Consider the following 144,179-nt stretch of genomic DNA (forward strand, 5'->3'; position numbering starts at 1 on the left):
CCCTGGGACAGAGTGCCTGGGGGAAGGGGTGGCTGTGGTTGCAGCTTCAGCAGACTTAAACATCCCTGCCTGACAGCTCTGAAGGGAGCAGTAATCTCCCAGCACAGTGTTGGAGCATTAACAAGTGACGGACTGCCTCCTAAAGTGAGTCTCTGACCCCCATGTATTCTGCCTGGGAGACACCTCCCTGTAGGATCTGACAGACACCTCATACAGGAAAGCTCTGGCTGGCATCTGGAAGTGCCCCTCTGGGACAAAGCTTCCAGAGGAAGGAACAGGCAGCAATCTTTGCTGTTCTATAGGTGACACCCAGGCAAACAGAGTCTGGAGTGGACCTCCAGCAAACTCCAGCAGACCTTAGCCTCTGCAGGTGACACCCAGGCAAACAGGGTCTGGAGTGGACCTCCAGCAAACTCCAGCAGACCTTAGCCTCTGCAGGTGACACCCAGGTAAACAGGGTCTGGAGTGGACTTCCAGCAAACTCCAGCAGACCTGCAACAGAAGAGCCTGACTGTTAGAAGGAAAACTAACAAACAGAAAGGAATAATATCAACATCAACAAAAAGGACGCCCACTGAAACCCCACTTGAAGATCACCAATATCAAAGACAAAAGGTAGGTAAATCCACAAAGATGGGGGAAAACAAGTGCAAAAAGGTGGAAAATTCCAAAAACCAGAATGCCTCTTCTCCAAAGGATCAAACTCCTAGCCAGCAAGGAAACAAAATTGGATGGAGAATGAATTTGACAATTTGACAGAAGTAGGCTTTAGAAGGTGGGTAATAACAAACAACTCTGAGCTAATAGAGCATGTTCTAACCCAACGCAAGGAAGCTAAGAATGTTGAAAAAAGGTTAAACAAATTGCTAGCAAGAATAAACAGTATAGAGAAGAACATAAATAATCTGATGGAGCTGAAAAACACAGCACAGAACTTTGTGAAACATGCACAAATATCAATAGCCAAATCAATCAAGGGGAAGAAAGGATATCAAAAATTGATGACCAACTCAATGAAATAAAGTGTAAAGACAAGGTTAGAGAAAAAAGAGTGAAAAGAAATGAACAAAGTCTCCAAAAAATATGGGATTTTGTGAAAAGACCAAATCTGCATTTGAATGGTATACTGAAAGTGACAGGAAGAATGGAACCAAGTTGTAAAACACTCTTCAGATTATCCAGGAGAACTTCCCCAACCGAGCAAGGCAGACCAACATTCAAATTCAGCAAATACGAGAACACAACAGAGATAGTCCTTGAGAATAGCAATCCCAAGACACATAACTTTCAGATTTGCCAAGGTCGAAATGAAGGAAAAAATGTTAAGGGCAGCCAGGGAGAAAAGTTGGGTTACTCACAAAGGATAGCCCATCAGACTAACAGTGGATCTCTCAGCAGAAACCCTATAAGCCAGAAAAGAGTGGGGGCCAATATTCAACTTTCTTAAAGAAAAGAATTTTCAACACAGAATTTCATATACATTCAAACTAAACTTCATAAATGAAGGAGAAAGAAAATCCTTTACAGACAATCAAATACTGAGAGACTTTGTCATTACCAGGCCTGCCTTACCAGAGCTCTTGAAGGAAACACTAAACATGGAAAGGAACAACTGGTACCAACCACTCCAAAAACATACCAAATTGAAAGACCATCGATGCTATGAAGAAACTGCATTAACTAACAGGCAAAATAACCAGCTAGCATCATAAGGACAGGATTAAATTTACACATAACAATATTAACCTTAAATGTAAAGGGTTAAATGACTTTTACAAAAAGACACAGACTGGCAAATTGGATAAAGAATAAAGACCCATCAGTGTGTTGTATTCAGGAGACTCATCTCACATGCAAAGACACACATAGGCTCAAAATAAAGGGATACGGAAATATTTACCAAGCAAATGGAAAGAAAAAAAAGAAGTGGGGGTTGCAATTCCAGTCTCTGATAAAAAAGACTTTAAACCAACAAAGATCAAAAGAGACAAAGAAGAGCATTGCATAGTGGTAAAGAGATCAATGCAACCAGAACAGCTAACTATCCTAAATACATATGCACCCAATACAGGAACAGCCAGATTCATAAAACAAGTTCTTAGAGATCCACAAAGACCTAGACTCCCACCCAATAATAGTGGAAAACTTCAGCACCCCACTATCAGTACTAGATGGATAAATGAGACAGAAAATTAACAAGAATATCCAGGAGGTGAACTCAGCTACAGACCAAGCAGAACTAATACACATCTACAGAACTCTCTACCCCAAATTAACAGAAGATACGGTCTTCTCAGGACCACATTGCACTTATTCTAAAATTGACCATGTAATTGGAAGTAAAACACTCTTCAGCAAATGCAAAAGAATGGAAATCATAACAAATAGTCTCTCAGACCAGAGTGCAATCAAATTAGAATGGAATTCAGGATTAAAGAATTAAGAAATTCACTCAAAACTGCACAACTACATGGAAACTGAACAACCTGCTCCTGAATGACTACTGGGTAAATAATGAAGTTAAGGCAGAAATAAAGAAGTATTTGAAACCAATGAGAACAAAAACACAACATACCAGAATCTCTCGGACACATTTAAAGTGGTGTGTAGAGGGAAATTTATAGCACTGAATGCCCACAAGAGAAAGCAGGAAAGATCTAAAATCAACACCCTAACATCGCCATTAAAAGAACTAGAGAAGCAAGAGCAAACAAATTCAAAAGCTGGCAGAAGACAAGAAATAACTCAGATCAGAGCAGAACCGAAGAATGTAAAGACACACACAAAAAAATCTTCAAAAAAATCAATGAATCCAGGAGCTGCTTTTTGGAAAGATCAACAAAATAGGCCACTAGCCAGACTAATAAAGAAGAAAAGAGAGAAGAATCAAATAGACACAATAAAATATGATTAAGGGGATATCAACACCGATCCCACAGAAATACAAACTACCATCAGAGAATACTATAAACACCTCTACACAAATAAACTAAAAATCTGGAAGAGATGAATATATTCCTGGATGTATACACCCTCCCAAGACTGAACCAGGAAGAAGTTGAATCCTTGAATAGATGAATAACAAGGTCTGAAAATGAGGCAGCAATTAATAGCCTACCAACCAAGAAAAGTCCAGGATCAGATGGATTCACAGCAGAATTCTGCCAGAGGTACAAAGAGGAGCTGGTATCATTTCTCCCAAAACTATTCCAAAAAATAGAAAAAGGGAGAATACTCCCTAATTCATTTTATGAGACCAGCATCATCCTGATATCAAAACCTGGCAGAGACACAACAAAAAAGAAAATTTTGGGCCAATATATGAACATTGATACTGGCAAACCAACTCCAGCAGCACATCAAAAAGCTTGTCTACCATGATCAAGTTGGCTTCATCCCTGTGATGAAAGGTTGGTTCCACATATGCAAATCAATAAATGTAATTCATCACATAAATGTAAATTTATCACATAAACAGAATCAATGACAAAAGACACATGATTATCTCAATAGATGCAGAAAAGGTGTTCAATAAAATTCAACATGACTTCCTGCTAAAAACTCTCAATAAACTAGGAATATCTTAAAATAATAAGACCTGTTTATGGCAAACCCACTGCCATATTGTACTGAATGGGCAAAGCTGCCATATTGTTTCAATGGGCAAAATTCCCTTTGAAAACTGGCACAAGACAAAGATGCCCTCTCTCACCACTTGTATTCAGTATAGCATTGGAAGTTCTGACCAGGGCAATCAGGCAAGAGAAAGAAATAAAGGGTATTCAAATAGGAAAAGAGCAAGTCAGATTGTCCCTTTTTGAAGATGACATGATTGTATATTTAGAAGACCCCATTGTCTCAGCCCAAAATCTCCTTAGGCTGATAAACAACTTCAGCAATGTCTCAGGATACAAAATCAATGTGCAGAAATCAGAAGCATTCCTATACACCAATAATAGACAGAGAACCAAATCATGGGTGAATTCCCATTCACAATGCTACAAAGAGAATAAAATACCTAGGAAAATACCTAGGAATACAACTTACGAGGGATGTGAAGGAGAGAACTACAAGCCACCTGCTCAAGGAAATAAGAGAGGACACAAGCAAGTGGAAAAACATTCCATGCTCTTGGATAGGAAGAATCAATATCATAAAAATGGCCATACTGCCCAAAGTAATATATAGACTCAATGCTATCCCCATCAAGCTACCATTGACTTTCTCTTCACATAATTGGAATTTCATATGGAACCAAAAGAGAGCATGCATAGACAAGACAATCCTAAGGGAAAAAAAAAACAACACAAAGCTGGACCATCATGCTACCTGACTTCACACTATACTACAAGGCTGCAGTAACAAAGACAACATGGTACTGGTACCAACACAGAGATATAGACCAATGGAACAGAACAGAGGCCTCAGAAATAACACCACACATCTACAATCATCTGATCTTTGGCAAACCTGACAAAAGCAAGAAATGGGGAAATGATTCCTTATTTAATAAACGGTGTTGGGAAAACTGGCTAGCCATATGCAGAAAGCTGCAATTGGATCCCTTCCTTACCCTTACCCAAAAATTAATTCAAGGTGGATTAAAGACTTAAACATAAGACCTAAAATCATAACAACCCGAGAAGAAAACCCAGGCAATACCATTCAGAACATAGGCAAGGACAAAGTCTTCATCAGGCAATACCATTCAGAACATAGGCAAGGACAAAGTCTTCATCACTAAAACACCAAAAGCAATGGCAACAAAAGTCAAAATTGACAAATGGGATCTAATTAAATTAAAGAGATTCTGCACAGCAAAAGAAACTATCATCAGATAGTTTCTGAACAGGCCACCTATAGAATGGGAGAAATTTTTTGCAATCTACCCATTTGACAAAGGTCTAGTATCTAGAATCTACAAAGCATCTAAACAAATTTACAAGAAAAAAAACAAACAATCCCATCAAAAAGTGGGCAAAGGATATGAACACACTTCTCAAAGAAGACATTTATGCAGCCAACATATGAAAAACAGCTCATCATCTCTGGTCATTAGAAAAATGCAAATGAAAAACACATTGAGATGCCATCTCACACTAGTTAGAATGGTGATCATTAAAAGTTCTGGAAACCACAGATGTTGGAGAGGATGTGGAGAAATAGGAATGCTTTTACACTGTTGGTGGGAGTGGAAATTAGTCCAACTGTTGTGGAAGACAGTGTGGTAATTCCTCAAGGATCTAGAAATAGAAATGCCACTTGATCCAGCAATCTCATTACTGGGTATATACCCAAGGATTATAAATCATTCTGCTATAAAGACACATGCACAAGTATGTTTATTGTGGCACTGTTCCCAGTAACAAAGTCATGGAGCCAACCCTAATGCCCATCAATGATAGACTGGATAAAGAAAATGTGGCACACATGTGCCATGGAATACTATGCAGCCATACAAAATAATGAGTTTATGTCCTTTGCAGGGACATGGATAAAGCTGGAAACCATCATTCTTAGCAAACCAACACAAAAACAGAAAACCAAACACTCCATGTTCTCACTTATTAGTGGGAATTGAACAATGAGAACACATGTACACAGGGAGGGGAATATCACACACTGGGGCCTGTTGTAGGGTGTGTGGCTAGGGGAGGGACAGCATTAGGAGAAATACCTAATGTAGATGATGGGTTGTTGGGTGCAGCAAACCACCATGGCATGTGTATACCTATGTAACAAACCTGCACGTTCTGCACTTGTACCGCTGAACTTAAAATGTAATGAAAAAAAAAGAAAAAGAAATTTTGACTTTTTTCACTAGGATTCAAACCACATAATCAGGTGTTACAGGCTTGAATAAGGGGACAGCATTTGTCCTCAGGCTCTCACACAATTTCCTTACCTATAGATATTGTTTCTTTCCTGTGGATTCTAGGCAAATAATAATACATGCCTCAGTCACCACAATAACGTTTTGATCCTTGCAAGCTATGATATGTTCTGTGCTGCTACTTCTCATTGTTGCCAATTTTCTGTTCTGATCCACCTGTCTATTCTGCCTCATCAGGGCTAGGTTTCATTCATGCCGATTTCAGATGCTGGCTTTGTCCATATGGGAGATCAATTGTTTAATCTGCTTCTCAAATGACCATAAGTTTTTAAATTTAATTTTTGTTTTCTGTCTGCTAAAAGATTATAGCTCTTGTAGTAGCTATAAAGAAAGGCTCACTCTTTCCATTTTAAGTATCTTTCTAAAAAGGAATTTAGAAGGTCATAGGATATCAAAAGGATTCTATTAACTAAAAATGCTCTTTCCATTCTGAGGCCTAGTTAGGGAATGGATGGATGACAGGTGGAGATAGATAGGTAGGTAGGTGATAGATAGATAGATAGATAGATAGATAGATAGATAGATAGATGATAGGTAGGTAGATGGATGTGTCTCTGTGTGTGTATACACTAATAATGATTCCACAATTTTAATGTTTTTATTTCATTCAAAGTTAACATGAAAAAAAATGGGTCACAGAGGAGTTAAGTAACTCATTGAAACTTACAAAACTAGTGTCTTACAAAGGAGATCCAAACCCATATGCTTTCATCCAAACGCCCGTGCTTTTTCCATGCTGCCATGCTGTGTCTTGAACCAGTTATTTGTATTGACTTGACTGGCCAAGTCAACTTAAACAGTTGAACTTTATATTCCCATTCACATCTTTCCCATTCAGTCCATTGCCATAAATTCTTGTAAGTTTAGTAAATGATTTCTGGTAATTAACATCTATCTTATAGGCAGAATGAATGGTTTATTTGGCCATGTTTCTTAATTGTGTAAAAAGAGGCACTTTTGATATGAAGCCTATAGCCTGATGAGTAATCACAGCACACCTGTCAACATTATGAAAACACTCTTTTTAAAGTTGTGACTTTTTCAAAAGACTGTCATAAAAAGAATCAGTCTTTTTGAACTTCATGTGGTGATGCTTCATTGCCGTGACTCAGCAGGTATTCTTATGATTCCCTGGGCATAAGACAGTTTTGAAAATGATTGCATCAGATCTTCAAATTCAGTATTCTTCTAAAGAAATTATTTTGAAGTGATTTATTTATGTTATTAAATATATTTGAGAGGTCAGGTTTGGCCTGGAATATAATCATAGAGTAGGGGATATTTGTCTTTATTTTTGCCAACTTTATTACATTTTCTCCCTGTCCTCTTCTCCAATGATCCTATGGTTTTATCCGCTCTGATTTCTCCTATAACATGAAAATGAGGGATGGATTAATTCATATTAAGATGTGCATAACTAACAAAATAGCATACTCAAAAACTTCATTTTTTTCAACCCAAATAATGATCTCTGGTTAAAAAAATAAGAGAAGAACTGCAGTACTGGTACAACTGCTGGGATACCAGCATATTGTCCTGACTCCTCTATCCCCACCTTGCCTAAATATTTTTTTCTATCTGCAGAAGTAGAGGTGGTGCAGGAGAAAGCTTTACGTGATGATGCAAAGCCCATTCTTCCTCACTTTAGAATCAATGCTAAAGACCAGAATTCAAAGTGTTAATATTCATCTCGATTTAAATTAAATGTCATTCTTGTCAAAACTGAAATTATGTTTTACTGTAGAATTACTGTTTAGTGGGATTTTATAAAAATGATGACTGATTGTGTTATATCTGTTTGCAATATATGGTTATATAAATTCTTGAAAAAACTAAAAATAGTTTTATTACTATATTCAAAATTTTCCTGCTTTTTATTTTACATTTCTACTTTATGGTTATTTAATTGTATGTGCTCCTGTTGAAAGTCATTGTAACTCTATTGTGAAGTCAGAAGGGACCGTGCCTAATAAAACATTATCTTTCAAGGGTTAGAGTCTGTGCACTGGTAGAAGTAGCACTAAAATCACTAAAATGCACATCTTCTGGCTCAAACACTATTTAAAGAAAAATATTTGATATCCAACTAGGGCACAAACATTTCTGTTCTTACCATACCTGTGCATATCACAGCCTGATAATGAAGGTGGCTTTCTGTAGTTACAAATATTCTTGCTCTGTTTTTCATCATGCAAACTAGCCTTATTCGTTTCTTCTCTCTTCAATCAAACACTTTCATCCTTCACTCTAAGGTCTCCAACACATTAGGCTCACTTCTAGGATTCTTGATTATTTTTCTCTCTCATCTGCTTTCATGGTTTTAAATAATATGGATTGATTCTTACTTATAAATTAATTTGTGCTTATTATAAAATTCATGTTATTTCATTAAAATACTGATTTACTTGGAAGTACCATAATTTATTTAAAATTTTGTCAGGTGTTTAAAATGTTTTTTTCCAAAATTATGAATAACCCAAGAAGAAAATCTTTGTCCATAAATTTTTACCATCATCTTAAAATTATTTAGGTTAATTTATTGTAAGTAGAAATAATGGCTTAAATGATAAGCCTTTCTATTTTTAAAGGCTTTTATGTTACATGTAAATACATGTGCATGTGTGTGGATACATATGCATACACAGACACACACGTACACTGTTTTCTAGAAGAGTTATCACAATTAATGTTCCTCCTATAATGTACTCATTGTCTTTGTCATCGTGTCCTTTATTTTTAAATTTGTGACTGTTTCATAAATAAAATTCTTCTCAATTTGCATTCCTTACAAAAGTTGAATTCTTTTCAAGATTTTTGCTTCTGGTGATTCAATTTGTTTTCTTATTTTTATCTTTTGAATTTGTATTTTTTGTAAACCTGTAAGTTAACTATATATATTAAGGCTATTAACATTTCTTCTATTTGTTGCAAATATTTTCCACTCTGTTTTTCTGTCTTTTAAAGTTTGCTTATCATTTATTTTATGTATGCCTGATTTACAAGGTAAGCATTAATTAGAAAACCAAATCTGTTAGTTTTCCTTTTGTTATTTCTTCATTAACAAAAGCAATTTGAAAGAGATGACTGCTTTATAAAAGAACACTCGCCAAGATTTCATTTATACACATGGGCCATGCTCCAAATTTCTGGCATTAGAAGTGAGTAAAAATAGAACTGAAACAGGAAGATATTCTTTGTAATTTAAAAACAAAAGCAAAAACCAGTACCCATTACACTAGGCTAAAGAGAAGTTCAGTCACACACAAGGGTATTATTTAACTTTCCTGTCTCATAACATTACTTTTCTTAACCAATGTGCAGAGTCTGAATTGTAGTGGAAACGACCACATCTACAAAGGGGAAGATAGTCTTCCTTTCCTTTTTGGCCCCTACTAGATATTTTCCTTTCTGTTCTTAGAATTCTTTTCTATGAACTTACTCACCACTGCTTTAGTTCTAAGAATATCATGTCCTAAAAAGTAGAGGCTTTCTAATTGATGAATTTTACATACCCATGGGTCATTCCTAAAACCCCTCTTGAGCTTATTAATTAGGAAAATGCTTATTCCTGATAAAATTTACACACACACACATAAATAAAATGGAGGTTTTTCAACCTGGTAAAAGGCATCTAAGAAACCCACAGCTAACATCGTAAGTAGTGAAAGACTTAATCTTTTTCCCCTAAGGTTAGGAACAAGGTAATGATGTTCATGTATATTCAGCAGTATATACAAGTTTTTATCCAGAGCAATTAGGCAAGAAAAAAGAAATGTAAAGAATCTAGATTGGAAAGGAAGAAATAAAATTGTCTTATGTGCAGATATAAAATTCAAAATAATTCAAAAGAAAATTATATATACATATATACACACACACACATATATATATAATAAACAATTTCAACAAGGCCACATTATAAAATATCAATATAAAAATGGATTGAAGGCTGGGCACAGTATGGCTCACACATGTAATCCCAGTACTTTGGGAGGCTGAGGCAGTCGGGTCACTAGGTCAGGAGTTCTAGACCAGCCTGGCCAACTTGGTGAAACCCCATCTCTAATAAAAATACAAAAAAAAAATCTAGTTAGGCATAGTGGCAGGCACCTGTAATCCCAGCTACTCAGGAGTCTGAGGCAGGAGAATCACTTTAACCTGGAAGGCAGAGTTTGCAGTGAGCTGAGATAACACCATCACATTCCAGCCTGGGCAATAAGAGTGAAACTCCATGTCATAAAAAGAAGAAGAAAAAAAAAAGGATTGTATCTTTATACAGGCAACCAACAACTCAACTGAAATTAAGGAACAATTTCATTCAAAATAGCACCAAATGAAAAATGGCCACACTGCCCCAAGTAATTTATAGATTCAATGTTACTCCCATTAAATTACCATTGACATTCTTTACAGAATTAGAAAAAACTATTTTAAAATTCATATAGAATCAAAAAAGAGCTCAAATAGCCAAGGCAATCCTAAGCAAAAACAGCAAAGCTGGAGACATCATGCTATCTGACTTCAAATGATACTACACGGCTACAGTAAAAAAATATCATGGTACTGTTACAAAAACAGGCATATAGATCAATGGAACAGAATAAAGAACTCAGAAGTAAGACTGCACATCTAAAACCATCTGATCTTTGACATACCTGACAAAACCAAGAAGTGGAGAAAGATTTCCCTTTTTAATAAATGGTGCTGGGAGAACTGGCTAGCCATACACAGAAAATTGAAACTGGATTCCTTTCTTACACCTTATACAAAAAGTAACTCAAGATTGATTAAAGACTTAAGTTTAAAACCCAAAACAATAAAATCCCTAGAAGAAAATCTAGGCAATACCATTCAGGACATAGGCATAGGCAAAGATTTCATGATGAAAATGCCAAAAGCAATAAAAACAAAAGCAAAAATTGACAAATGGGATCTAATTATACTAAAAAGCTTCTGCACAGCTAAAGCAACTATCATAAGAGTGAACAGACAACCTACAGAATGGGAAAAAATTTTTGTAATCTGTCCATCTGACTAAGGTCTAATATCCAGAGTTTACAAGAAACTTAAACAAATTTACCAAAAAACAAACAAACAAAACCCCACAACCCCATTAAAAAGTGGGGAAAGGCTATGAGCAGACACTTCTGTAAAGAAAACTTTAATGCAGCCAACAAACGTATGAACAAAATCTCATCATTGATTATTAGAGAAATGCAAGTCAAAATCACAATGATGCCATCTCATGCCAGTCAGATGGCGATTATTAAAAAGTCAAGAAACAATGGATGCTCACACAGTTGCAGGGAAAAAGGAATGCTTTGACAGTGTTGGTGGGAGTATAAATTAGTTTAACCATTGTGGAAGGCAGTGTGGTGATTCATCAAAGACTCAAGAGGCAGAAGTACCATTTGACTCAGCAATCCCATTACTGTGTATATACCCAAGGAAAATAAATCATTCTGTTATAAAGATACATGAACATGTATTTTATTGCAGCACTTTTCACAATAACAAAGACATGGAATCAATCCAAAAGCCCATTAATGATAGACTGGATAAAGAAAATGTGGTACATATACACCATGGAATATTATGCAGCCATAAAAAGGAAAAAGATCATGTCTTTTGCAGAAACATGGATGGAGTTGGAAGTCATGATTCTCAGCAAAAGAATGCAGACACAGAAAATCAAACACTGCATGGTCTCACTTATAAGTGGGAGCTGAACGATGAGAACACATGGACACATTGTGAGGAACAACACACAGAGAGAGAGCATCAGGACAAATAGCTGATGGATGTTGGGCTTAATATCTAAGTGATGGGTTGATCTGTGCAGAAAAACAGCATGGCACACATTTACTTATGTAACAAACCTTTACATCCTGCACATGTATCCCCAAAATTAAAATCAAAATTGAAGAAAAGCACCACATTTACAAAATAGGAATAAATTTAACAAATAAAGCACAAAACTTGCATACTGTAAACTATGAAATATGGCTAATAAACTATAAAATAAGATCTAAATAAGTGGAGAGAAATTCCAGACTTATTAATTGTAAGATAATGCTGTTAACATGACAATTCTCCCCTGATTGATTTGTAGATTCAGTGTAACCATAATAAAAATCTCAGCAGGCTGTTTTGTGTATGTTGGAGGAGACATAATTGCCACACTAATCTTAAAATTTATGTGGAAATGCAAAGGACCCAGAATAGCCAAAGTAACTTTGAAAAGAGCAAAGTTTGGAGATCTATACTTTCCCATTTCAAATGTACTTAAAAACTACGGTAATTAAACGTCATGGTACTAGCCTAAGGAGAGATATAGATCAATGGAGCAGAATTGAGAGAGTCAGGAATAAACTCTTAAATTTATAGTCAATTGATTTTCCAAGAAAGAGGCCAAGACCTTTTAAAAGGAGAAAGAATACTTTTTTTAACAAATGGTGCTAGCATAACTGGACACAAGCATGCAAAAAATGACTTTAGATTCTTACTTCACACTAAACACAAAAGTTTAACTCAAAATAACCTGAAGTGCAAGAGCTCAAATAATAAAACTTTCAGAATAAAATATAGGAGAAAATGTTTATTACCTTGAGTTGACAATTAATTCTTAGATATGAAACTAAAAACACAAACCATAAAAAAAAACCTTCATAAATTTGACTTCACAATAATTTTTAAAGTTGCACTTCAAAAGAAACCATTAAAAAAATAAAAAACAAGGATTAGATTGGGAGAGATAATTGTAAAACATGTATTAATATGTTAACATAGTATAATAATGTATTCAAAATATATGAAATATTCCACCACTCAATATTAAGACAAACAAATTAATTAAAAATGAACAAAGAACTTTAATAGTTTTTTTTTTTTTTTTAAGACAGGCTCTTACTCTGTTGCCCAGGCTGGAGTGCCATGGCCTGCTGATGGCTCACTACAGCCTTCACCTCTTGGGTTAAAGAAATCGTCATAGCTCAGTCTCCCTAGTAGCTGGGACAACAGTCATGTGCCCACCACACCCAGCTAATTTTTGTATTTTTTTTTCAAGGCAGGGTATAGATACGTTGCTCAGATTGGTCTCAAACTTCTCAAGCAGTCTGCCTACCGTGGCATCCTAAAGTGCTAGAATTACAGGCATGAGACGACATGTCCAGCCTTTAATAGACTTTTCACCAAGTCATACAAATATCCAGTAAGCACATTAAATAACATTCAACGTCATTAGTCACTAAGAAAATGCAAATTAAATCTACAATTAGAATGGTTATAATAATAAAAAGTCATCTAATAATAGAACAGTACGGAAACAGAAAAACTGGGCTCCTCGTATATACTAGTAGAAATATAAAATGGTAGAGACATTTTGGAAAATATTTAAAAAGGTTATACATAAATGTACCAAACAACATAGCAAGGCCATGACCAGGAATCAACCCAAGAAAATAAAAACATGTTCACAAAAAGACTTGTATATAAATGCTCATAGCAGCCTTATTCATAACAGCCAAAACATGGAAACAATCCAAGTATTTTTCAACTAGTGAATGAACAAAATGTAATATATCCACACATTGATATATTTTTCATTAATATAAAGACATGCTGATACAAGCTATAATGACCCACAAAAATATTATTCTACATAAGACAGATTCCAACAGCTTCATATTATGATTTCTTTCATATGGTGTGTTCAGAAGAGGCAGATCTACAGAGACAGAAACCAAATTGTTAATTGACGAAGATTGGGGTGGGAATGTGGATTAACTGAACTGTTTGGAGTGATGAAAATATACTACAACTGGATTGTAGTGTGACTGTACAACTTTGTAAGTTTTCTAAAAGGCATTACATTTTATACTTAAAAATGTGTAAATTGTATATGTAGGTGATACATCAGTAATGTCTAAAAATATGCCCACTCTATACTTACATTGTTATATCTGTTGTATGTGTAAATACTTCACTGATTCCTTTCTTTTTTCATTAAGATTCTCAGATTCAGAGATCCATCCCTTTTGCTTTGTCTCTAATTTACACATTGTCTAATCACAATAGACACTTAATAAATATCACAAAAATAGTTCACTCACTTCTCCATAAGAATTATGAGGCCTGGTGGGGAGTAGTGCCTCATACCTGTAATCCTAGCACTTTGGGAGCCTGAGGCAAGTGGATCACTTGAGGTCAGAAGTTTGAGACTAGCCTGGCCAACATGGTGAAACCTCATCTCTACTAAAAATACAAAAATTAGCCAGGTGTGGTGGCACTCATCTAGAGTCCCAGCTACTCAGGAGTTTGAGGCAGGGGAACTGCTTGAAACCAGGAGGTGGAGGTTGTAGTGAGTAGAGTTCATGCCACTGCACTTCTGTTTATTGTTTATTCTCTTTTGGTATTTTAAAAATAAATGCTCTTGTGTATAAACATGTTCAATTTTCATGATAATACTGTAAGAGACTATTTCCCTGATTCTAATAATGAAAAAAAATTAGTGATGCACACAGGTTAAGGAACACAGTGTGACCATGCGGTGGTCAAGTTAGGATGTGGATGAGTCCTGCATATTTTCAGTTGACCATTGTTATTATCTTGCTTCTCATCTGAGCACAGTTACTTGTGAAGTATATGTACTTTATAAATTTTTTTTTAGAAGTAAAAAAAAATCACAGGAGAGTGCATTGTTGTGAAAGAACTTTTTTATTTCATGCTACAAGAATTTTAATGATTATCAATGTTTTAGAAAATTATGTATTAGGAAAGAAAAAGAAATTTACAAGTAAAAAGGGAAGAAACATATGATACTATGGATAATAAAAACAAGGCCCTCATTTCTGGAGATAGCCTTAATTGGCAGCTTTTATTAAAATGATGCTTTATTACTTTCTTACAAAATAAAACCAAAATATGAGACCCTATAGTTCTCTAATCCCGAATATTAAATCTTAATTTTTAAACCTGTGATTTAACAAGCTGATACAAGTTCCTTTTGAATAAACCAAAGAGAGTGGGACTAGATTAATATTTGTAGAAAGTATCAGGAATTTTTCATTTCCATAGTTCATTAAAATTTTAGAACCTTTAGAAAGAAGCTTGGTCTACTTAAATTTTCCACTTAAAATAATATTCTTTTATTAAACTGTTTATATGTAACTGAAAGGAAACTATAGAAATATCTTCTGAATCTCTCACATCTATGAGACTGGAATTTCTGTCCATTTTTGTTTGGGTCTCCTCTCATGTCCTAGAACAGCACCTGGAAAAAGGAAAGTATGTATCTGAATGTTTAGTATTGCTGTAACAGAATACCTGAAACTAGGTAATTTTAAAAGAAAAAAGGTTTATTTGATTCTAGTGACTGGAAAGTTCAAGATCGGGCAGCTGCACCTAGTAAAGGTTTTGTGCTGCTTCAACTTAACAGTAGAAAGCAAAAAAGTGAGAACTCACTCCTGTAACATGAAATTAATCTATTTATGAGAGATCCACCCCCGTGATCCAAACACTTCCCATTAGGCCCCATTTCCTAACACTGTCACATTGGAAAACAAATTTTAATGAGTTTTAATGGAGACAAACTACATCTCAACCATAGTGGGACTCAGGAAATAGTAAATGAGTGAATTAATGAATAAAAAATACTTGACAAAAGCTGAACTTTCTATGTTATCACATCTCCATTAATTACTATGCACTATGTGTAAGCGTATACCAAAAAAATGATTACTTCTTTTCTGCAATTATCTTCTACAAACATAATGTTTTAACACCCCCACAGAATGTGTGAAAGCGTTTAAAGCTGGTGGACATTGACAATGTATTGCCCTATTTCATGATGATCTGATTCGATGTGCAAATGATGTGATTAATCATACAAAGTAATTCCTAAAGGCTGCCTTTTCTCTGATTTGCATATTGCCCTTTAAACAAAGACTTGTGAATGCACAATAAAAGGCTAGTTGGTATACTGCTTTATATATTCACATTTTTACTATATGATATACTTGCTGCTACCAGCATTGTTAAATAGAAAATGTGTTCTATTGTAAATCTTTTTGAGTATACTAGAATCTTAACACTTTAATACGCATTATGAAAAATTACATCTGTGGACAACTAAAGCTATAGATTAGATTAGAATTTCTCATAACTCTAAATATTTATTTTGTGTAAATTCATCTTTGAATTCTTAAATAACATCACTTATTCAGTTATATTATTTATCTTCTTAATATGTCTGGGTAGATGATATGCTTTTAAGGTGCAAATAAAAACTTAGTTAAGAATATTTTCAATTCACTTACCCCAGATGAACAAAGTCACTTAGTCATCCATAGTCATAAAAGGAAATGACAATAAAAGAACATAAATAAGATGAATAGAAGAGCAGAAAGTAGCAACTACAAATTTAATTATTTTTAAGACATTTATTTTATTTATTTATGTTTTGTAGAGACAAGGTCTTGCCATTTGGTCCAGGCTGGTCTCAAATTCCTGGCCTCAAGTGATTCTACCACCTCGGCCTCCCAAAGTGCTAAGAGTACAGACATGAGCCATTACACCCAGCCACAGATGTATTTATCTTTGATTTTAAAATAAGCATAAATCATTGCAGTAATGATTCTTTTTCCTGGTTACTAACATTTCCAAAGGAGAAAAGCTTTTGTATGTATTTCTAATAATACATATTTATATGTATGAATATACTATTTATTAATTAGTTAAATTTTTTACATGGATTAGTAAACATACATTGTGGCCATGCATTTCCACAAATTAAATGCAAAGTCATAAAGTTTTGGACATGTAAATACTATTAATGATTATAAAATATTTTAAAGATAAAAATATATCTTTAATATTTTATAATTGTAGTGATGCTGTGTTGAGGTTTCCTGATGTCTCCTTTAGAACATAGGTACTGATTTCCCTGCCTCTGGGAGACATGACTGCTGATGTGTCTGAGCGGAGTCTCCCTGTTTGGAACTGCCTTCAGCCAAAAAGGGTTGTTTTGCCAAAGTAATGTCTTCTCCACAGGGGCCAAAAAAAAAAAAAAAATCCCAATGTCTGGTAGATGTGGAATTGTAGAGGTTCAGGTCCCTTGGCTCAGGTTGGGACAACATGGAACAATGACTCCAATTTCAGTGCTCCCCGTTGGATCAACTGAGGCCTCAGTTGTAGCTGCGCTGAACTTGAGTTTCTTCCCCCTGGTCAGTCTTGTGTTATTTATTCTCTCAGATGTTGATTCCCAAGGGTGCTCCCCAGGTTTCTGTCCTTCATGCACATTTTTGTCTCAAAGTGTATCCTGGGAAATCTGAGCTTAAGCAATTGGTTTCAGGTGTGGTCTAAGAAGTCAGACTTGAAAACGGATTTTGAAGTTGGACTACTGGCCATCCAGCTAACTGCGGGAGACCTGTCATTAATGGTAGGTGGAAAAATGATACCTCTTTTGCAATCAAGGTGCTATGCAATCAAGGTGCAATAGCAACATTAACTGGAATGAAATACTAGAGGACAGAAGTGCAATTCTTGTCACAATCTGTCAGGTTTTTGAGAATTCGGAGTATGCAATAAGTATAAAGACAGTGAAATCTGATGGCACTTGTTGGCTGCCATTGATGCACTGGAGAAAGACGATGAAAATCTGAGGAAGTGGAAGGGCCTCCTCAGCAACACACAAAGCTACTTTGATATGCTGCAACTGAAAGGCAGAAAAGCTGGGAATCATGCCTAGGACTTAATTATAAGAATCACTGACCCAACAGTGAATATTGAAAGTTCAGCCCTGGCAAGTCTACCATACTAAGGTCAGGTTCCAGATAAGTTCAGGTTCCTGATTGGCAGGAGCTCATCCTTGAGAGGTAGTGCTTCCTTAAAATTTGTGTCCTAGGCACCTCCATGGCCTCACCTCAGATTTGGGACTGCCTCTGAGAGGTGAAATGCACCTGTCTAGTGCTGATGCTTCTGAGTGGGGGCACCATGAAGCTGGTTATACAAGTGCCAAAAACATTGCAAACTGGATTCTAAGTGAGAGTCAGCAGGCAAAGCAGAAACATTATTTGCAGAGTCCAGGCACCAACTTACAAAGCTGAATTTACAAAGCTTAATATAAAAGAGTGAAGCTTAGAAGTGATCATTTAGTAACTCTTTGGTAGAGTAACAGGAATTAAAATCTCGTGGTAGTGGGTAGGAAACAGAATTGGAAAAGAGAACTTTGGGACAGTGAATATATGATAATCTTCAAATTTGCCAGAAAATGATGCATAAAAATGAGGGTCAGTAGCTGGAAGGGCATACACACACACACACACACACACACACACACACACACACACACACATATATTTAAGGATAAAAGAAACAATAGCATCTTTGTGTGCCCAGGGGAATGATCCAACAGGAGGGGCAAAAAGGAAATGCTGAAATATAAATTAAGAAACATTGCTAGAATAATGTTCTTGATTTAGTGAGTGGAACAGTGGAGGGTTTGGCCTTAGACAGAGGTACAGAGAGTTTGTGCATATTAACAAGGATGGCAAAGTTCATTAGAACTGATAAAACTGGTTCTGTAGCTGTGGCAGAAGGAACATGTGAATCTTCTCACTACTTGTCCTAATGATGTAGAAGGCAAGGCTACCATCTGAAGGTGAAGAAAAGTTGGGGAGAATATATAAGAATATTTAAAAATATTTGTTCAGAAGAGTGGTAGAAGGAATTGGCAAAAAACAGGCCCTCTTGAATTCAGTGGTCATGTATTTAAAATGTGTCAGCATGGTTGTATATTCTCTTTAATTATGTTTGACTCTGAAAAAAGAGGCATGGAGTAGGCTGGCATTTGGATAATGTTAGTGTCTGAGTTTTGAAAGGATAGTGGGACATGGAATTGATTATAATAATGGATTATTGAACCTAAGAAGATTAAAGTGCAACAATAAGAAATGTGTGACCAACAGTGAAAGATGATAGAGGAAAGGACAGTAAGTTCCATCAGATTAGGCACAGAGAGCAAGTCACAGAGTGTGCTGAAAAGAAAGACTCATTGCTAATTAATTTTGATCTTACTTCCAATCCATTTTGGAAGATACAGATTAACTCACAATCAAGCTAGCATGTATTATATAAATAATTTACTATTTGTTGTTGAAGTGGATTTTAAGATAGAGAGATTTCCTCCCTACCACTTATTTTTTACAATGCTAGGTATTACAGAAAGCAATGTGGTTAGATATATAACAGATTTCTATGGTTCAAAACAACATAGGATGCTAGATATTTGTTACAGGCCTATCATTTTGTCTTTTGAATAATAGGAATTATGTAAAAACTGAGCCACTAATTAGATGCTCTGAGAGAATTTAACTGGAAAATCAGGAAATGCTAAACCTCTGTCCCTTGAGAACAGAAACCAACATACATGTTTGCACCTATGATAACCAATTCTATGATAAAGCATACTTTCCCCTTTTTTTGTGCTAAATAGAATAAGATTAGCCAAAAATAAATTGACCTACTTTCACCCAAAAAATTTGCTTTTGGAAGATCAGAATAACTAACTACCTTTGGCAGAATCCTAAAATGACCTGCAATGTCTTAAGTCCTTGCATAAAGCCCTCTTTTTGAATGTGGGTGGTATCTCTACATTGCTTTGAAACAATACAAAGTGGCCAAGGCATTGGTGTATCGCTCCTGTAATTATGTTACATTATATTATATGGCAGTAAGTTAAGGTATTTTGCAGATGTAATGAAGATTCTGAGTCCACTAATATTGAGAAAATCAAAAAGAACACTATTCTGCGTGGACCCGTCCTAATCAGATGATCCCTAGAGAGACCATCCCCTCTTTCGATTCTCTGTCTTTGAAAATGTAAGGCTGCCAGGTTCAGAGAGAGGCTGTAAGAGGTCCACATGGGAAGGGACTGTGTGGGCTTCTGGGGATAGCAGAGGACTTAGCTTACAATCAGCAAGAAAGTGGGAACTCTGTCCTATAGCCACAAGGAACTGAATTGTGCCAACTATGTGTGCCTAGAAAAGGATGCTGAGATTGAAAAAGAAATGTAGTTTGACATCTAGATTGTGGACTTCTGAGACCCTGAGCAGAGAACTCAGCTAAGCTGTGCCCCTAACCTTCCCAAACTGCAAGATAATGAATGTTCCTTAAAGCTACTAAATTTGTGGTGATTTGCTATGCAGCAATAAAAACTAATACATTAACTATTAGCACATTTAACAAGTCTAACTCTTTTCTCATGAATATTTGCTTTGAGATCCTTGTTTCAGTGTTGCCTGGAAGTTCAAAACTATCGTATCATAAACTCCGCCCAACCCAACCAACCAGTTGCCTGTCTTTCAAGACCTGTCTTCAAAACTCACTTTCTTGATTTCTCCTTTTGAGAAATCAATAAGACTGTCAAGTTGGTGTTCTCCTTTACTACAGTAGGTTTCATAAAGTGAGTTTGGCTTGAGCTTCAGGTTTTCTAGTGGTCTTTTGGAGAATGAACGTAAATTTAGCCTGTAATATTTTAAATAATAGTGATAAAATAATTACATAATCAGATAGAAGCATGAAAAGAAGTTTAAATGTGTAGTAAATTAATAAATGTCTTTATTAAACATAAAGTGAATTAACCATATATTCTGCTGTGTTTTTCTAAATATTATCAGAATGTTTCAAGTTCTGGCTCATTGTAGGTAGATGTAAAAAGTTACAATCTGAAAATATGTTATAAGTAACCCCCCCATGTTCACTTCTGTGGGGCTAATTTATTGAATCAGGATTGATTTTCCACAGACACAAAAATAGAAAATGTTCTAAGCTGCCTATATGTTCCCAACTGGTTTTTAGGGCAGAATGAAACTCCCAGTTGTTACAACAGAACTCAATGTCCCAGTGCACAGAAATAAATTATTTACCTTGCACTGCTTTCCAAGGATGCAAGTCTAAACTAAGAAAAACAGCCAAATAAGTAAAACTTGTCTAAATGTAAATCATTGCAGTCATTATTCCATGAGTGCCTTCAGAGGCAAAAATTTGAAAGTATTATTTTAAAAGTTTAGGAACATGATCAATAAAAGCTTTGAAACTGTAAATTGTTAAATGGCCCAGCACTGACCAGTATAATGCTTTCTTCCCAAATAGGTGGATGTGGATACAGATTAGCTCAAATTACCTTAGTCTTAATTGATTTCATTAGTACACAGTAGGTTATTTGCTTCTTTTTACTAATACACACTTGAGAGCATATATCTGGTTCCTCATGAATAAATAGTAGAGAGTACCTTTCTTCGCCAATGCACAGATTAAAGAGTAGACCTATATTTATAGAAATTTTAGCATGTATTAATTTATTAACATCAATTAAATAAATACATAAGTGTGTCATTTTTAGCCAACTAACATTTCTTGATTGCGTATTCTGCCTTGGTCTGTATTAAGCACAATGGAATAGATCAGGGGTCAATAAACTACAGCCTGTGGGCCAAGTGTAACCTACTTCCTATTTGTCTATACTTCATAAACTAAGAACACTTACATTTTTAAATAGTTGAATAATAACATTTCCTGGCACATGAAAATTAAATGAAATTTAAATTTTAGTGTATGTAAAAGCTTTTATAGGACAATACCAACACTCATTCACTTACATATCGTCTATGGCGGTCTCTGTGCTGCGATGGTGGAATGGAGTAATTGGAACAGATACCATATATGGTGCTCTCAACTCTTTTCATTGTGGATCAACTGTCTACAAAACCACAGTTATAACTCAAAGGTGTTTTGCATGCCATGTGTGTTGCTTAAAATTTTGTTTTATTTATGTATTTAGTTACAGCGCATATCCATTTTATCAAAAAAAAAAAAAGAAAATGTGAACTTTGAGTGTTATTATTTTGAGGCAAAGTGAAGTGTGCATAAGTTTATCCAATCAGACGACAAAGCGTTCTGTTTATTAAGTGATGATACTATAGCTGGTTAAAAGAACCATTACCACACTCTATTAGTTCGTTTTCATGCTACTGATAAAGACATACCCGAAACTGAGAACAATAATAAATAATTGGACTTACAGTTCCACGTGGCTGGCGATGCCTCAGAACCAGGCGAGAGACAAAAGGCACTTCTTACATGGCCAGGGCAAAAGAAAAATGAGAGATGTGAAAGCAGAACCCCCTGATACACCCATCAGAAGTTCTGAGACTTATTCACTATCATGAGAATTGCACAGGAAAGACCAGCCCCCATGATTCAGTTACCTCCCCCTGGGTCCGTCCCACAACATGTGGGAAATCTGGGAGATACAATTCAAGTTGAGATTTCGGTGGATACACAGCCAAACCATATAACAGACTAAGCGACCATCATTGTATTTCCAATTAATAGGAAATCAATGGCCAAAAAAAATGAGGAAATCTAAAATGAGATATCTTATCCATGCAAAGTTTTTTTCCAAAAAAGAAAAAAAGTGAAAACGAGGCTGCAACGTAACTTTTCAAGTACCTCCTTTGTTAGTCAAGGAAAGCCACTCGCCAATGGTGAGTTAGTTACATCATGTTTGATTGCCGGTGCTGAAGACATTTGTCCATAGAAAATAAGCTTATTTAAATTTTTAGCCTTTAGCCAAGAATAGTTGTTTGAATTGTTGAGGACTTTGGGAGGAGAATCAAAAAATAAAACGAATATTTTTTCTTGGCTTTTCTTGGTTCCTGATGAATTGCCTGATGCTACCAATACTGCTTAGTTGTTATTGTGTTGTCAAGAACTCGGTGCTGAGTTTGAAGTGATTGAAGCATTAGCCTCTGTGAATATCTACAAGGATATTTTCAAAGAAGTTTCGAAAACTCAGATTCAATACAAACTGGAATGGAACCTGGTAAGATTTTAAAAGGTTATTCATTGTATTATTCATTATCAACTATTTTATGAAAAATGTTTGACTCTATTATGTGTAATTGAACCAGTAGTGTCAGTGATAAACTTTATTTGCTCTTGTGAACTTAAATACCTTGAGTTGTTCACCAAAGCGTAGTTTGATGACTTGGCAGTGTTTTATTGTGTTTGTTTTTTCTCTTTCTGTGACATTTTGGTTCCAGAATGAGATTTTTTTTTCTAAAGGAGAAGAGGTATCTTCAATTATTGCCAAATACTGAATGGCTCTGGATATTAGTTTTTACTGCCATCTTGATAATGTTTCTTAATGAATTTAACCTAAATTACAAGACAGAACAGTGCTTATATGTGAAAAATCACACTATGGTAAAGTCATTTTGACAAAGAACATTTTTGAATCACAAGTAATGTCACACTGCTTTATACACTTGCTGTGCTGCCAAAAGTTGAAACAAGAAGCAAGATCTCCATTCTCACACATATTACAGTGAATGCATTTGCTCAAACCTCAGTTGCATTAACAGTTTAAAATTTGGTGCAAGCGCAAATAAAATTTATGTTTTCAAAATCTAACTTTGTAATTGAGGAGGTTCAACTTAATTTTTAATTAAAAGGATTAATCTGCAATGTACTGACAGGCTAAAAGGGAAATATCAAAGAAAACCTAATAGAATTCCATTGATATCTTCCAAATGATAAATGTATTCAGTTAAAATCATGCTTGTGGGTTGATATCAATATCATCAGTATTTGACAATACCTGTCTATGTAAAAAGACAGCTTCAAAGATGAAATACAGTCATGCATTACTTAGTGATGGAAATAAAGTTTGAGAAATGTATTCTTAAGCTATATCATCATTGTGCTCATTTTTTAGAGTGTACTTAACACAAATTGAAAGGTGTAACCTAAGCTCTATGCTCCTAGGGTACCAACCTGCAAAGCATGTTACTGTATTGAATACTCTAGGCAACTGTAACACAATGGGAAAAATATGTATATCTAAATATATTTAAACACAGAGAAGATAAAGTAAAGTATGATGTCATAATTTTATGGGAACACAATCATAAATGTGGTTCATTGTTGACCAAAACATTATTCTGTGACACATGACTATACATAAATCTAATTAAAAATGAGCACTGAGATGAATATTTGTAGTTAATTAACTTTGACCTCCAAGTAAACAAAATGCTATCCCTCCAAATATTTCTATTCTTCTCATCAGTAGCCTTAAGAATTTTGTACTCAATTATTATTGTTACTATTTTTAAATTTCATAAAAATTGTAGAATTCCATTGTCTCTCTTGTTTTATGAATACTTATGTAATATCTAAATTTTGACTCTTAGCCTACAAACCTTAAATATTTTCTATCTGGTTCTTTATAGAAAGTTTCCTGATCCCATAGAGTCCGGTTCTCTGAAAGATCACAGAACTTATATATAAAAGGATAAGTAACAATGAAAATTAGGGTTTTTAATATGACTCATGAGAAATATTGATAATAAAGAATGTTGGGGAAAATAAAAAAGACTTCTCAGGAGAATGGGGTTTTTAACTGTGCCTTAAAAGATGCATAGGGTGGAGGCAGAAGAAGAAAGCATGGGGGAAGCTATTTCATGCAGGGGACATGACATGCACAAGAGACAAAATGTCAGAAACACAAAGGGCGGTTCTAAGGAACCATGAGTAGGCCAGGTTGACTAGATAGAAGACTTCATTTATGAGGTAAAGAAGGGAACATGAGTGGGAAAAACAGTCAAACCTCTTGAATGCCAGGTTAAGGTATACAGTTTATTTTGTGGCACTTTGAAGATTTGCAATATTAAATGAACTACTTCTGTATGAAAATTTTTGTTTATCCTTCATAACTTAAAATACATTCTCCTTGATATTTTGTCCACTTACTTCAGATAGAATGGAGATTAGGAAAAAGATTCAAAGATGAAGAAAGACTAGCAAAAAGAACACAGTGGAAGAATATTTGGCACTAGTTCATTCTGATGTTATATATCTCAAAAAAGCTGTAAAATAAAATATCTTACATCGAGAAGTTGAGCTTAAAATTATGTGCTATATTGCTCAAAGAAAGAAGTGAGAAATTCAGTTTTTTAAACTTTCTCACGATTGTTAATATATGCTGAATGTGCCACACCAAGACGTCACTAATCAAAATAACACTACTTATTTTTAACCAGGTCATTTTTATTGACTCATGGTTATAATTAACTCTTAATCCAAATTCAAGTTTTTGTCGTCAGTCTGTGATACAGAAACTTTGGAAAAGAAAGAGGTGGTGGTGGAAGGGGAAGAATTGACGAACTGATAATCTTATTTACCTTCTAATGCTTTGGGCATGATATAATATCAGATGGTTTGGACGTTCATTTTTGAGTAGCTGTCCTGTGAAGGATGAGAAGATGAGTTCAGCTGCTTCCACATCCCCAATTGCCTTTATCTTTGAAAGGTTTATCAAAAGCTGTTTTTAAAACTGCAACAGCTGTGTCCTAATCTGTGCACAAAATGCTTTTCTATTATCCATCCATCTAATAATTAACTGAAAAGACTGAATCTGTATCATTCTAATTTGACCCAATAAAAGGGCATCCAGTTTATGTGAAAATTTACCATAAAACTAAATAAAATCTTAACTTTTGCCTATATTCTTTTGTTTTAAACACAGGCTAAATTTATGTGATGAACATATTTGAATATAGGTCATTATCCTAGCTAAATGAAATACATAAAATGAAGTAAATAGGTTGTCTGGTGAAAAAGTCATAGGAGTAAACTATAATGTATGAGCTAGGCAAGCATATCCCAAAGGTTGTCTCAGAATATTACAGAACCAGAAAATTGGAGACCAGTTAGCTAAGACACTGTAAATAAAAATATTAGTTGTCATTACTGAACACCATATTTACTTTTATTGTATCTTGAATTTGCAATGCAAACGAGTATATAAAAGTAGGACCTGGGGTTAAAACCATTTTGCAACTCCTCTAAAGAAGGAAAACATATTTTTAATAAAGGAGGGTAATAGGAAAATATTAAACCACTGTTTTTAAGTAAGTCTCTACGATACTTGATTACCTGTGGCTCAAAATTCGACCTCCAAAGCTTGTTTATGAAAATTGACAGTTCATTCTTGATTTGGCTCTCTTTAAGTCTGTTATTGGTGTATAGGAATGCTTGTGATTTTTGCACATTGATTTTATATCCTGAGACTTTGCTGAAGTTGCTTATCAGTTTCAGGAGTTTTGGGGCTGAGACGATGGGGTCTTCTAGATATACTATCATGTCGTCTGCAAATAGAGACAATTTGGCTTCCTCCTTTCCTATTTGAATACCATTGATTTCTTTTTCTTGCCTGATTGCTCTGGCTAGAACTTCCAGTACTATATTGAATAGGAGTGGTGAGAGAGGGCATCCTTGTCTAGTGCCAGATTTCAAAGGGAATGCTTCCAGTTTTTGCCCATTCAGTATGATATTGGCTGTTGGTTTGTTGTAAATAGCTTTTATTATTTTGAGATACGTTGCATCAATTCCGAGTTTATTGAGGGTTTTTAGCATAAAGGGCTGTTGAATTTTGTCAAAGGCCTTCTCTGCATCACTTGAGATAATCATGTGGGGTTTGTTTTTGGTTCTGTTTATGTGGTTTATGTTTATAGACTTGTGTATGTTGAATCAGCTGTGCATCCCTGGGAGGAATCCAACTTGATCATGATGGGTAAGCTTTTTGATGTGCTGTTGCAGTCAGCTTGCCAGTATTTTATTGAAGATTTTTGCATCTATGTTCATCATGGATATTGGCCTGAAGTTTTTTTTTCTTGTTGGGTCTCTGCCGGGTTTTGGTATCAGGATTATGTTGGTCTCATAAAATGATTTGGGAAGGATTCCCTCTTTTTGGATTATTTGGAATAGTTTCAGTATAAATGGTACCACCTCCTCTTGGTGTGTCTGGTAGAATTCAGCTGTGAACCCATCTGGACCTGGGCTTTTTTTGTGTGGTAGGCTCTTAATTGCTGCCTCAACTTCAGACTTTGTTATTGGTCTATTCATAGTTTTGGCTTCCTCCTGGTTTAGGCTTTGGAGGACACAAGTGCCCAGGAATTTATCCATTTCGTCCAGGTTTACTAGTTTATGTGCATAGAGTTGTTTGTAATATTCTCTGATGATGGTTTGAATTTCTGTGGAATCTGTGGTGATTTCCCCTTTATTGTTTTTTATTGCATCTATTTGGTTATTCTCTCTTTACTTTTTTGTCAGTCTGGCTAGTGGTCTGTCTATTTTGTTGATCTTTTCAAAAAAACAGCTGTTGGATTTATTGATTTTTTGAAGGGTTTTTCGTGTCTCTATCTCCTTCAGTTCTGCTCTGATCTTAGTTATTTCTTGCCTTCTGCTAGGTTTTGAGTTTTTTTGGTCTTGCTCCTCTAGCTCTTTCAATTTTGACAATAGGGTGTGAGTTTTGGATCTCTCCACTCATCTCATGTGGGCACTTACTGCTATATATTTTCCTCTAGAGACTGCTTTAAATGTGTCCCAGAGATTCTGGTATGTTGCGTCTTCGTTCTCATTGGTTTTGAAGAACTTCTTTATTTCTGCCTTCATTTTGTTGTTTATCCAACCAACATTCAAGAGCCAGTGGTTCAGTTTCCTTGAAGCTATGTGGTTCTGATTTAATTTCTGAATTCTGAGTTCTAACTTGATTGCACTATGGTCTGAGAGACTGTTTGTTATGATTTCAGTTGTTTTGCATTTGCTGAGGAGTGCTTTACTTCCAATTATGTGGTCAATTTTCGAGTAGGTGTGATGTGGTGCTGAGAAGAATGTATATTCTGTGGATTTTGGGTGGAGAGTTCTGTAAATGTCTATCAGGTTTGCTTGTTCCAGATCTGAGTTCAAGCCCTTCACAATTGCTACAAAGAGAATAAAATAACTAGGAATACAACTTACAAGGAATGTAAGGGACCTCTTCAAGGAAAACTACAAACCACTGCTCAACGAAATAAGAGAGGACACAAACAGATGGAGAAACACTCCATGTTCATGGTTAGGAAGAATCAATATTGTGAAAATGGCCATACTGCCCAAAGTAATTTACAGACTCAATGCTATCCCCATCAAGCTACCATTGACTTTCTTCACAGAACTGGAAAAAACCACCTTGAACTTCATATGGAACCAAATGAGAGCCTGCATAGCCAAGTCAATTCTAAGCAAAAAGAACACAGCAGGAGGCATCACACTACTGGACTTCAAACTATACTACAAGGCTACAGTAATCAAAACTGCATGGTACTGGTACCAAAACAGAGATATAGACCAATGGTACAGAACAGAGGCTTCAGAGGCAACACAGCATATCTACAACCATACAATCTTGGATAAACCTGACAAAAACAAGCAATGGGGAAAAGACTCCCTGTTTAATAAATGGTGTTGGGAAAACTGGCTAGCCATGTGCAGAAAGCAGAAACTGGACCCCTTCCTGACACCTTACACTAAAATTAACTCCAGATGGATTAAAGACTTAAATATAAGACCTGGCACCATAAAAACCCTAGAGGAAAATCTAGGTAAAACCATTCAGGACATAGGAGTAGGCAAGGACTTCATGACCAAAACACCAAAAGCGTTGGCAGCAAAAGCCAAAATAGACAAATAGGACCTAATCAAACTTCACAGCTTCTGGATGGCAAAAGAAACAATCACTAGGGTGAATCGGCAACCAACAGAATGGGAAAAAATTTTTGCAGTTTACCCATCTGACAAAGGGCTGATAACCAGAATTTACAAAGAACTCAAAAAGATTTACAGGAAAAAAAAGCAAACAAGCCCATTCAAAAGTGGGCAAAGGATATGAACAGACACTTTACAAAAGAAGACATACATGAGGTCAACAAACATGAAAAAATGCTCATCATCACTGGTCATCAGAGAAATGCAAATCAAAACCACATTAAGATAGCATCTCACACCTGTTAGAATGGCGATCATTAAAAAATCTGGAGACAACAGATGCTGGAAAGGATGTGGAGAAATAGGAACACTTTTACACTGCTGGTGGGAGTGTAAATTAGTTCAACCATTGTGGAAGACAGTGTGGCGATTTCTCAAGGACCTATAAATAGAAATTTCATTTGACCCAGCAATCCCATTACTGGGTATATATCCAAAGGACTATAAATCATTCCACTATAAGGACAGATGCACACGAATGTTCATTGCAGGACTGTTTAAAATAGCAAAGACCTGGAACCAACCCAAAGGCCCATCGATGATAGACTGGACTGGGAAAACGTGGCACATATACACCATGGAATGGTATGCAGCAATCAAAAATGATCAGTTCCTGTCTTTTGTAGGGACATGGACGAATCTGGAGAACATGATTCTCAGCAAACTGACACAAGAACAGAAAATAAAATACTGCATATTCTCACTCATAGGCGGGTGATGAACAATGAGAACACATGGACACAGGGAAGGGAGCACTACACACTGGGGTCTATTGGGGGGAATAGGGGAGGGAGAGCGGCGGGGGGAGCTGGGGAGAGATAGCATGGGGAGAAATGCCAGATGTGGGTAAAGGAGAGGAAGGCAGCAAAACACACTGCTACGTGTGTACCTATGCAACTATCTTGCATGTTCTGCACATGTACCCCAAAAACTAAAATGCAATAAAAATTAAAAAAAAAATTACAAAAATCAGCCGGGCATAGTGGTCCATGCCTGTAATCTTAGCTACTCAGAAAGATGAGGCAGGAGAATCACAAAAAAAAGAAAAGAAAAGAAAAGAAAATTGACACAGTGTAAAATTTAAAATTTTTACATCTTATCTTGCGCAGAGCTATTTATTTAAGTAAAAATATAATGTACATGTTAAATGGAAATTATTTTTAAAATATTGCAATTTCTCTTGTCTTGAGAGAAAGGTGTTGAGTAGGAGACTAAGCTTATCAATGACTTTCTTTGCTAGGACAGAGGAAGGATGGTCTATTTTCTGGAGCCATGGATACTATGCAAAGGAAGAAATCATCCAGATTTGTGAATTGAGAAATTGGTAAGGTAGAATGAACACCAAATGAGAATTTAGACTCACTTTGAAAACCAGACTATGAAGCCCAAAAATTGGAGACCCAATAGCTAAGTTTATAAATACACAGAGCCTTGATGATCTTGGGCAGATAAATGCTTCAAACTTTCCTGAACTATATTTCTCAGTGGTTTCTTACTTGATTCCTAGGCAGGATAAGATAGACATATTGGAACATAGGGCAAATATCAGAGCTGAATGAAATACATAAAATGAAGTAAATAGATTTTCTGTTGAAGAGGAAAAAGGAACAAGACTAACCTATAATGTATGAGTTAGGCAAGCGTATCCCAAAGGGTGTTTCTCAGAATATTACTTTAGGATATTAATAAATGTTTATACATACAAACACACATCCCCCTAAACCCTCTGTGGTCTGGTCAAAATGTGTGTTTCAAATTTATTTGACCATGGAAGCCTTTCTTTTAATGGAACATTTTGTGTATGAATTATAGTTGACAAAACACTCCTTGAAATTTAGACAATTTTGACTTATACTGTAATCCTAACACTTTGAGAGGCTAGGGCAGGAGGATTGCTTGAGGCCAAGAGTTTAAGGCAAGACTTGGAGGCATAGTGAGACCCTGTCTCTATTAAAAAAAGAATAGTTAGGAATAATGTGGCATACCTGTAGTCCTAGCTTCTTTGGAGGCTGAGCAAGGAAGATCACTTGAGCCCAGGAGGCTAAGACTGCAGCTGTGATCACAGCACTACACTGTAGCATGAGTGACAAAAAAAAAAGAAGAAAAGAAAAAAGAAAAATTTGTACACCTGATTTCATTTCATGCTGACAATAAAATTCCTGAGGTGGCAGTTGAGTATTAAGTGTGCCTGTTCCTGGAATATCATGAGTAGTCAATAACATTTGCTGACCCTCAGGGTTTGGCCCAGTACAGTAGCTAAACCTGGATTAATTTATCTTTACAAATAAGAATACTGAAGCAGAAAAAAATTGTAAGCTATGTGCTCAAGCATCTGGGGCATTATATGCAGATCTTTTCGATGCCAACCAGAGATGCCCTTGTGCTGTTCTGGGGCCATCATCAACATAGATTATAATGTGCTTGGCACTTTTGGACACAACTCCAGGGACCATCAAGTGAATTTTAAGTCCCCTGAAGTGGCCTAACACTGTTTTAGCAAAAACTGTGCACTGTCCATTCTCTCGGAGAAGGGTATCCCTGCCTCTCTGGCCTCCAATAATCACATATCTTTAGCAGAGTTAGATCAATCCGAGGGAATCTCTGTGGATATTTATCCCAGTTTGGGCAACCATGAAAGTTTAGTGGTGGGTAATGGGGTCTTAAGGAGAAGTGATTATTTCTGGGACACCCTAGGATCTTTGTTGCTTTGCATTATCTCTAAGGGGCACAGGGATGCAGTGAAGCAGGCACCTTTTGATTTCTCCCACAGCAGCACTTCTCAAGCTTTAATATGCATCTGAATTATCTGGGGAGTAAAACTGTGTATTCTGATGTTGAAAGTCTGTGGTGGGCCCTTTGTGTTTCTAGTAAACTTTGAGATGACACCAGTGATGCTGATCCACATATAAACTTTTGAAAACACACATCCAGAGGCAGGCCCTTCCCTCCACTTGAAATGGAGAATTTTTAAAGTATTTCTTACTATTATTGCTGAGACCAAACTTCCCTTCCTGAGTTGTGGAGCCCATTAATGGTCAAGACCTGCTTTCCTGAGATCATCACAAAACTTTTGTAGCAAAGTTTTGGGGTAACAAAGGTGCTTTAAAAAGTTTCCACTAGATTGTTAATGTGACTTTGGAGGCTGGATATAAAATAATACAGAATTCTTTTGTAAAAAAATTAAGGAAAACTTTTATGTATTTGAGAAATAGAATAGTTATATTTCAAACTAAAAAACAAATTTCGATTCATTGACATTTGATTATTTATTATTTTTGGGAACAAGAACTCAAGGATGACTAAGATAGCTGTGTTAAGAAAACACTATCTAGTAGAGATGAAAGATAAGTAAACAGATAATTGTAAAGCATTTAAATTGCTATAAGCCAATATGGCTATGTACAAAATACTATGGGTACAGAAAAAGAACGTGCAACTAATTCTGTGTGGGGCAGTCATGGAGGGTTTCACAGGGGAAGAATGAGAGGACAAGGTGATGGAAGCAATTCTAGGCAACAATAAAGCCAAAAATACCAGTAAAAAAAAGTGCAAGTGTGTTTGGAGCATCACATATCATAACATGTATATAAAAGTCGAGTTTGGGATTGTGATAGAGGAAATGTGGATAAAGTCTAGGTTGGAGAGGAAATATAGGCTCATATGCAGAAGGGCTTGGCATATTATGCCAAGGAAGATTAAAGTTATCCAATTGGCAAGATAGAGTCCTTAGAAGTCGTTACCTATGGGGAGATACAATTAGATGTGTGTAATAGAAGGTAACCCTGGTGGATGAGATAGGGAAGGAACTGGCAACTTTGGTGCACAGCATGGGGAGAGACAGCAGTAAGAGGAACCATGTTAAAAAAAAATTACAATAAGGATGATGAGGACTAAGGCAATGAACATCCGTAGGATGGAGAGGAAGAAAAACAGATTTCTATTCAACAAAGGAGGAAGAATTCAGAACTGAGGACAGAGTGATAAAATGAAACATTTTAACTACTTGGTGGAAATGGTATTATCCATTAGATCAGGCAGTAACTATTAGGTTGGTGCAAAAGTAATTGTTTTTTTTTTTTTTTTGCCATAAAAGTGTTACAGTGCATTTTAAAAACATGCACTTGTTTTTAAAATTTAGGTTGCATTTTTTGTGTGTGTGACCAAGAGCATATAGATTCACTTGTCCTTTCAGCTCTCTACACGTGGACACTGGCTGTTTCCAGGGAAACTGGTTCAGTCACAGTGACATAAGGATAAGCTGTCCAAGACATAGAGGAAAACAGTTCACTTCATCTCAGGACTCTCTTTAGGTCAGTGTGACCGGCAATCAGCCTACATAAATTTCTGGCTATCATTTTTCTCTGCTTGTGATATTTCTTGACTACTTAAGAGGCAGCCCTCTTCTTAGCACAAGCCCTTCAGCCAAATAAACTTCTGTTTCCCCTGCCCCTTTTCTAACTTGTGAAATTATCCACGGCAGTGAATACCAAGGAATTTATTTGTGAGCTCACTTCTCCGAGAAAGCACACATAAATGGAGTCACAGAATGAAGCTGATGTAAACTCAGTTTATGGTGTCTCATTGGAGTCCTTAAACTAGCAGTGCTGGATGATGTGATATCTATTTGATAGAAAAACTCTTGAAACTTTGTAAGATGTATCATTATTCTATCATTTGTTTTACTTAATACATTCTCCCTGCTCTTTTCTTCACAAAATATTTTTGAAAGCCCCAAAGATGCAAACTTAATGTATGCAATGTGAGAAAGTAGAGTACATTGTGACAAAATCTAGGAGAAATAAAATATTCATTTTGAATATAAATTTATAATCAAATTATTCAATTCAAAATACATACATTGAAATATTTTCATATATACTTCACGGAGACAGGTTCTATGACTTTCCTAAAACAAGGCAGAGATGGGGGTTAAATAAACAAATAAAAAATTATCCAAATATTGACATGGAATGTGAGTGTCATGCACATGGACGCAGATCCAATAGGATCCAATGAATGTCCTCTTGAAGAGAGTCTCAGCAGAGATTGGTAGAAAGGAGCTCTGTGGAGAGTCAGGCTTCTTTGGTCTTATCTTGTTTTTCGATAGTTTTTGAAACATGCTTTATCTATTATGCATTTTCTTTATTACTTTATACTTTATTTCTTATTTTTTAAAAATATATACATTTATAGGGTAAAGGTACAATTCTGTTATATATATGGATCGCATAGTGATCAAGTCAAGTCCTTAGGGTATGTATCACTTGGAGAATGTATAATACATCGTGCCCATTATATAATTTCTCATCATCTACCTCCCCACCTCTGGTTCTTTCTCCCTCTGAGTTTCCATTGCCTATCGTTATACTCTGTATATCTATGTTATACTACATTTTACGTAACTTTTCACAAGCATATATCTTACATACCCTCTTTGTTTGCTCAGTTTCTCTTTCTGTCTCTCGTTTATTAGGTTGCATTTTTGAATTAATCCCTATTAGGTGAAACACCATTTTACCAGGTCCATCTATCAGAAAGTCCACACTTCCCCTGTGTGGCCCTCAGAGCAAGTCTGAGGCGATTCACTTTCACAAACCATTAGAACGCAAGCGCCAGGAGCGTAGGCATTATCTGTGTTCAGCAAGTTCACCACTGACTTGCTGGCTTTCTATTCCAGGCTCTGCTTTGGGTATTCCATTTATGCTCTAAAACACCAAATATATCAATTGCATAACATATAAATATTGGTTTAATTTTTTTCTTAGCTGAGTAGTTTCTTTTTCAAATATCAATCCCTGTCAACATAGCTTTCGCTTGCACTTGTGAGTACCTAGAGGGCATATCTGTTTCAGAACAGGAGTTGTGCAGTGCCTGGCAAAGTGCATCGAGAGAATCATTCATAGATGCTTCACACAAGAATAATGCTGCTGCTGATGAGAGATTTTCCTCAAAAACAAATGTACTGGCATTTTATAAATAAGAAAACTAAATACTTAAAATGATTATCGGGTTTACACAACGAACAGTAGTAAAAGTGATGCACTGCTTGTTCTGTTAAGCAAACCACCAATTCATATCTGTTAGTCAGCTTTTAATTAAACAGCAGCATTTTCAAAGCATTGGCATTTTTGAGCACTTCGCAGCTCAAACATCCTTATTTGACATAAATTTAAAGATTTATATTCTCCTATATAACAACACTTAGCATAATATTTCTTCATTTCTCACTTTCGAAAGCTCAGATTTTCTGCTGCACACTGTTTTCCTTCACAGAAAAACAATACTCAAAGTAAGTTTTTATCAAGTTTCAAAAGGTCTAGAAACTTTGTCTTCCATTTGCCCTGTTAGCTGACACTTAAAAGACCCATGAGTTTCTTGGATTTCTCACTCTTGTGTTTCCAGTGCTAAACTTCTAGAATAACTATCTTTGCATAGACAGAAACATGCCGCACAGTGCTCTGCAGCTGCCATCAAGATGAAGACACCAGTGTTTTCACCTCACTTTGCTTACACCCAGCTAAGAAGCATCGGTACCCTAATCTCATTTGCTTCCAAACAAAGAATTTTAATGACTTGATGTGTCTTCATAAAGAAAGCATTTGTTCAATATTAGTATTTTCTTTTCCAGAGTTTTCTAAAGTTTTGATTAACAGGACCAGATCCTCAGAAATCATTTCATGTAGTCCACAAGGAACTCTTCCAAATTTGAGAATTTTATTATCGTACGACATGGCCACAGTTGGCCAATTATGCTGACTTTGGATTTAAGGCAATAGTGAACACAATCTTACTCCAACTCTAGGGAGGCACCTCGGGATGCCAGTTAGCCAGTGTTGATTCCAGTTTCTTTACTCAGGGAGAGAGAGGTAAAAGTTCCAGCTCATTGCCATGGGAACTAGGAGTCTCCTCCCAGTTGAGAATTGCAGTTCCATTATAGCCTTCAAAAGTATGAATCTCCAGTGTTATTTCAGAGTATAGCTGGCATAAATTTTCAGAACAGAATTATTACAGCTGAGAATACAAATTAAATAAAAATCCAGTGTAGCCAGTTATGTAAAGTTTCAAAGTCTAGAATGAGAGTACTATCTTCGGTGGATTTTCTTTTCTTTAGTTTAAAACTATATACATGCCTCACATAAAGTACCTGAATGTCAACTCAAATAAATTACTTCACAGTTAAAAAGATTAGTATAAAAATGAATATGACTCAGAGTTTGGAGTGGGAAGTGTGAGAGCAATAGTTTGAAGGCAAAAAGCGAGTGTGTTAAAGTGTCTTACATAATGGTCATAAGGAAAAAGACAGGCTGATACAAATATTATCTTTGTAGTTATTAATGGTAATGTATAGGGATGAGCTGGACAATTTGTGTCATTTTAGAATTGATAATTATAAACATTTTCTTGATAGAAATGCTGAACTAGAATGAACTACGCATATTCCAGCAGGAAAATCTGTTTTCTAAAAAAAATTTATGAGTATTTATGTCAATAATATAGAGCTTTGTTTTTGTGGCAGAAAATCTCAAAAGTTGAGCAAGGAAGAAAAGGGTCCAAAATGAAAGAATAAATTTAGGAGTTACAGAGTTGGACCTTACACTTAATCTTAAATTCCTCTCATTTTTTAAATTGTCTATACATACCAGCCTAGGAAGTAAAAACTGATGAAGAATCATGACAAAAATTGACAGACTATTTCTATGCATGCACACACACACAAACTTTTTAAAGCTACTTGTTTTTAAACACATCTGTGAAAAGAAGATAGGGTTTTAGATTTTATTTGTTGGTAATTTTTTTAGCAACTGTCATTTTCCCTCTAACTGACTGTGATAGGCAGAATTCTAAGATGGTCTCTAGGATTCCCCACCTGTAGTGTACACATCTCTGTTCAATCCACAGGGCTGTAAACGTGATGGGTTTTACTCCTGTGATTAGGTTACATTCTATGGTCCAGCTAACCTCAGATATTGAGGTTATTTGAGTATGCTTGACCTAATCATGTGAGCTCTTTACAAGCATACCCTCTCAGTGGTCAGGCAGGAAGGTCAGAGAGATTCTCAGTATAAGATGGATTTGATACAAAGGATGTCCTCTGATGTTGAAGTGGGAGGGGCTTCCTGAAGAGGGCCTGAGAACAATGTCAGTCAACCAAGAGCTCTTCCAGGTGCACAGCTAGAAAAACAGAAAGGGCCTCAGTTCTACAACTGCAATAACAAATTCTTACAAGAATCTGAATGAGCATGAAAGCAGATCCCTTTTAGAACCTCCAGCTAGGACGGCAACCTGGGATGCTGCTTTTAGCTTGTAAGTCCTTGAGCAGAGAACCGTACTATACTGCCTCATCTCCCGACATTCACAAGTTGGAACTAATAAATAGAAGTTGTTTAAGACCATCAAGCTTGCCATAATTTGATAGGGAACAATAGAAAGCAAGTATACTGATCTTTCCCAACATGAAGGTTTTGTGCTTTGATTGTCATAGTCTCAGAAGCCCCAAGCTAGACAAAGCAAAATGGCATGGGGAATGCAGTAATCTCCTACATGAAATTTTATAGGTTTGAAGGGAAAATATGCATTTTTTTGTGTAAAATGCCTTGTTACTCCGTTTCTTTTTTTTTTTTTTAATTTTTTTATTGGATTTTAGGTTTTGGGGTACATGAGCTGAGCATGCAAGACAGTTGCGTAGGTACACACATGGCAGTGTGCTTTGCTTTCCTTCTCCCCTTCACCCACATTTGGCATTTCTCCCAAGGCTATCCCTCCCCACCTCCCCCTCCCACTGGCCCTCCCCTTTTCCCCCCAATAGACCCCAGTGTTTAGTACTCCCCTTTCTGTGTCCATGTGTTCTCATTTTTCATCACCCACCTATGAGTGAGGATATGCGGTGTTTCATTTTCTGTTCTTGTGTTAGTTTGCTGAGGATGATGTTTTCCAGATTCATCCATGTCCCTACAAACGACACAAACTCATCATTTCTGATTGCTGCATAATATTCCATGGTGTATATGTGCCACATTTTTCCAATCCAGTCTATTATCAATGGGCATTTGGGTTGATGGGACCTAATGTTACTCCGTTTCTTTTAATAAACTGGAAACACCATCAAGAATTGTAATTTTATAATTAGTGTTCACATGTCCTTCATTATATAGCTTTCATATGCTGATGTTTGGGAAGAAGGGAAAAAAAAGGCTGAGGGTGGAAAAAGCAGTAGAGTGATGAGAGAGAGGGAGAGAGAAAATATAGAGATATCAAGAATCCAAAAATAGATTATTTGCAAAGGTGGAAAAGATACAGTGTTCCTACACATATTTTCCCACCTCGTTCATGCAGCATTTCTTCCTTTCAAATGCTCACAAAACTATTTATATTTTTCCTCCTTGTCAAACTTAAATAAACACTGTTTCTGTAATCATAGGTGCAAGAAAAATCTAGATTCAACTTTGAGTGTTTATCAGGTGCTACAAACTGAAATGTGTTCCCTCAAAATGTATGTGTTAATGTCCTAACCCTCATTGTGGATATAGTCAATTTAAGGAATTAATTAAAGTTAAATGGGCTTATAAGGATGGAGACCTAATTTGACAGAATCAGTGTCCTTATAAAAGGATATACCAGAGAGCTCCTTACCTCTCTCCACCTTGAGGATGGCCATCTGTAAGCTAGGAAGAGAGCCCTCAACAAGAGCAAATCAACCAGAGCCTTGATCTTGGACTTCCCAGCCTCCAAAACTATGAGAAAATAGTTTTTTATTGTTTAAGTAATCTAGTCTGTGGTATTTTGTTATGGCAGTCCACCCTGACTTATACATTAATAATAATAAATTATTGTCCATTTTATGTGGCTAGTGCCGTATCATTCATTATAGATTGTAATTTATTAATCCCATACATTCATGTCCACTTTAATGATAGTATTTAATGTCTATAGAAATTTTGTGGCCATGATAATTTTAACATTCTAATAACATTAATTTTTATTCAGAAGAATGTGCAAATGTTTGAGGAAATCACAAACTGTCATTTCTAAGGACAAGATACTTGATCATTCTTTGAGAACATTAATAGATAAGGTTATTTGTAACCTGTCTAAAAAATCTGATGCCTTCTTAATCTATATTACCATTAATTTTACCAATTTATTCTCATACACATATTTCCCACATAAAATTTTGAAGGTATTTTCAAAGCATTTAAGATTTATATCCTTTCAGATACACTTGATGTCAATAAATTGCTATAACTGAAATTTGTATTTTATTAGATTATGTAAAGTTATTAGTTTAGATATCAATGTAATTACTTCAACAAACATTTCTTGATTGCATTCATTTATCCAACAAATATGTACTGAATAGCTACTGCATGTCAGAACTTCTTTTGAGTTCTAACTCTAAAATGGGATAGATTTAAGCTCAGAATATACCTGGCACTCTCTAAAGGGCTGAAAGTAAAAGAATGAATAAGACATATCCATTCTGCAATTATTTGGGTCCTCGAGGTGAATTTAGGTACACAAGACCTATAGGTCAGGAAATTCATGTGAAGGACAAAGGAGAGGAAGACAGAGAAAGTAGGGAGAGCCTTGAGACCATGATGTTGGTTTCACTCCTTTGAGTTAGAAGCGGGGGAAAGCAGATTGGAAAGATTCTAGAGTCTGAGGAAGTATTGGCTGGGTTTATGGGGAGTCCTAAAGCCATGGTCACCTGTCAAGGGATTCTAGCCTTATGCAGGAAAAGACTTCCATTAGTGTCCCCATTGTGCTGAGGTGCTGGCTACGAGCAGCCTGAAGTAAGCATCGCCTCTGAATGGTGTGAGGGAGGATCCAGCAGGGCAGAAGTTGGGCTGTTAGTCAATTACGCTTTCTAAAGCCAGAGTGGTGGATTTTTATGACCATCAGACTCTACCCGACAGTGCAGATCTACTTCTTTCTGCATTTAGGGAACAGTTTCTCAGTGATTCCTATGGTCTTTCTTCCTGAGGAGAAATTTGGAAAGAAGTTAGTGAGAGGAGCTATATTCTTTCCTGTTGCAAGTGGTCTTAAGATTACAGCTATTATTCATCATTTCTCTTCTCCATTATTTCATATTTTACTCACCCTTAGTTATCACCTCAGTTAGCTTAGCTGGTGTTACAACCAAAACCTTCTACCTGAGTGAACTGAGACCTTGGTTTGTATCCTTTTCAGATGCAGCTACTGCATGCATTCATTCACAGTTAAGGCAGAGCAAGTTATAATCAGAAGGTACCTACCTAAACAGGTCCCTTTGGTTCTACATGTCTTCATTTACCGCATTGTATAAAAGACGCCCTGTGTCTTTCTTCCAATCAGTGCCACACTGATGATGTCTCTTCTTGGATGATGCTTTCTGTAGATGAGGAGTCCAGAATTCCTTGTGGGGAGCCATATATTATAAATTAATGAAATCCATACTACTTATCCTGGCAAGAATATGCTTCCCTTGGGACCAGCACCTCCAAACCTGCAAAGCCTAGGGTTGCAAGAGCAGAGTTATAAGGTTAGAATCTCAGATCCTTGGCAGATTATTGGGAAATATGTTATGTGGGGCTTCTTCTGCTTTTACCCTTTGTCTGTGGACATATGTATGCTTTCTATTGAGGACAGAGTGCCACAGAAGTCTCTGATTAGATACATATATTATATCCTGAAAGACTGTTACCTGTTCTTTCAAAGTGTTGCCTTCTAGATGTTACTTTATGCATTCAGAAGACTGTTCCCAGTCTTCAATGAGGCCATCTTGCTTCTGGATAATGTGGTATGTAATATGACCAATGGTCAGATGCTATGTTCTGGCAGTTCCCTTAGTGAGATGCTATATTGTGTGAGATCCTGTAATTTGTATCAGGCATTCTGTCAGCTTCTAGATGGTGCTGGCTAAGGCTCTGTTGGCAAGAATACAAACCTATGCCATGAATAGGTATCTATCTCTGTGAGGGAAAACTTCTGATCCTTTCAAGAAAGAGGCCTGATCTGGTTATCTTACCATGTAGTGGCAGATTGGTCTCAGTGAGGAATAATTCTGTATCAGGCTCACTTTGGTCCCTGTTACTGATAGATTTTGCATTCAGAGGCAGAAGTAGCTAGATCTGATTTGGTAAATAGAATTCCATGCTGTTGGGTTTATGGGTAGCTGGTATCTCTGCCACTATCAATGGTCAGTCCACGTACCTGCTGTGCCAGTTTGATAACGGCGAATCCTTAAAGATGGCTAGTATTTACTGGCAGAGCCATTTTATGTACTTTGCAACACTTTATAATATTTTACCCTGCACTACTTTACAGGGGTTTTTACAGGAGTTCTTTCATCATGGATGGTTTCTGGTGGACATTAACGTGCAATATAAAATCTTCACACTTTGCACCTACTTCCCTATGTCTATCTATATAACTCTGTGCCAGACCTCATTTTCTCTGCTCTCCACTTCTTTTCATTCTAAGCTCCTGACAAGACAACTTGGCCATTGACAATAGCCGAGGGATGTATATACTCATCTTAGAGTCTTCTCATTTCACATAGTGAGTGACCAGATGAACTTCTAGAAGCTCCACCTGTTGGGAGATTTTTTTCCCCTCTACACTGACTTTCATGGCTTAACTCTTTTGGCTAAATTGGGGACATCTCTTAAGAGAAAGCTTAACTCCAGATATCCCTATGGAATCACCTGAAACTTTTGTCGAGCCTGCCTGACAGTTTAATGTCTCTCTCCACCCAATCCTCTTCTATTATCTGGGGCTCTTTCTCAAAAGCATTGGTGAATAAACCTTCTGGATGCAAATTTCAGAGTGTCAGTCTGTGTCCTGAATAATTCGATTTATTATATATTATAAAAATTTGTGTGATTGTTCATTTTATTTCTTTTATGCTATGAGCAGGTGTTGAATATGAATAATAGCTTACTCTGTTTCAACCCCCAGAATCTGGCACGGGGAAAAACAAATAATAGGCATTTAATATACATTTCATGAACAAATGTGTTAGAACTGTTTAGTAAATTATATTTAAAAATATATTCATACTACAAATGGACACATGATGCTTTATTTTATTTTTAATTTTTAAGACCTGAGCTAAAGAATCACTTTATTTTATCCTTCCATTGTCCTTATTCTTTTTTCTGTGCTCCTTCCTCCATATATGTTCACCTGTTGATTGTACTTATTATTCAAGCTTTGATTCACATTCTCCCTTCTTTTAGAGGCCTCTTTTGACATCTTAGAGGCAGTGTTGAAATTTACTTCTTTTGTGCTTTCACAGCACATTATTTGAATAACAATATTAAATATTGTAATTATTTGTTTATATGAATGTTACACCACCTTATCATTTCTTGATTTCTATATTCTGTTTTAGTGTTTTCATGGTTTCATTTTGCTACAATATTTTCTCATTATTTCTTCAGGCAAGTTAACTAGTATTTTTCTTTGCATTTATTTGTGAATAATAATTGGGCTGTTTAAGTTCAAAGTCATTTGTCTTCATGCTATGTGCTACTATGTTGCTTTCCAGAATTTAGCATGGTAAATAATTATTTTATACTAATCTGATTATCTTTATTTGTAGATAATATATTTGTCTTTTTCTTTATCACTGGAGTTTACAAACATAAGCAAAAGTATATCTGCATAGAAATTATTATTCAATGTTTGTCATTGAAATCCTGTCTTTGTTGTTTGTTTCTTAAATGCAATTTCCTTTTCTGAAAATCTTGTCAAATATACTCATACCTCTTCAGTTTTACTTTTTTCTCTGTAAGCTTCTCTCTCAAAATTTCCATTTTTAACCACAATGAGATCCTATTACATACAAACTAGAAGGACTAACAAGTCAAAAGACTGATAATACCAAGTGACGGCAAGGATTTGGAAAAACATGGAAACTGCATGCACTGCTGGTAAAAATGGGAATGTTAAAGCTACTTTGGAAAACAGCTTGGCAGCTTCTGTAAAAGTTACCTATTACCATAAAGTCTAGCATTGCACTCCTAAGTATCTACCCAACAATGCTAAAATATAAATGTTCACACAAATAATTGCTTGGGATTAATCATAAGTATCATTGCTTATGATAGCCTTGAACTTAAAAAAAAACAAATGTCCATCAACTAGTGAGAGCCTAAACAAAACGAGGGATATGTCTATAATACAACACTAATTATTGGTACAAAGAACAAACTGATGATATATGCAACAACATTAATGAATCTCAAAAGCATTATTTTAAACAAAAGAAGCCAGGTATAAACCATGACATGTAATAAGATTCCATTTCTAGGAAATGTCTAGAAATATGACACAGAAAGTAAAGCCCTAGCCATATGGGGCCAGGAATGAGAGCCTGGATTTACTGCAAAGTGTCATGATGGGAATTTTGGGTCTGATTAATATGTTTAAAAAACTAGATTGTAATCATGGTTATAAAAGTGCATATATGTCCTAAAAATCATGAAACTGTACATTTAAAATGGATGGATATTATTATACATAAATTATGCCCCAATAGAGCTATTAAAATTTTTCATTTCTTTTCTTTTCTTTTTGTTATTGTTCTTGACAAAGACAAAAATATTTGAGCTAATCTTCTAAATGAATATTTCAATTTTTAGTTGAGTTTATTTTGCTGTTTTTAATTCTTTTTTACCTTTTATTTTAAGTTCAGGGAAACAAGTGTAGGTTTGTTACATAGGTAAACTGGTATCATGGGGGTTTTGTACAGATTATTTAATCACCCATGTATTAAGCCTGGTACCTGTTGTAAGTAAAATTCCCCTTTATCTCACCCTCCATGCTCTGAGAGGCCCCGGTGTGTGTTGTTCCCTTCTATGTGTCCATGTGTTCTCGTCATTTAGCTCCCACTTATAAGTGAGAACATGCAGTATTTCATTTTCTGTTCCTATGTCACTTTGCTAAAGATAATGGCCTCCAGCTCCATCCATGTTTCTGAACGGGACAAGATCTCATTCTTTTTTTGTGGCTATGTAGTGTTCCACAGTGTATATGTACCACATTTTCCATATCCAGTCTATCACCGATGGCCATTTAGGTTGATTGGGATCTAATTACACTAAAGAGCTGCACTATAAACTATCAAGAAAGTAAACAGACACCCTACAGACTGGGAGAAAATTTTTGCAAACTACGCATTTGACAAACATCTTTTATCCATCATCTGTGAGGAACTTAAACAAATTTACAAGACTAAACCCAAACAACCCCATAAAAAAGTTGACAAAGGAAATGAACAGATACTTTTAAAAGAAGACATATGTGCAGCCAACAATCATATGAAAAAAACCTCAACATCACTGATCATTAGAGAAATGCAAATCAAAACCATAATGAGATACCATCTAACACCATTCAGAATGGCTACTATTGACAAGTCAAAAAATGCTAGTGAGGTTGTCGAGAAGAAGAAAGGCTATACACTGTTGCTGGGCATGTATGTTAGTTCAGCCATTGTGGAAGACAGTGTGGTGGTTCCTACGATCTAAAGACAGAACTATTATTTGACCCAGCAATCCCAATACTGGGTATAGACCCATAGAAATATTTGGCTCTCTATTAAAACGATCTAAACAACAATGAGCTACCATTACACACATTATAATGGCTAAAATTCAAAACTACCAGCAAGGATGGTGGCAAAAGAAACTCATTCTTTGCTGATCAGAATGCAAAATTATATAGCCATTTGCAAAGACAGTTTGTTTAGTTTATTTACTAAACTAAATATATCCTATGATTCCTAATTGTGCCCTTGGTAATCAGAATACTTTTTTTACAGCTGCAATATTATAATTTAATAAATGTCACATCCTCTTGAATCTCATTGACTGTATTACTAGATATTTATAAGTCCATGCTTTTTTTTCTTTAAAAAATAATAGGTTTTGCTTGCATGTGATTAATTTTGTTTGTGTTGATATATATTATCTTGCTATATATAGAGTGAAGCTAGCTCAGATATTCCTGCAAACACCTTCACATTCCAATTAGAACCCTCAGGTTTGTGTTGACACATGTCAGTAAGTAAAATGTATTCCTTATAAAACTTTTTTGGTTTTAATATTATTATCCACTACTTATCCCCTTTGGAATGTGAAGATGTTTTGGGAGTCTTTGAGCATGCTTCAAATGCAGTTCTTAATGTCTATTGCAGTTATTTTGAGTACAAATTCATTAATATATTGACACACTTGTGATATCTATTTTTTTATTTAAAAGCATTATGTAAATCAAAATCACTGCATTTACATTATATATTTCTAAATAATATTGTTGAGGTTCAAAGTAACAGTTTTGGAGGCTCTCTCTTCCCCTGATCCAGGGTATTGTCCATTTTTAAATGTGTGTGTGTGTGTGTGTGTGTGTGTGTGTGTGTGTGTTGGTGTGTGGGGGAGAGTATATATATGTGATCAATGGTAAGTCAGTCACACGAATTATTGGTTCTTAAAATCTGATTGTGTTAATATTGGAAAACGCAAGTGACAAGAAAAGATTCAGTTATATTTTTAGCTGTTAGATCCAGTGGATATTGACATAATTGGAACACATAGAGACTCTCAGTCTTTGGCAGGGTTTAATCAGTTAAATCCTCATCTTCTACATTGCAGGGTGCTTAGCCAAGGGTAGAGCACAACTGAAGAGCCACAGAAACAGAAGGAGAAAAAATTGACTATGGAATACAAATGGGATGTCTATGACCTAATCACAGAATTCTGTTAATTTTAATTCTGGCAAATTAAAGTTTAAAATAATCTAAAAACAGATTACCATCTATACTTTGGCCACTAAGTGACTATGATCTTAATTTTTATGAATTATTGGATGCTAAATGAATTCATACAGTTGTTATTTTTAGTTTTTTGTAGCAAAGCAGTATGTAGTTTACTTTTAACTGTACTTTGAATTACATGCTGATGTTACAACTTTCACTGTCATTTAGACAAATTTTCATGGCTTTCACCTCTTTATATGATTTGGATATTACATGTGTAATATCTGTGGAATCAAATCCCATGTAGACTATATTATAGAAAATAAGTTCATTTTTTAACATGGAACTATAATGGGCCACCAGTTGAACTAAAATGGAAATAGTCAATTTAGAGTTCTTGCCCTGATTTTCAGCTCTGTGATATCCCAAATATGAGTATATGATCTGTACCTAAGGCTGGTCTCCTGTTGTAGAGAAAATAACACAGATGCTGATTTATGATCTTTGGAAGTGGCTTTGAAGGTACAAAGGTTATTACTACCAAAATTTCTATGTGTTTTGGGAGGCAGGTGGAGGGAGAAATACGATGAACAGAATAGAAAGTAAACGTCTCATGCTGTCAGTAGCCCCAGATTCTTAGTGATTCTATGTCCACTATTTTTCAGATTACATTATGAGAAGCATAATTGTGTTTAGCCATTTGGTTTCTGCTGAGAAATAGTTCATCCCTAAGAAACCTGAACATAGTGTTGGGAGAGGATGGACAGAAGAGTGTGGTCATTCCTCATGACCAGCAAGATAGTAAGTGGGACTTCTTAGAGGGGCACTAGTAGAAGGTTTAAGTATAAAATTCTGTACTTTCTCAACTGCTGCCCAGAAGGAAGATTGACTCTATCCAGAAATACCTTTCGATTTCAATTTGTAATTTTTTTAAAGAAAATAAAACATTTTCCATTATGCTTAAAAGTTATGCTATGCATACATATGCAGTTATTATATAGGCATATATATTACCTATCTACCATCCATTTCTTAATCACCTATCTACTGAAAGAAAGCATATTTTAATGATAAAATTTTCTCATTTTTCAACACTAATGTTTTTGTTTTTTTAAAGTGGATACAAACATTTTAATATCAATCCTATTATATTTTAACCTTTTGTTTATTTTTTACAAAATTTATTTTTCTTATTGATTTTATGTGCTTCATCTTCCAAGTTTTTTCCACAAATCTTTCTTAATTACTCCACTGATCATGACTCATTTCTTTAATGGTAATAAATTTTATCTTCCTTTTGTCTTTTATGTTTCTATCTTAAAATTTCTAGTTTTCTTTTTTTCACTTCTAGTAGACCTCCCCATTAAATGTTTATTTTACCTCAATTTATATTTTTCTACTGAAGTTTTAATTGTTTTCCTCTTAGTAAAGTACATTCAACCCATTTTAACAACTTCAAATTGCAAGTAATTTTTTTTCCTCCTCAATATCCTATTTCAAGTATTAAGGAACAAAACTAGAAGCAGGTTTCCAATCTCCACAGCCTGTGCTATTTTTATTAGTCCACACTGCTTTCTCTAATAGCGTGGGGTGACCTACTTAGTTCTCATTGAGAAGCCAAAGCAACACTTCAATTTTGACATGTAGGTAATCTTGCATTATCTAGACAATTAAGGAAATCAGAATTACATATAATCCAATCAGGGTGAAGCAAGTTCACAAAACCACTTTCCTCATCCAAAGTGCTTTATTACCATATACTTTGGAAACATTTTGCTGAACTCTATTATATGGAAGGGGTGGAAAGGGAATCTTCTACTCTCTGAAAAGCCAAGTAACCAGTACATGGCATTCATATAGCGAACTGGGCCAGTATAAACTAGAGCATGCTTCAAAACATGCTTTTAAAAACATTACGGGCTTCCTCACAGGCAGAGAAACAAAAAAGAAAACAACTAGGTATCATTTCATACCCATCATATTGGAAACGAAAACTTCTCAGTATTCCAAATGTTAGTTATGATATAAAAAATATGATACGAATCTTTATAAACTACTGGTGGCATTATATTTGGTATAACAGTAGTGAAGAATATTTTTTCAATATCTGCTAAAATTAGTGCATATCCTACATCTCATCATTTCCATTGCTAAACGTAACCCTTAGGGGAGCAATTCTCAAACTATTTTTGGTTTCAGGACACCTTTAAACTCTGAAAAATTTTGAGGGTATTAAACAGGTTTTATTTTTGTGAATTATATATGTCAACATTTACCATACAGAAGTTGAATCTGGTAAATTATGTTTATTAATTTATTTTAAAATCTCATAATAAGTAGTGATACATGTTTAAATAACATTTTATGAAAAAATACTTTTTCCTAAATTATAAAAAAAAGTGAGAACACTGGCACTGTTAATATCTTTTTATCTGATTTAATAGGAGATGGTTGGATTCACATAGCTGCTTCCACGTTCATTCTGATTCAATATGTTGTTTTTGTTGAACTATATGAAGAAAATCTGGTCCAACACAGATATGTGTTTGCTAAATGAATATTTTGATATCTTTTTCATGTAATTATGGATATTCTTTTTTATACTATATCAAACCCCAATGAATAGGACTTAATAAATAGTTCCTTAAAAATGCTTACTTCCATGGAAACTGTAGCCAGGTCAATAAACATTTTAAACTCTTTCACACTCAACTCCATTACTTTGTTTTAAATTTTTCTTTCTTTTTTTGAGACCAAGTCTCACTCTGTTTCCCAGGGTGGAGCACAGTGGTGCGATCTCAGCTCACTGGAACCTCCACCTCCCAGATTCAAGCAATTCTCTGCTTCGGCCTCCCAAATAGCTGGGACTGTAGGCACCTGCCACCATGCCTGGCTAATTTTGGTACTTTTAGTAGAGATGGGGTTTCACCGTGTTGGCCAGGCTGATTGAACTCCTGACCTCGTGATCCACTCACTTCGGCCTCCCAAAGTGCAGGGCCTACAGGCATGAGCCACCACACCCTGCCCGTTTTAAAAATTTTAATTTAAAAATAATCATTTTATATGTTTCTGGGGTACCATGATGTTTCTATATGTGTATACATTGTGGAATGATCAAGTCAGGCTAACATATCTGTCACCTCAAATATTTATAATTTCTTTGTGGTGAGAAAATTTAAAATCCTCTGTTTTAGATATTTAGAAATATGCAATACATCCATCATTATTATCCACAGCCCCCATACTATGTATCAGAATACCAAAACATTCCACCTATCTAACAGAAACTTTGTGCCAATTGATCCAGAAATCCTGCTACTGGGTAAATATCCAAATGAACTGAAATTAGTATGTCAAAAAGAGATCTCTGCACCCCCATACTCACTGCAGCATTATTAACAATAGCAAAGATGTGGAAACAATCTATCTTATACTTTAAATGTCTATAATCATCTATAACTTCGTAACTTCACTTATTGGGCATTTGGAAAATATTGGATCACTGAGTCATGCAAATCTTCCAAATGTATAGTATGAGAAAATGAAAGGGAAAAAGGAAAGGATTATTTGTATTATTATATATGCACATTTTTTGCCTCATGGATGCCCTTAAAGAGTCTTGGTTATTTCTAGAATCCCCACATCAAACCTTGAGAACTGGCGATTTCAAGTAGCTCTTGCAGATGTGCACAAAAAGACATAAATGGTGTGGTTAAAGTCTTGGTAATTTGGGGGAAAATAAGAAACATCTGAATATTCAATAGAATAGTTGAGAACAAATTATCACACAGTTGAATTAAATGAACTAGGTATAAAGGTATCCTCACAGAAAAATTTTCAAAATTTTAGTGGAAATATTAAGTTTGGAAAGATACAATGTAGGTAAAATGCAACAACATATGAAAGTGGTACAGATATGTAAATACATTGTAAAACATAAAAACATAGATGGAAAAATATGATTGACATCAATAAAAGTCAGAGAGTAAAAAATGAGTGTGGGTGGCAAGAAGCCATGAAGCACTAGAAATGCAGATATGAAAATAAAATGGATTAAAAATGAGTTAAGATTCAGGTTTTCACCTTTAAAACAATGTTTACTGAGTGTATCAAGCTGTGTGATATTATATGCTATTACTGACAAAGAGACATAGAAAATTTCCTTATATCAGACTAGATGAGAGAGGGAAAATTGATCTTTTTAAAAACCTCAGAAAAACTATCTGATTAGAGTCAACAAATACAAACAGAAGAAAGAATCTGGACTGCTCATCAGAAGAAGTAAATTAAAAATTTACATTTAGAATACTGGACTATGTAACTATTGAGTTACAGATAGATAGATAGATGATAGATACATACATACCTACACACATATTCATAGATAATTAGCATTGGCCTGTAGCTATTGGGCTTTTGGCCTATGTAATCTGTAATAAAGAACTGATATTAAGTTCTAAACAATATGAAAATATTATCATAATACTTCAAGTGGAACTTTTGGACCACAGAGAAGCATATTAGAGCCTAAATTAATTGCAAATAATGGTGTGGGTTGGAGATGATAGGAAGTAGGGGAGAAACAGTCCTTAACTGACTGTGGAGTTTGCCTCTAAGATAAATCTAAAAATATTTCCCTCTAAAGTAAATGTTCTTGATACCATGTGTTCCCAGAATTGGTACCAGACCCTTTCTGAGAGATAGGAAAATATATGCAAGTTTCAAGAATTCCCAAATAGGAAGAGGAAATACATTTCAGATATCAATACTTAATGTAGGGCTTAAGCCTCAAATATGAGCAGGAAAATAGAATCAAGAATGCTTTTAGGAAATAAAACAGTGAAAAACACCACCAAACAGAAACAAAAACAAAACAAAACAAAAAAACCCAAACCAATAGAAGAATAAAGAAAAGTAAGAAGACTTTATATGTATCTAATTGACATCCATTGAAGTATTTGAGAAGACATCATATTAAAATAATTATTAAAAATATCAATAAACAGTGCTTTAAAAATATATGTTGATTAAAATTAAATGAACCTCGGTGGAGGAACTAATTAGTAGAAGGGATACAGCTGAAGATAAAAAGACTGAATTGGAGGAGGGAGCCCAGGAATTGCCTTAGAGAGCACTAGAAAGGAACAAAAATTAAAAACGTGAAAAAAAGTTAATCTACACAGAGATAATATTCTAATGTATGTCTAACAAAAATTATAAAAAGAAAGGATGGAGGAAATGCAAAAGAGGAAGAGGGAGAAAGGGAAAAAGAGAACAAAATAATCCAGAACTGAAAAAGATATGAACGCTTTTTTTTTTTTATTTTTAGGAAGGGAGGAAGAGAGGAAGGCAGGAAGGGAGGAAGGGAGGAAGGGAGGGAGGAAGGGAGGAAGGGAGGAAGGGAGGAAGGGAGGGAGGGAGGGAGGGAGGGAAGGAGAGAAGGGAAGGAAGGAAATCAGGCAATGAGAGAGACATTGCCGACCTGGATCTAGAGGTCTACGAGTTGGTTTCTTTTTTTTCTTTTTTTGAGAGAAGGAAAGAAAAAAAGGAGTGAAGGAGAGGAAGAAAGAGGAAGAAAAAGAGGGAGAGAGAACGGAAATGTTGCTTTATTCTAAAAAAAATGGGTATTAATAATGGCCAATGTTTCATTTAAACCTACAAGTAGGTGTGGTGTGGTATTGACAAGAATGTATATTTTGTGTATTTAAACTGGAGAGCTCTATAAATATTTATTAAGTTTACTTGTTCCAGATCTAAGTTCGAGTCCTTGATATCCTTATTAATTTTCTGTCTCATTGAGTCTAAGTCTCTATGTATCTGGGTGTTAGGATCGTTAGCTCTTGTTGTTGCATTGATCCTTTTACCACTATATCTTTGTTGCTTTAAAATCTATTTTATCCGATACGAGAATTGCAACTCCTGCTTTTTATTTATTTATTTATTTTTGCTCTCCATTTGGTTGGTAAATCTTTCTCCATTTTTAAATTCACAGGGTACACAAAATGGCTCCAAAGTAAAAATCAAACAAAAAGCAATCTTACAGAGTTTAAACATTTTAAAAAGGAAAATGAATAAATAAAACATTTAAAATGATATTTTAGGTATTTTTCACACTTTTTTGCTAATGTTATACCAGTTATGTGTGTATATACAAATGCATGTATTCATTAATTTATTAAATTATTTAATTATATGAAAGACAAGCCTATGTGTTTTCATTCAGCTGATTTTGTAAAGAGAGGTTACTGGAATTCTTCTTCTTCTTTCTTTTTCTTTTTCTTCTTATTATACTTTAAGTTCTGGGATACATGTGCAGAACATGTAGGTTTGTTACCTAGGTATACATGTACCATGGTGGTTTGCTGCACTCATCAACCCATCGTCTACATTAGGTATTTCTCCTAACACTATCCCTCCCCTAGGCCCCCAACCCCCAACAGGCCCCAATGTGTGATGTTTCCCTCCCTGTGTCCATGTGTTTGCATTGTTCAACTCCCACTTATGAGTAAGAACATGCAGTGTTTTGTTGTCTGTTCCTGTGCTGGTTTGCTGAGAATGATGGTTTCCAGCTTCATCCATGCCCTTGCAAAGGACATGAACTCATCCTTTTTTATGGCTGGATAGTATTCCATGTTGTATATGTGCCACATTTTCTTTATACGGTCTAAAAATTGATGGGCATTTAGGTTGGTTCCAAGTCTTTGCTATTGTGAACAGTGCCACAATGAACATATGTGTGCATGTGTCTTTATAGCAGAATGTTTTATAATCCTTTGGGTAGTTATGAGATTGCTGGATCAAATGGTATTTCTGATTCTAGATCCTTCAGGAATTGCCACACTGTCTTCCACAATGGTTGAACTAGTTTGCACTCCTTCCAACATTGTATAAGCCTGCCTATTTCTCCACATCCTCTCCAGCATTTGTTATTCCCTGACTTGTTAATGATCACTATTCTAACTGGCATGAGATATCTCATTGTGGTTTTGATTTGCATTTTTCTAATGATGAGCAATGATGAGCTTTTTTTCATATGTTTGTTGCCTGCATGAATGTCTTCTTCTGAGAAGTGTCTATTCATATCCTTTGCTCACTTTTTGATGGGGTTGTTTTTTTTCTTGTAAATGTGTTTAAATTCTTTGTAGATTCTGCATATTAGCCCTTTGTCAGATGGATAGTTGCAAACATTTTTTTCCCATTCTGTAGGTTGTCTGTTCATTCTGATGATAGATTTTGTCGCCGGGCAGAAGCTCTACAGTTTAATTAGGTCCCATTTGTCAGTTTTGGCTTTTGTTGCCATTGCTTTTGATGTTTTAGGGTCATGAATTATTTTCCCATGCCTATGTCCTGAATGGTATTGCCTAGGTTTTCTTCTCAAGTTTTTATGGTTTTAGGTTTTACATTAAGTCTTTAAACTACCTCGAGTAAATTTTTGTACAAGGTGTAAAGAAGAGATCCAGTTTCAGCTTTCTGCATATGGCTAGCCAGTTTTCCCAACATCATTTGTTGAATAAGAAATCCTTTCCCTAATCCCGGCTTTTGTTAGGTTTGTCAAAGATCAGATGATTGCAGATGTATGGTGTTATTTCTGAGTCCTCTGTTCTGATCCATTGGTCTATATCTCTGTTTTGGTACCAGTACCATGTTGTTTTTGTTATTCTAGCTTTGTAGCATAGTTTAAGTCAGTTAGCATGATGCCTCCAGCTTTGTTCTTTTGGCATAGAATTGTCTTGGCTATGTGGGCTTTTTTTGGTTCCATATGAAATTTAAAGTAATTTTTTCCAATTCTGTGAAGAAAGTCAATGGTAGCTTGATGGGGATAGCATTGAATCTATAAATCACTTTGGGAAGTATGGCCATTTTCACAATATTGAGTCTTCCTATCCATGAGCATGGAATGTTTTTCCAACTGTTTGTGTCCTCTCTTATTTCTTTGAGCAGTGGATTACAGTTCTATTTGAAGGGGTCTTTCACATCCCTTGTAAGTTGTATTCCTAGGTATTTTATCACTCTGTAGCAATTGTGAATGGGAGTTCACTCACGATTTGGCTCTCTATTTGTCTATTACTGGTGTATAGTAATGCTTGTAATTTTTGCATATTGATTTTGTATCCTGAGACTTTGCTGAATTTGTTTATCAGCTTAAGGAGATTTTGGGCTGAGACAATAGGGTTTTCTAAATATACAATTAAGTCATCTGCAAACAGAGACAATTTAACTTTCTCTTTTCCTATTTGAATGTCCTTTATTTTTTTCTCCCTGATTCCCCTGGCCAGAACTTCCAACACTATGTTGAATAGGATTATTGAGAGAGGGCATCCTTGTCTTGTGCCAGTTTTCAAAAGGAATGCTTCCAGCTTTTGCCCATTCAGAATGCTATTGGCTGTGGGCTTATCATAAATAACTCTTATTATTTTGACATATTCCTAGTTTACTGAAAGTTTTTGGCATAAAGTGGTTTTGAATTTTATTAAATGCATTTTCTGCATCTATTGAAACTATCATGTGGTTTTTGTCATTGGTTCTGTTTATGTGATGGATTTATGTTTATGTGGTGGATTACATTTATTGATTTGCATATGTTGAACCAGCCTTGCATTCCAGGGAGGAAGTCAACTTGATCATAATGGATAAGCTTTTTGATATGCTGCTAGATTCAGTTTGCTAGTGTTTTATTGAGGATTTTTGCACTGATGTTCATCAGGGATATTAACCTCAAATTTTCTTTTTGTTGTGTCTCTGCCAGGTTTTAGTATCAGGATGATGCTGGCCTCCTAAAATGAAGAGTCCCTCTTTTTCTATTATTTGGAATACTTTCAGAAGAAGTGGTACAATATCCTCTTTGTATGTCTGATAGAATTTGGCTGCGAATCTGTCTGGTCCTGGCCTTTTGTTGGTAGGTAGACTATTAATTACTGCCTCAATTTCAGAACTTGTTGTTGTTCTATTCAGGAATTTGACTTCTTTCTGGTTTGGTCTTGTGAGGATGTGTGTGTCCAGGAATTTATCCATTACTTCTAGATTTTCTAGTTTATTTGCATAGAGGTGTTTCTAATATTCTCTGATGGTAGTTTGTATTTCTGTGGGATCAGTGGTGATATCCCCTTTATCATTTGTTATTTTGCTTTTATTTATTTATTTTTAATGTTTTTATTATTATACTTTAAGTATATTATACTTTAAGTATATAATATACTTTAAGTTCTGGGGTGCATGTGCAGATCATGCAAGTTTATTGCATAGGAACACATGTGCCATGGTGATTTGCTACATCCATCCCCCCCATCATCTACATTAGGTGTTTCTCCTAATGTTATCCCTCCCAATCCCTCTACCCCCTGCTATCCCTCCCTTAGCACCCCCCACTTCCTGGCAAGCCCCAATTTGCAATGTTCCCCTCCCTGTATCTATGTGTTCTTATTGTTTAACACCCACGTATAAGTGAGAACATGTGATGTTTGGTTTCCTGTTCTTGTGTCAGTTTGCTGAGAATGATGGTTTCCAGCTTCATCCATGTCCTTTCAAAGGACATGAACTCACCCTTTTTATGGCTGCATAGTATTCCATGCCAGATTTTCTTTATCCAGTCTATCATTGATGGGTATTTGGGTTGGTTCCAAATCTTTACTATTGTAAACAGTGCCACAATAAACAGACATGTGTGTGTGTCTTCATAATTAATGTTTTATAATCCTTTGGGTATATACCCAGTAATGAATTGCTAGGTCAGATTGTATTTCTAGTTCTATATACTTGAGGAATTGCTGCACTGTCTTTCACAATAGTTGAACTAATTTACGCTTCCACCAACAATGTAAGAGCAGTTCTGTTTCTCCACATCCTTTTTTATTGTGTCTGTTTGATTCTTCTCTCCTTTCTTATTAGTCTGTCTAACAGTCTATTTTGTTAATCTTTTCAAAAAAACAGCTCCTGGATTTATTAATTTTTTAAAGGGTTTTTCTTTTGTGTGTGTCTCTATCTGCTCTGATCTTAGTTCTTTCTTGTCTTCTGCTAGCTTTTGAATTTGTTTCATCTTGCTTCTCTAGTTCTTTCAATTATGTTGTTAGTGTGTTGATTTTAGATCTTTCCCACTCTCCTGTGGGCATTTAGTGCTATAAATTTTCCTCTAACCACTGCTTTAGCTGTGTCCCAGAGATTCTGGTACATTGTGCCTTTGTTCTCATTGGTCTCAAATAATTTATTTCTGCCTTCATTTTGTTATTTACCCAGTAGTCGTTCAGGAGCAGGTTGTTCAGTTTCCATGTAGTTGTGTGGTTTTGAGTGAGTTTTTAAATCCTGAGTTCTAATTTGATTGCACTGTGGTCTGAGAGACTGTTATCATTTTTGTTCTTTTTCATTTGCTGAAGAGTGTTTTACTTCCAATTACTTTATCATTTTAGAATAAATGATGTTATTCTGAAAACAATGCATATTCTCTTGAATTGGGATGGAGAATTCTGTAGATGTCTATTAGGACCTCTTGGTCCTGAGCTGATATCCTTGTTAATTTTCTGTCTGGTTTATCCATGTAGTATTGACAGTGGGATGTTAAAGTCTCCCACTATTATTATGTGGAAGTCTAAGTCTCTTAGCAGGTCTAAGAACTTGCTTTATGAATCTGGGTGCTCCTGTATTGGGTGCATAGATGTTTAGGATAGTTAGGTCTTCTTGCTGCATTGATCCCTTTACCCTATGTAATGGTCTTCTTTGTCTTTTATAACCTTTGTTGGTTTAAAGTCTTTTTTATCAGAGACTGGGATTGTAACCTTTGCTTTTTTTTTCTTTCCATTTGCTTGATATATATTCCTCCATCTGTTTATTTTGAGCCTATGTGTGTCTTTGCACAAGAGATGCGTCTCCTAAATACAGCATATCAATTGGTCTTGACTCTTTTTATCCAATTTGACAGTCTGTGTCTTTTATTTAGGGCATGTAGCCTGTTTACATTTAAGGTTAATATTGTTAAATGTGCATTTGATCCTGTCATTATGCTGCTAGTTGGTTATTTTGTCTGGTAGTTGATGCAATTTCTTCATAACATTGATGGTCTTTATGATTTGATATGTTTTTGCAGTGGCTGATACAGTTTTTTCTTTTCATATTTAGTGCTTCCTTCATGAGCTCTTGAAAGGCAGGCCTGGTGGTAACAAAATCTCCCAGCCTTTGCTTGCCTGTAGAGGATTTTATTTCTCCTTTGCTTATGAGCTTATTTTGGCTGGAATGTGAAATTCTTGGTTGAAAATTTTTTTATTTAAGAATGTTGAATATTGGCCCCTATTTTCTTCTGGCTTGTAGGGTTTCTACAGAGACATCCACTGTTAGCTTTATGGGCTTTCCTTTGTGGGTAATCTGACCTTTCTCTCTGGCTGATCTTAACATTTTTTCCCTCATTTCAACCTCGGTGAATATGACGATTATGTATCTTGGGGTTTCTCATCTCAAGGAGTATCTTTGTGGTGTTCTCTGTATTGCCTGAATTTGAATGTTGCCCAGTCTTGCTAGGTTACAGAAGTTCTCCTGGATAATATCCTGAAGACTGTTTTTCAACTTGGTTCCATTCTCCCTGTCACTTTCAGTTACACCAATCAAACATAGGTTTGGTCTTTTCACATAGTCCCATATTTCTTGGAGGCTGTGTTCATTCCTTTTCATTCTATTTTCTCTAATCTCGTCTTCATACTTTATTTTATTTAGTTGATCTTCAATATCTGATATCCTTTTTTCCACTTGATCAATTCAGCTATTGATACTATTGATACTTGTGTATGCTTCACGAAGTTCTTGTGCTGTGTTTTTTAGCTCCATCAGGTTATTTATCTTCTTCTCTAAACTGGCTATTCTCATTAACAATTCTCTAACCTTTTCTCTAGGTTCTTAGCTTCCTTGCATTGGGTTAGAACATGCTACCTTAGCTCAGAGAAGTTTGTTATTACCCCCCTTCTGAAGCCTACTTCTGTCAATTCATCAAACTCATTCTCAATCCAGTTTTGTTCCCTTGCTAGTGAGGAGATATGATCCTTTGTAGGAGAAGAGGCGTTCTCGTTTTTGGAAATTTTCAGCCTTTTTGTCTGGTTTTTCCTCATCTTCGTGGATTTATCCACCTTTGGTCTTCAATGTTAGTGACGTTCAGATGGGGTTTTTGTGTGGATGTCCTTTTTGTTGATGTTGATGTTATTATTTTCTGTTTGTTAGTTTTCCTTTTAACAGTCAGGCCCCTCTGCTGCAGCTTTGCTGGAGTTTGCTTGAGGGCCACTGCAGACCCTGTTTGCCTGGGAATCAACAGTAGAGGCTGCAGAACAGCAAAGATTGCCTGTTCCTCTGGAAGCTTCGTCCCAGAGGGGCACCAGCCAGATGCCAGCTGGAGCTCTCTTGTATGAGGTGTCTGTTGACTCCTGCTGGGAGGTGTCTTCCAGTCAGGAGGCACAGGGGCCAGGGACCCACTTGAGGAGGCAGTCTGTCCCTTAGCAGAGCCCAAGCACTGTGCTGGGAGATTCACTTCTGTCTTCAGAGCTGGCAGGCAGGAACATTTAAATCTGCTGAAGCTGCTCGATAGACACCCCTTTCCCCAGGTGCACTGTCCCAGGGAGATGGTAGTTTTATCTATAAGCCCCTCACTGGGGCTGCTGCCTTTCTTTCAGAGATGCCCTGCCCAGAGAGGAGGAATCTAGAGAGGCAGCCTGGCTACAGCAGCTTTGTGGTGTTGTGGTAGGCTCTGGCCAGTTTGAATTTCCTGGAGGCTTTGTTTACACTGTGAGGTAGAAACTGCCTACTCAAGCCTCAGTAATGGTGGATGCCCTCGCCTCAACATCCTTGCTTAAGCATCCCAAGTCCACTTCAGACTGCTGTGCTGGCAAGGAGAATTTCAGGCCAGTTGATCTTAGTTTGCTGGCTCCATGAGGTGGGATTTGCTGAGCTAGACTGCTCTGCTCCCTGGCTTCAGCCTTCTTTCCAGGGCATTAAATGGTTCTATCCCACTGGCGTTCCAGGCACCACTGGTGTATGAAATAATACTGCTGTAGCTAGCTCAGTGTCTGCCCAAGTGGCTGCCCAGCTTTGCACTTGAAACCCAGAGCCCTGGTGGTGTAGGTACCCAAGGGAGTCTTCTGGTCTGTGGGTTGTGAAGACTGTGGAAAAAGTGTAGTGTCTGGGCTGGAATGCACCATTTCTCATGGCACAGTCCTTCATGGCTTCCCTTGGCTAGGGGAGAGGGTTCCCAGACCTCTTGCACTTCCTGAATGAGATGACACCCCACCCTGCTTTGGCTCACCCTCTCTGGGCTGCACCCACTGTTTAACCAGTCCCAGTGAGACGAGTTAGATGCCTCAGTTGGAAATGCAGAAAATACCCATGTTCTGTGTTGATCTCACTGGGAGCTGCAGACTGGAGCTGTTCCTATTTGGTCATGTTGCCAGCCACCCTGTTACTGGAATTCTATGTGTGAGTTCAAAAAAGATAGCAAATAGTATCATATCACTTTTACATAGTTTTTCCTCTAATTATTATATAAATATAATGCAATTTTAATTCTAATCCTAACAAGACAGTTTGAAAATCTGATTCTCAGATTCATTTGAAAGAAAAATCGTATTCAAGATTTATAAATTTGGTTGGTATTATCTTATAAGAAATCAAATTATATTTTAAAGTTAGAATTATTGAAAAAGTATGATTTTGGCACAAAAATAGGCAGATACTAAAAGGAAAAAAAATGAAAAGCGCCTCTCGATGTGCTTTGAGATTTAGCCTGTGGTGAAGGCAGCAACTTTTATAAATATAGAAAAGGTAGATTATTCAATATATGGTGTTGAGTAACAGCTCTTTGGGAAATAGATAACTTTTTTTTTTAATTCTTTAGTGTTTTTATTATTTCCTTTCAGTAGATGCTATTTTCAAAGGCTTTATAGCATTGGGTATGTGTTCTACTTTTTTCTCATTTTATCTTCCACAGCAGTTTTGTGATGAAGGTATCATTATTAACCTCGTAGTTTATATGACAAAACATAGTTTCATAACTTGCTAGGATTTCTTAGCCATTATTTGATAAAACTAGTTATCTAAATTCTGTCCTCTAGCTCAAAATGGATTATTCTTTCCATCCTATTTGCTATTATCTTATCAAAAATAATGACAAATTAGAGCTCAAATAGTATTTTTGTTTTGGATGATTACTTCTTTCAGATCAGAGATGTTTCCAAGGTTAGAATCGTTCATTAATTTCAATTTCTTCTCCATTTTTTTTCTTGAGACGTAGTCTTCTTGTTCTTTTGCCCTGGCTGAAGTGAAGTGACACCATCACAGCAAACTGTAGCCTTGGTCTCCTAGGCTCAAGCAGTCTTCCTGTCTTGGCCTCGCAGAGTGCTGGGAATACAGGTGTGTGCCACCATGCCAGACTACTTTTTATTTTTTTTTATTTTTTTAATTTTTTTAATTTTTTATTGGATTATAGGTTTTGGGGTACATGAGCAGAGCATGCAAGACAGTTGCGTAGGTACACACATGGCAGTATGCTTTGCTTTTCTTCTCCCCTTCACCCACATTTGGCATTTCTCCCCAGGCTATCCCTCCCCACCTCCCCCTCCCACTGGCCCTCCCCTTTTCCCCCCAATAGACCCCAGTGTTTAGTACTCCCCTTTCTGTGTCCATGTGTTCTCATTTTTCATTACCCGCCTATGAGTGAGAATATGCGGTGTTTCATTTTCTGTTCTTGTGTTAGTTTGCTGAGGATGATGTTCTCCAGATTCATCCATGTCCCTACAAACGACACCAACTCATCATTTCTGATTGCTGCATAATATTCCATGGTGTATATGTGCCACATTTTTCCAATCCAGTCTATTATCAATGGGCATTTGGGTTGATTCCAGGTCTTTGGTATTGTAAACAGTGCTGCAATGAACATTCGTGTACATGTGTCCTTATAGTAGAACGATTCATAGTCTTTTGGATATATACGCAGTAATGGGATTGCTGCGTCAAATGGAATTTCTATTTCTAAGGCCTTGAGGAATCGCCACACCGTCTTCCACAATGGTTGAACTAATTTACACTCCCACCAACAGTGTAAAAGTGTTCCTTTTTCTCCACATCCTCTCCAGCATCTGTTGTCTCCAGATTTTTTAATGATCGCCATTCTAACTGGCGTGAGATGGTATCTCAATGTGGTTTTGATTTGCATCTCTCTGATGACCAGTGACGATGAGCATTTTTTCATATGATTGTTGGCCTCATATATGTCTTCTTTCGTAAAGTATCTGCTCATATCTTTTGCCCACTTTTGAATGGGCTTGTTTGTTTTTTTCCTGTAAATCTGCTTGAATTCTTTGTAAATTCTGGATATCAGCCCTTTGTCAGATGGGTAGACTGCGAAAATTTTTTCCCATTCTGTTGGTTGCCAATCCACTCTAGTGACTGTTTCTTTTGCCGTGCAGAAGCTGTGGAGTTTGATTAGGTCCCATTTGTCTATTTTGGCTTTTGTTGCCAATGCTTTTGGTGTTTTGTTCATGAAGTCCTTGCCTACTCCTATGTCCTGGATAGTTTTGCCTAGATTTCCTTCTAGGGTTTTTATGGTGCCAGGTCTGATGTTTAAGTCTTTAATCCATCTGGAGTTAATTTTAGTGTAAGGTGTCAGGAAGGGGTCCAGTTTCTGCTTTCTGCACACGGCTAGCCAGTTTTCCCAACACCATTTGTTAAACATGGAATCCTTGCCCCATTGCTTGTTTTTGTCAGGTTTATCAAAGATTGTATAGTTGTATGTATGTTGTGTTGCCTCCGGTGCCTCTGTTTTGTTCCATTGGTCTATATCTCTGTTTTGGTACCAGTACCATGCTGTTTTGATTACTGTAGCCTTGTAGTATAGTTTGAAATCCGGTAGTGTGATGCCCCCCGCTGTGTTCTTTTTGCTTAGAATTGACTTGGCTATGCGGGCTCTCTTTTGGTTCCATATGAAGTTCATGGTGGTTTTTTCCAGTTCTGTGAAGAAAGTCAATGGTAGCTTGATGGGGATAGCGTTGATTCTGTAAATTACTTTGGGCAGTATAGCCATTTTCACGATATTAATTCTTCCTAACCATGAACATGGAATGTTTCTCCATCTGTTTGTGTCCTCTCTGATTTCGTTGAGCAGTGGTTTGTAGTTCTCCTTGAAGAGGTCCCTTACGTTCCTTGTGAGTTGTATTCCAAGGTATTTTATTCTTTTTGTAGCAATTGCGAATGGCAGTTCGTTCTTGATTTGGCTTTCTTTAAGTCTGTTATTGGTGTAGACGAATGCTTGTGATTTTTGCACATTGATTTTATATCCTGAGACTTTGCTGAAGTTGTTTATCAGTTTCAGGAGTTTTTGGGCTGAGGCGATGGGGTCTTCTAGGTATACTATCATGTCGTCTGCAAATAGAGACAATTTGGCTTCCACCTTTCCTATTTGAATACCCTTTATTTCTTTTCCTTGCCTGATTGCTCTGGCTAGAACTTCCAGTACTATATTGAATAGGAGTGGTGAGAGAGGGCATCCTTGTCTAGTGCCAGATTTCAAAGGGAATGCTTCCAGTTTTTGCCCATTCAGTATGATATTGGCTGTTGGTTTGTCATAAATAGCTTTTATTACTTTGAGATACGTTCCATCGATACCGAGTTTATTGAGGGTTTTTAGCATAAAGGGCTGTTGAATTTTGTCAAATGCCTTCTCTGCGTCAATTGAGATAATCATGTGGTTTTTGTTTTTGGTTCTGTTTATGTGGTGAATTACGTTGATAGACTTGCGTATGTTGAACCAGCCTTGCATCCCCGGGATGAATCCTACTTGATCATGATGAATAAGTTTTTTGATTTGCTGTTGCAATCGGCTTGCCAATATCTTATTGAAGATTTTTGCATCTATGTTCATCGTGGATATTGGCCTGAAGTTTTCTTTTCTCGTTGGGTCTCTGCCGGGTTTTGGTATCAGGATGATGTTGGTCTCATAAAATGATTTGGGAAGGATTCCCTCTTTTTGGGTTGTTTGAAATAGTTTTAGAAGGAATGGTACCAGCTCCTCCTTGTGTGTCTGGTAGAATTCGGCTCTGAACCCGTCTGGACCTGGGCTTTTTTTGTGAGGTAGGCTCTTAATTGCTGCCTCGACTTCAGACCTTGTTATTGGTCTATTCATAGTTTCAGCTTCCTTCTGGTTTAGGCTTGGGAGGACACAGGAGTCCAGGAATTTATCCATTTCTTCCAGGTTTACTAGTTTATGCGCATATAGTTGTTTGTAATATTCTCTGATGATGGTTTGAATTTCTGTGGAATCTGTGGTGATTTCCCCTTTATCATTTTTTATTGCATCTATTTGGTTGTTCTCTCTTTTATTTTTAATCAATCTGGCTAGTGGTCTATTTTGTTGATCTTTTCAAAAAACCAGCTCTTGGATTTATTGATTTTTTGAAGGGTTTTTCGTGTCTCAATCTCCTTCAGCTCAGCTCTGATCTTAGTTATTTCTTGTCTTCTGCTGGGTTTTGAGTTTTTTTGATCTTGCTCCTCTAGCTCTTTCAATTTTGACAATAGGGTGTCAATTTTGGATCTCTCCATTCTCCTCATATGGGCACTTATTGCTATATACTTTCCTCTAGAGACTGCTTTAAATGTGTCCCAGAGGTTCTGGCACGTTGTGTCTTCGTTCTCATTGGTTTCGAAGAACTTCTTTATTTCTGCCTTCATTTCGTTGTTTACCCAGTCAACATTCAAGAGCCAGTTGTTCAGTTTCCATGAAGCTGTGCGGTTCTGGGTCTGTTTCTGAATTCTGAGTTCTAACTTGATTGCACTATGGTCTGAGAGGCTGTTTGTTATGATTTCAGTTGTTTTGCATTTGTTGAGCAGTGCTTTACTTCCAATTATGTGGTCAATTTTAGAGTAGGTGTGATGTGGTGCTGAGAAGAGTGTGTATTCTGTGGATTTGGGGTGGAGAGTTCTGTAAATGTCCACCAGGTTTGCTTGCTCCAGCTCTGAGTTCAAGCCCTGGATATCCTTGTTGATATTCTGTCTGGTTGATCTGTCTAGTATTGACAGTGGAGTGTTAAAGTCTCCCACTATTATTGTGTGGGAGTCTAAGTCCTTTTGTTAGTCATTAAGAACTTGCCTTATGTATCTGGGTGCTCCTGTGTTGGGTCCATATATGTTTAGGATCGTTAGCTCTTCTTGTTGTATCGATCCTTTTACCATTTTGTAATGGCCTTCTTTGTCTCTTTTGATCTTTGTTGCTTTCAAGTCTATTTTATCAGAGATGAGAATTGCAACTCCTGCTTTTTTTTGCTTTCCATTAGCTTGGTAAATCTTCCTCCATCCCTTTATTTTGAGCCTTTGTGTATCCTTGCATGTGAGATGGGTTTCCTGGATACAGCACACTGATGGGTTTTGGCTTTTTATCCAATTTGCCAGTCTGTGTCTTTTGATTGGTGCATTTAGTCCATTTACATTTAGGGTTAATATTGTTATGTGTGAATTCGATACTGCCATTTTGATGCTAAGTGGCTGTTTTGCCTGTTAGTTGTTGTAGATTCTTCATTATGTTGAAGCTTTTTAGCATTCAGTGTGATTTTGGAATGGCTGGTACTGATTGATCCTTTCTATGTGTAGTGCCTCTTTTAGGAGCTCTTGTAAAGCAGGCCTGGTGGTGACAAAATCTCTGAGTACTTGCTTGTTCACAAAGGATTTTATTCTTCTTTCACTTCTGAAGCTCAGTTTGGCTGGATATGAAATTCTGGGTTGAAAGTTCTTTTCTTTAAGAATGTTGAATATTGGCCCCCACTCTCTTCTGGCTTGTAGTGTTTCTGCCGAGAGATCTGCTGTGAGTCTGATGGGCTTCCCTTTGTGGGTGACCCGACCTTTCTCTCTGGCTGCCCTTAGTATTCTCTCCTTTATTTCAACCCTGTTGAATCTGACGATTATGTGCCTTGGGGTTGCTCTTCTTGCGGAATATCTTTGTGGTGTTCTCTGTATTTCCTGCAATTGAGTGTTGGCTTGTCTTGCTAGGTGGGGGAAATTTTCCTGGATGATGTCCTGAAGAGTATTTTCCAGCTTGGATTCATTCTCTTCGTCCCCTTCTGGTACACCTATCAAACGTAGGTTAGGTCTTTTCACATAGTCCCACATTTCTTGGAGACTGTTTATTCCTTTTTGCGCTTTTTTCTCTGATCTTGGTTTCTCGTTTTATTTCATTGAGTTGGTCTTCGACTTCAGATATTCTTTCTTCCGCTTGGTCAATTCGGCTATTGAAACTTGTGTTTGCTTCGCGAAGTTCTCGTATTGTGTTTTTCAGCTCCTTTAATTCATTCATATTCCTCTCTAAGGTATCCATTCTTGTTATCATTTCCTTGAATCTTTTTTCAAATCTTTTTTCAAGGTTCTTAGTTTCTTTGCATTGATTTAATACATGATCTTTTAGCTCACAAAAGTTTCTCATTATCCATCTTCTGAAGTCTAATTCCGTCATTTCGTCACAGTCATTCTCCGTCCAGCTTTGTTCCCTTGCTTCTGAGGAGTTTTGGTCCTTTCTAGGAGGCGAGGTGTTCTGGTTTCGGGTGTTTTCCTCCTTTTTGCGCTGGTTTCTTCCCATCTTTGTGGATTTTTCAGCTGGTCGTCTGCGTAGTTGCTGACTTTTCGTTTGTGTCTCTGAGTGGACACCCAGAATGTTTATGATGAAGTATTTCTGTTGCTTGGTTTTCCTTCTACCAGTCTAGCCCCTTCGCTGTACGAATGCTGAGGTCCGCTCCAGACCCTGCTTGTCTGGGGTGCACCTCTAGCAGCTGTGGCACAGCGAGGGATGCTACCAGTTTCTTTTTCTGCTATCTTTGTCCCAGGATGATGCCTGCCTAATGTCAGTCTTTTGGATATAGAGGGGTCAGGGAGATGCTTGAGGAGACAGTTTGTACTTTATAGGGGTTTAATTGCTGAGCTGTGCACTCTGTTGTTCATTCAGGGCTGTTAGGCTGCTATGTTTTATTCTGCTGCAACAGAGCTCGTTAAAAAACCCTTTTTTTTTTTTTCTCAAATGCTCTGTGTTGAGGGGTTTGGGCTTTATTTTTGGATGTCTGATCAGGTGTCCTGCCCAGCTAGAAGGTAGACTAGCCACTGTTTGGCTGTCGAGGCTTCGCCCTGCTGTTGTGTGATTCACGCTGTTCCTGCCGGCTCTGCTGTGGTCTCCGCCACGCCCTGCAGCGGAGTCTCTTAGTTGTAGCGTGTTGCCTCAGCAACGGCAGGCTGCGTCAGCAGTGGACGTGTATCTCAGTAGGGACGGGTTGCCTCGGCAACGGCTGGCTGTTTCAGCAGTGGGCGTGTATCTCAGTTGGGGCGGGTTGCCTCGGTAGTGGTGGACGCCCCTCCCCCACAGATCGTCTCGGACCGTCTGCTCGGGATAGTTTGAAATCGCTGTTTTGTTCGTCCCACTGGGTATCCCAATCCCTGCAATCCTCTGGGCTGGCCTACTGTCCAAGTCTCGTTCAGTCTCAAGTCCAGCCCTCTCAAGTCTCAGGTTGCCAGTTCAACAGGGCACCCAGACAAGCGTGCCCTGTGTGGATTGCTGGGTAGGGCCGGCCGCCGCCGCCCCGGCTGCCGGCTTCGCCAGGCAGACCTACTGCCTGGCGTCCCATGTCTTTTTTATACTTGGGAGTTTCCCCGTTCTGTGGGCAACAAAGATCAGTCTGGAAATGCCGCTCTGACTCACCGTTTGCGGATTCAATGAGAAGAGCTCCAATCCTGGGTTGTTCTCACAGCGCCATCTTGAGTCCTCCTCCGGAAATAGATAACTTTTATTTCATTAGCAAGGGTAAATTAAAATAATTAAAGCTATTAAAAGGTATACAAATTAAATTACTAGAATGAAAATAAATGGGAATATTTGTGTGGCATTAGTGGGGTCTTTCCTTGTAACCTTATAGACCTCGTAGCAGCTCCCCCCACCTTTATGCCCAGCATGCCTGTGCCCATTATCTTTATTTTACTGTATTTCAATCTATAACTCTCCTCTCCATCTGATGTTACGTATTTGTTTGTTGTATGCCTCTTTTAACTAGATTATAAATTCCAGAATGCAGAGATTGTGTTCACTTAGTTTTATTGCTGTATCCCTAATTTGAAAAATGTCTGATATAAGTACTCAAAAAATTTCTTGAGTAAAAAATGAATTATTATGACTATCAAAAACATATATACATACTGACAACTTTAGTCTTTGAAACAGAAATACAAACTTATATAATGAAATATAAAAACTATGTGTTTAGCTTGCACCGTAGATATCAAATGTCTGATTGAAACTCCAAACTTTTATTTTTAAATTAGTAAAGAGTGCTTTTGTTTACCATGCTTTGCACCACCACCATTTTCAACATATAAAGCATTCGAGAAGAAAGTTTTGAAGGAAACAAAGGCATAATGGTTCATCTCACATATGCAAAAATAGCTGCCTAATAATGTTGCCTCTTTGTAAAATGGCATCGGCAATAATTTTACAATTATTTTGGAAGATTAAAATACTTCATTATTCTAACCATTTCCAATTCTTGCACCATCCCTGTTGGAATCCTTATTTTATCTTTCCATTATTTAAAAAAATTTCCAAATGTATATTCTTACCTCATCTTTAATTACAGATTATACTTACTTATTTTAAGTTGATTTCAAAAGAGAATAAATTCTCTATTGCTTTTTGAAATATGCATTAGTGTGACTTGGCTTATAACAAATAAAACAAATTGCAAAGAAATATAGTCAAAAATTGAGTTACAGAATAATGTCCATAAACATCCATGGATAGGCTCACTAATTGATACAGATTTAAAACAAACATTTCATAATTACCTTTGAAACATTAAATCTCACACATCTTGATTCTTAATTTCCAAAAAGGATTCAATGAGTTGGATACATGTAAAATGAAGATGATTCAAATTTCATTAATTTGCAGCTTTGTAATACATCAAAAAACTACTGTTACCAATGAGTTCCCATTCTTTATTTTCCTTAAGTCACAAGAAAACCTTAACTTTTTTGACAGTGTGTGAGTGTGACAGGCTTATCTATGTTAAAAAATTCTTTTTTTTTTTTTTTTTGAGACAGAGTCTCACTCTGTCACCAGGTGCCAGGCTGGAGTGCAGTGGCACGATCTCGGCTCACTGTAACCTCCGTTTCCAGGGTTCAAGCAATTCTCCTGCTTCGGCCTCCCGAGTTGCTGGGACTACAGGTGCACACCACCATGCCTAGCTAATTTTTGTATTATCAGTAGAGACAGGGTTTCACCATGTTGGCCAGGATGGTCTCGATCTCTTGACCCCATGATCCATCCGCCTTGGCCTCCCAAAGTGCCGGGATTACAGGCTTGAGCCACCATGCCCAGCCAAAAAAATTCTATAGTTACATTATATCAGATAAACTATAATTGGTAAAGAAAATCTGAATAACACCATTCGAGATAAGATTACAGATGTATTGAGGGTATTTATTTTTTTAACAATGATTGGGTTTCTGTAGGTACACAGTTTATACCAACAATGCCTGGAAGAGATTTAAGCCTACTGTTGGTCAATGTGTGTGGCTAAACAGCCTTATAATTTAAAGCAATATAAACTTCAGTTATAATAAAAAACAGAGCAACAGATTGCAGTTCTCATAAATAAAAATTTTCAAGTGAAAAGAAAAAAGCAAATAAATTACATGAAAGGACTTTCAATAAGTGGTAATGTTGACATCTATTTCATAGGCATATACTTTTAGAATAAAATTAAATATCTAATAATGTTACTTAAGACTCATCATTTGTTTGATTTAAACTTTCCCATGTATCACCTTTAACACTTTGAAAAAAATGTGTGACAAAAATATTTTGATCATTTTTCTTTTGCCTGGTGTCATGTTTATAGAGCTACTGAGAGTATATTTCCAGACTTGCCCAATTTTGGAGGCCTTGCTGACGTCACATTGCTTCTATATGAAGCTAGCATTGACATATTTGTTGATGCTATGTAAAACTAAAAGCAACCTTGCTTTTCGAACGCAGAGGAATCTCCTCCCCTCAATATAATGGAAACCTAAAAGAATAAGTATTTTTTTCCCATTCTAATAGGTGTAGCAAATAAATAAATAGTTTTTTTTTGGATTTGGATATACTAAAAAAACTAGATCAAGGCAAATGATCTGAATTCATGTTCTAAAGGTAAAATGGTCAAAGCCAATCACTATCTTATAGAAATAATTATATTAAATACTGGAATTAATAAGAACATGTACTAGTTCTGACTTTTTAACTTTGTCTTCTTTTTTTATTTTTTTTTATTTTTGAGACGGAGTTTCGCTCTTGTGACCCAGGCTGGAGTGCAATGGCGCAATCTTGGCTCACCGCAACCTCCGCCTCCTGGGTTCAGGCAATTCTCCTGCCTCAGCCTCCCAAGTAGCTGGGATTACAGGCACGCACCACCATGCCCAGCTAATTTTTTGTATTTTTAGTAGAGACGGGGTCTCACCATGTTGACCAGGATGGTCTCGATCTCTTGACCTCATGATCCACCCTCCTTGGCCGCCCAAAGTGCTGGGGTTACAGGCTTGAGCTACTGCGCCTGGCCTTTTGTCTTTTATTTATCAGTAGATAGCTTACATACTCCTAAAGCATACAGGAACGCAAGGAATTGCGTTTATTTGGGAGATGATCTTTGGAAGCACAAGTGAGGCCTTGGGCAAATTAGGGAGGAAATAGTGGAAAGCCGTTCAAGAGCACATTAATAAGCAGCTTAGTTATTGAACAAGGATTTCATCTCTTTGGGAATTGTTTAAAGAACTGTGGAGAACTGACCTTAGTCTTGCCCCTAAAACATGCAGTTAGTTACAGTATTCATCCATCATTAGGGTCAATCTATGTTTGACAGTATATAAAATTTTCAACAATTTTAGGCTATGCTGTGTGCAAGATATGCAGAGAGTTACTGTTAATAAAATAGCCATTTGTCAGTGTGCCTAATCACCACTGGTGTCAGTGAATCTTAATGGTAGAAAATTTGTTTTTGCCTTTTTCTTTGCCATAATGTGTAAATATATCTGAGTCATTCACACTAATTGATAGAGACCAATATAGCCCATCTTAGGTATACACTCAAGTCTCTTAAATTCCTAAAACTGTTTTTCTCTTCTATGCTAGGATTTTCTATCATTCTTCTGATCTCATAGTTGCATCACAGTACATGCTTCACATCATCCTTGCTGTTGTACTCCTGTTTCATTGGCCTCCTTTTCCAGGTTCACGTTTGCCTCTCCTCTACTTAGCTCATTACCTTTGTCTTCTTCGATTTCGTTGTCAATCACGGAACATTGTTAATTTCTGTTCTCTGCTCTCATCTGCACATAATGTGGGATCAGGTAATTCCCATTTCCCATTATATCCCATTATGAGAGTTCCCATAATACTGAGAAAAGTCCAACTTAAATCAAGACAAAATAATATTACCTCATTAAGAATAAACATTCTCATTTCATCTTGATGAGTAAATTAATCCAGTATTAATTACCAAATCACTTTATTCTAAATACATAATTAAAACGTACAGCTGGTCTGGTTTTCATCTTAATAAATATAGGAAAGCAATGAATTTGCATTTCACTCAAAGCCAGCAAAAGTATATTTGCATTAATACATATTTAAATTTGACTCATAGTATTTTTGAGAAATTCATGTTTTCCCCCCAAGTCTTAAATGAGCTCATAATGTAATTTTATTCCAAATATTTTAAATAAAATAGAAACATGACATAATATACTAAGTGGTTAATAACATTTGCTTAGCATTTACTGAAGTAAATTATGCTGTGGTTGAATTCAATAATTCAAGAAGTCTTATTAAAGCAATTTAAAGTGTTCCACAATTGATACACTACATTTGATTTGCACAGAAAATTAAATCTACAATTTCTTCTTAAATGAAATCTCAACTTTCTGAAGGAAAATGCATAAGCAAGAATATGGGGAAAGTGCTTTTTAAAAAAAATCACACAAAAATTCTCTTTAAATTACTTTGTGAAAATTTGATTTTTATATATTTTAAAGTATGTTTCAATTGGAATGAAAAACGTTAAATGAAAATAATTTTTATATAGTAATTTTTTACCTAGGGGCAGTGACAAATATTTTTATACTATTAAGAGCAAAACTATTTTATTGAGATGAAGCATAGTATTCACAGTCTTAATTTGGCAGTGCAAAGGTATCAGCCAATTACTGTTGCTGCTTCTCTTCGCCAGGATAAATACAATTTCTAAAGATAAAATTGAGTTCTCTGTTCTTGACTCCGAAATATGTTAGGTAAGATATTTGGCAGACACCAAACGTACCAAAGACAGAAAGCTTTATTAATGGGACAAGGAAAATAATAATTTAAGCCTCTTTATTGTCAGGACATTGTCACCACTGTATTTTATTATTTATTTTTATTTTTTTGAGACAGAGTTTCACTCTTGTTACCCAGGCTGGAGTGCAATGGCATGATCTCGCCTCATCGCCTCTTGGGTTCAAGGGATTCTCCTGCTTGAGCCCTCTGAGTAGCTGGGATTACAGGCACATTCCACCATGCCTGGCTAATATTTGTATTTTTAGTAGAGGTGGGGTTTCATCATGTTGGTCAGTGGCCAGGCTAGTCTCGAACTCCTGACCTCAGGTGATCTGCCTGCCTTGCCTTCCAAAGTGCTGGGAATATAGGTGTGAGCCACCATGTCCAGCTGTTATGAGCATTTTAAAATGGAAAATATTGATAAAATATAATTTGTACTAGTTTCTCATTAAAGAGACACAAAGGATGAGAGCAAGAGTTTGGGCTTATTAAGAAACATCATAGCATTCTAAATAGCAGTTTTGCCTTGAGGAAACTTCTGGTTAAAGTAAAGAACATGGTTTCATGTATTAGTGTGATTAGAATTTTTAGGCAGAGTTCTGATAAGATAACCACCAAATCCTCAACACGAATTCTCATTCATCCCTGACAAAAATGACAGTAAGCTCCATAATTGATTTTGTCATGCCAACTTATCTTTTATATCAAAATCTGATAAAGCAATACAAAAAAATTTTTTAAACCATATACCAATTCCCTGGTGACTACAGACCCAATATTTACATAAAATGTTATTAAATAAAATTGAAAAAGCAAGATAAAGAACTAAAAGGCATCCAAATAGGAAGATAGGAAGTCAAACTATCTCCCTTCAGAGACAATGTGACTCTATAGCTAGAAACCCCTATAGTCTGTGTCCAAAGGCTCCTAGATCTAAGAACAACTTTAACAAAGTTTCAGGACAGAAAATCATTATACAAAAATTAGTAGCATTTCCATACACCAGTAATGTCCAAGCAGAGAGCCAAATCAAGAACTCCATCCCATTCACAGTAGCCACAGAACAAATAAAATACCTAGGAATGCAGCTAACCAAGGACGTGAAAGATCTCTACAATGAGAATTACAAAACACTGCTGAAAGACATTAGAGATGATGCAGGTGGAAAAGCATTCCAGGCTCATGGATCTGAAGAAATGATATTGTTAAAATGACCATCCTATTCAAGGCAATTTACAGATTCAATGCTATTTCTATCAAACTATCAAAGTCATTTTTTACAGAATTAGAAAAAACTCTTTTAGAATTCATATGGGACCAAAAAAAGCTGGAATAGCCAAAGCAATTTTAAGCATAAAGAACAAACCTGAAGCCATCACACTACCCAATTTCAAATTATACTGCAAAGCTACAGTAATTAAAACAGCATGACACTCACACAAAACAGACACATAGACCAATGGAACAGGTTAGAAACATAGAAGCAAAGTCTCAGAACTACAATCATTTGATATTTGACAAAACTGATAAGCAATGGAGAAGGGACACTGTGTTCAGTAAATGGTACTGGGACAACTGGCTAACCATATAGAGAGGATTGAAACTGGACCCCTACCTTTTACCATATACAAAAATCATCTCAAGATGAATTAAAGACTTAAATGCAAAACCTAAAACTATAAAAATCCTAGAGGAAAACCTAGGAAATGCCAATCTGGAAAGGGATCTTGGCAAAGACTTCATGATGACTGTAAAAGCAATTGCAACACAAACAGAAATTGACAACTGGCACCTAATTAACTAAAGAGCTTCTGCACAGCAGAAGAAACTATCAACAGAGTAAAAAGATGACTTAAGGAATGGGAGCATATATTTGCAAACTATGCATCCAATCAAGTTCTAATATCCATCATCAATAAGGAACTTAAATCAACAAGCAAAAAACAAACAACACCATTAAAAAATGGGAAAGGACAAGAACAGACACTTCTCAAAAGAAGACATATGCATGTTTAACAAGAATATGAAAATAAATGCTCAATATCTCTAGTCATTAATTAGGGAAATGAAAGTCAAAACAACAATGAGATACCATCTCACACTAGTCAGAAAGGCTATCATTAAAAAGTCAAAAAAAAAAAAAAAAAAAAACCAAAACCAGGAGCACTTATACACTGTTGGTGAGAATGTAAATTAGTTAAGTTACTGTGGAAATCAGTCTGGAGATTTCTTAAAGAATTTAAAATAGCACTACCATTCCAACCAGCAATCCCATTACTGAGTATGTAGCCAAAGGAATATAAACCATTTAACCATGTAGACATATGCACACGAATATGCATTGCAGCACTATTCACATCATCAAAGACATAGAATCAGCCTAGGGGCCCACCAACAGTGGACTGGATAAAGAAAATGGGGTACATATACACTAGGGACAACTACACAGCCAATAAAAAGAAAATCCTGATTTTGCAGCAATGTAGACGAAACTAGAGGCCATTATCCTTAGCAAATTAATGCAGGAACAGAAAACCAAATATTGCATGTTCTCAGTGGGAGCTAAACATTGACTACATATGGACACAAAGAAGAGAGTAACAGACACCTGGGCCTACTTGAGGGTGCAGTGGGAGGAGGATGAGGACTGAAAAATTACCTACTGGATATTATACTGATTAGCTGGGTGACAAAATTATCTGTGCGTCAAAACCCCATAACATGCAGCTTACCTATGTAGCAAACCTGCATATGCATTCCTTGACTCTAAAATAAAAATTGGAAAGGAAAAAAATAAAATTGAAAAAAATCCCTCTCAGGAGGGCATAAGGACCTAGTAGGCAGATACTAGGCTTGGTGAGAAGAATCCTGGAACTTAGAGTATGTGTATAATCAGGGAGCACTAAACCTCCCTCAGCACAATCAGAAGGTGAAGTTGGAGTTTACACTTATTGCTGTAGCTGTATGATGTGGTAGAGTCTTAGCCTACAGCCTGTTGGGCTCCCTGAAATTAAAAGCTGAAGGAGTGTCTAAATTGACAGCATTAAATACTTGGCTCAGCCCATTTCCTTGGATGTTTTCCAGGAGGCCATCTTCTTCCCAAAAAGGCCAGTCATCAAGTGATTAGACTTATACAAGTTAATACTGAGCTCTGAAACCTGGTGAAAGAAAGTGCTTCAACTGTGTCAAATGCAGTCCATAAATTAAAAAAAAAAAAGTGAGTACTCTCTTATTTCCTTGAGCAGTGGTATGTAGTTCTCCTTGAAGAGGTCCTTTACATCCTTTGTTAGTTCTATTCCTAGGTATTTTATTCTCTTTGTAGCAATTGTGAATGGGAGTTTGCTCAAGAGAGCCCACGTAGCCAAGACAATCCCAAGCAAAAAGAACAAAGCAGGAGGCAACATGTGACCTGATTTCAAACTATACTACAAGGCTACAGTAATCAAAATAGCATGGTACTGGTACCAAAACAGAGATATAGACCAATGAAACAGAACTAAGGCCTTGGAGGCAATGCCACACATCTACAACCATCTGATCTTCGACAAACCTGACAAAAATAAGCAATGGGGAAAGGATTCCCTGTTTAATAAATGGTGTTGGGAAAACTGGCTAGCCATGTGCAGAAAGCAGAAACTGGACCCCTTCCTGACACCTTATACTTAAATTAACTCCAGATGGATTAAAAACTTAAACTTAAGACCTAACACCATAAAAACCCTAGAAGAAAACCTAGGCAAAACCATTCAGGACATAGGCAGGGGCAAGGACTTTATGACTAAAACACCAAAGCATTGTCAACAAAAGCCAAAATAGACAAATGGGACCTAATTAAACTCCAGAGTTTCTGTACAGCAAAAGAAACAATCATTAGAGTGGACCAGCAGAATGGGAAAAAATTTTACAATCTACCCATCTGACAAAGGGCTAATATCCAGAATCTACAAAGTCCTAAAAAGGATTTATAAGAAAAAAATAAACCCATCCAAAGTGGGTGAAGGATATGAACAGACACTTTTCAAAAGAAGACATATATGAGGCCAAAAAACATATGAAAAAATGCTCATAATCACTGATCATTAGAGAAATGCAAATCAAAACCACATTGAGATACCACCTCACGCCAGTTAGAATGGTGATCATTAAAAAATATGGAGACAATAAATGCTGGAAAGGATGTAGAGAAATAGAAACACTTTTACACTGTTGATGGGACTGTAAACTAGTTCCACCATTGTGGAAGACAGTGTGGCGATTCCTTAAGGACCTAGAAATAGAAATTCCATTTGACCCAGCAATCCCATTACTGGGTATATATCCAAAGGATTATAAATCATTCTATTATAAAGACACGTGCACACATATGTTCATTGCAGCACTGTTTACAATAGCAAAGACATGGAACCAACCCAAATGTTCATCGACGATAGACTGGACAAGGAAAATGTGGTACATATACACCATAGAATACTATGCAGCCATAAAAAATGATGAGTTCATGTCCTTTGTAGGGACATGGATGAATCTGGAAACCATCATTCTCAGCAAACTGATGCAAGAACAGAAATCAAACACCTCATGGTATCACTCATAGGCAGGTGTTGAACAACGAGAACACAGGGACACAGGGAAAGGAGCATCACACACTAGGGTCTGTTGGGGGAGGCCAAGGGAGGAACAGTGCGGGGGTGGTGTGGAGGTCGGGGAGGGATATCATGGGGAGAAATGCCAGATGTAGGTGATGGCAGGATGAAGACTGCAAACCTCATTGCCATGTGTGTACCTATTCAACAATCCTGCATGACCTGCACATGTACCCCAGAACCTAAAGTACAATTAAAAAAAAGAAAAAAATATGAGTACTCAGAACAATTATGGGATTTAACAATATGAGGTCATTTGTCACCTCCAAATGAGTTATTTCAGTGAAGTAATGAAATCAAAGCTGTTTGAAACCAGTTGGAGAGGATGGAGGGAAAAGAAATGGAGAAAAACAGTAGATAAAATATTGAGAGGAATTTATCTGTGAAAGTGCTAAAATGGTTAATTTTATGTGTCTACTGGGATAAGAGATTCTTAGATAGCTGATAATACATTATGCATATTTCTGGGTATGTCTCTGAGGCCGCATCTGTGAGTTGTTTATCTGAAGAGTTTAGCATTTGAATCAGAAGACTGAGTAAAGATTACCTTCATCGATGTGGGCAGACATCATCCAATCCATGAGGGTCTGAATAGAACTAAAAGATGGAAGAAGAGCAATTTTACCCTCTCTCTTCTTGAGCTGAGATATCCACCTTCTCCTAACCTTGGACATAAGAGTTCCTGGTTCTCTGGCCTCCAACTCCAGGACTAACAAAAGCTTCAACCCACCTCCTCACTCCACACCGTCCACCTCCTGGTTCTCAGGCCTTCAGCATTGGTTGGGGAGCCATCAGCTCCACTGGTTCTTGGCCAACAGACTAAGACTGAATTACACCACTGACTTTCCTGGTCCTCCATTTTCAGGCAGCATATCTCCTAGGGCTTCTTGGCCTCTATAATCATGTGATTCAATTCTCATAATAAATCTCACCTTTTACATGTTTATGTGTTTCATTGGTATTGGTTTTTTAAAGAACACGAATACAAAACCACATGAAATATTGGGGGATTTTCCTTCCTTCCTTCCTTCCTTCCTTCCTTCCTTCCTTCCTTCCTTCCTTCCTTCCTTCCTTCCTTCCTTCCTCCCTCCCTCCCTCCCTTCTTTTCTTTCTTTCTTTCTTTCTTTCTTTCTTTCTTTCTTTCTTTCTTTCTTTCTTGCTTGCTTGCTTGCTTTCCTTTACTTGATCTCTTTTTTCTTTCTTCTTTTTCATAAGAAGTGGTTCAGCATATCTGTTTGTGATGTGAAGAATATATTAGTGAGTGAGGAATTGGTAATCCAGGAGGAGGTGTAAACAACTACTAAAGTAATGTCTCTGAGTAGATAAACAGAGATAAGGTCAAGCAGAACAGTAGAGGAGCTGGTTCCTGACAGGAACATTGAGAAATTTTTAATAATAACTTGAGTAAAGACAGTAAGGCGCACCGAGGCAGATTGCTTGGTAGGCTTGGTCATGAGGTCCTGTGGGAATTCTTTGTTGATTGCTTTTGTTTTCTCAGTTAAATGGGAAGCAATGTTGTCATCTGAGAGTGGGAATAAGAAGGACAGACTGGAATATGGAAACTTTAGGAAGCTGATAATCAAATAAAATTAAATGTTTTACTTGTAGAGAGTGATTTTCCATTCCTATTTTGTTCTCATTCAATAATTAGGAATACATAAGTTTTATTCCGGTTTAAAATGATTCCTTAGTTAAAAAATTGAATTTTCACTTGAGATTCAGGAAACAACGTATCTTCTGTTATTTTGGATCAATAGCTAAGTTTAGTTCTGATTTCCAATAGCTTGACTTAAATGTGTCAAGTCCTTCAGTAACTAGTATCAGGGGCCAAATAAACTAAGTGGCATGATTGTGGTGCAAAATAATGTGAGTTAAAGAAGAGAGAGAGAAAAAGTTTTCTTTTTGAGGAAGACATAAAAATATCTCTTCGAATAAATGGCATTTCAAATGTGATCCATAATTATGAATGACATTGATAAAAGACATCATATACGAGAGCAATAGGGTGTTAAGTTAGAATCTTCAGAAGTGCTTATCATTAAAATTATAGGAAAAGAAAAATGTAAAAGGAGAGGTAAAGCATTTGAGTTGATTCAGTTATTGAAACATTGCTCTTCTGTCAGGTACTCTGTAAGCATTGGAAACATAAAAGGAAGTCCATGCCTTCAAGGCATTCAAAGCCCAATCCAGGAGAGATATAACTGAATATCTCCCCCATGGCTGGAAATTTTTAGGTCGAGAGAGTGCTGAACATGTTTTCAAGGAGAGAGTAAAGAGCCGGAGACTACTGAGAAAATTATGTACTGTAATGTGCGCTGTGTAGTTCAAATAGATAGTTATTAGCACACATACATGAAAAACCTGGCCATTTTTGTGGAAATGTAGATGGTCAACTAATGGAGTTACGTCTTAAACCAAGTTAAGGGCAGCAACAAACAAAACCTGGCTATTTTTGTAGAATTCTTCTTAAGATTTGTTTTATTATGAACACGTAGAAACATCATTTAATTTACCACTTTGAATATGTAGCCTTTATTTCTGCTTACTCCACATTTTCAGGACAGTAGCTTCCCCAGCTTTTCTGCTGTGACAGCTGTGTGCTTGATCTCTTGGGCTGATTATACTAGCGAGAAGTAACCTTTTAAATTTTGCCATTCAGTGGAGCACGAGGCCATTAAAAATAGAATTCTTTTAAGGCAAGATGGAAACCATTGGTGAGTTGCATAGGTCAGAACTACTATTAAACTTCATTTTCTTCTATAATAAAGAAGTTTCTTATTATACGTATTTGCTGCTGCACTTAACTTGGTTTAAGACATAACTCCATTAGCTGACTGTCTCCATTTCCTTTGAATCTCCAATTCAAACAATAAATTATGGTTAAATTTAATTTTCCTCTGTGGAGCAATGCAAATAATTATTTTTGGAGTAATAACTGATATAAAGTATAGAGAAATTTTAAATTTGTCATCAAAAGAATATTGCAGACATTTTAATTTGGATTAGCTCAGATTTTATATATAAGTATCTCCTTACCCCCATTCTGTGAGTTTCTGTAATATTTTCAGCTTGCCTAATTTTGATTTTACAATCCTAACAGTGGAAAAGGCTGCATAAAGGATGGAACAGAGCTCATTTCTACTTTTAGGAGTTTCTGTCCTTAGGCACTGATGGCAGGGTTGCAGGTGTGTCTGAACTGTGGTACAACTGGGATCTGAGCGTAGGACTCAAACTCAAACCCAAGGCTTCAGGCTCCTAGTCCAATGCCTCACTTGTGGCTTAAGTATACACTGTTCGTTTACTAATATAATGTATGTGTCTCCTTTATCACCTTGAGGTATAAAAGTAAAATCACATCTATCTTAGTAGATTAAGCAACTCTGAACTCTCCCAACCCATTTCTTCAGAAGTATGATTTGTCCCTCCTTTCTGAAATCAGTCTGGTAGCCTAGTGCTGTCATATTTTTAAAAATGTCATTTGTTAGTCCAGGCATGGTGGCTTATGCGTGTAATCCCAGCACTATGGGAGGCTGAGGCAGGCAGGACACCTGAGGTGAGGAGTTCAAGACTAGCATGGTTAACATGGTAAAACCCTGTCTGTACTAAAAATACAAAAATTTGCCAGGCATGGTGGCACGCACCTGTAATCCCAGCTACTTGGGAGGCTGACGTGGGAGAATCACTTGAACCCAGGAGGCAGAGGTTGTAGTGAGCCGAGATTGAGCTATTGCACTCCAGCCTGGGCAACAAAGCGAGACTCCATCTCAAAAAAAAAAGATCATTTGGTGACAAACTCATGAGCTCTAATTGCTGCTCTAATTTCAGCTTAACATGCAGGTGAGAAGGAAAGACTTTCTTATTGTCAGGCTTGGCTATGATCACCCACGCCACACTGACACTGCAGGCCTGGACTCTATGTGAACTCTATATCTGAGCACTTTTCTTAAACAATTATTTCAGTTGTAGACCCAGGAAATATCCCCAGAGTGCAAGCATGGCTACAATAGGAGGAATTTGTGTTGGTGTTAACCAGGCTTCTAATGACAAATTAGGTCCTGCTTTTGCGTGTGGGTCACTTGTGAAGAATCCCCTCACTCATGAAGATACCAGGAACTTGCGCAGCTCCTAGTGTCTTCTGCCTCTGACCTTAGATTTGGTCACTTCAATTGATCAGAGATATTCTCTATTCCATTTTAAGATGCAATAGTCTGATGTTTAATTTTATTACTTTTCTCTTAGGCTACTTCTTGGTTTCCTATGTAAGTATTTTTATGTTTCATTAACAATCTTTGAGTAGTTTCTTTCACTAACATACAAACGTAACAAAACAAATAAACCATAAAAACAGCAAAAAGCAAAAAAGAAATTATTGGAACTCTATCCAAATAGGGACACAGTGCCATGGAGATATATTTGGACTTGCAGCTTTCTTTGGGGAATATAGTAAGAACTTACGTGCCTTTTTAAACATTAAGTCGATCAATAAAAATGCAGGTCACAGAACAATTAAAGTTTCGATAATGCACTAATGATAGGACAATAAAGACGTATTTGTAAAGGAAAGGAAATACATGAAATCGGTTACACATTTCAGAAATCTCACTCCCACCACTTGCCTTTTTTGAAGTTGGGATAACGTAGGAAAGAGAAAATTTGAGGCTTATAAAACTTAAATATACTTTATTAAAGTCATGGTGCATATTTAAATTATTACAGGTAATGGATGTTTCTAGTCTAACTTTGACCATCGTTTATGTAACTCAAAAACTCCTTCCATTTGGCATATTTTATTGGAGTGCAAATTATATAACTTGGAGGTCAGATAAGGAAATGCTTGATAATAGAGGTTTTCAATTGTTCTCACTGCTGAACTATTAATAAATAAGAAAACATCAAATAAAGCACTTATGGCACAAGCTCCTTTCTGTGAACCCAAAGTAAACCCCATAAGATCCAAGTTTCAACATTTCTTATCAGAATTAATACAATAAATCAGATAAAACTTGCAGTACTTCAGAATAATGTAATTTGCAAATGTATTTAATTACCTAAAAATTGTGATTCATACTAAACTTAATGAGACGCTTGCTAGCAATATGACTTAATCAATTTGTCATTATTTGAAATGTGTTTACCCCTTGAAACAAAGGGCAGAGTTCATCGTATAAAATAATGAGCAAATTAGATTAAGTAATAGACTTAAGAGCATATGAAGTCAACAGTTGGAACAGAACTGAGGAGTCCTGATTCATTGTTCTTTTATTCAACTCTCCAATAATACTTTACCTTATGCCTTTAATTACATAAAGATTCTTTTGTGGTTTTGTTTTCTGCACAGAAATGTCACCCAAAGTTGGCTTATCTAATTACTTTGTAGACAAAGCTATAAAAATAATTATATTAATTTAAAGGGAAAGAGTCACTTTAATCTTAAGATTGTGTTGGAGTCACCAGATGTCAGAGTTTCTGTGAAGATTATCAAGATCATGACAATTAGCATCTATTTGGTCAAGATACTAATCCACATATCCTTTTCTCTCAAAAAGTCGTTTTTGAAAAATTAAATGGTTATGTTTTTAGCTTGATTTAATCACTCCCAAATTATAAATATCTCAAAATATTATGCTGTACCTCATTAACATATAAAATAAAAATGTGTACCTAGTTTAGGGTGAGTGCAATGAATTAATCCTAAAATATAATAATCCAAGTTCTCCAAGAATTATGTGATGAACATAAAATAAGCACATTTAGAAGTCATTTAGTTTTTATGACTAATGACATTATTGCTAGCATTATTACAGCAGCCACTGTTTGTCAATTATACATGATGCTCTGGACACTGTATGACTTAGGTCATATTCCTCCAAAGCAACCCTGAGATGATAATCCTTGTACCAGTAGTTTATTGAAAAAGGCTCCTAAACGAAACCACCAAGGGAATGTGGTAAGCAGGAGGAAAGCAGGGAGGAAGGCAATCACATATGTGATTTGGGCAATTAAATGTAGTGAATAAACTAAAAAAGTTTTAGCAAATTTTAAAAAATTCACACAATAATAAAGGTCAGAGGTCAAATATAAATAATTTTTAAATTCTTCACTATAATAATGGTATCTCTAATTCCCAACAATATATTGATTCCAGGCTCTAAAATAAATGTGGTTTTTAAATACCTCAAAACTTCCATATAGTAGGTGAGAAAGTAATAATATATGACCTAATATATATTACTCCTGACAAAACATTTTCAGAGACATTAAATCCATCTTTAAAATATCTCCAAATGAAATAACATGAGATAACTACATTTAATTGTATAGAAATTGTCATGAAAAGAATTTCAAATATCTTTATCTCCAGGATTGGTTTAAGCTAGCAAAAACATTATGGTATAATGCAAGCAAATGTATGGAAATATATAAAACAATGGTACCATTGAAGATTGACCATCCTGGGTTAAAGAACAAGGGTCTTGTTTAAAATAAAAATACTCTTGGATGAGATATTAATTCTTAACAGTTTATAAGGAGTTTTCATGAGTCATATCTCACCTATTCATATAACCCTCTGATATAGGCATTTTTATTGTTCTTGTTTATAACATGAAAATGTCCAGGATCAAAAATATTTTTAAAAAGTTCCATGTCAACTAGTTAATAGAACCTGATTTGAACCTAAGGATTTTGATTCAAGAACACCATAATAGAATCTACTACATTGTGAATCAATACTATAAAATATGTGTCCTATGTACCCGCTATGTTCAATACACTTCTATACACATTCATGTATCTTTTGTCAGAACTTAACCACATTAAAAGTTTGTGCTGTGTTGCGTGTGTGTGTGTGTGTGTGTGTGTGTGTGTGTGTGTGTGTTGGAAGGTTGGAGATTATAGGCTCAGTTGAAAACCTAATGAAAACCAATGATTTCCCCTCCCAACAAAAATTCACGTATACACATATTATTTACACATGGTTTCAACTGATTTCATGACTGCTGTGACTCCCAAGATTAATAACCCCATTTTATAAAACTCTTCCAATATGGACATCTTAGAATAGGATGAGTGGGACACAAATGCTTGAGGAGGCTTAGCCATATGGTGCACAGCTGTGAGGATCCTGGTGCTTATGAAGGAGAGGAGCTGTAGAAAGAGGAGGGCACAGAAGTTTGAGTTTCGTGTTCATTTGTGTTCAAGGATGTCTCTGCACATTCTGTCATTAAATTTGTGGGGATAAGCTGCTCATAATCTTTTACTTTCTCAAACTGAAGGTATTTTGATTCTCCCAATATCTAGAATTTCTGTATTCTGATTGTTCTATTGTGTGTCCACATTTCCCTGTGTCTCCTCCAATCATCAGGGACATACGTATTATTCAGTGTTCCAGGAAGAAACCAGTGGCATGCTCATATTAGGATAACTCAAGAAGCATTTTATTGGACCTACTTAAAAATGTTTGTTAGAGTACAGAGAATCCACAAAGAATAGTGCAGTATCTAAGGATTAGCAACAGTGGGGTATTATTAACCTTGGATCTTGAGGGGTGAAAGGTGGAGTAATTATTAGTTTGGCAGTAAAAGAATTGTGTGGAAACAATCTTAATTGATTAAAGGATCAATTAAGGATCATTTGACTAAAGCACCTGAATCCAGGCAAAATACCTGGGTCAGATCATGAATCTAATACTCAAAAATACCTATGACTTTGGTCCAAGAACACTTCCATGCTGAGACAATCACTCATTATGGGATATATTAGAGTGAATCCTCTGCGTTCCCCATCTTGGACACTTTGACCCTCTGCATAGTCTCCCCATTGGCCAGTGGAGCCCAGCATGAAGCATAAGAGAATCCTCTGCTGTAGCCTATTCAGGTCACTTCCCAAAAGCTAAAGCAAGTTAAGCCTAGATCCAAAGGGGCACACAGAATGTACCTAGCAAAGCAAGCAAGAAAGCATGTGTACACACACACACGCATGCACGTGTGTGCGCGCACACACACACACACACACACACAACTTTTCTTGCTTCAGTCAAGTCCTGAGTATCATTTACTCAATGTAGAATTCAAGTTGACTCTCTCTTTAGGAAGTCCTTTCTGATGCCCTGCCCTAGCTGTAGGTAAAGCAGGTTTTACAATGGAAAGGCATTCTCTATACTTTGAGCCGAGCCACTACTCTGGCAATTTGATTTGCCCTTCAGCCTTATCTAAAGAATTATTTTTCTTCAGTTTTACCTTCTTTATAAGTTAAGAAGAAGTGTCTTGAACAAAATGGAGGGGTTCTGTTTTATACAGTTAAACTTCTTCCCAAAACTTTAATAAGAGTTTGAGTGACAGACTGAGGCCTCTGAGAATTTATGATTTTGTCTATTTTAATGTGAAATATAACTACCAGTAATTTTTTCTTAAGTGATATATCTTTTTTCTTTCTTTCTTTCTTTTTTTTTTTTTTTTTTTTTGGCTTTTAAGCTCTCCTGACTAAAAAGCACTTTATCTGGGTTGCTTAGAAACTAATGTTTTCTTCTATGCTTTATGAAAAGATTTTGTAATGCCTTTCAAACCATTTGTTCAACCTTTTAATTTTCTCAGGCATGGAAGACAGTCAGATGCATCCTAATTTGGATTTAATTACTATACATAAATAGAGTAACATTATACTTTTTACATATTAAATTTTTAAAAACTCATTTGATACATACTTTAACACAAGAAACTCATATATAATTATAATCAAACGGGACTTATTAAGTATCTATAAGGGGATACAGTATATTAACTAAAATCAGAATTGGAAACTTTACTTATTGTTGGGGACATGAGGAAAGGCTTTCTTGGTAGCTGTGCTGAGGAATGTACCAACAGAGGCTTTCTGAGATGGTTATGACTAACCCAAGCATCTGCAGAGACAAACAAAGTTTTACTCTGCTTTTCCTATTATCGTATTTCTATTTACTTCCAGTACCTCGGATCCACAGACTGTCAGACTTAGAAGGGACCTAGTTCAGCTCAGCAGTGATGAACGTGCTATCTAGGCAGCAGAACTGGCCCAACAATAAATAGCCAATTCAAGTCTAGTTTTGTTTAAAAGCCAGGTCTTTTGCCCCCCGATCAAGGTTGATGTTGCTTCCACACTGTCTTTGCTGGAGATGTCCAGCTAAGCTTAAGAAAGCTGAGGATAAAGTGCTGAAAGTGCTGACATTGCAGGGAACAGAGGAAGCAAATGTTTCACAGAGATGACATGAATAAATCTTTAGTCCTGTCTTGTCTCTTAATACAAAAGCATAAAGCATAATCTGTTCAGATACCAAGCATGTCTCCACCCTGAAAGTATACTTTCAATCTTCTTGTAGATTGAGAATTTGGAGTCTAGGGAAACTGTAAATGGAAAATAGAATTTAGGGCTGAGTGGACAAACCAAACCTTTCAAAAGGAAAATAAAGAGTTGCATATAATGAAAACTGTAAGACAGAGAAGCATACAATACACAACTGGACTCTGCTCTTGGATTGGAAATGTATGTTTCATACATGGCAGGGCTTTGGCAAGTATTGAAACAGTGTCTTATTTCCTAGTGATTGTAGATAATAAGCAAGGAAGTTATTCATACCATATAGTCCACACTGTAACTTAACTGGGACCACAGGTTACTGTTCATAAAAGTGGAAAAGGAGGCTACATATAATATATTATAGGAATAAATCTTTTTATAATATTTTCCTGTATATACAACAGAGAGCACTGCTCTCCTATTTTCACCAAGTCATTGGCATAGCTTTTACTAGAAGCTGAAGTGGCATTTAACAACATCCTAGTGCTCTATAATACAGAATTGTAAGATGAGGTATAACGTTCCATTCAGGACGTTTTCATCTTCATCTATGAACGTTTTATGGATAATACATTTTTCAGTGTTTCTTAGTTTTTACCCACCATCCTTTTTCTGTTCCAGGATCCTGTCCAGGCTGTATTATGTTTAGTTGTCACGTCTGCACTTTCTTTTATGATTTCTTAGCATAAAAAATTCTTCTCTGTTGCTTAAATTATTTTCACATGTTCTTAAGTGGAAATAATGAGATAAACATAGATAAAAAGTGTGAAGATCAGGATGGCAAGAACAAAATTTCTTATATTTTATATTTGTATTACATCTGCCTCCCTAATTCTGTGCCTTGGCTTTTACTTCCTGGTATTTTTTATATGAATTGAATTTACAAATTGATTTTAGTTTAGGGGCACATTACTGTTTTGAAGCATAAGAAATCACATGTGAGGAGACTGTACATGTGAGCAGGAAATCCCACATGAGGGCCTCTTTCTTTGTGCCATGGAAATGAAAGTTAACAATGTTTAAGCCTTTTATTGAATCTGCCAATTACATTTTAGCCTCTGGGCTCATTTAAAAGATTCATAGGAAAACAGGCAGCTTTTGCCAACATAGCTAGCAAGGCAGAATTAATACAGGAAATATTAACAACACTTTAAAGAACATCATAATTATGACATTATGTTCAAAGCAAAGATATGCTAAGGGAAGTATAAAATTAAGCAGGGAAATACTTTAATAGAGATAATTACTTTGAAGGAATCTAAGATGAATTAAAATTGCTTGGAATACATGTATTTTTCAATGTATATTATAGATGAATGATTTTTCAAGGCACTGGTGAAGAAAAGAACACAAAGATAAATAATATCTTTACAGGAGCTTATACTGGAGTCGGGGAGGCGGCATCACAGATGTATCCACAAACCATGAAAAGGCAGGTATGAAAGGAAGTGTTGAGCGTGGGCTGAGTATGGAAGTGGCCACTCTCTATATTCTGAATTACGTACTCTGTATGAGGCCACTCTTAAATACTACCCCAGCCCAGCCTTGAGATGAGAAGATCAAGGCAGGGTGGAAGAACCAAAAGGCAGCCTACAGGTAGGAGACATTTTAAAGTCACATCATATTGCCTGTGAAGAATGAATCTTGCTTTTTTCATGAGCCTTGGACCCGCAGGGATCTACTAAAGAGCTATGGTTTTTACAGAGCCTGTTAGCTTCACAATGCAAATGGTAAGGAAAATGACCATTTGGCTGTTTAAGAAAGCAAACATGTATTGGTTTTTAGTTATTGTTGACTTAGTTTTTAGTAATTGTTGACTTTGTAATAGAACTAAATGGCCAGTGAGTGGCCCAATTAGTTACGGTTCCCATTCTGTATTGTTTACATAAATTTTCCTGCTATTAGAGTTGACAAAGAAAAGACAGACTACATGAACAGTAAGCTATGCTGACAGTCTCTTTCCAGTCATAGCAAAGTATTAAGATCTTACTATCTTTTTACTCTGAGTTAACATATATATAACACATTTTGTAGGCTCTTGAGCATATAAAAAACACTATGCCATAGCCCAAGTTAACAGTGGAGCCAGAAAAGGTGTAAAATAGCAGCGAAGAAACCATTAGCTAACTAGAGAAAGCAATTATGTGAATCCCATTTGTTTACTTTCTTTACAACTCATTGAATCCCTACAGGAAAGTTAAATGGAGTAGGGATGAGAGTTGGAGCATATTTGTATACAATCTGGATTGATTTTCCTTATGTAGAAGTGGCAAAAATTATTGCAGTTTTACTTAAAATAGCTTTTAAAAATAAATTTAAAATAATGAAATTGAATGTACCGTTGCATAGAGGGTTTTTATTTTTATGTAAGAAAAGACGGCAGTGAGTGGATATCTGTTTTGTTCATAAGTTTTCACAAAATATAAATTCCCGTGAACAAATGCAGGGAATTCAATATATTCGAATATAAGAGGCCCATGAAGTTCATTCAGAAGGAATGGAGCTTAGAATAAAATTGAACATGTCAAAACAAGATTTGCCATTAGACTCATTGTACTCTATATTCTTGCTACAGTTCATTACATCTCCCTCTAATACTATTATATGATTTAATACTGCTGTCTTCTAATTGTATCCAGTGGTATCAGCCATGACTACCAACAATAGAGTTAACAAATGATGACAAATTTTACTGATATAAGACAGAGGAAAAACAGGGAAAATGGAAAGGAAAGACCGAACAGGGAAGACCATGAAGATCAGAAAGCAATGATTAGAAGAGTTAACCTGCTGGAACTTGTTTACTAATTTACAGGACCAATAGCCTAGGAAACAAATACTCATTCTCCTGTTTAAGATTCAATTTGGTAAAAAAAGCAATAAAGTATAAACTCGCACAAGTCATAAATACACATGAAAACTTCATAAACAGAATTCATATGCTACTACCTGGGAAATGAATATATTACTGTTTGGGAAATACTTACAACAAATCCTTCTGATTAAGAGTGGCACTCTAATATGAGCTCACACTGACAAAAAAAAAACCACTAATAACCCAAAGATAAAGTGAGAAAATGACATGAATAGACCCCTTTAATGTTTGTATTCCCTTCATTTAATTTTTCATTCTATTGACAAATATTTTATTGAATAATATGGTAGGCACTGTGGGTGTGGGAGTGGCTATAATGAGTTTCTTATTCTTCAGGAATACACTGTCACTTTGTTAGATACAGAAGTGTATATTACAAAGATATTAATAAAACATTGAGAAAAGACAAGGAAAAGACTCAGGAGTAGGGTTATAAAAAAAGTTGTCAAGGAATAAAATGGTCAGTAACAGGAAAGTGAGTGGGTAAGAAGGATATTCCAGGTAAAGGGAAAAATATACTGAAACCCATTTGTTTCTGTGAATGTGGAGTTCTCTGATTCAACTATTAAGTACACAGTAACATGAGCCTTTTGACTTAGCTCTGTCTCTTTCTCTGCTTCTGGATATTTGTATTTAAGAAGACAAACTTACATGAAAAGAAGACAGATCATGTATCAGAAATTTCATTTCCACTTACAACATAGTGATATAAAGTGGTTGAATTTTAGAAAAGTGGTATTTGAGACAGTTCAGAGAAGAGACTAGAAAACATCTTGGCCATAACTGTGCCATAAATGTTAAAACAGTTTGCTCCAGTCTGATAATGCATAATATAATTGCACATACTTAGTGATACTTTCCAAAACAAAATTTAGATCCTGGAGATTTTTTTAAAAATGTATGTTTACCCATTATGGAATAAGAATTGTTTAATATAACTTATGTTTTTAATTGTGCAAGAAGCAATGTGACAAATTTTAGAGTAATGATGCTTGTTTTAATTGCATTTTGGGTTTTGGGGTACATGTGCAGAACATGCAAGAGAGTTGCATAGGTACACATGTGGCAGTGTGATTTGCTGTCTTCCTCCCCTTCACCCACATCTGGCATTTTTCCCCATGCTATCCCTCCCCAGCTCCCCGCCCCCCACTGCCCCTCCCCTATTCCCCTCAATAGACCCCAGTGTGTAGTGCTTCCCTCCCAGTGTCCATGTGTTCTCATTTTTTCATCACCCACCTATGAGTGAGAATATTCGGTATTTCATTTTCTGTACCTGTGTCAGTTTGCTGAGAATGATGTTCTCCAGATTCATCCATGTCCCTACAAAGGACACAAACTCATCGTTTTTGATTGCTGCATAATATTCCATGGTGTATATGTGCCACATATTTACAATCCAGTCTATCATCGATGGGCACTTGGGTTGGTTCCAGGTCTTTGCTATTGTAAACAGTGCTGCAATGAACATTTGTGTGCATGTGTCCTTATAGCAGAACAATTTATAGTCCTTTGGATATATACCCAGTAATGGGATTGCTGGGTCAAATGGAATTTCTATTTCTAGGTCCTTGAGGAATTGCCACACTGTATTCCACAATGGTTGAACTAATTCACACTCCCACCAGCAGTGTAAAAGTGTTCCTATTTCTCCACATCCTCTCCAGCATCTGTTGTCTCCAGATTTTTTAATGATCGCCATTCTAACTGGTGTGAGATGGTATCTCAATGTAGTTTTGATTTGCATCTCTCTGATGACCAGTGATGATGAGCACTTTTTCACATGTTTGTTGGCCTCATGTATGTCTTCTTTTGTAAAGTGACTGTTCATATCCTTTGCCCATTTTTGAATGGGCTTGTTTGTATTTTTCTTGTAAATCTGTTTGAGTTCTTTGTCAATTCTGGATATCAGCCCTTTGTCAGATGGGTAAACTGCAAATTTTTTTCCCATTCTGTTGGTTGCCAATTCACTCTAATGACTGTTTCTTTTGCCGTGCAGAAGCTGTGGAGTTTCACTAGGTCCCATTTGTCTATTTTGGCTTTTGTTGCCAATGCTTTTGGTGTTTTGGTCATGAAGTCCTTGCCTACTCCTATGTCCTTAATGGTTTTGCCTAGATTTTCTTCCAGGGTTTTTATGTGTTGGGTATTGGGTCTTATGTTTAAGTCTTTAATCCATCTGGAGTTAATTTTAGTGTAAGGTGTCTGGAAGGGGTCCAGTTTCTGCTTTCTGCACATAGCTACCCAGTTTTCCCAACACCATTTATTAAACAGGGAATCCTTTCCCCATTGCTTGTTTTTGTCAGGTTTATCAAAGATCGTATGGTTGTAGATATGTTGTGTTGCCTCCGATGCCTCTGTTCCATTCCATTGGTCTATATGTCTGCTTTGGTACAGTACCATGCTGTTTTGATTACTGTAGCCTTGTAGTATAGTTTGAAGTCCAGTAGTGTGATGCCTCCCACTGTGTTCTTTTTACTTAGAATTGACTTGGCTATGTGGGCTCTCTTTTGGTTCCATATGAAGTTTAAGGTGATTTTCTATAATTCTGTGAAGAAGGTCATTGGTAGCTTGATGGGGATAGCATTGAATCTGTAAATTACTTTGGGCAGTATGGCCATTTTCACAATATTGATTCTTCCTAACCATGAACATGGAATGTTTCTCCATCTGTTTGTGTCCTCTCTTATTTCGTTGAGCTGTGGTTTGTTGTTCTCCTTGAAGAGGTCCTTTATATTCCTTGTTAGTTGTATTCCTAGGTATTTTATTCTCTTTGTAGCAATTGCGAACGGCCGTTTGTTCTTGATTTGGCTCTCTTTCAGTCTGTTTTTGGTGTATAGGAATGCTTGTGATTTTTGCACATTGATTTTGTATCCTGAGACTTTGCTGAAGTTGCGTATCAGTTTCAGGAGATTTTGGGCTGAGACAATGGAATCTTCTAGATATACTATCATGTCATCTTCAAATAGAGATAATTTGCCTTCCTCCTTTCCTATTTGAATATCCTTTATTTCTTTTTCTTGCCTGATTGCTCTGGCTAGAACTTCCAGTACTATATTGAATAGGAGTGGTGAGAGAGGGCATCCTTGTCTAGGGCCAGATTTTAAAGGGAATGCTTCCTTTAAAGGGAATTGCTTTGTCATAAATAGCTTTTATTATTTTGAGATACATTCTGTCAATACCAAGGGTTTTTATGGAGGGTTTTTAGCATAAAGGGCTGTTGAATTTTGTCAAGGGCCTTCTCTGCATCAATTGAGATAATCATGTGGTTTTTGTTTTTGGTTCTGTTTATGTGGTGAATTATGTTTATAGCCTTGCATATGTTGAACCAGTCTTGCATGCCCAGGATGAATCCTACTTGATCATGGTGGATAAGCTTTTTGATGTGCTGTTGCAATCGGCTTGCCAGTATTTTATTGAATATTTTTGTATCTATGTTCATCATGGATATTGGCCTGAAGTTTTCTTTTCCTGTTGAGTCTCTGCCGGGGTTTGGTATCAGGATGATGTTGGTCTCATAAAATGATTTGGGAAGGATTCCCTCTTTTTGGATTATTTGGAATATTTCAGAAGGAATGGTAACAATTCCTCTTTGTGTGTCTGGTAGAATTCGGCTGTGAACCCATCTGGACCTGGGCTTTTTTTGTGTGGTAGGCTCTTAATTGCTGCCTCAGCTTCAGACCTTGTTATTGGTCTATTCATAGTTTCAGCTTCCCCCTGGTTTAGGCTTGGGAGGACACAAGTGTCCAGGAATTTATCCATTTCTTCCAGGTTTACTATCTTATGTGCATAGAGTTGTTTGTAATAATCTCTGATGATGGTTTGAATTTCTGTGGAATCTCTGGTGATTTCCCCTTTATCCTTTTTGCTTGCATCTGTTTGGTTGTTCTCTCTTTTCTTTTTTATCAGTCTGGCTATTGGTCTATTTTGTTGATCTTTTAAAAAAACCAGCTCTTGGATTTATTGACTTTTTGAAAGGGTTTTTCGTATCTATATCCTTCAGTTCTGCTCTGATCTTAGTTATTTCCTGTCTTCTGCTAGGTTTTGAGTTTTTTTGATCTTGCTCTACCAGGTCTTTCAATTTTGACATTAGGGTGTCAATTTTGGATCTCTCCACTATTCTTATGTGGGCACTTATAGCTATATATTTTCCTCTAGAGACTGCTTTAAATGTGTCCCAGAGATTCTGGCATGTTGTGTCTTCGTTCTCATTGGTTTTGAAGAACTTCTTTATTTCTGCCTTCATTTCATTGTTTATCCAGTCAACATTCAAGAGCCAGTTGTTCAGTTTCCATGAAGCTGTGTGGTTCTGAGTTTGTTTCTGCATTCTGAGGTCTAATTTGATTGCACTATGGTCTGAGAAACTGTTTGTTACAATTTCAGTATTTGCATTTGCTGAGGAGTGCTTTACTTCCAATTATGTGGTCAATTTTCAAGTAGGTGTGATGTGGTGCTGAGAAGAATGTATATTCTGTGGATTTTGGGTGGAGAGTTATGTAAATATCTATCAGGTTTGCTTGCTCCAGGTCTAAGTTCAAGTCTGGATATCTTTGTTAATTTTCTGTCTGGTTAATTTGTCTAATATTGACAGTGGAGTGTTAAAGTCTCCCACTATTATTGTGTGAGAGTCTAAGTCTCTTTTTTAAGTCATTAAGAACTTGCCTTATCCTTATATATCTCGGTGCTCCTGTATTGGGTCCGTATATATTTAGGATAGTTAGCTCTTCTTGTTGTATTGATCCTTTTACCATTATGTGACGTCCTTCTTTGTTTCTTTTGATCTTTGTTACTTTAAAGTCTATTTTATCAGAGATGAGAATTGCAACTCCTGCTTTTTTTTTTTGCTCTACATTTGCTTGGTATATATTCCTCCATTCCTTTATTTTGAGCCATTGTGTATACCTCCATGTGAGATGGGTTTCCTGGATAGAGCACACTGATGGGTTTTGGATTTTTATCCAATTTGCCATCTGTGTCTGTTGATTGGTGCATTTAGCCCATTTACATTTAAGGTTAATATTGTTATGAGTGAATTTGATACTGCCATTTTGATGCCAGCTGACTGTTTTGCCCATTAGTTCATGCAGATTTTTCATTTTGTTGATGCTCTTTAGCATTTGGTATGTTTTTGGAATGGCTGGTACTGGTTGTTCCTTTCTATGTGTAGTACCTGTTTCAGGAGCTCTTGTAAAGCAGAACTGGTGGTGACAAATTCTCTGAGTACATGCTTGTTCACCAAGGATTTTAATTTTCTTCACTTATGAAGCTCAGTTTGGCTGGATATGAAATTCTGGGCTGACAGTTCTTTTCTTTAAAAATGTTGAATATTGGTCCCCACTCTCTTCTGGCTTGTAGGGTTTCTGCTGAGAGATCTGCCGTGAGTCTGATGGGCTTCCGTTTGTGGGTGACCCGACAATACTCTCTGGCTGCCCTTAGTATTTTCTCCTTCATTTCAATCCTGGTGACTCTGACAATTATATGCCTTGGGGTTGCTCTTCTTGCAGAATATCTTAGTGGTGTTCTCTGTATTTCCTGGACTTGAATATTGGCCTGCCTTGCTAGGTTGGGAAAATTTTCCTGGATAATGTCCTGAAGAGTATTTTCCAGCTTGGATTCATTCTCTTCGTCACATTCAGGTACACCTATCAAATGTAGATTAGGTCTCTTCACATAGTCCCAAGTTTCTTGGAGTCTTTGTTCATTCCTTTTTGCACTTTTTTCTCTAATCTTGGCTTCTTGTTTTATTTCACTGAGTTGATCTTCAACCTCTGATATCCTTTCTTCTGCTTGGTCAATTCAGCTGTTGAAACTTGTGCATGGTTTGTGAAGTTCTCATGTTGTGTTTTTCAGCTCCTTCAATTCATTCATATTTCTCTCTAAGTTCTTTATTCTTGTTATCATTTCCTCAAATCTTTTTTTCAAGTTCTTAGTTTCTTTGCATTGAGTCAGAACATGTTCTTTTAGCTCATGGAAGTTTCTCATTACCCACCTTCTGAAGTCTGATTCTGTCATTTTATCATACTCATTCTCTGTCCAGCTTTGTTCCCTTGCTGGTGAGGAGTTGTGGTCCCTTGTAGGAGGCAAAGTGTTCTGGTTTCGGGTGTTTTCCTCTTTTTTGTGCTGGTTTCTTCCCATCTTTGTGCATTTATCCACCTGTCATCTGAGTCATTGTTGATTTTCCAATTGGGTCTCTGAGTGGACGTCCAGATTGTTGGTAATGAAGTATTTCTCTTTCTTAGTTTTCCTTCTTTTTTTTTTTTCAGGTGAAGTTTTGCTCTTGTTACCCAGGCTGGAGTGCAATGGCGTGATCTTGGCTCACCACAACCTCTGCCTCCTGGGTTCAAGCAATTCTCCTGCCTCAGCCTCCTGAGTAGCTGGGATTACAGGCACATGCCACCATGCCCAGCTAATTTTTTGTATTTTTAGTAGAGATGGGGTTTCACCATGTTGACCAGGATGGTCTCGATCTCTTGACCTTGTGATCCACACGCCTCGGCCTCCCAAAGTGCTGGGATTACAGGCTTGAGCCACCATGCCTGGCCTCTTAGTTTTCCTTCTAACAGTCTGGCCCCTCTGCTGTAGGACTACTCAGGTCCACTCCAGGCCCTGCTTGCCTGGGGTACACCTGTAGCAGCTGCGGAAGCATGAGGGTTGCTACCTGTTTCTTCTTCTGCTATCTTTGTCCCTAAATGATGCCCGCCAAATGTCAGTCTAATCAGTCCTTTGTGAGGTGACTCTTTGGATATGCAGGGGTCAGGGAGCTGCTTGAGGAGACTGTACTTTATACTTGAGGAGACAGTCTGTACTTTATAGGAGCTCAAGTGCTTAGGTGTGAGCTTTGTTGTTCATTTAGGGCTGCTAGGCAGGTACATTTAAGTCTGCTGCAGCAGAACTCATGAAGCCCCCTTTTTTTCCTCAGGTGCTCTTTCCCGGGGAGTTAGGGCTTTATTTATGAGTATCTATTGCACTGTCCTGCCCAACAAGGAGGGAGTCTAATCACTGCCTGCCTGTAGTGGTTATGCTGAGCTGCCGTGGGCTCCACCCTGTTGCTGTGGGCTCAGCCCTGCTACCGTGGGCTCCGCCCTGCTGCCCTGTGTAATTCCCTGTAGTCCTGTTTATATGGGTGTGGTTAGAGCTGCTGTGGTGATGATGGCCCTCCTCTGTAGTGGTGGACTCTCTTTGTTATGGTGGGTTGCCTTGGCAACGGCATCAGCAATGGCAGTGTACCTCTTGAGTGCCTTGGTAATGGCGGTCGCCCCCCCCATCCGAGCTGCATCGTCCTGTGTTCAGCTGTGCTTGCCATGAAACTCTCAACCCGAGCGTTTCCAATTCCTGTTTTGTTTGTTTTTGTGGGGTTGGGACCTGCCGAGCCTGATCACCTGGTTCCCTGCCTCAGAGCCCTTTTTTTTCTTTTTTTTTTTTTTTTTACATTGAATGGTTGACTCCCTCCCAGGTGTTCCAGTTGCCTGCTGAAAGGGTGCTGGGATCTGTGTGATTTCCCATGCAGCGACTCACTGTGCTGGCTGGAACCACGTTGCTGTCCGGGAATCTCCTGGCCTGGCCTTCTGTTTAAGTCCCGTTTAATCAGATGAATGTCCTAATCTGCCTTCTGTAATCTCCAATTGCTGGTTTAACAGGGCAACCAAACTAGTGAATTTTGTACAGAGTGCCGCTGCACTGCCTCCCTGGCCCAAACAGTTTCGGCCCAAACAGCCACGCTGGCCGCCCGCGCAGCTCCTACACCTGGGAATCTTCTGGTCTGTGGGCTATAAAGATCCATCTGTAAATGCGGCGTGCACTCACCATCTGTGGTTTCACTGGGAGCTGCAATCCTGAGTTGGTCCTACAGCACCATCTTCCCCCTCTCAGTAATGATACTTCTTAAGGAGTAGTTTTATGACTCCAAAAAAAGATTCAGATAATTTCCCAAAAAGTAATGTATGCATGTACATAGGTTACATCATAGTAAACACCATTTCTCTCTGGATACTTTGCTGGCTCACATGTCTTCATGGTTCCTTGAATTTGTGATTACTTACTTATACCTCCTCCTTAGCTTTCAAATATAATTATCTTAGATAGTGCTTGTCTCTAGTTGTATATTGTGTTGGAGGATAATGGAAATGCAAGTAGGCTGAAATATCTTCATGAGGTTTGAAGAGAAAAAAGGAACTCTATGTGATTTTGTTATATTTTGAGGTCAGAACTCACACAGTTTACTGTTCTCAGAGGTGGGAGAAAAAAAACCAATAAATAAAATCTTCAGTTGCAGTTTTCCTTGCTCTTCTCCTCTCCTCTCTCCATTTAGAGGAAAAAGATCACTTATCACTATTTAGAATTATAGGCTGCATATCTTGGGATCTATATCTTCTCTCAAATTGTGGTAAGTTTTTCACAGTATGTTTTATTAAGAGTTGATGCTAAACAGAGTTCTCATCACTTAAGTAATTGTTCCCTGACAACTTGATAACAAAATGCCACTCACCCAATATTTTTCTTAGTGATATGAAATAATGAACATATATCATTCTTTTTATCTTATGCCCATTGATAATAGACTGGATTGGAAAAATGTGGCACATATACACCATGGGATATTATGCAGCAATCAGAAATGATGAGTTTGTGTCGTTTGTAGGGACATGGATGAATCTGAAGAACATCATCCTCAGCAAAGTGACACAAGAACAGAAAATGAAACACTGCATATTCTCACTCATAGGCGGGTGATGAAAAATGAGAACACATGGACACAGAAAGGGGAGTACTAAACACTGGGGTCTATTGGGGGGGAAAGTGGAGGGCCAGTGGGAGGGGGAGGTGGGGAGGGATAGCCTGGGAAGAAATGCCAAATGTGGGTGAAGGGGAGAAGCAAAGCAAAGCACACTGCCATGTGCGTACCTACACAACTGTCTTGCATGCTCTGCTCATGTACCCCAAAACCTAAAATTCAATAAAAAATTAAAATAAATAAATAAATAATTTTCCCAATTACAGTAAACATCTTTGTCCTAATTTGAATCTGTTCTCTAAAGACTGATACAATTCTAGGTCATTAAATCTCAACATATTCAACTTTATTTAGACTTCTTGAAAATCTCATGTTTCTTGTGTCAGAAATTAAGTAGCTCTGGCAAGGAATGCAGCCGTAAATGCAGGTTCCTACTCCATCCTTCCCATTCTGAATTTAACTATTTATTGAGAAGTACTTTCCACCTGTTTGTTTCTTTAAATATATACATTTCTTTAAATGGCTACATTTTCAAATAACATGTTTATAATGGTATTTTGTTTTTTTCAGCTCTATATGCTATCCATTATTTTGGTTTCTCAGTATTGGAGATATACAAATAGTTGTTTTACACCACCATTTTAACCACCCCAAACACATTTTCTTTTCAAAAAAATTTTTCTTGTGAGTTTTATATCATAATTGTGGTTAGATCCCAAATCTAAATTTACCTTATCAAGATTATGTAAATATTTTTCACAATTGAACCTACAGTGTATAATTTCAATCCTTATAATCCTTTGGCATTCCAGGAGTTAATAATTGCCTCTTTTTTCATTTGCTCACTTCTCTGTATCACTAATTAGTCACCAAATTATCTTCAATAATGTATATATCCTCTTAAAATATAATAACAAATTTATAAATTAATACATCCTTTTTTCTCAAAGACATTCCTTCTGAAGCCCTCTGTCCTCTTGATTGGTCTAGTATAAATAATCTTTGAGCTTGCTGCATGATTGCCAACCTAGAATTTCCTTCATTTTTCTCATGGGTCAGAGCCCTTGTATCCTGGAGCCAGTGCCTTCCACTTCATTTAGTTTCTTCTTTGTTTTGATCATGGTTCCTGACAAAGGACTTGGGGAAAATAACTTTTTCAAAACTTACCTGTCTAATAAAATACTCATTCTATGTTTATAAGTAAATGACTGTATAGTTATTTATATAATTCTGGTTTGGGAATCCTTTTCCTTCAGAATTTTGGAAGCATCCTTTCATTGATTCTAATTCCTAATTTTCAGGTAAAGAAATTCAATGCCATCTGCCTGTTTATTATTTCAATGGGTATTCACTTTTTTTAGGGAAGATCTTGGTGTATCTAATTGTCACCAACGTTCTAAAATGTCACTATGATATAATGAAATGAAGATGGTTTTTCATTACTTAAAAAATAAACCTCTTCTTTAAAAACTGTTTTACATTTACAGAAAGGTTTGATGATAGTAGAGAGACTTCTCATATACTTCACATTTAAACCTTCCATTATTAACATCTTATATTGGTACAGGATGTTGCATTTGTTACAATTAATAAATCAATTCTGATTATATATATGTACATTATTAACATCTTACATTGATACAGCATGTTACATTTGTTACAACTATGTATACATGTACATTATTAACATCTTATATTGATACAGTATGTTACATTTGTTACAACTAATGAACCACTTCTGATCATATATATATATATGTATGTGTGTATATATATATGTTCTGGGATATATGCACAGAACACGCAGGTTTGTTACATAGGTATACCTCTGTCATGGTGGTTGGCTGCACCCGTCAACCCGTCAGCTAGGTTTTAAGCCTGGTATGCATTAGGTATTTGTCCTAATGCTCTCCCTCCCTTTGCCCCCCACCCCCTAACAGACCCTGATGTGTGATGTTTCCCTCCCTATGTCCATGTGTTCTCACTGTTTAACTCCCCCTTATGAATGAGAACAGGCAGTGTTGAATTTTCTGTTCCTGTGTTAGTTTGCTGAGAATGATGGTTTCCAGCTTCATCCATGTGCCTGCAAAGGACATGAACTCATTCTTTTTTATGGCTTAATAGTATTCCACTGTGTGTATGTCCCATATTTTCTTTATCCAGTCCTTCTCGTGCCAGTTAGAATGGTGATCATTAAAAAGTCAGGAAACAACAGTTGCCAGAGAGGATGTGGAGAAATAGGAATGCTTTCACACTGTTGGTGGAAGTATAAATTAGTTCTACCATTGTGGAAGAGAGTGTGACAATTCCTCAAGGATCTAGAACCAGAAATACCATTTGACCCAGCAATTCCATTATTGGGTATATACCCAAAGGATTATAAATTATTATACACATATGTTTATTGCAGCACTACTTACAATAGCCCAAGATTTGGAACCAACACACATTCCCATATGGTAATACTTTTATTATATATATTAACCATAATCCATGTTTTATGCACATTTCTGTTTATTTTAACTAATGCTATTTTCTGTTCCAGAATCCCATCAAGGACACCACATTGCATTTAGCAGTCATGTCTCCTTAGGTTCCTCTTGGCTGCTACAGTTTCTCAAACTTTCTTTGCTTTTGATCATCTTGATGGTTTTGTGGAGCTCTGATCAGGTACAACTGGGATTTGTGTGATGTTTTTCTTATGAGTAGACCTGGGTTATTGTTCTTTTGGGAGGAAGACCACAGATGCAAAATACCATTTTAATCAAATCATATCAAGGGTACATACTATCAATATGACTTATCACTGTTCATGTGGCTGAGGTAGTGCTTGTCAGATTTCTCTGCTCTAAAGTCATTCTTTTTTAGCCTTTAATGCTATACTCTTTAGAAGGAAGTCATGATGCATATTTCACACTTAAGGAGTGGAGAGCTATGCTCCCCTTGAAAACAGGGCATTGACAAAAATTTTTTGAAATTAATATACACCAGAAATTTGTTTCTTGTCACCCATGTATTTATTGAATTGTTCATTTATTTAGATCATTCTGTACTAATAAATATGTTATACTTTATATTACAATTTAATACTACAGCATTTATTTTATTGCTCCCCCCCCACATTTTAAAAATCATTTGTCATTGGAAACTTTTTAGTTGACTCTTGTGTCACTTTTGCATACCTTATAATTATGGATATTTTTTAGCACTTTATTACTTTCTGACACTATAAGATGTTCCAGGATCATCTGCGTATTTTATTTCTTGGTTCAAGAATCAGTCATTTCTTCAGAAAGCCCTTGTTGCTTTTACTGAGAGTGGCTTGATTCATTGAAATCAAGGTGTGGGTACTTGGTGTGTTCAGTGATACTGGCACAACATTGTTTCTCATATATGCATATACTAACTCATGTATATACCTATATGCAGAATTTTTCTATTTGAAACTATGTCTACGTTAAGGTAAACATGAGTTCATGTTTACCAATGAATGTCTCTGACTCTAATGCATCACCACATAGGTTGTTCTAACCTCCTTTATTTCTTTATCTGCAAATTCACATTCCAACAGTTAGAAACCTGGCTCCCACTGTCTTCCACTCATTTGCTTAATTGTTTAATTTTAAAAAGCATATATAATAGCGATATCAGAATTGTTAACCCATAGTTTCATGGGTTATTAATTAGAGTATAGTACTCAAATACGATTTATTTTGCTGTTAGCCTTTCATATTTACTCATTTCTAAAGTTATGTAGATCAGCACCTTCACCCTCCCTACCCTCATGACATTTTTTTCATATGTCTGTAATACAGTTAGACTGTTAAATGACTTTGTGCGTTATATATTGGAATCTCCCAAACTTCTAAATTATTTTTTTCAAAGTTTGCATACAGCATAATTTCCCCTTTGCACTATAAACTTCTGTGGGTTCTGACAAATGCATAGTATCACATATCCACAATTGTAATATTATACAGAATAACTAAACCTTTCTAAAAAATGCTTTGTGCTTTACCCATTCAACCTTCTTATGCTAAGCCATTGCAAGCATGTTCTTTTTACCATCCATATAGTTTTGCCTTTCCCAGAATGCCATAATTGAAATAATATAATGTATAGCATTTTCAGACTGTTATAATTTGTTTAGCATTATGTATGTAAAATTCAGGTCTTTTGTGGCTTGATAACTCATATATTTTATTGATTAGTAATATTTAATTATGTGGATGTACATTTGCTTATTCAGTCACCAAAGGACACCTTGGTTGTTCTACGTTTTTGGTGATTATAAATAAAACTCCTATAAACATCTGTGTGCAAGTGTTTGGGTGAAGATAACTATGTAAATCAATTGGGTAAAACCTAGTGGCAAACCATAAGACTGTTTGGCATTGTCAGAATCTGAAAACAGTCTTCCAAAGTAGCTGTACTATTTTTCCTTTCCACCTGCAATGAACAAGAGCTCCTCTTGCTGTATATCCTTGAAAGCAACTAGCATTATCTGATTTTTGGATTTTAGCCATTCTAGTATATATGTAATGGTGTATTAGTCAGTTCTCACGTTGCCATAAGGAAATACTTGAGACTTGGTAATTTATAAAGAAAAGAGATTTAATTGACTCACAATTCTGCAAGGCTGGGGCAGTCTCAGGAAACTTACAATCATGGCAGAAGTCACCTCTTCACAGGGTGGCAGGAGAGAGAATGAGTGCCAGCAGGGGAAATGCCAGACATTTATAAAACCATCAGATCTCCTGAGAACTCACTCACTGTCATGAGAACAGCATGAAGGGAACCACTGCCATGATCCAAATAACTCCACCTGGTCCTACCCTTGACACGTGGGGATTATGGGGATTACAATTCAAAATGAGATTTGGGTGGGGACATGGCGAAACTATATCAAATGATATCTCACTGTTTTACTTTGCAATTCATTAGTGGCAAATGATGTTGAACATATTTTCAGACAATTACTTAGCACATATTTTTTTTGTAAGGTATATCTTCAGGTCTTTTTCAATTTTTAATTCACTGGTTTCCTTACCATTGAGTTTTGAAAGTGCTTTGTATATTTTGGATACAATCCAGTATATTAGATTTGTGTCTTGCAAATCTTTTTTCCAAGTCTGTGGCTCATCTTTCCATTTTTTTAACAGTGTCTTTGGCAGAACAGAAATTCTTAATTTTAATGAAGTCCAATGTATCTTTGTTATGGTATGCTTTTGCTGATGTATTCGAAAACTCATTTTCAAATCAAGGTTTTAGAAGCTTTTTATTATACATTTAAGCTCATAATCCATTTTGAGTTTATTTTTGTTAAAAGTGTAAGATACGTGTTTATTTTTGCATAGAATGTCCAATTGCTTCTGTATTTTTTACTGAAGAGACTATTCTTTCCCCACTGAATTGCCTTTGCTCTTTGGGAAAAGATCTACTGACTCCCTTTGTGGTTCTATTTATGGGCTCTCTATTCTGGCCTATTAATCTCTGAGCCAATTCTTTCACCAGTACCCTGGTGTCTTGATCACAGTTTTACAGTAAGTTTTAAAATTGAGTCATGCAAGTTCACCAATTTTGTTCTTCTTCTTTAGTATTCTATTGGTTGTTCTAGTTCTTCTGCCTTCTCATATAAACTTTTGAAGCATTGAAGACATGTATATATAGAAGGCATTTTTATTAGAGTTGTGTGGAATCTATAGAGCAACTTGGGAAGAACTAACATCTTAAAATGGAATATATATGCAGTTATTTACATTTTATTTTACCAAAATCTTATAGTTTTCTGTATATAGTGTATAGATAGATAGATAGATTATTTATATCTTTTGCATTTTTGGTGGTCATGTTAATAGTATTTTTTATTTCAAATTCTAATTGTTCATTAAGGACATATAGAAAAAAAATTGATAGTTTATATTAACTTTTTATATTATAAATATAGATAATTTTTTAACCCTTTTTATTGGTCACTCAGAATGGCTCTGGATCTATATATTGGTGTCCCTTGGTTCTCAAAATTTGTTCTTGTTTTTTTCATTTTCTATTCTTCTCTTCCCTGTGTTCTCTTTGTGTCTAACTCCTCGTACAAGTTATGAACATTTCCTGTGCTGTTGTATGTTTTTAAAATTTATCTTCTCTTGTTTCTAACTTTCTTTTTTTCTTTTGTGTTCAATCTGCTTTTACAAATTGAAATTTTTAATTGGTGTTGAAAATAGAAAAAGATATTTTTCTGTTTAGCCATTGGGCACATTTTCTCAGTCTAATGTTCTCAGTGAATGTGTTTAATTTATGTGAAATGAGTTAAAATATAATATTTTTAGGTTTAATATTTTATCAGTTTCAGAAATATCAATGTTTTTTAATAATCAGATTTAACAATGTGTGTTATGTTTGAAGAAATCATGTATAAAAACTTATAATTAAAATCCTAAGCAGAAACTTGGAACCTTAGCAACCAGAAGTTGAAATTCTTTACAGGAGAGATGCCTTAAACTCTCCTGGGGCTTCACTATTTTTATTAATTATATAAATTTAAAAGGCTTTTATTGAAAAGGTTCTATATTTTCCCAAATCCATTTTACTCAGTGCCCCACTAATATATTTTGCCATATTTATTTGCCACTTCATATGATATTAGACATATGGCAAGAGGTTTTCTTTTTTCTTTTTTTTTTTAACTTTTAAGTTTAGGGGTACATGTACAGGATGTGCAGGTTTGTCCCATAGGAAAACGTGTCATGCAGGTTGTTGTACTGATTATTTCACCACTCAGTTATTAAGCCTATTTTGTGGGTAGCTCTGTGTTATAGAAGTAGAAAATAAATGCCATATAGCTCACACAAATTTGTTTAGCAATAACGATTGAAAATGAAATAAAGTTAAAAGGAAGAGAGGAGGTAAGATTGGAGGAGACATGAATGAAAAGAGAAGAAATGAAAAAAGCTTTTGCATTAGGAGAGGATCAGGAAAGATAACTAATGCAAAATCTTTTTCTTTTCTTCCCTTTTCATGTTATATTTCTCCTCTAATCTGACATCCTCTCATCATTTTAACCTTATTCCATCTATTTTAAATCCAGTATAGCTGAACAACTTTGTGTGGACAAGTGTAGTTTATTTTCTACTTCCATATCACAGAGCTGCCCATAAATCCTCAAGAAATATATGGCCGATCCTATGAAAGTCTCTCTTTAAGAGAGACAGGAATCAGAGCTGATACAGCAAGGTCACTCTAGAATATTACTTTTCGCTAGTCCACAGTTAGAAAATGCAACCTCCGTTCTTATAAATATTTCATTTACGTAAACCATATTGACTGTTGATAAAATGAAGATTTATTTATAAAGGAAACAAACGTTTGGTGATAAAGTCAGTTTCTATGAAGAGAATTTGAGTTCTTATAAAAATTTTAAACTGATGGTGCTGAAGGAATAAATACATGTCCCACATAATCGCTTCTGCTATTTGTTATTTAGTCTTTAAGTGGTCAATTAAATACATGTCTGCTAAGTCTTTTAATTTCCAAATTCCTCTAGTAAAATAGTAATATTAATTTTCTTTGAGGATATTAAAATTTTCTGAAATAGCTTCCCTGAGCCAGCAGATCTGAGGTGTTTATTGTAATATACAAGCAAAAAGGGAGCCTGGCATAATAAAAATTAAAAGAGAATTTGGACAGCTACATTTACTATTAAATTTTATCAGCATTTTGCAAGATGAATTATGGCAAAACATCTTATTTCCTCACAGTTCCAATTTTATATCTGTAAAATAGGAAGGCTAATAGTGTTTTCTAGATGGTGTTTCTCATAAGTCAGGTTTATAAACAGACAATGAAAAATAAAGCATAAATTAAATCTGTTTAGACAAATTATTCTAATGCTAGCATACTCCCAAATTATTTAGTCCATTTTGGAAATGGATTTAAAGTTTTTAGATTGATATATTATCCTTGGGTAGGAAGTCAGATAATTGAGCAATTTATTGGGCACTGTTAAAATGAATTCGAATATAGAGTATAATATGAAGTGTAACTAGCCTGCTAGTGTAGCTATAATAGTTTATTAAAAGTGATTTATATTTTGAGAGAACAGCAGCCACACTTATGAATCCTCTTTATGAAATGTGATATTACAAAAATTAAAAGAAAACAAAAGGAAAGAAAGAAACAAAATGAGATTACTTTTAAATCTGAGATAGTCATCTCAGGTTAATTCCTTACCCAGAAATTTGATGTAGTCTCACCACTTGACAGCCTTATAGTATGGCACCATCCTGAATCTACCTTACAAGTGTATTTACAATAACACAGCAGAACATTATTATTTAAAATATTCAATATATAATTCTTCCCTGCAACAGGAAAATTATAGTTAATTGAAACCCTAGATGTGCCACGGACTCCCAGTGTCCCTCTGCAAGGAAGATTTTCAGTCCTTTGATGAATATTTCTATGGTGGAGTTTTCTGAGTTTCTTCTTAAAATTTATTGTAGAAGTTTGTGGGTATTTTCTAACAGTTGAGCTATCTAGGTCCACTTTCTTGTTGTGGTTACATTGATAACTGCTTAGTACTGACTGTGTGCTCTGCTGGTACTTTCTCATGGGGAGGTTTGTGGCATACTAATCTCGCATCCATGTAGAACATGTACTATCCTGAGCATCCTGTATAGACACAGGGCTCTTGGGATTTTACCTCAAGATTCAGAGTTGTTCTGCCAAAGTCCCAATCTCTAGCACTGCTGTCAAAGGAAACATTACCTTGGAGTAGAAATGGATGCTTTCATTTAGTGTTTATTTTCTTATGCTATCTCAGAAGTTCACTCAAGAGATTATGTATATAATAGGGTGATACCCTCTCACCCTATTTATGGTCCTTACCTTCTTTTATTTTCTTTTAAGGATTTGAATCAACTGAATATTTTTAAAGTCAAACCATTTATACAGCAAGTATACTATGATTTACTTTTAGTAAACACAAAGGAAATTTACCCCAGATCTGGTGTAATCCTTACCTCTAACAAAAAGATTTGAATGGTCTATTCCTTTTATCTAAGGAGATATTGTTGCAATTTATCAGGTCCTTATAAGGTGCTATTTTTTAATGGAAAGAGTTTTACATATACTGTCTGTTTACCAAATATAATTGCACTATTTAGGGCTATTTTCATCCACAGAAAGGGAAGTTAAATATGTTAAGTAATTTTCTCATGTCTCACATTTAGTGTGTGATAGACACTTAATTTGATTCTAAAATCTATATTTTAATGTAACCTACATTTAAGACACATAGCCTTTCAAATTTATCTCTACTGGTACTGGTTAGTAATTTCAGAATGACAAAATCTAGTCACTTCAGTGATAAAAGATGGATGCCAGTTTATAGCTGTAAGTCTGCATTTCAGCATCTTCTAGGCTGTTTTAGAAGGAAGTATAAAGGTAAGGGCTAAGATTCCTCACTTGGTTAAAAGGGCCCCTCCTTACTATGTTATAAGGAACTTGAAGGTATTTGTCAGCACAGACAATAAAAATAGATTATTGGAAAAGACCAGATGAGGAAGTATAAACAAATATATCTTTATTCTAGTGAAGTAATTAGAGAAAATGTTAACAAATATTGAATATGTATCCTTTTGTAAGTCTATAAAACAAAATATTATATATATGAAAGGGAAAAATGAAGAGAAATCTGATTAATGAGTGAATTGAATCAACTGAACATTTTAAATTTAACCATTTAAAAGCAATAGTGTTGAGATAGTAAAAACAAAGCAATGAAGTGACTGCTATTTTTTTTTACTAAAAAACTTTATGTTTTAGAGTAATATTAGTTACAGCAAAATTCAGCAAAAAGTGCAAAGAGGTGTCATAGATCCTTGTCCCTACCCATGCAGGCCTTTCCCAATATCAACATCGTACATCAGAGGGGTACATTTTTATGACTGATGAATATATATTGACAAGTCATTGTCATCTAAAGTCAATAGTTTATGTTAGGATTCATTCTTGGTGTTGTGTAGTGAATGGGATTTGAAATGTGTATAATTACATGTATCCGTCATTGCAGTATGTACAGAATAGCTTCACTGCTCTAAAAATGCTCCGTGCTCTGCCTATTCATTCCTTCTTCCCCCTAATCCTTGCAACCACTGATTTCTTTACTGCCTTCACAGTTTTACCTTCTCCAGAACGTCATATAGTTGAAATCATACTGTTTGTTGCCTTATCAGATTGGCTTCTTCCACTTAGTAAAATGCCTTTACGTTCCCTCCATGTCTTTTCATGACTTGATAGCTCATTTCTTTTCAGCACTAAATAATATTCCATTGTCTAGATGTACCATAGTTTATCTACTTGTCTACTGGAGGATATTTTGTTTGCTTCCAAGCTTTGGCAACTATGTGTACAGCTACATTAAATACAAATTTTTCAATTCATTTGGATTCATTTGGGAAAATAGCAAGCTTTCAATTCATTTGAATTAACACAAAAAGATGCAATTGCTGGATTGTATGGTTACAGTATGGTTTTGTAAAACACTGCCACGTCTTTCAAAGTGGCTGTACCATTTTGCATTCTCACCAGCAATAAACAAGAGTTCCTGCCTGTACCCATCCTCACTGATATTTGGTGTTGTCACTATTTTGGATTTTGGTCATTTGTATAGGTATGTAATGGTATTTCATTATTGTTTTAATTTGAAATTCCTTAATGATGTATAATGTTGAATGTCTTTTCTGATGATAATTTGCCATCTATATATTTTCAGTGAAATGTCTGTTCAGTTCTTTTGCCCATTTTCCAATAAGATTGTTAAATTTCTTATTGTTCAGTTTTATTTTTCTCTTTTAGCCCACTAACGTGATGACGGCATTAATTCATTTAAAAAAGTTCAATCAGTTTTATATATCTGATATACATCTCAATTGGGGTATAATTCCTTTAATACACTGTTGTATTATATTTGCTAATATTTTGTTGAAATTTTTTGTATCAGTATTCATGAGAGTTATTGATTTATACTTTTCTTCTAATGGTCAGTTGATTTTGGTATCAGGGTAATGTTGTCCTCATAGAATGAGTTAGAAAGTATCCCCTCTGATTCAGTTTCCTGGAAAAAATTGTAGAAAATTTGTATAATTTCTTTCTTACATATTTTTAGTAGAATTTGCCAGCCATCCCACTTGGGCCTACTACTTCCTGCTTTGGATGATTATTAATTGTTGATTCAATTTTTAAGGTATATATAATAAACCTATTCAGATTGTCTTTTCCTCCTGCATCAGCTTGGGCAGATTGTGTCTTTCAAGGAATTTGACCATTTTGTCTAGGTTATCAAATTTGTGAGCATAGGATTGTTCATAATATTCATTTATTACCATGTTAATATCCATAAGATCTGTAGTGATGCTCTCTCTTTTATTTTCGATACTAGTAATTGTGTCTTCTCTTTGTTATTATTCATAAGACTGGCTAAATTTTCTTCCATTTTATTGATCTTTTCAAAGAAGCAGCTTTTGGTTTTATTGATTTTCTCTTTCTATTTCATTGATTTCGACTCTAATTTTTACTATTTTTATTCTTTTTCTTACTTTGGATTAAATTTGCTCTACTTTTGTAGATTTTATAAGGTGAGAGCTTAGATTGTTGATTTTAAATATTTCTTCTTTTGTAATGTATACATTCAATAGTATAAATTTCCCTTTAAGCACTGCGTTCCCTGCATCCTGCTAATTTTGACTAACTAGGTTTCTGTTTTCACTTAACCCAAAAGATGTTAAAATGTACTGGTGTGGTTTTTAGAAATGTGTTTTTTAGTATCTGATGGGCTAAAACAGTCTTCCTGATATTAATTTCTAGTTTAATTCCATTGTAGCCTGAGAGCACACATGGTAGGATTTTTATTCTTTTTTTTAATTGCATTTTAGGTTTTGGGGTACATGTGAAGAACATGCAAGATAGTTGCACAGGTACACATGTGGCAGTGTGAGTTGCTGCCTTCCTCCCCTTCACCTATATCTGGCATTTCTCACCATGCTCTCTCTCCCCAACTCCCCCCCTGCTGTCCCTCTCCTATTCCCCCCAATAGACCCCAGTGTGTAGTGCTCCCTTCCCTGTGTCCATGTGTTCTTGTTGTTCATCACTCGCCTATGAGTGAGAACATGCAGTATTTCATTTTCTGTTCTTGTGTCACTTTGCTGAGAATGATGTTCTCCAGGTTCACCCATGTCCCCTCATAGGACACGAACTCATCGTTTTTGATTGCTGCACAATATTCCATGGTGTATGTGTGCCACATTTTCCCGGTCCAGTCTATCATCAATGGGCATTTGGGTTGGTTCCAGGTCTTTGCTATTGTAAACAGTGCTGCAATGAACATTTGTGTGCATGTGTCCTTATAGTAGAATGATTTATAGTCCTTTGGATATATACCCAGTAATGGGATTGCTGGGTCAAATGGAATTTCTATTTCTAGGTCCTTGAGGAATTGCCACACTGTCTTCCACAATGGTTGAACTAATTTACACTCCCACCAGCAGTGTAAAAGCATTCCTATTTCTCCACATCCTCTCCAGCATCTGCTTTCTCCAGATTTTTTAATGATCGCCATTCTAACTGGTGTGAGATGGTATCTCAATGTAGTTTTGATTTGCATCTCTCTAATGACCAGTGATGATGAGCAGTTTTTCACATGTTTGTTGGCCTCATGTATGTCTTCTTTTGTAAAGTGACTGTTCATATCCTTTGCCCATTTTGGAATGGGCTTGTTTGTTTTTTTCTTGTAAATCTGTTTGAGTTCTTTGTCAATTCTGGATATCAGCCCTTTGTCAGATGGGTAAACTGCAAAAATTTTTTCCCATTCTGTTGGTTGCCAATTAACTCTAATGACTGTTTCTTTTGCTGTGCAGAAGCTGTGGAGTTTTATTAGATCCCATTTGTCTATTTTGGCTTTTGTTGCCAATGCTTTGGTGTTTTGGTCATCAAGTCATTGCCTACTCCTATGTCCTGAATGGTTTTGCCTAGATTTTCTTCCAGGGTTTTTATGTGTTGGGTCTAATGTTTAAGTCTTTAATCCACCTGGAGTTAATTTTAGTGTAAGGTGTCAGGAAGGGGTCCAGTTTCTGCTTTCTGCACATAGCTACCCAGTTTTCCCAACACCATTTATTAAACAGGGAATCCTTTCCCCATTGCTTGTTTTTTTCAGGTTTATCAAAGATTGTATGGTTGTAGATATGTTGTGTTGCCTCCAATGCCTCTGTTCTGTTCCATTGGTCTGTATCTCTGCTTTGGTACCAGTACCATGCTGTTTTGATTACTGTAGCCTTGTAGTATAATTTGAAGTCTGGTAGTGTGATGCATCCTACTGTGTTCTTTTTATTTAGAATTGACTTGGCTATGTGGGCTCTCTTTTGGTTCCATATGAAGTTTAAGGTGGTTTTTCCAGTTCTGTGAAGAAAGTCATTGGTAGCTTGATGGGGATAGCATTGAATCTGTAAATTACTTTGGGCAGTATCGTCATTTTTACGATATTGATTCTTCCTAACCATGAACATGGAATGTTTCTCCATCTGTTTGTGTCCTCTCTTATTTCATTGAGCAGTGGCTTGTAGCTCTCCTTGAAGAGGTTCTTTTCATTCCTTGTTAGTTGTATTCCTAGGTATCTTATTCTCTTTGTAGCAATTGTGAATGGTAGTTCGTTCTTGATTTGACTCTCTTTCAGTCTGTTATTGGTGTATAGGAATGCTTGTGATTTTTGCACATTGATTTTGGATCCTGAGACTTTGCTGAAGTTGCTTATCAGTTTCAGGAGTTTTGGGGCTGAGACGGTGGGGTCTTTTAGATATACAATCATGTTGTCTGCAAATAGAGATATTTTGGCTTCCTTCTTTCCTATTTGAATACTCTTTATTTCTTTTTCTTGCCTGATTGCTCTGGCTAGAACTTCCAGTACTATATTTAATAGGAGTGGTGAGAGAGGGCATCCTTGTCTAGTGCCAGATTTCAAAGGGAATGCTTCCAGATTTTGCCCATTCAGTATGATATTTGCTGTTGGTTTGTCATAAATAGCTTTTATTATTTTGAGATACGTTCCATCAATACCTAGTTTATGGAGGGTTTTTAGCATAAAGGGCTGTTGAATTTTGTTAAATGCCTTCTCTGCATCAATTGAGATAATCATGTGGTGTTTGTTTTTGGTTCTGTTGATGTGTTGAATTATGTTTATAGACTTGTGTATGTTGAACCAGCCTTGCATCCCAGGGATGAATCCTACTTGATCATGGTGGATAAGCTTTTTGATGTGCTGTTGCAATTGGCTTGTCAGTATTTTATTGAATATTTTTGCATCTATATTCATCATGGAAATTGGCCTGAAGTTTTCTTTTCTTGTTGAGTCTCTGCCGGCGTTTGGTATCAGGATGATATTGGTCTCATAAAATGATTGGGAAAGATTCCCTCTTTTTGGATTATTTGGAATAGTTTCAGAAGGAATACTACCAGCTCCTCTTTGTGTGTCTGGTAGAATTCAGCTGTGAACCCATCCGGACCTGCGCTTTTTTTGTGTGTGGTAGACTCTTAATTGCTGCCTCAACTTCAGATCTTGTTATTGCTCTATTCTTGGTTTTGACTTCTTCCTGGTTTAGGCATGAGAGGATACAAGTGTCCAGGAATTTATCCATTTCTTCCAGGTTTACTAGTTTATGTGCATAGAGTTGTTTGTAATATTCTCTGATGATCATTTGAATTTCTGTGGAATCTGTGATTTCCCCTTTATCATTTTTTATTGCATCTATTTGGTTATTCTCTCTTTTTTATTAATCTGGCTAGTGGTCTATTTTGTTGATCTTTTCAAAAAACCAGCTCTTGTATTTATTGATTTTTTGAAGGGTTTTTTTGTGTCTCTATCTCCTTCAGTTCTGCTCTGATCTTAGTTATTTCTTGTCTTCTGGTAGGTTTTGAGTTTTTTTGATCTTGCTCCTCTAGCTCTTTCAATTTTGATGATAGGTTGTCAATTTGGGATCTCTCCACTCTTCTCATGTGGGCACTTATTGCTATATATTTTCCTCTGGAGACTGCTTTAAAAGTGTCCCAGAGATTCTGGTATGTTCTGTCTTCATTCTCATTTGTTTCAAAGAACTTCTTTATTTCTGCATTCATTTCATTGTTTATCCAGTCAACATTCAAGAGCCAGTTGTTCAGTTTCCATGATGCTGTGCGGTTCTGAGTTAGTTTCTGCATTCTGAGTTCTAACTTGATTGCACTGTGGTCAGAGAGACTCTTTGTTATAATTTCAGTTGTTTTGCATTTGCTGAGGAGTGCTTTACTTCCAATTATGTGGTCAATTTTCTAGTACGTGTGATGTGGTGCTGTGAAGAATGTATATTCTGTGGATTTGGGGTGGAGAGTTCTGTAAATGTCTATCAGGTTTGCTTGTTCCAGGTCTGAGTTCAAGTCCTGGATATCCTTGTTAATTTTCTGTCTGGTTGATCTGTCTCATATTAACAGTGGAGCTTTAAAGTCTCCCACTATTATTGTGTGGGAGTCTAAGTCTCTTTGTAAGTCATTAAGAACTTGTCTTATATATCTAGGTGCTCCTGTATTGGGTCTATATATATTTATGATCGTTAGCTCTCCTTGATGTATCGATCCTTTTACCATTATGTAATGTCCTTCTTTGTCTCTTTTGCTCTTTGTTACTTTAAAGTTTATTTTATCAGAGGCGAGAATAGGAACTCCTGCTTTTTTTGCTCTCCTTTTGCTTGGTAAATCTTCCTCCATCCCTTTATTTTGAGCCTTTGTGTATCCTTGCGTGTGAGATGGGTCTCCTGGATACAGGATACCAGTGGGTTTTGGCTTTTTATCCAATTTGCCATCTGTGTCTTTTGATTGGTGCATTTAGCCCATTTACATTTAGGGTTAATATTGTATGGGTGAATTTGATACTGCCATTTTGATGCCAGCTGACTGTTTTGCTGTTAGTTGAGGCAGATTATTCATTTTGTTGATGCTCTTTAGCATTTGGTATGTTTTTGGAGTGGCTGGTACTGGTTGTTCCTTTCTATGTGTAGTGCCTGTTTCAGGAGTTCTTGTAAAGCAGGCCTGGTGGTGACAAAATCTCTGAGTATTTGCTTGTTCGCAAAGGATTTTATTTTTCCTTCACTTATAAAGCTTAGTTTGGCTGGATATGAAATTCTGGGTTGAAAGTTCTTTTCTTTAAGGATGTTGAATATTGGTCCCCACTCTCTTCTGGCTTGTAGGGTTTCTGCTGAGAGATCTGCTGTGAGTCTGACGGGCCTTCCCTTTGTGGGTGGCCCAGGCTTCTCTCTGGCTTCCATTAGCATTTTCTTCTTCATTTCAACCCTGGTGAATCTGACGATTATGTGCCTTGGGGTTTCTCTTCTTGAGGAATATCTTTGTGGTGTTCTCTGTATTTCCTCGACTTGAATATTGGCCTGCTTTGCTAGGTTGGGGAAGTTTTTCTGGATAATATCCTGAAGAGTATTTTCCAGCTTGGATTCATTCTCTTCATCACATTCAGGTACACCTATCAAACATAGATTAGGTCTCTTCACATAGTCCCACATTTCTTGGAGACTTTGTTCATTCCTTTTTGTGCTTTTTTCTCTAATCTTGCCTTTTTGTTTTATTTCATTGAGTTGATCTTCGACCTCTGATATCCTTTCATCTGCTTGGTCAATTCGGTTGTTGAAACTTGTGCATGCTTCACAAAGTTCTCGTGTTGTGTTTTTCAGCTCCTTCAATTCACTCACATTCCTCTCTAAGTTGTCTATTCTTGTTATTATTTCATCAAATCTTTGTCCAAGGTTCTTAGTGTCTTTGCATTGAGTTAGAACATGTTCTTTTAGCTCACAGAAGTTTCTCATTACCTACCTCCTGAAGTCTGATTCTGTCATTTCATCACAGTCATTCTCCGTCCAGCTTTGTTTCCAACAAGAGTTGTAATTTCTTGTAGGAGGAGAGGTGTTCTGGTTTCGGGCATTTTCCTCATTTTTGTACTGGTTTCTTCCTATCTTTGTGGATTTATCCACCTGTCGTCTTTGTAGTTGCTGATTTTCAGATTGGGTCTCTGAGTGGATGTCCAGATTGTTGATGATGAATTTATTTCTGTTCCTTAGTTTTCCTTCTAACAGTCTGGGCCCTCTGCTGTAGAACTGCTGAGGTCCACTCCAGGCCCTGCTTGCCTGGGTATCACCTGCAGCAGCTGCAGAACAGTAAGGGTTGCTACCAGTTTCTTCTTCTGCTATCTTTGTCCCAGAATGATTCCCGCCAAATGTCAGTCTGATCAGTCTTTTGTGAGGTGATTCTTTAGATATATGGGGGTCAGGGAGCTGCTTGAGGAGACAGTCTGTTCTTTATAGGAGCTCAAGTGTTGAGCTGTGAGCTCCATTGTTTATTCAGAGCTGCTAGGCAGGTACGTTTAAGTCTGCTGCAGCAGAACTGATAAACCCCCTTTTTTTCCCCAGGTGCTCTGTCCCAGGGAGTTAGGGCTTTATTTATGAGTATCTGTTGCACTGATGCCTTTTTTTTTTTTCACAGCTGTCCTGCCCAGGAAGGAGGCAGCCTAGTCACTGTCTGCCTGCAGAGGTTTTGCTGGTCTGCTGTGGGGTCCACCCTGCTGCCGTAGGCTCCATCCTGCTGCTGTGTGTATTTCCCTGCAGTCCTGTTTATATGGGTGTGGTTAGAACTGCCTCAGCAATGGTGGCCCGCCCCTGTAATGGTAGACTCTCTCTGTTATCGTGGGTTGCCTCGGCAATGGCAGGCTGCATCAGCAATGGCAGACTACCTACATAGGGATAGAGTGCCTTGGTAATGGAGGACACCCCTCTGCCACAGAGCTGGACCATCCTCAGTTTAGCTGTACTTGCCATGAAACTCTCAACCCCGAGCGTTTTGAATTGCTTTTTTTGTTTGTTTGTTTGTTTGCTTTTGTGGACATGGGCCCACCGAGCCTGATAACCTGGCTCCCTGTCTCAGAGCCCCTTTTTTTTTTAAGTTGAACAGTTGACTCTCTTCCAGGTGTTCCAGTTGCCTGCTGAAAGGGTGCCAGGGTCTGTGTGATTTCCCATGCGGTGAACCACTGTGCTAGCTGAAACAATGTTGCTGCCCGGGAATCTCCTGGCCTGACTCTATGTTTCAGTCCCATTTAATCAGATGAATGGGCCAGTATGCCTTCCCAGATCTCCAATTGCCAGTTTAACAGGGCAACCAGACCAGTGTATTTTGTATGGAGAGCTGCTGTGCTATGGCACTTGTCGAAACAGCTGCGCTGGCCGAAACAGTCGCACTTGCGACCCATGGAGCTTCTCCACCTGGGAATCTCCTGGTCTGTGGGCAATAAAGATCCATCTGGAAATGCGGCGTCCACTCACCCTCTGCGCTTTCACTGGGAACTGAAATCCTGAGCTGTTCCTACAGTGCCATCTTGAATCTTCTCCAATTTTTAGTCTTTTAAATATTTTAGGGTGTGTTTCATGGTCCAAATGAGGTCTATCCTGGTAAATATTTCATGTAAGCCTGAGAAAAATTACAAACCACTTGTTTTTTTGTATAAAGTAGTTTATAGATGTTAATTATAACCCGGTTATTGATAGTGCTATTGAGTTCAATTATGTCCTAATTGATTTTCTGCCTGTGAGATCTGTCCATTGCTGGTAGACAAGTGTTAAGGTCTCCAAGTGCTATAGTGAATTTATCTATTTCTACCTATAGTTTTATCAATTTTTTCTTTACATGTCATGATGCCCTTCTGCTAGAAACATACCTATAAAAGATTGTTATGTCTTCTTGGAGTGTTTTCCCCATTGTTACTATGTAATGCTCTTCTTTAGCCCTGATAACTTTCCTTGCTCTTGAGTTAGTTCTGTCTGAAATTAATATAGCCACTACCACTTTTTTGATTAATGTTTACATGTTATTATGATGGCGTGAAAGTAATTGCCATTTTTGCCATTAAAAGTAATGGCAATGGCAAAAGTAATGGCATTATTTTTAATGGCAAAAACCACAATTACATTTGCATCAACATGATTCATTAGTCTCCTTTATATCTAATCTATACATATATTTATATTTAAAGTGGATTTCTTGTAAATATCACATAATTGATTATTATTTTTTGATGAACTTTGACAACCCCTAGCTTTTAATTGGTGGATTTTAAATATCGATGTTTAATGTAATTATTGATATTGTTGCATTAATATTATATCTATTGTATTTGTTTTTGTTTTTTATTTTTTGCCTTTTTTCTTCTTTCACATTTTTTCTTCACTTACTAGTTTTAATTGAGTGTTTTGTTTGTTTGTTTGTTTGTTTGAGACAGACAACCTGTTGCCCAGGCTGGAGTGCAGTGGTGCAATCTTAGCTCACTGCAACCTCTGCCTCCTGGGTACAAGTGATTCTCCTGCCTCAGCCTCCAAAGTAGCTTAGATTACAGGTGTATGCCATCACGCCTGGCTAATTTTTGTATTTTTACCAGAGATGGGGTTTTGCCATGCTGGCAAGGCTGGTCTCGAACTCCTGACCTCAAGAGATGCACCTGCCTCGGCCTCCCAAAGTTCTGGGATTACAGGTGTGAGCCACTACATCTGGCCTAATGAACATTTTTAATGTTCCAATTCTCTATTCTGTCTTATATATAAACTATAATCTTTTTTATTACTTGTTTCAGTGGTATTTCTGGAGTTTGCAATATACATATACCAATTCACTCCCTCTTTCAAATAACACTATATCATTTAATATCTAGTGCATGTACCTTATAATAAGATAATCCTAATTCTTTCCTCCTGCCACTTGTATTACATTTCTGTTATTCTTTTCATTTATATATGTGTGCATAGACACATATGTATATATTATACTTAAATATATTAAGTATATATACATAATCGAGGTCAGGTTTGTGACTCATGCCTGTTATACCAGCACTTTGGGATGCCAAGGTGCATCTCTACCCCATCTCTACCAAAAAAGAAGTTAGCTGGTGTTATGTGCCTACTCTTCATTGTATGCTTTTGAGAAGTCAGCTTTAATTATTATTTTTACTCTATTATAGGAAAGGCATTTTTTTCCCCTCTGGCTCTTTTCAATATTTTTTCTTCAGCTTTTATTTTATGAAATTAGAATATATTATGACTAGATATAGTTTTTATAAATAGTTTTTTTTCTTTTGGCATTTATCTTGCTTCATGTTCTTTTGTTTCCTGGATCTGTGGTTTGACGTCTGATATTAATTTGGAGAATTCTCAGTTCTTATTGCCGCAAATATTTCTTCTGTTACTTTGTGTATTTCTTCTCCTCTGATATGTCACTGCCTCTCTGGAGTGGCTTTGTTCCATGTAGTTTTTATATGTACCTGAATAAAATGGAAGCCATACTTTTCAAAAAGCTCCAACAAAAGTCCAAGAGTTCAAGTAGAAATATCTAGTAACACTTAAGGCCTAAAGTTGAAACTGGCACATTGTCACTTCTACGTGATTCCACTGGGCAAAGCAAATCACATGGTTCAATTCACAGTGGCTACTGAGAGGAGACATAAATAGGGTCATTATTGAAATATACCACAGGTACCTTTCAAATTTGTAATTGCTCAATTTAGAAATTCATATAATACAATATTAATCTACTTTTGTCCTTAGCAAAAGTATCCATACTACATGATACAGAATCTAATACTTTAAAGTTATAAATAATCTGTGGATTTTTAAAATAATCAACCCTAATATACCTACAAACACCAATTCTCTCTACACATAAACACACATTTGAGATGAAGAGCAAAATGCAAATCTAATATTTTATTTTTTTACAATTTCTTAATGTATGAACAAATACTTCTTTATTGCCAATTTCTGTACCATTTAACTTCTAATTGGGACATATATTCAGTCTTATGAAGAAAAGAACAATCTAATCAAAAGAGGTTATGACTCTGTAAATGAAGATTACAAGGTACCAATTAAATCTAATAAAATAATTGTAAGAAGTGTGATTATTGTCTTGATCAAATTTTATCTAGAAAGTGCTAAAAATATCTTAAAAATGAAACCAGCCTTTCCCATTTTTGGCCTGCCATATAAGGAGCTTAGAAGTCACAACTCTGTTCTAACAATAAAAACAGAACAAACTGAAAAATCACCAACTCTTCTTAGACCCATCAGAAAACTGTGGTAACAGGATAAATTATTGCCTCATATATTGGAAAGAAGGACAGGCAGAAACAGAGCATCATAGCTTATCCGAGCAGAAATCTGTAAGCAGTAACCTCTGCTGAAAATAGTACCATCGTAAAAAAATCTCAAGTGTAATTGAAAAAAATGCTGGAGGCTCAGTGTGGGTAGGCCTGAGAGATAACAATTTCAAGAAAACTCAGTAACAAGAGGGCTTGTGAGTTTTACCTCTAGAAGCTCACAGCCAATATTAGGGGAAAACGTCCCCTCATGCTTTCAGCAATGGAGGGAGAATAATCCATTATGAAATACAGCACACCATCATATTCTTCTTTAAAAAGTCTGATCTCAGGACACACTATTTTGCCAAAGCCTAACTTACTGGGGCTGTATCAGAGCCTAATCTCCCTGGGAGTCAGGAAATACTCACCTCCAACTCCCTCCAGTCATCCTGCATCACCTAGGGGCTGAAAATATCCAAGTCCTTGTTAAGTTCACAGTCCTTGTTAAGTAAGGGCAGAGGCTTACTAAAAGCCTGAGTCATAATACAGGATGACAGACTGTTTTCTTTCTTCCCACACCATCTTAACCATGTATTAATAAAGATTGATATACAGTAGTTTGTTTTACACAGTATATTACTTCTGCCTTTCAAAAAAGCTGCCAAGCATACTAAAAAGCAATAAACACAGTTTGAAGAAATTAAACAAGCCTCAGTGTCAGAGTCAAATATAATAAAAGTGTGGGAATTATCAGACTAAAACTTAAAGGATGTCCACTGTCAGTATTTATCACTATTTTGAATACATTCCAGTATTTATCAAAATAGTGACTAAATACTGGAATTCCTCACCAGAGTGATTAGGCAAGAGAAATTAGACAAGAGAAAGAGATAAAGGACATGCAAATTGTAAAGAATAAAATTTTTTCTGTTTGCCCACAACATGATCTTATACAGAGAGAACTCTAACAACTCTTAAAATCCTAGAGACTGTAAAAAAAAAACTGTTAGAATTGCACTACCTGACTTCAAACTATACTACAAAGCTACAGTAACAAAAACAGCACAGTGCTGGTACCAAGACAGATATATACACCGATGGAACAGAACAGAGGCCTCAGAAATAGCACCACAGATCTACAATCATCTGATCTTTGATAAAACTAACAAAAAAAAGCAATGGGGAAAGGATTCCCTATTCAATAAATGGTGTTGGGAAAACTGGCTAGCTGTATGCAGAAAGCTGAAACTAGATCCCTTCCTTACTCTTTATGCAAAAATTAACTCAACATGGATTAAAGACTTAAGCATAAGACCTAACACTATGAAGACCTGAGAAGAAAACCTAGGCAGTATCATTCAAGACATAGGCATGGGCAAAGCCTTCATGACTAAAAGACCAAAAGCAATGATAACAAAAGCCAAAATTGACAAATGGAATCTAATTAAACTAAAGAGTTTCTGCACAGGAAAAGAAACTATCATCAGAGTGAACAGGCAACCTCAGAATGAGAGAGTATTTTTGCAATTTATCCATCTGACAAAGGGCTAATATCTAGAATCTACAAAGAACTTAAATAAATTTACAAGAAAATAAAATAACCCCATCATAAAGTGGGTGAAGGATATGAACAGCCTCATCACTGCTCGTCATTATAGAAATGCAAATCAAACCCACATTGAGATACCATCTCATGCCAATTAGAATGGTGATTATTAAAAGTCAGGAAACAACAAATGCTGGAGAGGATGTGGAGAAATAGGAATGCTTTTACACTGTTGGTGGAAGTGTAAATTATTTAAACCATTGTGGAAGACAGTGTGGCGATTCCTCAAGGATCTAGAACTAGAAATACCATTCGGCCCAGCAATCCCATTACTGGGTATATACTCAAAGGATTATAAATCATTCTACTATAAAGACATATGCACATATTATGTCTATTATGGCACTGTTTGCAATAACAAAGACTTGGATCCAACTCAAATGCCTTTCAGTGACACATATGGCACATATACACCATAGAATACTATGCAGCCATAAAAAAGGATGAGTTCATGTCCTTTGCAGGGACATGAATGAAGCTGGAAACCATCATTCTCAGCAAACTAACACAAGAACAGAAAACCAAACACCATGTTCTCACTCATAAGTGGGAGTTGGACAAGGAGAACACAAGGACACAGAGAGGAAAACATCACATACCAGGGCCTGTCAGTGGGTAGGGAGCTAGGGGAGGGATAGCATTAGGAGAAATACCTAATGTAGATTACAGGTCAATGGGTGTAGCAAACCACCATGGCATGTACATACCTATGTAACAAACCTGCACATTCTGCATATGTACTCCAGAATTTAAAGTGTAATTAATAAAAAAAATTAATAAACAAATTTAGTAAAGTTGCAGGATGGAAAATTAACATGCAAAAATTAATGGCATTTCTTTATACAAATATTGAACCATCTGATAAAAAATCTCATATACAATAGGTACAAAAAATTAAGATACTAGGAGTATGTTTAATTAAGGAGGTGAAAGAGCTGTACAATTAAAACTATAAAACATTGGTAAAGGAAATTGAAGAGAACATATATTAATGGAGAAATATTTTGTGTTTATGGATTTGAAGAATTAATATCATTAAAATGCTCATAGTAACTAAAGGCATCTGTAGATTCAATGAAATGCTTGTCAAAATACCAAGAACATTCTTCACACAAATGGAAAAAGTAATCCTTAAATTTGTATGAAACCACAAAAGATCTCAAATAGTCAAAGCAATTTTGAACAAATAGAACAAAGCTGAAGGTGTACAATAAATTACTACAAAGCTGTAGGAACCAAAATAGCATGGTACTGGCATAAAAATAGACACATAGATTAATGAAGCACAATAGAAAACAAAGAAAAGAATCCATGCATTACAGCCAACTGATTTTTGATAAAGGTGACAAGAACACATATTGAAGAAAGGAGAGTTGCTTCAATAAATGGTGCTGAGAAAACGATGTATGTAGAAGAATGAAACTAGACTTCTATCTCTCGCCATATATAAAAATCAACACAAGACGGGTTAAAGACTTAAATGTCAGACCTGAAGGAATAAAACTACTAAAGAAAATTAACAGAGAAAATACTTTATGACATTGGTCTGGGCAAGAATGTTTGATCAGAAACTCACAGTCAATGAAAGGAAAACTTGACACATTACACTAAAAAGCTTCTGCACAGCAAAGAAAACCATCAACAGAGTGAACATACAACATTAATAATGGAAGAAACTATTTGCATGCTATGAATCTGACAAGGATTTAACATATAAAATATATAAAAAATCAAATAACTCAATTTTTAAAAGAAAATAATTTGATTTTAAAAATGGGCAAATAAAAAAGAATGAGATCATGTCTTCTGTATGAACAGAAATGGAGCTGGAGGCCATTATCTGTAGCAAATCAACACAGGAACAGAAAACCAAATATCACGTGTTCTCATTTACAACTGGGAGCAAATGATAAGAACACATGGACACACAGAAGGGAACAACACACATTGAGACTTATGGGAGGATTGGGGGTTGGGAGGAGGGAGAGGATCAGGAAAAATAACTAACAGGTACTAGGCTTAATACCTGGGTGATAAAATAATCTGTACAACAAATCCCCATGACACAAGTTTACCTATGTAACAAACCTGCACATACACCCTTGAACTTGAAAGTTAAAAAATAAAATAAAAAGTGAAAAAATTGGGCAAAATATCTGAATAGACATTTCTCAAAAGAAGACATACAAATAGCCAATGCATATAATAAAAAATGCTCAACATCACTAATCATAAAGAAAATGAAAATCAAAACCACAATAAAATTTCATGTCACCCCTATTAGAATGGCTCTGATGAAAAAGACAAAAGATAACATGCTGGTGTGAATATGTAAAGAGGAGAACTCATATACTGTTAGTGGGAATGTAAATTAGCACAGCCATTATGAAAAACAGTATGGAAGTTCCTCAAAAAACTAAAAATAAAACTACTATATGATCCAGAAATCCCACTAGTGGGTATGTATACCCACAGAAAATAATATCAGTTCGTTAAACAGATATCTGCACTCCCATGTTTTTGCAGCACTATTCAACAACAGCCATGATATGGAATCAACCTAAGTGTCCATATCAACAAAGGAATGGATAAAGAAAAAGTGGTATACATACTACTTTTTAGTATACCATAGTGGAATACTATTCTATCATAAAAAAGAATGACATGCTGTCATTTGCAGCCACATGAATGAACCTAGAAGACATTATGTTCAGTGAAATAAGTCAGACAAAGAAAGGCAAAAATCACAGCATATCACTCATATATGAAATCTAAAAAGGCTGATCTCATAAAAGTAGATACTAGAATAAGGTTATGAGAGGCTGGAGAAGGTAGGAAGGAGACCACATGGGGAAAGATTGGTCAACAGATACAGTTACAGTTAGACAGGCAGAATAAGTGCTCTATTGCACAGTAGAGTGACTATGGTTAACAACATTGTATTGTATATTTCAAAATAACTAGAAGGGAGGATTTTGCATTTTCTCACCATATGCAAATGACAAATATATGAGGTGATGGGTATGCTCAGTAACCTAATTTGATTATTACACAATGTATGCATGTATTGAAACATCACACTATACCCCATAAATATGTACAATTATTATGTGTCACTTAAAAATAAAATATTAAAAAGAGTATAAAACAATTTGAACTATGCGGGATGTAATTAAAACTGTGGTTAGTCAGATAAATACATTCTGAAATGCTTATATTAAAAAATGCTAATAGAAAAAATCAATAATCTAAATATTCATTTCAAAGCTAAGAAACAGAAAACTCAAAGAATGCAGATACATGAAATATTAAAAATTAGAAATAAATATATAGACAACTAATTAAAATACAGTGTTTCAACAAAGCCAAATTCTGTTCACTGAAATATCGATAAAATCCAAAATTATCTGAAAAGAGCAATAAAAAACAAATAACTAATATTGGGAATGGGAAAAGTAGACATTATAAATTTCATGGACATTTAAAAAATTTCTAAAATATATTATTACTTATTCTCTTAAAGTTAAAAATGTAAAGAAAATGAAGAATTCCTGGAAAATTGCATCTTACCAAAATGATCAAAAACAAAATAAAAGATATAAATAGTATTACATTAAAAACAAATTAAATATCTAAATTTATTTATTTACCAGAAAAGTTTAAACTCAGAGAGTGTCATTGTTGAATCTTCTAAACTTTTAGGAAGGAAAATATTCAACATTAATAAACTCTTACAGAGCATAACATTTTTGAGACTACTTCATTTTTTTATATAAACAGTACAACCTGAGAATTAAAATTTGAACAACACATTACAAAAATTAAAAGCATATGTTAGTTTCTCTCACAAAGATATAAAAAACCTTAACAAAATACAGGTAAGTAAATCCATCCAAAATCTTATTCTAGAAATTGTTTTAACATGTGAAAATAAATCAATATAATCCTCTACCTGAACAGAAGAAAGAAGAAAATTGTGTTAATTAATCATTTTAATAGAGACAGAAAAAGTACCTGATAAATTTGAGCATACTTTAAATAAACACTTAGCAATATATAAATAAGTGGAAAACTACTTAATCCAATAAAAGGATGTCTTTGGAAAGACTACAGCCAATATGACATCAAATGATAAAATATTGAAATATTTTCTCTGCCAGTAGTAAATGAAACATAATTGTCTGTTGTTATGACTTCTGTCAATATTGTCATGGAGATGTGGGACAATGCATGAGGCCAAGAAAAATAAATAAAACTAATAAGCAGGAAAAAGAAAGACAAAACAAAAAACAAAACAATCTTTCATTAGGAATACAGAAAAGGATACTACTAGTTTCACCTGGGTAAACCAAAATTCCTTGCAGAAGAAACAGTTGACCTGATTCTTATAAGATGAATGGGATATATAGGGCCAGGAAATTGCAAAAACAACATTCAATCATGACAAGCATTATAGATATATGGAACCACAAAATGTTTTTCCATACTTAGGGAATGGTGGTATAAGATAAATTACAGATATATTAGTCTGTTTTTATGCTGCTGATTAAGACATGCCTGAGATGGGCAATTTACAAAAGAAAGAGTTTTATTGTACTTACAGTTCCATGTGGCTGGGGAGGCCTCACAATTATGGTGGAAGGTTAAAGGCATGTCTCACATAGCAACAGACAAGAGAAGAAAGAAATTCTGTAGGAAAACTCTCCTTTGTAAGCCATCAGATCTCATGAGACTCATTCACTATCATGCAAACAGCACAGGAAAGACCTGCCCTCTGATTCAATTACCTTCCACTGGGTACCTTCCACAACACATGGAAATTCCAGAAGAGATTTGGGTGGGGACACAGCTAAATCATATCAACAGAGTACCTATGCTATTCATCAAATATAGAGGAATTTTTAAATAGAGTGACTTGGCACATTCCTTTCTCAGAAAAGGAAAGTGAGTGGGCAAAGACACAGAAAATAAAGCAAGGTATACGTGGGAAATATTGTAGTGTGGACAGGGAGTAAGATATTTGAAGGAAAAAAGTAAGGGCTAAGAAAAGTAGATTATAGAGCATTTTGGTAGTCTGAATAACTTAAAATTGTATCCTCAGGCAGTACATAACTATTGATGTTCTTAGCAGCAAAGTAATGTTATCATATTACTTAAGGGAGATTTGAAGACAATGATTAGAATCCATAAAATTGGGGAAAAAATAAGAGATAGAAAGACCCTTTAGAAAGCTGTTGTCCTAGTCAAAAAACATAATGAGATTTTGACTAAAATCATAAATTTGGAATTGAAAAACAGAATAGATTCTAGATAAACTAGGGATGATAGGAGATAGTATTGCTGGATTCTTCAGGTATCATTTTGCAGCTGGAAACCTCTGTGGCTGGTGACACTTTTGCCTGAGTTTTGCTAGGGGCCACTGGGCATGTTGCATCCACTTGACTTAGCAGGCTGTGCTTGGCTTACACTACTGGCCTGGATTTCACACCCACCAAGGGCAAGCCAGGCACAGAACAGTGAGGGGTGCATGAGTGAACAAGTGCAGAGTCCAGTCACTGTGCAGAGCCAGACATGCTGGCTGCTGCAGTGGGGTGGGCAGCTCCAGGCACTGGCACAGGCACTGGCTTCATGCAATTCTGCAGCTGGATCAGATGCACCACAAGCAGCTTCTGCTGTGGGCACCCATATGTGGACAAGGGGAATTCAATGGCACCCAGAAGCTTGGAAATGCCAGAAACCACGGAGCCTCAAAGAGAGTGTCAAGGCCCTGGCTTGGGGAACTCCTAGGTCTGGCCTTCCTGAAGGGCCACAACTCTTTTTTCCTTCTTGTCACCCAGAATGTGATGAGTGGGTGTGGAGGTGCCTGTTTCAGGTTTATTTGTGTTACAGCTCTTTCAGTTCTGCCATTCAGCAGTTCCTGAGTTCTTGTCCTGTGTCCAGGAAGAATGAGGTATGTGCACAACTGGAGAGTGAGCAAGATGGTCAGGAGTTTTATTTTTATTTTATTATTTATTTATTTATTTTGAGATGGAGTTTCGCTCTTGTTACCCAGGCTGGAGTGCAATGGCGCGATCTCGGCTCACCGCAACCTCCGCCTCCTCAGGCAATTCTCCTGCCTCAGCCTCCTGAGTAGCTGGGATTACAGGCACGCACCACTGTGCCCAGCTAATTTTTTGTATTTTTAGTAGAGATGGGGTTTCACCATGTTGACCAGGATGGTCTCGATCTCTTGACCTCATGATCCACCTGCCTCGGCCTCCCAAAGTGCTGGGATTACAGGCTTGAGCCACCGCGCCTGGCCAGGAGTTTCATTTAGCAACAGAATAGGTCTGAGGAGACCCAAAGTGGGTAGCTCCTTTCTGCAGGTAAGTAGCCCTGACAAGTGCAGCCCTCAGTGGAGAGGAGACCTGAAGTGGGTAGGTCCTTTTCGCAGGCAGTTTCTCCTAACAAGTGTCCAGATCTCAGCATAGAGGAGACCTGTTGTGAGTAGCTCCTTTCCACAGGCAGGTTGTTGCAATGAGTCAAGGAGACCCAACCGGGCTAGCTCCTTTCTGTAGCTGGTACTTTTTACATCTGCATGAGTCTGGGGTTTTTATAGGCTTAGAAAAGGGTAAGTGCATGCTGATTGGTCCTTGGGCATCCATGGATAGGCATGGAGAAAGGACCATAAATTCTCACTCTGAGCCTTGGAATCTGCCTGGAAGGGGCAGCTGGTCCACAGGTTTCAGGCTGTTCCTGTCTTGAAGGAAGGGTTTCACAGGAGGCCCGCCCCATTCTGCTCAGGAACCTGACTGCCTCCTACCATCATCAACATATTGTCTACAGTGCCCAGGCTGTCTGGATCAAGGGATGCCTGCAGGCCCATACTGAGCTTCCCTTAGCATCCCTGGTCTCCCTTCCATGCTTGTCAGTGCCTGAAGTCTGGAGGGGTCCGAGGCAGCAGGGAGTTGGCCTGTCAGCACCACCCCGGGTGCATGTACACTTTGCCAGGTCTGGCTCAGCTACAACTTTGCTCTGCATTGCAGCAGAGACCAGGAGCAGAGAGAGGCCAGGGAGTGGGAGCAGCCACTTCTGAGTCTATGAGGGTAGCAAGGTCTTCCTGGGTCCCTGAGAGCACAAGGATGCTCAGATCCAGAGTTGTGGCTGGAGTGGCTGCAACTGTGCCCAGGAGCATAAGGCTCCTACTCCACTAGTTGATAGGGGACAGGGCTCCCCTGTTCTTGGCTCCTGCTGGCTCTGCAGAGCACACAGTCCCCACCACACTTCCCCATGTGCAACTGGTGTCTTCACAGCAGCCACTCCAGCTGCTGCCATAAAACCCTGCTCTGAAGAGGTACACCTAACTGATGTTAGGATAGAGATGAAGACTGTTTTTAAGTGCTTCTTTCTGGCAGGGCACGTTGTTTTGGGGTAAACGGCAGTCGGATCTCTCTCTGAGACCTAAGAGTTCCTAGCAAGAAGAGAGCCATAGTCTGAGGCTCTAGTTGCATGACAACTTGGAATTTAATGGCCTCTAGGCAAGAAGAAAAAAAATTTACAAGGAGGTTAAATATGTGAAGGAAAAGATCTAGTGCCAAAGACAACAGAAATAAGAATTAAAATAAATGAATCATTCTGAATACAGTGTTGTGGTTGGAGCTGTTTCACCCTGGTGAAAGTAATTAAATCTTATATGGGGGCAGTTAAACTTTAAAAGAGAAATAACTAGGAGAGTAGATAATTCCTTGGGAGTTCAGGATTAAGGGGTCCTCAACAAAGAGGTCTTATGGTGAAGAAAAGTATAGGATATCCATGGAGGGCTAATTGTTAGCACTTAACTTTTATGATTTTTAGCTTGAGGTTCCTGATTTATTTACTGTGGTACTTCAGGTGCTCTCCTGAGTCAACAGAGGTAATTTCGTCAGTTTCCCATGGGTTTTTTTAAAGTATATAAATCCAAGAATCTATTCCAGTGATCTTTACTGCCATAGGAGTAGAAGGAAGAACAGTGTAAGGTCCCTCCCATTCTGTTCCTACGTGGAAGGATTTTAAGAACTTTCCATTGGCTGGAAGCTGGTAGTTGAAGCTTGCCATCCTCTGATTGCAGCCATCATAAACATTGAAGGGTATATCTCTAAGAGGCAACTCATTCTATCTCCACAGGAATACAGAGGCTTTATTCCTTTTAAGGAGCCCTCTTGGATAAAAGGAGTCTTAAAGTGGATGAAATCTGGAGCCCTTTCACTGCTAATTTAGATGCTTGGTCTGCCAATGTATTTCCCTTGGCTATTTCATCCATCCCCTTCTGGTGGCCTTTACAATGTATTACTGCCACGTCCTGTGGAAGGAATACTGAGAATAATAGTCTGTTAATTTTCTGATGATATTTAATGGAAGACCCATTAGCTGTGAGGGAGTCCCTCTCTTTCCAGATAGTGGCATGGGCATAGAGGACTAGGAAAGCATACTTAGGATAAGGATAAATGTTAACTGCTTTCCCTTTGCTTAATTCAAGCACTCTCATGAGGGCAATTGGCTCAGCTAGTTGAACACGTGTGCCCGAGGAGAGAGGCGCACTCTCAATAATGTCATTCAGGGTGACTATTCCACACCATCCTTTACAGATCCCTTGCTCTATGAAGGAAATTCTGTCCATAATGAGAGTCCCGTCTGAGTTCCCTAAGGTTTTTTTTTTTTAAGTCCTCTCTGACTGCATAAGTCTGTAATGCTATCTGTTACCAGTCACGTTCAAGCTCCCCAGCTTTCTCTTGGAAAACTGGACTGTAGGTCTTTCTGATATTTGAGGAGGCAGTTGTCCATTAGCCAGAGACTCTCCCTAGAAGACAGCAGTCCTCCACATTATGTGGGGTATAAATGGTTAAGTTATTCCATATGGTGAACTTAGCAGCCTCTGGTACCACTGCAACTGCTTGGAGGCAAGCTGATCATTCTTTAACTACCAAATCAAGCTCCCTACTTAGCCTACAGGCTGCTGGGCTGGACTTCTGGCCTGGCTTAGAACGCCCATTCCTTTCCCTTCTGAGACATAAAGATTAAACATTTACCCAATTGGAAGACTAAGGGCTGCTGCTTCAAGTAAGGCTTGTTTTAATTGGCCAAAAGACCTGTAAGCCTCTGGTTCCCAAGTTAGGGAGTGGGCTAGCTGCCTGAGTTTCCTTTATTAGGTGACATAATGGATGAGCCATTTTACTGTACCCAGATATTCTTAGCCTGCAGAATCCTGTAATACCCAAGAATCCCCTCAGATGCTTGAGAGTTTGGGGGTGGGTAAAAGAGGAGATGGACCTGATCCTTTCTTCACCTAGTACCCTGATCCCCTCTGACAAGACTATATCTGGGTACTTCACTGAAGTCTGACAGAGCTTAGCCTTAAATTTTGAATCTTATCTCCTGTTAGCCAGAAAATTAAGAAAAGCCTTATTGTCCCCCTGAGATACTTCCTCAGTTGGGGCATGAAGGAGAATGTCATCTACATATCATAAACTGTTAACCTGAGGATAAAGAACTCAGATCTCTTGACAATGCACCCAAACAGGTGGGCACTGCCATAGAATCCCTGGGTAACACTAGCCGTGTTAGTTAGGTGGTGTGGTTGGAGGAATTCTCGAATGCAAACAAATACTGGGAGTTGGGTGCAGGAGAATGTAGGAAAAGGCATTCTTTAGGTCCAGGACTGTGAACCATTTAGTTCCCTCAAGTACTTGAGTTAGCAGCGTATAGGGATTGAGAACCACCGGGTGAATTGGAACCACGGCTTCATTAATGAAGCGGAAGTCTGGGATCAGTCTCCATTCCCCATTGGGTTTTGGGGCCCTGAATATCAGGGTATTACAAGGGCCGTTGAAGGGTTTGAGAAGATCCTGCATTCTCAAGTTATCAATGATGGCTTCTAGTCCTTTTCTAACTTCTGGTTGTAGGGAACATTGTCTCTGCTTAGGGAAGAAGGTAGAATCCTTAAGGTGGATCTGCACCGCTGTGGTGGTGTTGGCCAATTTTCCCTTGAGTTGCCCAAACTTCTGGGCTAATATCCTCTCAACTAGGGGGAGACAAAGAATTTGTCCTGGAGCCATAAGGATTGTGGTTCCCATACAAGCCAAAATATCCCTGCCCAACAAAGGAGTTGGGCTTTAAGGCACGATTAAGATGGCATGAGTAAACAAGTGGTCTCCCCAGCTACAACTAAGGGGTTAGGAAAAATATTGGGGTAATGGCTTTCCTGAGACATCCCTCACAGTCATGCTAAGAGAGGAGAGGGAGCCTGAATTGGAAAGGGTAACTGAAAGGCTCACCCTGGAGTCCAGGAGGAGGTCCATCTTCTGCCCTTCAACTTCCAAAATTATCTGGGACACCTGGATGGTAATGGTGGTCTGAACCACTGAAGCCAGGGAGAAAAGCCCAGGACAAGTCAGTCCTGCTGGACCATTTGGAGACTGGCTCTGGACCCAGTGACCTATGTCTCTGGGGACAGTCCACCCTTCAGTGGTTCCCATGACAAATTGGACAAGGTCAAGATGGCTTTCTCATGTTGCCTGGACAGTCCTTCCTAATGTGCCTTCCTTGCCACATTTGTAGCCTAGAATAAGTGCATGTCAGAGAATCTGGGTTTGTGAGCCTGCAAGGCAGCTATTAGAGCCTCTGCCTTTTTCTTGTATTTCCTTTCTTTTCTGGACTTCCTCCTAATCCCTATTTTAAAAACAGAGGTGGCCACTTTCAGGAAGTTCTCTAAAGTACTATCTGGTTCTATAGACCATTTTGGAAGTTTCCTCCTGATATCAAGCTCTGCCTGAGTTACAAACCTATCCTTTAGGATCAGTGGTCCCTTGACGGCATCAGGAGATAGAGAGGCATGCTTTACCAAGGCCCCTCTTAGCCTTTTCAGGTAGGTGGTGGGATTCTCACCCAATCCCTGGTGTATCATGGATAGTTTGGAGTAATCGAGAGGCTTAGTTCTAGTTCTTCTTTAGCCCTCCAGTATGCACACCTGAAAGTGTTTTCTCTTCTGTTCTTTCATTTCATCATTGGGGTCCCATTTAGGGTCCTCTAATGATAACTCTAGTCTTCCAATCGGATGAGGCTCATCCTCCTCCCTGGCACTATATGACATACAAAGCTCATTCCTGAAAGTCTCTGCTGCTTTCATGGGAGCCTGTTTTTCTGTGGTAGTCAGGGTCTGATTCAAAAGTAACATAACATCCTTCCAAGAGAGTTAAAATACTTTGGTTAAATTCTGGAAAGCCTCTCTATACCTGTCAGGATGGCCTAAAAAACTTTCCAGGATCTCCCATAAGTTGCCTTAAGTCCTGTAGATAAAAGGGGACCTGGATCTCTATAAGGCCACATTCACCAAGCATTGTTGCAGGGGCAGGAGTAAGACTGACCTGCCTAAAATGAAGAATTCTAGGTTGGGGCGAGATAGACAAAGGGCCAGGGTAGGGAGGAGTGAAGAGCATTGACTTTCCTGCTGGAGGTACCGCTGGAGTTTGCTTTTCTTGTTCCGTGCAGCCTCTCCTGAGATGGCCCCTAGGAGCACTGAATCAATCCTACAATGTCGGCAAAGGTTCGGATTACTCTGCAAGACAATGAAAGCCTGCACATGTGGAACCTTGGATCATTTGACCTCGAGTTTACAGAGAGGGTCCAGCTTCAGAATGGTGTTGAAATTAATGCTTCCTTCTTGAGGCCATGCTTCTACTTTCTGCAGAACGTAAGTCAACTACAGCTATGTGTAAACAAGTATGAGGCACTTTTTCTTAAGGGTCTGATAGTCAAAGGAGCCGCAGTGATAAACACTCTAGACTGTAGGCTGAAGATGATTAATTACCCATCTGGAAGATAGGACAGAGGAAGAAAATGCATCTTTTCTTCTCTCCAGAGCTTGAGGGTCAAGGGTGTCTCAGTGATTCAGGATGCACTCAAGAAGAGTACAGGCTGAAGATCTTAGTTACCCATCTGAAAAGAGGGTATATATCAGCAGCTAAAGCACATATTTTTAGTTTCTTCATTTTATATACAAGAAAGAGAGAGCTTTTATTCTACTAAATTTTGTTTTTAGAGTTTGTTTGTAGATTTCTTTCTATAAAATTTTTTAAAAACACTTTTACCAGTTAGAGAGGATATAAAGCCTGTTTTAATCACACTCGGTAAAATATTTGACTCAAATGAATACTAGGAAACATCTCTGGGATTTTTTAAAAATTAAATAACAGAAAACTCCAACCACAGAGATTTGTACTTTTTTTTTTTTCATTTAAAGTGTGACAGTAGGTAGCTAGTCAGAAATGGGCAAGGTGGGAGAGGGCTCTCCCCGCAACCCACCACAAGGAATGTCAGGTAACTCTCAGGTGATGGTCAGGCAGTTATTAAACTGTCTCTCTAAAATAATTGATCAGAGCAGGCACCAGGGAAAGGCGTCTCCCAATAGACAGAAGAAAACCTGAAACTGGTGATCAGGTTTTCTGTTAGCAATGAAGAATGGAGTGTGCTAATTGATCCAATAAGATTCCAGCAGCTGGGTGAGTGGGCTCAGGCATTAAGAGGTGAAATGGCAGAGTTTATGGAATATGACTTTCTAGGAACATTCCACTGATAAGGGAAGAACGCCTCAAGTGAGCCTGCGTACAAATCCAGTAAATACACTGTGCATGCAGCTCCTTCAAAGTGCTGGCAGGCCACTATGCATGGATACCCCAATCCAAGGGAAGAATCAGGGGAGAAGGAAGTCAGGACCCCAGAAGCATGCCAACTTATAAAAACCCAAGTCAAAAGGTCAAACCTGCACCTCATCTTTTAATTTGCCCACTCAGCCCGCTTTCAGGTGTTCTTTGCTTCCTCTAATTCCTGCTCTAAAGCTTTTCAATAAGTGTTCACTGCTGCTCTAAAACTTGCCTTGGTCTCTCCTTCTGCCTCATGACCTTCAGTTGAAGTTTTTCTTCTGAGGAGGCAAGAATTGAGGTTGCTGCAGACTCGTACAGTTTGGCTGCTGGTAACATACTTTGATGCCAAGTGACTCAGTTATGTTCCACTGCTCACAAAAGTACTTTGTCCATAAAAGAAGGAACCAATGGCAGTGCCTGTCCTCCTTTTCTCTTCTGGGCCTCAGAAAAACCCCAGAGAACAATTAGTTTGTTTAATAAATGTGTTCTACTGCATAGTGCTGATTTAAGGTACTAGGTATTTAAAAGAAAACCTTGGGCATAATAAAATTTTAAAGAGTTTCTTAGAGCAGACAGTGACTCATGAATCAAGTAGTGCTAGACCCCAAGGGGTTCAGGGCTCCATTGAGAGGTCTCAAGAGGAAAACTTTTATAAGGTGTTTATGAAAATGACAAAATAATGCTATTTGGTTGGTTAAAGTGGAAAGTCCCTAGTTAGAGGTTAGTTGGCAGTTTTGTATTAGTTAAACCTAAGTTTCATTTTATTGTTTTTGGGTTGGGTTTTTGTTTGTTTATGGAGGATCCAATGTGCTGAAGTCATCTCAGCTCAACAGTCTCCTAATTAATTTTTTTTTTTGAATACAGTATATAAAGCTTAATGGAACTTCATTTTCTTCACATGTTGTTTTCAGGATCCTCTTCCCTCATTTTATTTTGCAGTTGTTGGTCAATCACAATGCAGGAAATTCAAGAGAACACTATTATTCGATATATATATTTTTAAATGGACTGACTCTACAGAAATTACTCAAACTTGACAGGACCCTAACAACTTACAGGAAATGACCATGCCCAACAAAATCCTTGAAAGTGTCGTTGAATCTACAGTTCCCATCTATGACTCACACCAGTTTTTAGGCAAATCACTGGAACCAGAAATCTAAAAGTTATTTGCAATTTCTGTGTGCTTTACTGCTCATCAAATAAGCCCCTTAAGAATGTAGATATAAATCCCTTCCTGTAACCCCATTTCTGCTGCCATACGACATATCAGAAGTAGAGACTGCAAATGGTAAGAAACCAAATACCACAGGTATTTTACTGACACAAAAAAAAATTTTATTTACATTTGTGTGCCTATGATAGTATATGTATTTTGCTTGAGACATTTGAGTCTGTTTATTATTTCACATGCCTATTTATGCTAATAGGTACTTGAATTTGAAATCCAATACTGAGCACAATGGTACAAGTCTCTAAACTAATTACATAAATAGCCCAATCACTCACATTCTCCATTCCTGGTAGAATTACCTTACATGCTTTTGATACTTCTTCTTTTGTGAATGGTTGAATTTTACCATCCTGTTTAACTCTAACTTTATGCTCATTAACATTAATCATTTTTTTCTAGTCCCAATGTTGTAGAATTCATGGATATTTACTATTTTATTCTCACTCCTCCAAATGCAATGACTCATTACAAACATTTCACAAAATTAATTTTTTTATAAACATTTCACAAAATTAAATGTATTAATTATATAATTAAATTAATATATATATATTCTTCTTTGTGTAGGTAATAATTCATCCTTCTCCTAAAAATCAGTATTATAGATCAATATAATTGTAAATGGCTGATTTGATAGTATACAAATGTAATTAAATTGCATGTTGACAAATTGGTGTTCCAATGACTATATAATATAGTTTAGTAATGGATGCTTCACAAAATGTAGCTGGAGATTTCTAGGTTGCAGAAAGCTACAGGGGTACATTGTTTTTATCCTGAACACAAAGAAAAAACATCCAAATATCTACAAAATCCTAACTTTTCTCAAGTTCATCAGAGACATGGGTGTTGGAGGCAACCTGTTAAACTTAAGACCAAAATGAGACACATCCCTTAAAAGAGCATAGGAACCATTTCACCTTGAGCAGAACACAGGAGAAAAGAGGCTGCTTTACTAGCTGGTAAGATAAAAACAACTGAAATTTCAGCATTTTCTTAAAACACCAGTTTGTAATGGTCAGTTTAGAATCTTTGGCATACCAACAAACATGTGTTTCACAGGCTTCTAGTATGTGTACTCACAAGAAACAGGAGGTAGATCAGGTCACCTGAAAGAGCCCACCCGTGTCCCCAACCCCCACAGTCACTGGCACACAGGTAAAAATCTCTTCTCACTTTTTGGACTGTTATCTTATACAAACCAAAAGCATTAAGACACTGGAGGAGGGGCAGAAAACCCTCCCACACTTACTAGTCATGCAAAAATCCAGTCTTCCCTTTAGGGAAGAATGGAATCTGCAAGTAATTCACCATTAAGTGAGGGGAGGACCCTCCATCCTCCAGGTTTAAACAACTGAAAATATGCTGATGGAGGATAAAACAAATGTTGTATGCCTCTGAGAGAGGGGCAGGAAAACCCTGGGACATACTACCAACCTTGCACCATGTAACAGAGTTTGAATGCTGGTGAAGGGGCAAGAAATCCTCCTGCCCAAAGCTCCAGGTAGAAATACACTGCCATTGAAGAAGAAACAGAGGCAAAGCTGCCTGCACTTGAGAGAGATATGGAAAATGAGATATATGTCCAGGATCTTGCACTGACAAAAAGCAGAGATCTGTTGCCACTAGAAGAGGAGAAGGCAATTCTCTATTGGCAAAACCTCAAATAATATAAGTGCTGTTTGACAAAACTCTCTAGCAATGCTGATTAAGAAACAGTTATCAATATCAAAAAAATTTTTTAAAAGAATATTATAGGGGAGGACTCAAGATGGCACTGTGAGAACAACCCAGGATTGGAGCTCTCGTTGAATCTGCAAAGAGGTGAGTCGGAGTTGCATTTCCAGACTGATCTTTGTTGCCCACAGAATGGGGAAACTCCCAAGTGTAAGGGAGACACGGGACGCCAGGCAGTAAGTCTGCCTGGCGAAGCCGGCAGCCAGGGCGGCGGCGGCCGGCCCTGCCCAGCAATCCCCACAGGGTGCGCTTGTCCGGGTGCCCTGTTGAACCGGCAACCTGAGACTTGAGAGGGCTGGACTTGAGACTGAACGAGACTTGGACAGTAGGCCAGCCCAGGGGATTGCAGGGACAGAGTGTTCGGGTTACCCAGTGGGACGAACAAAACCGCGATTTCAAACTATCCCGAGCAGACGGTCTGAGACACTCTGTGGAAGAGGGGTGTCCACCACTACCGAGGCAACCCACCCCAACTGAGATACACGCCCACTGCTGATGCAGCCTCCCGTTGCCGAGGCAACCTGTCCCTACTGAGATACACGCCCACTGCTAACGCAGCCTGCCATTGCAGAGGCAACATGCAACAATGAAGAGACTCCGCCGCAGGGTGTGGCGCAGTTCACAGCAGAGCCTGCAGGAACAGGGCGAATCACACAACAGCAGGGTGTAGCCTCGGCAGGCAAACAGTGGCTAGTCTGCCTCCTGGCTGGTCAGGACACCTCAACGGACATCGAAAAATAAAGCCCGAACTCCCCAACACAGAGCATTTGAGAAAAAAAGGGTTTTTTTTTTAATGAGCTCTGTTGCAGCAGAGTCAAACATAGCAGCCTAACAGCCCGGAATGAACAACAGAGCTCACAGCTCAGAAATTGAGCTCCTAAAAAGAACAGACTGTCTCCTCAAGCAGGTCCCTGACCCCTCTATATCCAAAAGACTGACATTTGGCAGGCATCATCCTGGGACAAAGATAGCAGAAAAAGAAACGGGTAGCATCCCTCACTGTGCCACAGCTGCTATAGGTGCACCCCAGACAAGCAGGGCCTGGAGTGGACCTCAGCAGTCGTACAGCGAAGGGGCTAGGCTGGTAGAAGGAAAACCAAGTAACAGAAATACTTCATCATCAAGCAATCTGGGTGTCCTCTCAGAGACCCAATCGAAAAGTCAGCAACTACACAGACGACAAGCGGATAAATCCACAAAGATGGGAAGAAACCAGCACAAAAAGGAGGAAAACACCCAAAACCAGAACACCTCACCTCCTAGAAAGGACCAAAACTCCTCACCAGCAAGGGAACAAAGCTGGACGGAGAATGACTGTGATGAAATGACAGAATTAGACTTCAGAAGGTGGATAATGAGAAACTTTACTGAGCTAAAAGAACATGTATTAAATCAATGCAAAGAAACTAAGGAACTTAAAAAAAAGATATGAGGAAATGATAACAAGAATGGATAATTTAGAGACGAATATGAATGAATTAAAAAAGCTGAAAAACACAATACGAGAACTTCGCGAAGCATGCACAAGTTTCAATAGCCGAATTGACCAAGCAGAAGAAAGAATATCTGAAGTCGAAGACCAACTCAATGAAATTAAACGAGAAACCAAGATTAGAGAAAAAAGCGCAAAAAGGAATAAACAAAGTCTCCAAGAAATGTGGGACTATGTGAAAAGACCTAACCTACGTTTGATAGGTGTACCAGAAGGGGATGAAGAGAATGAATCCAAGCTGGAAAATACTCTTCAGGACATCATCCAGGAAAACATCCCCCACCTAGCAAGACAGGCAAACACTCAAATGCAGGAAATACAGAGAACACCACAAAGATATTCTGCAAGAAGAGCAACCCCAAGGCACATAATTGTCAGATTCAACAAGGTTGAAATAAAGGAGAAAATACTAAGGGCAGCCAGAGAGAAAGGTCGAGTTACCCACAAAGGGAAGCCAATCAGACTCACAGCAGATCTCTCAGCAGAAACACTACAAGCCAGAAGAGAGTGGGGGCCAATATTCAACATTCTTAAAAAAAAGAGCTTTCAACCCAGAATTTCATATCCAGCCAAACTGAGCTTCAGAAGTGAAGGAAAAATAAAATCCTTTGCGAACAAGCAAGTACTCAGAGATTTTGTCACCACCAGGCCTGCTTTACAAGAGCTCCTAAAAGAGGCACTACACGGAGAAAGGAACAACCAGTACCAGCCATTCCAAAATCACACTAAATGCTAAAGAGCATCAACATAAAGAAGAATCTACAACAACTAATAGGCAAAACAGCCACTTAGCATCAAAATGGCAGTATCAAATTCACACATAACAATATTAACCCTAAATGTAAATGGACTAAATGCACCAATCAAAAGACATAGACTGGCAAATTGGATAAAAATCCAAAACCCATCAGTGTGCTATATCCAGGAAACCCATCTCACATGCAAGGATACACAAAGGCTCAAAATAAAGGGATGGAGGAAGATTTACCAAGCAAATGGAGAGCAAAAAAAAGCAGGAGTTGCAATTCTCATCTCTGAAAAAATAGACTTTAAAGCAACAAAGATCAAAAGAGACAAAGAAGGCCATTACATAATGGTAAAAGGATCGATAAAACAAGAAGAGATAACGATCCTAAACATATATGGACCCAATGCAGGAGCACCCAGATACATAAGGCAAGTTCTTAATGACTTACAAAGAGACTTAGACTCCCACACAATAATAGTGGGAGACTTTAACACTCCACTGTCAATATTAGACAGATCAACCAGACAGAAAATCAACAAGGATATCCAGGGCTTGAACTCAGACCTGGAGCAAGCAAACCTGATAGACATTTACAGAACTCTCCACCCCAAATCCACAGAATATACATTCTTCTCAGCACCACATCACACCTACTCAAAAATTGACCACATAATTGGAAGTAAAGCACTGCTCAACAAGTGCAAAACAACTGAAATCATAACAAACTGCCTCTCAAACCATAGTGCAATAAAGTTAGAACTCAGAATACAGAAACCAACCCAGAACCGCACAGTTTCATGGAAACTGAACAACTGGCTCTTGAATGTTGACTGAGGAAACAATGAAATGAAGTCAGAAATAAAGAAGTTCTTCGAAACCAATGAGAACGAAGACACAACATGCCAGAACATCTGGGACACATTTAAAGCAGTCTCTAGAGGAAAGTATATAGCAATATCTGCCCATATGAGGAGAATGGAGAGATCCAAAATTGACACCCTATCATCAAAATTGAAAGAGCTAGAGGAGAAAGATCAAAAAAACTCAAAACCCAGCAGAAGACAAGAAATAACTAAGATCATAGCTGAACTGAAGGAGATTGAGACACGAAAAACCCTTCAAAAAATCAATAAATCCAAGAGCTGGTTTTTTGAAAAGATCAACAAAATAGACCACTAGCCAGATTGATTAAAAATAAAAGAGAGAACAACCAAATAGAGGCAATAAAAAATGATAAAGGGGAAATCACCACAGATTCCACAGAAATTCAAACCATCATCAGAGAATATTACAAACAACTCTATGCACATAAACTAGTAAACCTGGAAGAAATGGATAAATTCCTGGACTCCTGTGTCCTCCCAAGCCTAAACCAGGAGGAAGCTGAAACTATGAATAGACCAATAACAAGGTCAGAAGTCGAGGCAGCAGTTAAGAGCCTACCACATAAAAAAAGCCCAGGTCCAGACGGGTTCACAGCCGAATTCTACCAGACACACAAAGAGGAGCTGGTACCATTCCTTCTAAAACTATTTCAAACAATCCAAAAAGAGGAAATACTTCCTGAATCATTTTACGAGACCAACATCATTCTGATACCAAAACCCGGCAGAGACCCAACAAGAAAAGAAAACTTCCGGCCAATATCCATGATGAACATAGATGCAAAAATCTTCAATAAAATATTGGCAAGCCGAATGCAACAGCAAATCAAAAAACTTATTCACCATGATCAAGTAGGATTCATCCCGGGGATGCAAGGCTGGTTCAACATACGCAAGTCTATCAACGTAATTCACCACATAAACAGAACCAAAAACAAAAACCACATGATTATCTCAATTGACGCAGAGAAGGCATTGGACAAAATTCAACAGACCTTTATGCTAAAAACCCTCAATAAACTAGGTATCGATGGAATGTATCTCAAAGTAATAAAAGCTATTTATGACAAACCAACAGCCAATATCATACTGAATGGGCAAAAACTGGAAGCATTCCCTTTGAAATCTGGCACTAGACAAGGATGCCCTCTTTCACCACTCCTATTCAATATAGTTCTGGAAGTTCTAGCCACAGCAATCAGGCACGAAAAAGAAATAAAGCGTATTCAAATAGGAAAGGAGGAAGCCAAATTGTCTCTATTTGCAGACGACATGATAGTATACCTAGAAGAACCCATCACCTCAGCCCAAAACTCCTGAAACTGATACGCAACTTCAGCAAAGTCTCAGGATATAAAATCAATGTGCAAAAATCACAAGCATTCGTCTACACCAATAACAGACTGAAAGAGAGCCAAATCAAGAACGAACTGCCATTCACAATTGCTACAAAAGAATAAAATACCTTGGAATACAACTCACAAGGAACGTAAGGGGCCTCTTCAAGGAGAACTACAAACCACTGCTCAACGAAATCAGAGAAGACACAAACAGATGGAGGAATATTTCATGCTCATGGTTAGGAAGAATTAACATCGTGAAAATGGCTATACTGCCCAAAGTAATTTACAGAATCAATGCTATCCCCATCAAGCTACCATTGACTTTCTTCACAGAACTGGAAAAAACCACCATGAACTTCATATGGAACCAAAAGGGAGCCCGCATAGCCAAATCAATTCTAAGCAAAAAGAACACAGCGGGGGGCATCACACTACCGGATTTCAAACTATACTACAAGGCTACAGTAATCAAAACAGCATGGTACTGGTACCAAAACAGAGAGATAGACCAATGGAACAAAACAGAGGCACCGGAGGCAACACAACATATCTACAACTATACAATCTTTGATAAACCTGACAAAAACCAGCAAGGGCGAAAGGATTCCCTGTTTAACAAATGGTGTTGGGAAAACTGGCTAGCCATGTGCAGAAAGCAGAAACTGGACCCCTTCCTGACACCTTACACTAAAATTAACTCCAGATGGATTAAAGACTTAAACATAAGACCTGGCACCATAAATACCCTAGAAGGAAATCTAGGCAAAACCATCCAGGACATAGGAGTAGGCAAGGACTTCATGAACAAAACACCAAAAGCATTGGCAACAAAAGCCAAAATAGACAAATGGGACCTAATGAAACTCCATAGCTTCTGCACGGCAAAAGAAACAGTCACTAGAGTGGATCGGCAACCAACAGAATGGGAAAAAATTTTTGCAGTCTACCCATCTGACAAAGGGCTGATATCCAGAATTGACAAAGAACTCAAACGGATTTACAGGAAAAAAACAAACAAGCCCATTCAAAAGTGGGCAAAGGATATGAACAGACACTTTACGAAAGAAGACATATATGAGGCCAACAATCATATGAAAAAATGCTCATCGTCACTGGTCATCAGAGAGATGCAAATCAAAAGCACAGTGAGATACCATCTCACGCCAGTTAGAATGGCGATCATTAAAAAATCTGGAGACAACAGATGCTGGAGAGGATGTGGAGAAAAAGGAACACTTTTACACTGTTGGTGGGAGTGTAAATTAGTTCAACCATTGTGGAAGACAGTGTGGCGATTCCTCAAGGCCTTAGAAATAGAAATTCCATTTGACCCAGCAATCCCATTACTGGGTATATATCCAAAAGACTATAAATCGTTCTACTACAAGGACACATGTACAGGAATGTTCATTGCAGCACTGTCTACAATAGCAAAGACCTGGAATCAACCGAAGTGCCCATTGATAATAGAATGGATTGGAAAAATGTGGCACATATACACCATGGAATATTATGCAGCAATCAGAAATGATGAGTTGGTGTCATTTGTAGGGACATGGATGAATCTGGGGAACGTCATCCTCAGCAAACTGACACAAGAACAGAAAATGAAACACCGCATATTCTCACTCATAGGCGGTTGATGAAAAATGAGAACACATGGACACAGAAAGGGGAGTACTAAACACTGGGGTCTATTGGGGGGAAAAGGGGAGGGCCAGTGCGAGGGGGAGGTGGAGAGGGATAGCCTGGGGAGAAATGCCAAATGTGGGTGAAGGGGAGAAGGAAACAAAAGCACACTGCCATGTGTGTTCCTAAGCAACTGTCTTGCATGCTCTGCTCATGTACCCCAAAACCTAAAATCCAATAAAAATTAAAAAAAAATAATAAAAAGAATATTATAAAAAACCTTGTGACAATAAATTCAATCAATCAGATAAAATGTACAAATTTCGGGCCAGGTGTGGTGGCTCGCGTCTGTAATCCCAGCACTTTGGGAGGCCGAGGCATTTGGATCACGTGGTCAAGAGTTCGAGACCATCCTGGTCAACATGGTGAAACCCTATCTCTACTAAAAATACAAAAAATCAGCTGGGCATGGTGGTGCGTGCCTGTAATCCCAGCTACTCAGGAAGCTGAGGAAGCAGAATTGCCTGAACCCAGGAGGTGGAGGTTGTGGTGAGCCAAGATCGCACCATTGCACTCCAGCCTGGGTAACATGAGCGAAACTCCATCTCAAAAAAAAAAAAAGGACAAATTCCTCAAAATACAGAAGCCGAAAACGTTTACTTGAGAAGGAATACATTTTGTAAATATCCCTATGTGTATTGTTAAAAGAAACTTGGACATTAAAATTTTAAAGAGTTTATTTGAGCAGGCAGAGATTAATGAACTGGGTAGCACCAGCCCTCAAGCGGCTTAGCACTTCACTGAGAGGGTGTGAGGGGAAACTTTTATAATGTGTTCATAGTAGTAAGACAAAGAAAACATATTTGATTGCTTAAAGTGAAATACCCCTAGATATGTTACAGGTAGTTAGACACATATATGCAAGACAGAAGAGGGCTCTCCCTTACCTATTAGGAATGTTGGGTGATGGTTTGGCGATTATCATATTGCCTTTCTAAAAGTGACAAATTGGCAGCCGGCACCAGGTATAGGCCATGTCCTGATGGTTTACACCTGTTGTAAGAAGGGAACTGCACATGTGAGCAGCTCACACTAAGGGAAGAATCATGGGAAAGGGTTGCAAGATTCTGGAAGCAGGCCAGTCCTATAAAGTCCTAGGTTCACAGTTAAACACTGTACTTGACCTTCACTGCACTTGATCCTCATTTCTTTAATGCTATTTTAAAAATTTGCCTCCTTGGATCTCTTCCAAGTGTACGTTCCTTTCTTTTTAAATCAACTTCTACTCCTTCTCTTAAACTTGCTTCAGTGTCTTTTTTCTGACTTATGTTCTTCTGGAGGAAGAATTCTTTTTTCTGAGGAGTCATTTTTTTTTTCAAGGAGGTAAGAATTAAAGTTGCTGCAGATTCAAATGGATTTGCTGCTGGTAAGTTACATAACTTCCACTGGTAACATATTTGGTGCTGTGAGACTCTAGTATTTGTCACTGGAAACAGTTATACGTTAGTTGGTGGTTTCTGATGGTTAAGCTTAAGTTCTGTTTTACTGTTTACAATGGGCTTTGATTCGTTTGCTTATGTAGAAATCCAAAGTGCTGTAGGCCTAATGATCTCCCAATTAAAATTTAAAATAATATTAAAGAAAATTTCAATTTAATATTATTTTAAATTTTAGTTAAACACTTTTCTAGGGAAATTAATGTATCTAGATGACTTCATGGATGATTTGTACTATGTAATAAAGGAAAATATAATATCAATTCCATAGGTTTTCAAAAAAATAAGAGAGAAGCAATTATTTCTAAACTTATTTTAGGAAACCAGGATTACCCTGATATCACAACTAGACAAGGTCATAACAAGAAAAGAAAACTATAGATCAATATTCTTCATGTACTTAGAGGCAAATATCATCATGAAAATATTAGCAAATTAAATTCAACAATATGTAAAGAGGTTCATTTTTATACTGTGGTCAAATGGAGTTAAAGCTAGCTATACAACACTGGAGAAACATTCAAACATGTGTCAACTTCAATTCACCATATAAACAGAGTAAAATTAAAAAAATGAATTTCTAGATACAGAAAAAAATTTGAAAAAATTCAATATCCATTTATGCAAATACCCTCAGAAATCTAAGAACACAAGAAAAGTTCTTTAAACTGATAAAGGACACTATTTCTTCAAACTGTCAAAATATAACTTTGAATGAATCAGGGATGACCAAGAAAGTAAAAAAATTAGAACACAAGAAATAAAAATCTCTTTATTCACAGATTATATAACCATCTACATAGAAAAATTTGAATACATCTACTGAGACCAGCTTGGTCATAGAGACCCTCACGCAGATGGCACTGAAGGCACTGAGAAGCAAACGCCCAGATAAAACAGCAAAGTGGGTCTATCTGGGGGAACAACAGCCTTCTGAGCTGACAGTCTCAGAGACTGACAGCATTCCAGGTTGAGGGCCTTGCACAGACTCTAACCCACATATTTATTCTCTCTGAACAGGTGATTATTATTAAAAAAGAGATGTTCAGTGTTTTCTTATAACACAAAAATATATCAAGTAGTCAGCTGGTGCCTGCTTACCACTGATCATAGACAAACTAAAAACTTTTCTCCACGAGGGAGCCACAGGGGCAGGTTCAGATGTCCCACACTAAAAGAATTGTTTTAACCAGTATATGATATTTATATATTGTCCTGCCACTTTAGAATGCCCCAAGTAGTTTTCTACTTGGGGGGGGCATGGTGGCTAGGTTTTCCTTGCCATTGTTCTTCCTAGCAAACAATATATTTTATCATACACTCAGCATTTCTCAACATTTTACCCAGTCTTTCTTTGACAAAGCTAGGCAAGCAAGCACAGCTTTATCTTGGTGAACTATTCCTTAGAGGATTCAAGATCCACACCTGCAGACTGAACAAAGAGAAACAAGACAAATCAGTAACCCAATCATAACAGCAATTATAGATCTTCCAAGTGTTTTCACCCAAGTCACCGGACTTAGGGCTGCCAATCCATAAGCAGCTCCCTCAAGCACCTCAGATTCTGAAATCAAAGTTAGATGTGCTCTGAGAAGCTTGAAAAAATTGTTCTTTTAATTTTCTCATATCCAATGATAGGTTTCCAGAATGTTCTTCCAGGTGATGTTTTATTCTTTCCCAATTATGTTCAGTCTCTTACACTTTTAAAGTTAATAAAGTCAATCTGCAACTCTCCCACCACCAAAAGACATGGGTGGTTTAAAACATCCCCCCTTTTATTCCTTCTAAACTTCAATGAATGAGAATTAGTACCTGATCTTCTATTATAATTTCCTTCCCAGACTTTTGTTGGTATTAGGACCATACATATATTTCAAAGTTCTTTTTATTCAGCTCTTATCCTTGGCCATACCATTTTTTGTTGTGGTCCTACTAATTCTCCATTTACAGCTACTGGCGGATATAACCAAGTAATGAGCC

The sequence above is a fragment of the Callithrix jacchus genome, chromosome 2 (genome assembly GCF_049354715.1).
Source record: "Callithrix jacchus isolate 240 chromosome 2, calJac240_pri, whole genome shotgun sequence".
NCBI classification, from domain to species: Eukaryota; Metazoa; Chordata; class Mammalia; order Primates; family Cebidae; genus Callithrix; species Callithrix jacchus.